The following is a 144,179-nucleotide window of genomic DNA, read 5'->3' on the forward strand; positions in this document are numbered from 1 at the left end:
TTAAAATTAATAAAAATTAATAACCCAGTTTGAATAATTGTAGTGTCTTGAACAGCTTTTAAGATCACTAGCTTATCCAAGGTTATTTTCCTCTTCTTTATGCTGAAATAAGAGAAGCAACATCTGTTTTTCTCTACCCATTTAAAATGATCATTTTTGCTCGAAGAAACTTCAGTAACTTTGAGGGAGATTTTACCATAAGAAAATTAAAACTTACAGCAAAAATATAGGAAGCTCGATCTACTTAGTATACCTAATAATGGAATACGATTCCTGCTCTCCAGTGTTCAAAATGTATCACTCTAACCTGCCGCTGTCAGCGTTTTCTTGAATATCAGCTGCATAAGTTTGCAAGCTAACATATAACCCTACAATAATGGCTACGAACTAAAATGCAGTAAAGTCAAGATCTGTGCAACTGTTGTGGAAGGGGCATGGTCTCCAATTCTGAAAGAAATAAAAACAATTATATATATACTGCAGGTGTTGAATGTGCTGAGGATAACAGTGTTCACAGTTTCAATAGCATCTGTAAGAAAGTAAAAATTTTTGTCTATTCTTAGCAGTTTCAAATGGTGCCTGAAACAGAAGTGCTCCCCACACATGAATATTTTAGATGCTTCAAAGGATTTATTTTTCAAAAGCAAGAAAAGAGATGGGGAGGTTGGGGGGAAGGTGAGACCACAACCAGCCTCTTTCCAATGTCACTGCCAGTTTGAGACAAGACGTGCCTTGCAAAACAATATTAAAAACAGCGAGCCCCTCCATGTTATTTGCAAGTCTCTGTCACTAAAACAAAGCCTCTTTTTGCCACTCAAGAACAAAGAACACCTTTTTATCTTTTCTTTCCCTTTTTTTTTCTTTTTTCTGGGGGGAAGGGGCAAGCGTAGTGGGTATAAGTGGCAAGGTTGGCAAGGTTTTGGTAGCAGGGGGCTGCATGTGTGGCTTCTGTGAGAAGAGTCCACAGTCCATGTTAGATAAGGGCCAGCTCCAGATGGCTCCAAGGGGCCCCACCACTGCCCAGGGCTGGGCCAATAAGCAATGGTGTTTGTGCCTCTGGGATAGCAGATTTAAGAAAGGGAAACAAACAAACAAACAAACTGCTGCACAACAGTAGCTGGAACAGAGGAGTGAGAGCCAGCCCTGCAGACCCTAAGGTCAGTATAGCAGGAGGGCAGGGGGTGCTCCAGGCAGGCAGCAGCACTTCCCCTGCGGCCTGTGGAGAGGCCCCTGGTGGAGCAGGCTGTCCCCCTGCAGCCCACGGGTCCCACACGGAGCAGATCTCCACGCTGCAGCCCGTGGAGGAGCCCCCGGTGGAGCAGGTGGAGGTGGCCTGGAGGAGGCTGCGGCCCATGGAGAGCCCCCGCAGGAGCAGGCCCCGGGCCGGAGCTGCAGCCCGTGGAGAGGAGCCCACGCAGGAGCAGGGGCCTGGGGGAGCTGCCGCCCGTGGGGGACCCGTGCTGGAGCAGTTTGCTCCTGGGGGATGGACCCCGTGGTACGGAGCCGTGTGGGAGCAGGTCTTGAAGAGCTGCTGCCTGTGGGCAGCCCCCGCAGGCTCAGTTCGAGAAGGACGGCATCCCGTGGGAGGGACCCCGCGTGGAGCAGGGGCACAGAGGGACCGTGAGGGAGCGGCGGAGATGAAGTATCAGGGACTGACCACAGCCCCCATTCTCTGTTCCCCTGCACCACTCAGGGGGATGGGGTGGAAGAGGGTGGATGGGAGGAGGTATTTTTAGTTTGTTTCCTTTGTTTCTTGCTTCTCTAGCTTGTTATAATAGGTAATAAATTTCTCCAATCTCCCTATGCTGGGTCTGTTTTGCCTGTTATAGTAATCACTGAGTGATCTACCTGTCCTTATCTCAACCTTTGAGCCCTTTCCATCAAATTTTCTCCCCCTTTCCCTATGAGAAGGGTGAGTGAGAGAGTGGTTGTGGTGGTGCTCGGCTGTGCAACTGGGTAAAACCACCACAGCAAGTCTGAGTCTATAGAACATACATCATTTTCTGCCTATTCTCTCAACTTAAAATTAACATTTCCATTGCTTCCACAAACCTAACCCAGAAATAAATTCCAGCAGGGGAATGGGAAAGCAGCAATGCCAATGATATCTGGTCACTGTCAAGGAATTAAATCTGTGCACTCCCATGAGCCAGCTGTCCTTTGTCCAGATGCACAATTACAAAACGTGACGGTCTCTTTCATTAATACCACTCTAAGATCACTGGTACTGAATAGGTTAGACCTAAGTTAAAAGAAAAGAATGTGTATTTGAACAGACAATGGGCTTGAGCCCTTAGGATCCCAAGCCTTTTAGCTCCAATCCTGTCAAGTCCCAAAGTTAACACGGTCACATAAACAAAAAACTATCATAACCAAAAGAAGAACTTAGTAGAACAGTGCCAGTACCTAGCATCTTGCAGAACTAACCCCTGTGATAGAAAAGTTGCACCGAATACCAAATGATGAAGTAAACTAATCACTCTAAGCCTGCTAAGTTTATTACACCTCATAATCCATTGCACAGCAGACACTAAGTCGTGGTCATGGAACAGCTGTCCTGGCACAGGGGCTCGGGGAGATCCTGTGCTCTGAACCAGCACCATGGTCACGGCTAAAAGCAATATTCCAGGCTGCTCAGCTCAGTGTTTTGATTGCTCGTGTCAAGAACCATACCCAACAGACTGCTTTTTAAGCAGATTGAGAAATGATTAAATACTGTCTGTTTTAAACAAGCAAGGCACTCTCTTATTCATTTCTAAATAGTTTTGGTATCTTGTCTTATTGATGTGCTAAAAGACTGTGAGTGAAGCTAAAATCTGAAAATCCAGATAAAGCAGTTTTTACTAGATGGCTCACACAAAGAGCAATATCATTAACTTCTTGTTATTAATTAAAAAGTTTGGATTAATCTTTCACAACAAAATGAACAAAGCCAGCACACACCAGAAACGCACCTGCAACTTTATTTCTTCATCACTGAGAGTTTGGTATTTATTTAATTAAATCCCCCATTTAGACACAACAGTAGTAACAAAATATCTGTACACTACTTCTGTTACAAATATAGATACTATTTAAAGCGACCTTACACACTCTAATGTATGCATCTCTTATTCTAACCAAGGAATAAGTACACAAGAACAATTCAGTAACAACAGCCAGTAATGGTACCATCTGTGTACTTTCATTTTTTGCCAATCACACTAACTTCTAGAACAATTAATGAGACGAAGTTTTTTGTTTGTTTGTTTGTGTTTGTTTTTGTTTGGTTTTAGTTAACTCGCTTAGATCTAGATACCATTTTTGTTAATACTATTTCACAGACATTCCTAATACTGTTTTTGTTTCTCACTAATACAAATGCTAGTCTTTCACATCTTCCTCTAATAATCGCCTGACCACTGCCTGCATTTTCTGTTCAGAGAGTTCTCTTAAATGACAACTGATGTGCCGACCTTCTTGCTGCGAATTTTTTTTTTTTGCTAATCAACATGGTCTTGCTACTACAGGAAGTATATAGCATGCTAATCAGCTAGGTGTATTTCACCTTCAACATATTTAGTGGCATTTTTATGCAGGAAGGTAAATCATGGGCAAGGTGTGCTTTATCTGCCAGATTCTGAAGAGCCAGTTTGAAGAAGCAGAGCCAAAGGCAGACTACAATCAGCCAGTGGTATCAGTAGGTATGATTTCGGGATAAAGTTTTAAAGACTTCTTAGTAAACTGAGGATGTTGACAAATTTATTGACAACTCTGCTATCCAAATAACAGCTTCATGGCTGCATCTTTTTTACCAGACAATATCTTGCATTTGCTCCTCTTAAATTAACAACCCCCAAATAATGTTTGTGACCCTCAGCTGTCCTCTTCTGCTTGACACTGATGCAAAGACTTTCACTGCTGTCTCACTGATCCCCTCTTCTCCACTGGAACTGATCTTCAGCCGTCTACCCACCATCAACCGCTGGTTATAGCCCTCCTCAGTCCAGGAAGGACCTTATCTTTGCTGATATTTATTTTATAATGACAAGCAACACTGTAACACTAACATCTTCTGCATTGTATTAACCTATATACACAAGGCTGTATATTCAGCTAAGTAAATATATCCTGAGCGGTTTGTTCACAGCTCTGATTCAAGCAGCAATCAGAAACTTCGGCGCTAAGACAGTATTTAGCCTTGCCCATTGCAAGAGGACAACCTTTGCTTACACACATTTCACACTAGGGAGGTTGCTTTCACTCCCACATAGTCTAGAAAAAAACTACTGTTATGAAAGAAAAGTTTAATCCTTCTAATACTGCAGTTGCTGGGCACTCTCACTCACCAGGATAAGTCTCCACTAGCAAATAAATTTTTCAGCCTGAGAACAAATCCCCACCATCAAAAACACAATTCAAACACAAGCTAAAACCAAAACTAAACACAACAAAAAATCCCCTCCCAACTCCTTCTACTTGGTCATTGTAGAGTAATAGAAAAAAAAAAAAAGTCCATTAATTATGTGCCTCCACATTACATGCTTTTCCTCCTGTTCCCCAAATTCTGTATTTTGTTAATACTTTATTTCTCCAATAATCTTATTTCTGTTTTCTGACTACTTCTGCCCATGCCATCGCCTTGTTGATTCAGTGACTTTATTGTTCTCACATATTTAAAATATTCAAAGCCTCTTAGGAAAACATTTAAATTTTGTTGTGAGGTTATTAATGAAAACATTTTTTTTTAGTGTCTTACAAGTATTCATTACAATATTACTAGGAAAAATATTCATGTCTTTGCCATAGGTGACATAACTCCATCCCAGTGGTTTGACAGTAGGAGAAATACTTCTATTACATACAAAAATATGGTTAAATGTTATTTTTCTTCAGTGACGTAACACAGTCCTGTGAAGCGGGAAGAGCGAGAAGGCTATACAAACATTTCCATTCTCTTTGCTAAGCAGAATGTAAATAATATAGTCTTGTCGATCCTACCCCTTTCAGCAGCTAGTTCATGACAAAACAGTCAAAGTGACTGTTCCTTTCGTCCTTTTCAGAATAGCAACCGCCTCCTCATGGGTCACCCCTTCTAAACTCTGCCCATTCACAGCAATGATTTGATCTCCCCTCTTCAGGCGTCCATCTTCTGCAGCTGCACCCTGAAACAATAAAACATGTAATTGCAGACTCATGCATTTCTTTTTCTCCCTGCCGCACATTCCCAATGGTCTGAATAAGATGGGTACAGTACACAAAACCCCTTAAAACTTTTTTGATTGAGAGTGATTTGACTACAGTCAATCATAGAACAGCCTGCTAGTACTGCAGTATGTCCTGCGTTCTCTAACTTTCACAACACTTAGATCTAGAGGATGGATCTAGAGGATTTTTATATTACTTTAATCCTGTTGGTCTAGCTAGTATAACTTCTAGTCTCTGGTACCATAACAGCAAGATTTTCAAGACCTGAAATAGCTTCCACAAACTGGAAATCCAGTAACCAAAACCCACCTGTTAACTTTGACTTACAACAAACATTTGGGATTCTTCATTACATTTATTTTTTAACTCAGGGCTGTTCCCTAGGGCAGGCTATACTCATAAAATCCAGTCAGTACCTGAACTTCTCCAAAGGTCCAGATGAGTTCAGTTATTTTATGCTGGTCTACCTTTCAGGCTGTAATAAATTGGTCCCTTCTATTACTTGAAGAAAATGAATTCTAAACATAAGGTAGGGGGGTTGTTTTTCAAAGTATGTAAACATTTCCAGTTTTGAGAGTTGAAAAAGACTGCCATATGCAGAGTCTCATGCACTTGAAAAATTCTGAATCTTCCTGAAACTCTATCCTTCAAATAATGCGAGCACATTTTGATCAGAACTTGCACTGGTCAAGAAAAGCTGTGAAAAACTGTTAATCATTTGGCATCGAACTCAGGCCATGCTATAAGAAAGTGGCTGCTGTGAACTAATAAATGGATTGACTGAACACATCTACACTTACCTTTGCAAATACTGTCTTCACATAAATGGGTAAGTCTCCATGAGGACTGCCATATCCCCCCACAATACTAAAGCCTAGGCCATCTGGTCCTCTATCCAGAGTAATGGTCTTGTACTGAGGAGGCCTAATGAAAGGGAAAAAGCGTTGCTATGTTGTCTGAACTTACGATTTAACATGTATAATGTTCAACCAAAAACATTTTTTCTTTCTAGTTAAGCAATGCACTTCCATTTCCTCTATAACTACAAATGTACCTCATGGTACAATCTTCCTAGCAAACACCTTTAAAAATCCTGGAACCCTTTAGGCCTCCTAAAAAAAAGTCCAAAATTAGCAGCCAATCGTTATCTTGCAAGATTTAATTGCTTCTCTCCTACTCTGAGTTATGATTGTTTATTTGCATGTATGTGTTTATACAGACAACTCGTAGGTATATCTCCCCACATTAACTTTGACTACATGAATTTTGAAGTTCTATCTTTTAATGTAGGTTTGTGTGCCTAAAGAACCCCATTCTCTCTTTCCCTGTTCCTGGAAAAACACCTCAGATTGATGACATAATCTGAGGCAATACTTGTTTACATAGCTGTGTCTTGTAGTATACCAGAAGTGGTAACATTTGTATACCATGAAAGTCGTTTTTTTCTGATAGCCTAGTGCTAAAAAAGTACATTATAGAAACGAAAGTACCACTGCGGAAAGAACCTTGCTATGTAAGTCTGAGAACAGCGATTTGGGGTGTATCAACTAATCTTAGGTACCTAGGCTCAGTGAAATGAAGAAAGCCGTATTTAAAAAGAAATCAAATCACATTTTAATTCTACAGCAGGGAAAACAAAACAAAACAAAACAATTTGTAAGCATTTTAGGTTGAGTTCCACCTCAAGTAGCTGGCTACATAGACTGTATTATTATGTATTTACTGACCCTAAATCATCCTGAAAAATGCTGGTTGAAGTTAGTCCTGCAAATGTAAAACTGGACGTAGGTGGCTCCTGCTGCTGACCAGTTATAACACTCACATCTCCTCCAGCTACAACCTAAGAAGAGAGTTCAGTAAAATGAGTTAAAAAAAGGCCAGTAAAATAAGAATGCTGATACTAAAATAATACATCATAGCAACTAATGTTCAGAAAATATTCCAAATGTCACTGGAGGTTTTTTGTTTTTGTTTTTGTTTTTTACCTGCAACTCAATAGTGCCCGAAGCATTTTTTAAGAGGCTAACAGCTTGGGAGTGAGTCATGCCCTCGGTAGATGTTCCACAGATGCTAACAATCCTGTCCCCCACCTGCAGAAGAAAATGTAGAAAAGATAACTATCAATACAAGTTTATTTACATAGATTTATTTGGCATTTTCTTTCAATAATAGCAGATCTGAGTACTTAGAGTTAGCTACAATTTATCAGTGACATAGGGCAGGAAGAAAGAAATTAGGAAGAGTGCATGGTACACTTCTCTCAAAGGCACAACATCATTGAACTACATAGTGAAGTGATGGAAGAGTAGAAAATATGAGATCAGAATTAGCAGATCAGTGTTTAAGTTTAGTGTATTCAGTGTAAAAAAAATAATTGTTCTTTACAGAATTAATCTTAATATTCTAGAAGGATATGGAAAATCATCTGAATACAGACAGGTTGAAGTAGTACATTATCTTAAGACATATTTATATATATTTATATATATATTTTATATTTAAATTAATCCTGAAATATATATATTTAAATTCATCCTGAAATAACACTGTCTATTTTCCAAGGAACATTAGTCAAATTCAACAACCTCTGATATAAATTGAATACAGTACACATGTAAGTGCTGTGTGTTACGACTACTTACTTTGACTTGGAATCTGAAAAAGAATTCTCTATCCTAAGACAGGTAAGCACAGAGAACATGAGATATGAAACAGACTGCATACATACAGGAACAACCACGAGACTCACCAGTGTAGCTCACTTAGAGAATCCATCATTCTGAACTAGGCTTCCTACTTTGAATTTTCACAAGTTTATCAGCTGTATGATCCAAGATTTCTTTAGGACTTCCTTCCCAAGTTAATATATCCTTCAGCAATTACCTTTTACCGTGTCACCAATCTGAGTTACTTTATTGTCAATCCAAATAGCAAAAATTCTTTTCACAGCCAGAAGCAATCATGACTGCATCATTAAACTGCTACCTTATTACCTGTCTAGAGTAATTATTGTGCAGTACCCATACAATCTTTATAACCTTCTTAACAATTAACTTACTCTCAGTTTCTGAGTCTGAGCTGCAACTCCATTTGGATGCATCATGGCGATAAATATAGGAACATCTCCAAGGGGACTTCCTACACCTCCAGCAATGCTCACTCCTAGTGAATCTGCAGGGCCCTATTATTGTAATGAAAAAAAAAAAAGATTTTTTTTTTGGAAAGAAAAATACATAGAGAATTGCAGGCTTACCTTAAAAAATTAATAAAAATCCTATCTTATGAAAATCAGAATATGCCTGTCTCAAGCCATTTTTTAAAGTTAATATATTTTGGAAAAGCACAGAGCGCACAATACATAGTTCTTCCCATCAGCGGAGGGTGACAATTTACTGACTCAGTTATATGTTTTTTCTTAACCAAACTGAATACTTACAGAAGTCAACATCAAACCCTTAATGTCAGCATTTGTCTGGCAAGGAAAACTGTAGATATGGGATTGATTGTCCTTTTTTATCAGCCTCCTATTAGGAACCTGCTGTAGATGAGAATTAATCTTTATGCTCCCCCTAGTGTCCCACTATTGAACAACAAAACTAGTAATTCACTGCTGTACAATGCTCAACTACCTAACCACCAAAATTGCTATCATAGATAGGTATTCACAGATTCAATGTTAAAAAGAGAATAGTTAAATACAATCTGCGTAATCAAGGAAACTGGATCCCAGGCAAAGTCAAATAAATGCATGTGTTTTAGACAATCAGAAGCAGTCTGTAACTTAGATCTTATGCTCCCATCAATGAGAAAGGTAATTGAAACCCAGTTGAAAAACTGGCAGCTGTCATGTAAAGGCCTATCTATTAAAAATACATGTCAAACAAATGTGAAATACAAAACAACAGACTTGCAAGTTTAGTACAGTTCCCTTGGCTTCACTACAACTGCCTGGATTTAACTCTGTTTGGTAACACTGTTACTAATTCTCTCTCCATTTGCTTTAAAAACAGGTCACAAAATGTGATGGTGGAAGTCACACTTACTTTACTTATAAATATGGGCAGTGGAGATCAGTAAAACCAGTAGACAAATGACTTAACTACTGCCACATCAGTTCTTCCCTCTAATGATTAACTGGGTGGCCAGACTTTCTCCTTTACATACACATAACATCTACAGAACCTTTCCTGATACATACCACTTTATGCTGTAACTTACCTTTTTTATCTCAACTGTTCTTAATCCCTGTATTTCAGAAGCTGCTGTCAGATAAATTTAAAAAGGAAAGTTAAACTAGTATATAAAAGAAACTTTTCCATTAAAGTCATCCAAGCCACTCTGATGATTCTAGCTTTCTGCTGCTTCATTACAGACATACATTTCAACACAGATTTTGAAAGCAGCTGCCATTAAATTAATAGCATTGAAATACATCTAGAATGGGTGAAAAAGTCATTCATTCTTTCAATTTAAACAACTATTGGAGTAAATTGCTAAGCAATGCTTATAGAATAGAAACTATTATTTGATAGCGATATTTGGGTCACAAGTAACTGGTGTAAATCTGAGCACTGGAGAGCTATTACACAGCTATTCTAATTTAATGTAGTATCCAGAATTGACCACGTACTTTCCAAGAATGAGTCAGACAGCTTGACTGAAGACATAATAAGATTCAACAAAAATAGTTCTCGCTCAACTTAGATTCTCAGCATCTAAACTGCTGATGTAACACCTGCTAGTTTATTTTATAAAAAGTGATTCAAAGAGATATATGACGTACTGTATAATAACCACCACACCCGCAACATTTTAATGACTAAGGAATCACTTTCAGGCCTATAGTATACAATGACTATGTGTTAGAGAAAGCAGATCTCAGCTACCAATATACAGATATAAATTACTGAAAGGGCCATAAAAACTTACAGGTATTTTTCTTCAGACCGCTTTCAAAGACCTCAGGTGCACTTGAACCAGAAGCTGGAAAGCTGAAGGATGAGAGACTGCCACTTCCTTCACTGACCTAAATACAGTGTTACACTGGGATTAGAAAGCAGTTTCAGAGTCCCAATTTGATAAAATTGTAACCCATTGTATTCAGTGTATTTTACAAAATATTTTTATTATTTATTATTATTATTATTAAAAAATATTTTTTTATTCAGTGTATTTTTCTTGCTACTTTTTCTGTGCCCAGTTAAAGCTGATACACTGAACCTCTGTATGTTTCCTGGACACTCTGGAGGGCTCCTTGTTTGAAACATGTCATTAGACCAACAGAGATCGCGTGATTACAGACCCATGCAACAGGTTGCTTCTGAGGGCCAGACTGTCCCCTTATTTCTACATATGTCATCACTTCAAAGACCTTCTGGTGAATAAGACAGCCACCATTATCAAGGTAGGGACACAATACAAAAGACAAATCTTTACATATCCCCACATGTATCCTCACAGTCATCCAGACACTCCATAAGCTAAAACTAAGATTGGACTCTACACTCAGTTTCACCTACACAATTTTCCAGCTTCCCCTAAACAATTTACAGAATTTCCACTACAGCCTCAGGACAATGTAAAGGAACAACATGGCTCACAGTGGTTTTAGTTCATTGACTCTTACCGACTCTTCTAAACATTCAACATTGTGAACTTCTTACTTAATAGCTTAGATTAATACCACACAGAGCTTGTGTATTTTTGTCTGGACTGGCATTATCTTTTGAAGAGATACTGACACTTAGTCCTTAACCCTTCTTAGCCTATTCACTTCAAATTTCAGAAAGAAAAAGTCCCAGTTTAATTAGGATTCACCTTAAACTATTTACATCTATGTTCAATCACTGACAATAGTGATGGTGATGTATACCAGGTTTATAACTACAAAAAGTTCTAAGGTAAGTCGTGAGCTCTCTCATTTCAATAACTCCTACCTGAAATCCCAATACATACATCGGCACAGAATCACAATGAGAGCTGCGACCACATAAAGGATGCATTCAAATGCAGAAACTGATGTGAGTTATAACATTAAACAACATTAAAACAACAATAAAACAAGTAAACTTAGGAAAAGCCTGACAGAAAGGGTGAAGGTTTCCTGCTTCTTGTGACCAAGATTATGGTAAGAATATGAAAGGTATAGAGAAATTCAGTAAGATTACTGAAACAATACCCCATTGCACTCAGCACCCTCCAGGTAACAGGTGTAAACCCTACATCAACTTGTTCTGGTAATGAAGACAATCAGCTCTTCCTATTTCCCATGCAAGAGCTCTAAGAATCAGACTAGACAACATAGTAGAGCCTGTAATCCACTCTATTATTTCTACTATATACTCTACTATAATATCTACTCTACTATTTCTGGAATGAACTCTTGGCTGGATCACGTCTTTAACTGATACAACTAGCTAAAATGAACATGTAAAATGGCTACCAAAAAGCTGCAAAGTACATGGAAAATAATTTTCATCATAAAATTAACTATTTTTTTTTGCTTTCACTATTTAACCACATTTTTTTTCTTCCAGACTAAACAGTTTTACAGTTACAAACCTGGCTGCTCTGGGATGTTCTCCTCTCAGAGTGGAACGGACCAGCTTTTATTCTTCCAACCTCTAGTCTTACCGTACCTAACGAACACTAAAGAAAGAGTCATTTTTAATACACCTCTTGTATCTACAACATTAAAGCCAACAACAACACTTAAGTCACTTATTAGATGGTAGAAGAAGAAAAAAGCATGGACAGAGGGGAAAATACAGGACTAACAACCCTGTGGTGAGAACTGAAAAGACAGAGTTTGCGGCAGGACCAGAACCATACCAACTATGACTGAATGATACTATTGAATGATATTCAATACAGACCTGAGAACTTTTCGGATTAAACAGTATTCTAATACAGATGTGAGGACTACTTATGAAGCCTAATTCCATTACCTTTTATTTAAGGAGTAGTAGTCTTGGCTTCTAAATAGTAATGCTAACGTGTACTTTCAAGATGACATTTTTCAAAGAAGAATAAAAGTGGAGTATTTTCACGATAAGCACTAAAACAGTACAAAACCTCCAAGTATTAATTAGTATTTCTGTTGATATAGCTGATAGTGTGGTATTTAAAGTGGTAGTTAGCAATCTCTCTCCCACTCTTGAAATTACCTGTTAATATGGATCCATACTGATGTAACTAAAGAGATTTTGGGTGGGAGGTTTTCCAAAAATCTATCTGTAGTTTAAGAGACCTTTCTGTATCTGACTCCCAAGAGGAACTTGGGTGATATGGATTGATTGCACATTGGAAAATCCATTCCAATGCTTCCATTAAGCATTGAGTTCTTAAATATACTATTAGGCATTTCATGTATAAATACCTATCTCAGATGAAAATTCACCATGCAATCAAACATCTAGAAACCAAGATGTTAGGCTTATTTTGATAACGGATAGGTAAGGTGTTATCACAAAAACACTTCAGAAAATAGGACTTCCAAAATAATATAAGTAGTGTCAAAAGAACATCTATCTATCTGCAACATATTTAAATACAGAAATTTCAAAGTATTGTTGCTATTTTGCTTTTCCCTTTCTTCCACTGGGAAGTTGTTATGATCTCTGGTACCTATGCAACCAAAGAATTTACTGTTACAGATGTCTGCCTTTATTTATCATACCTTAGCTGTATTACCCTAAGAGAGGTTCAAAAATCTATCAGAAAATTCACAGTAAGAAACAGACCAATATATCAAACTCAACAACATAATATACCCATTCAAATAGGGTTTCTAAACCTCCGTAGCTAGCATATACTATTGATAATCTCTTAGAGCTGATGCTAGGAGAGATTTATTACTAAATTACTTTTTATTTTTTTAAGTAATACTGACTTCTTCACGTCCTGGAAAAGACGTGATCAGGGCTCAGACATAAACAGTCTTTCCTGCTGCTTTCCTCCTGTAAAATTACCACATCCTCACATAAAATGCAAGCCCACAAATGAGATTTTGAAGTTATTATGTGTGAAAGTGGGAGGTAATACTTTCCATCTGAACTTGTGAGTAAATCACTTCACATTCTGTCTTCTTACTTTTTTTTTTCCTGGAGTCTCCTATTTGATAAATCTAAAGTCAAATGAGTGGAAAAAAAACTATCAACTTTTCACATATTTGGGGGATACATAACAAGAAATACTGCAAGAACGGGAGGAATTTTCACACATTCTTGTGGTTTTATGGCAGTTTAAATACATTGGGATTTTACAAAGATTGTAAATAACTTTCTAACAAAATACATTTTAGGCAATTCAGGACAACTCGCTGTAGATCATTCACTTGTGAATGAAAATAGAACTGATACCTGAACTAAAAATGATGACTGCCTGTGTGTGAGTGATCATGCTTTTATCCATTTTTACTGTGTGAAAGAAACAGAACCATTAATAATATCTGAGATATTTTAGACACCACATTTCTCAGGGCCAGGACAATTATTTACAAGTACCACCGAGTGGGATGAAGTATCAAAAACTTAAACATGAAAATAATAAGTGAGACTATTAATTAAGTATACTCAATTGTATACTCCAAAATGCTTGCCAACTAACAAAAATGATAGAAACTTTCCAAATGAAGCGGCATTTTAATTAAGAAGAGATGTAAAAGTGCAGCATATGAGGAAGAAATACTTTGTCCAAAGTGCAGCATGTGAAGAAGAAACCCATTGTCCTTATATCCTTATATAAAATAAAGTATCAGGTAAGAATTGGAAAGTACTATTACCCCAAAGGAATACATTAACAAGTTCACTATCAGAACACAGATGCAGCTGTGACATTCTCAATTATTGTCACACACTGAAAATATATATATACATAAAAAAAAGAGCATACCCTAGGAAAAAAAAAAAAAAGGCTTGAAGAACTATTTAAGACCTGCAAAAATATACCTTTTAAAATAATGCAAAGCATGATTATGTCTACATACCCAAGAGTCAGCTATCAATAAAGGCTGTTAAATTTTTTCCAGTGGAGCGTTTTCATTGAAAAATGCTGACTCAACAGAATCCTGACATGCAACCGAATGTCTCAAAACTCTGTATGGAAAACAGACAAACTGGCTGACCAGCTGGACTTCCTGCCAGACCACAGGAACTGTTGTATGTATGACTTCATTCTGATTTGGAAATGGAGGAGATCAGAAACACAGTATTTACTGAGAACAGGAATTCTGGTTCTGAGAACGGCAGCCAGGAGGTTACTTCACTTATCTTTGTGAGAAAGTGATTTCTTACCCTAGATGCCTTGCTCACTGAGAAAGGCATTATAAAATTTAATGGATGCAATGTGACACAAGACATACACAGAAAAAAAAAAAAAAAGATAAACATTAACAACTGTGAAAGCAACCACTTTCTGGCACAACTACACTGATGAGTTCTGTATAATTTAAAGCCAATTCTAAGTATCTTTCTAAAAATATGAGATAGTTAAACAAGTAGGCATTTGTTGGATAAAATACAGTATTAAGTTCTAGATTGCTCTAGGTAATGGTCTTTTATTGCCCTATAAAGATATGGCAGTCTGTGCTACCACTATTCCCACTTTTATCAGGCGAAGTATGAAAATCTGAACTCTCTAGCCTTCAGGAATTTAAATTCAGATCCAAAGCTTGTTCTCCCTGACATCTCAGCAACAGTCTGAACACAGGCTGAATAAAACTTAAGCTTTTAAAAGTCTGGATCTCAATTCTTCACTTTTAACCATCTCATGTTTTCCTGATACCTTTAGCAAAGCTGCAACAGCCTCCTGGTTAGCATTTCGAACATCTTCTCCATTCACAGTCAGTATCTGATCTCCTTGCATCAATCTCCCATCTGTATCTGCTATTCCTCCTTTGACGATGTCTGACACAAACACCCCTGTATCATTTCTGTAAATACACACATGAATTCTGAATTACAATATTGTTTAAGGGTCACTTTTATGGCTTGCAGTTGGGAACCCAATGAATACTGTCTCATTTTTCTGATGAGTCATGTTGAGCTAGTTCCTCTAGGAATGGCACAAGAATGACACATACTGCCTTTACAGGATTTGAGCACAGCACCCCAACAGAAACACACGAGTGACCAAGTCCCAGACATTGACTGTCCGTGTATGTTCATACCTTTTCCCAACGATACTCAGGCCAAGGCCTTTGCCAGGCTTCTTTTGGAGCTCTATAATGAGTACATCATACATATCTTCCTCCTTGTACTGGGCCTCGTCTCTGTACACCGTCAGGCGAACTTTTTGGGGAGTCTGTCGGAGGACATTTATTGCTTCATCATGTGTGGCATTCCTGAGGTCAATCCCATTCACCTACAATGTAAGCATACATAGATGAAATATACAGGACTTTCCAACAGACAAATGAAAGATGTCTAGCTAGCAAATGAAAATAAACAGTGACCAAAGAAGTAAGTCCACCTCTAATATCTGATCTCCAGCCCACAGTCTCCCATCTTTTGATGCTGCTCCTTCTTCATATACTTCATGGATAATGATTGCTCCCTGTGGATAAGCAACAAAAATAAATTGCATAGTGAAAGAAAATGCCCCTAACTTTGAAGCAAGAGCTACAGAAAATTCCTGCTAAAATTCATTGTTTTAAAAAAGTTAGAATAATGACAAATTACCAAAATATTTAAGAAGTTCACTTATACTTTCAATCTTAAAAGTGTTTTTTTTTCTTTTTTTCTCTTTTTTTTCCTGATCCTTAGTAACTTTCTATAGAAGTGCCACAGAACAAATGAAGACAAAATCTCTTCTAACAGATATTTTCATTTCTATATTATTATTTCATGTGAGTAACAGGTATTTTTCCAACCAACCAGCAAAGTGTCTGCTCCTCCAACAATGCTCAGGCCAAGACCAGTCCGTCCTTTGGAGATATCAATGGTTGTTTCACATCCAGGAATAATGGGACAAGTAGCGGGGTCAGAAGCTAGTGTGGCTGGAGTTGAAGATCTGCTTGTATCTAAAACAAAATTAAACATCCTAGTTACAGGATTAACTAAACATCCTAGGTAAGACAGCTTAGTATCAGAAGAGTGATGTTAAAATATCATTTTGAGAATCCATACTCTATAGTAAGAGCTCAAGAGTCAATCTACAGGAAACATACTTATTTCAAAATGCCCACATAATACCACCCTCCCTTGCCCTCAGTCAAGTACTGTCCTGTGGTTTTAATAGCAGTTGTCCTGTTTCTAGGTCAACAAGCACCTGGATCACAGTTTTAAGTTTACTGAGATAGTATCACATACAACATGCTATATTTGTACTACCTACAAACTCTTAGAGTTTGGATAGCCAAAGAAGCTATTGTACACAACAAATGCTATTTCAGAGATAACTAAATATCTATACCAGTAACTCTGCAACACAGATCACAGATAAATAAAGTGCATACAATGTATTACATACATGGATGCAAAGATGTCAGTCCTACCCTTTTGTAATGGGCTAAGTCAAGGTCCAGCTAACTAAATATTCTGTCTCAGACTCAGATTTGTACCATGAGAAAGAATGTGAAATACAGTGGTATTTTCCAAGTCTACCAGTACTTGGTCAACCAAAGGTTGTACGCACACACCATTCTATCTAGGAGCCCTCAACAAGAGCTTCTATACACCAGTCACACTTTTAACTGACCACTGACACAGCTTTTGGAAGCCGTATATCTCAAGGTGTAAATATCATAGAATCATAGAATGTCTTGGGTTGGAAGCGACCCTAACAATCATCTCATTCCAACCTCCCTGCCACAAGCAGGGAACCTTCCACTAGACCAGCTTGCTCAAAGCCCCATCCAGCCTGGTCTTGAACACTTCCAGGGATGGGACATCCACGTCTTCTTTGGGCAACCTTTTCCAGTGCCTCACCACCCTCATAGCAAAGAATTTCTTCCGTATAGCTAATCTACCCTCTTTTAATTTAAAGATGTTACCATATATAAATAATATATATAAAGTTAAAGCCACAATTAGTGTAAGTTCCTACAGTGTATATGGTGTTAAAAAGTTCCTTACAACTTACATCCTTAGGTATTAATTTATGTGTGATCACACACAAATTTTTTGAGTAAAAGTTTGCAAATAATACTAAACTGCTAAGAGCTGTAGATTTCCCTGAGAGTGCCTTGCAGAGACATTAGAGACAAATTAGAGGGCTGGACAATCACCAACAATATTAAGTTCAACAAGAGCAAGTGACAGATTCTACACCTGGGAAGGGACAATTGTCGCTGTATGCACAGACTGGGGGATGGGAGGCTGGAGAGCAGCCCTGCAGAAAGGGACCTGGGGGTTCCATTGTACGGTAGGTTGGATATGCACCAGCAGTGTGCCCTTGCAGCCAGGAGGGCCAACCTTACCCTGGGGTGCATCAAGTACAGCATTACTAGCTGGTCGAGGGAAGGGACTGTCCTGCTCTGCTATGCTCTGGCACAGCCTCCCCTCAAATACTGTGCGCAGTTTGGGGCACTACAGTACAAAAAGGACATAAAACTATTAGAGTGTCCAAAGGAAGGCTATAAGGATGGTGAAGGGTCTAGAGGGGAAGATGTATGAGGAGCAGATGAAGTTGCCTGGTTTGCTCAGCCTAGAAAAAAATGAGGGGAGGCTTAATGGTGGCCTACAGTTTCCTCACCAGGGGAAGGCAGAGGCAGGTCCTGATTTGTTCTTGCTGATGACCAGTGGTAGGACCTGAGGGAATGGTGTGAAGCTGACAGGGGAGGTTCAGGCTGGGTGTTAGGGAAAGGTTCCTCACAGAGAGGGTGGCTGGGCTCTGGTCAGGACATCAAGCCTACTGGAGTTCAAGAAGCATTTGGACAACGCTCTCAGACATATGATCTGATTTTTGGATGGTCCTGTGCAGACCCAGGAGTTGTAGTTGATGCTCCTTTTGGGTCCTTTACAACTCAGGATAGTCTATGATTCTATGAACTTAGTAGTGATATAATTGTGTATCAATACTACTACTACTAATAGTCAATAGAAACATGACTCAGCAATACTTGCGTGATGTACATATGAATAAATTGTGAGGTCTCCATTAGTCAATTAAGATATTACCTTCTTAGTGGTGTGTTGCTTAACCAATAACTATTATCAATCACTTGCATCTCAAGTCTCCATTTGAAAGGGGGAGATTGAAATTCAGGTAGTTCTAAACAGTGAGACAGCCTCAACCATTCTTCTGCTCTAACAAAGATGAGGTGAGTTTTCTCTCTGCTTTAAAGAAAATGGCTCCCACTTCTAGACATCCATGATACAAGCACTTGTTAGACAGCCCTTGGGATGCAAGAGCAAATCCCTCCACTCTTCCAACTCTAACACAGGCCAGTGGGAAAGCAGGAGGTAGGTCTTCAGTTTGGAGCCTTATTGCTTTATTTAGATGGATCTGTAATCTGGAAGTACTAGAAACTGAAGTTCAGAAAACAGTTGAGTGCATACAAAAAGAGAGAATTTGTTTACAAGCTACGTCTTCATTTCTATCTCATAACTCTAGTGAAGCTAGACAAACAAGGAGAACCTTACTTTTGACCGCTTCTGGTTCAGGTGAGCTGGAAGAGGGGACAGTTGCTGGTGGTTGGATATTCCTCCTCTCTGCTGGAGCAGTGCTGACTGACGCTGTAGTCAGGCTACCTGCCTCTGCTGAGTTGACTGTAAGCCTCACCATGGTTTTGGACGTCTTCAGGAGACTGATAAACTGAAAGATGAAGAGAAAAGCTGATGCAGAATATAGCTGGAGTGTCACTTATAAAACAAAATACAGAAAAATAACTGTTCTCCAAACTGGAGCTAGAAGTCACAATCCTGAAGGTTTTCTTGGCAATGAACAAGGACAAATATTGATGCTTTGATAATAAACACCGTCAGAGTTAACTGTGGGACAGATCTGGCTGAAGTTATTCAATTAGCTTCCCTGAAACTCCGTCAAATTGTTATTTAGAAAGGGAAATAGCTTTCTCCAAAGGGTTGAAATATCAGGCTTGGAATATAACACAGTGATTGTTACAGACCCTCCCCATGTATAAGTACAGTACATGACCTAATTTACCACCGATGCAATTTAACATGTATAATACAGACATAACAATTTTACTGTTTCTAATACTTTTGAAGTGTTAGATATGAAAACACATTATTCAGCAATAGTTCATGCCTTTTATCCCACATCTAAGTGCCTCTGATTCATCTGATCTGAACCACAGGAATAAAAAAAAGTCACGTCAGTAATGCAGAGAAAGACTATTTGTGTAGTGCATTAATACAAAATAGCAACTGAGCTCTAAATGCAGGCTTGATCTTATTCTGCAGTAGTTTCCTTATCCAGACAAAGCCTGTAGATCTTTGGTTCTTTAGACAGCTTTGAAAATAAAATCAGAGTCACAAAAACCTTATTGGTTCTGGACACATTCATCTCCTATATTTAGTGGTGTGATTTCTACGCTATTCTTGACACCTAGAAAAGAAGCACCTTTTCTACTGGATAGCCCACAACAATTTCATCATCCACTGCCAGGATCTGATCCCCAACTTTGATTCTTCCATCCTGGAAACAAAATAGAAAAAAAAGTATGAGTGCTACGAATGCTACTCCAAAAACTGTTTTCATTCCCTATATGGATTTAAAATGTTCTCACACCTTTGCTGCTGCACCATGATCTGTTAAGCTCTTAATAACTACTCCATTAATTGTGTCTTCTTCACTAATGGCAATTCCCAAACCTCCTTGATCCTGGGATAAATAGAAATATGCAAATGGTTAGGTACTGCATTTATCAAAATGTTAGAATACATTCAGTAATAACTAGTGAAGCTTGCAGACGTAACAAAAGTTTTTACAATGCATCAATGTTTTCCTTTTAAACTAATCTATTTCTGAAATAGCCGATTTTTTCCGACCTACAAATAGTGCATTGGCTACCAAGATAGTTAGCAAGATAAATCTGAAGCAAATCTAAATTCAAACTTACTCTTTTTGAAACTTTGTAGGTCAATTGTGATTCAGTTGTTAAATTCATAAACAGAATTAAGAATTACAGTGAATCACAGAATGGCTAAGGTTGGAAAGAACCTCTAGAGGTCATCTAGTCTAAACCTCTGTGCTTAAGTAGGGACACCTAGAGCAGGTTGCCACAGCCATGTCCAAGCAGCTTTTGAAGATCTTCGCGAAAGGAGACTCCACAACCTCGCTGGGAAACCTGTGCCAGTGCTCCATCACCAGTACAGTAGAGAATTGTATCCTGACATTTAGACTGAATCTCTTGTGTTCCAGTTTGTGCCCACTGCCTCTACTCTTGGCACTGGGCATCACTGAAAATACCATAGGTCTGTCCTCTTTGCACCCTCGCTTCAGGTATTTATACAAATCTGTAAGACCCTCCCTTCAAGCCTTCTCTGCTGCAGGCTGAACAGTCCCACTTCTTTCAGCCTCTCCTTACAGGAGATGTGCTCCAGTCCTTTGACCATTGTAGTGGCCCTCTGTTGGACTCTTTCCAGTACGTCCAGGTCTCTCTTGCACTGGGGGACCCAGAACTGGACACAGTACTCCAGATGCAGCCTCACCAGTGCTGAATAGAGGTGAAGAATCACCCATCTTGACATGCTAGTGATATTTTGCCTAATGCAGCCAAGAATACCATTAGCTTTCTTAGTAGGAACTCAGAACGTTTGGAAACTATAGACTAAGGTAAATAAAACTTCATGATATAGCTTAAATTCTCTATTTGAAACCACAGGAGAAATACATACAGCAGTGTAAAATACAGAGGATGGAAAAATGCATGCTCATCCTTTGAAATTAGCAAATGTTTGGGACAGAGTGAAATTTCCCCAGTGTTTATAGCTAGAATTAAATCATCTGGATACCATCATCTGTAAGATACTGTGCTGGTTGACAAGGAAAGGCTAGGTGCCTTCCAAGGAGACAAACTTATGAATCGTTGTGAAGTTTACTCTCATGAGTACTCTCCACTGAATGCAACTCCTTTTCCCCATGCCAATAAGCAGAAGCTTATTTTTTCCACCCTCATTTGGCAGCTTCACAGTTATGCAACACTTTGCCATTTTCTCTCAGCTGCACAGTTTCAGCAAAATATATATATTATTTTTAGGGGAATTGCTACTTATAATCTGATGCTAATTAATTTACGTGGAACAACACAGGTAACGATTTACCTTAGGCAGCAAACAAACAAACTCTCTGTTCAACTACAGCAGCTAGTTACCAAAAATTTTGCCATTAGGTCAAGAGATGACTTATTCCAGAGATACAGATCACGTGGAGAATTTATGTGAAGTATAAAAGCCTCATGATTGCCAAAGACAATCATTACATCAACAAAGTTTTTGGTTCACTCACAAAAAAAAAAAAAGAACAAAAGACCCCTAGAAATCTCTATTGTTACTTCTAGTAAGCAAGGTACAAAGTTTGTTTCCCATTAAGTGGGACTCCATTACAGAAAAATCAAGCTGGTGAACATAAATGTGGCTGGTGTAAATTTAATTTTCAGCACATACCTTAGGGAGTTCCACATACTGAATGTTTTTATACGAACTGAAGTCAGAACTAACACTGGAGTTTCCAGCACTGGGATCAATCTGATAATGAAAACACAACTGTGAGCAGCTATTTTCAACGTTTTTCATCAAAATGAAGTAGCATGCATACATTTAAAGTGGGACTGGTCATTTTATGGATCCATTTAAACTGCTATAACCTTATTCATGGCAATATTAGATTTATTTCTCAGATCAGGTGAACATAAAGTAAAACAGAACTAAGAACAGTAAATGTAGCAGCTGCACTAAAATCTCTTTGTTTTTCCATTGGATTTCTTCTTTTGTAATAATTGCTAAGTCGACAGAGTACCCCTGTATCCAGAACAGTGTCAGTATCTCAGTCAAATGAAGAAACAAATATTTACTTTACCTCTTGGTTTTGAAGAGTCCCTGAAGTACAAGCCTCTACTGACTTTGTAGGGCAAACGGCCATCTGATTTACTGCATCTTTATTTCTAAAATAGATTCAGTTATAGCATATGGTAAAGCAATGCCATGTTTTTTAGACCGCGTTTAAGTCTAGATCTTTCTTCTGCTTTATTTGTGGCAGTGCCAACACAAACATGAAAACAGAAAACTCAAAACATATTTAAAAACTGCTAAGAACTGGGTACAAAAGCATACCTATCTCACCAAAATTAAAAAAACAAACAATCCCTGTGCAAGAACTTGAGCATATTAAACATATTTTTTTAATAAAACTTTTAAAGACAACTTACCTGATAAAGATTATTTTTACTTTAGATGGTGCACATTTGATTATTGATGAAGCATTCTGGTGAGTCCTTCCATAGAGCATTTGCCCATTTATCTATGTAAAGGAAAGTAGAAATTATTTCTGCAAATATTCCAATTCCCTTAATCTTTTGATTAGGCTTAAAAAAATCCACTATCCCACATCACTGGCTAAAACAGCAACTGTAGCAAAATTAAGGAACATGGTGTGTCCAGCTTTCACTCTCTTTAGTGAAAAAAATCCTTATAGTTTCGTTTCAGTCTTAACACGTTCACATAGCTAAAAATGTCATTCTCTGGGTTATATTGCAGTTATATGAGTATTGACTTAGCACATCATCTATTTCCTTTTTGTGACTCATGGAGCAACAAAGCAGGGCCATGGAAAATTCTAACCAAAACAAATAAATACATACATTCAACAACAAGATTACTACTCTTTATTGAACCACAGCTGTGAGCAATGCACTTTATGCAAAGGAGTCTGAATGTTGGTGCATTTACAATCTGAAAATTTGACCTTAGAATCATTGTCTTCATTTAGCAGAGCAGACTCACTGAAAGCCCCTGAAACTCACATGATTCAGATACGGCTGGAGATATCAGTGTGAACTTGCAGAATAAGCAAAGCCATAATTGGCTTACATTTTATTAATTGTGTTTGTTCCTGCAAATGGAAAGCCACAGTGGATAAGTCCATTTTAAAAATGGGGAAATTATTTGAAAAGGACTGCTTGGACCCACACAAAGGGTACATACACACATACACCAAGGTAGTACAAACAGAAGCAGAGATGCAGAAAACAGGAAGCAACAGAAGCAAGACACTGAACTGAGTGTTGAGTCTAACAGCAAACCCTCAGCTCCCACACAAGCTGTATCTACTAGGTACTGTCACAAGACTACTGAGCCCTACCATTTACACTTGAAATGACAATCCAGACACAGTAGTGCATCCAGTGTTTACCCTGCACTTATGAAGAAACATAGTCAGTCCGTCAGCTGGGGGATGGGACATGATCCACCACAGCTGATGGGCAGCAACTCTGGAACCTGAGGAGCAAGCTTAGATGCCCCTCTCAGAAGATGCTAAGAGGATCTCTTAGCATTAGGTTGCAGGTTCACAGTAAGTTTATATGAGAACTGGCTCAGGCAGATGTGTTTCAATGTGTTCTAAAGATATTCAGCATCTACAATAATAAAGTTTTTGAACTTTAAAGCTTTAACTGAATCAAGAGAACCACCTAGCATATAACATTGGACTTTGCAAATAGCAGGCATGAGGCTAGGTACCTCAAAAAAAAGTAACGCAAAGCCCCTGACAGGCTGTAGGAGCTCAGTATCACCCTCATGCTTTATTCAGTCCCACCATTCCTTTTCAACTACAGTGCATTATTAGACCTCAACATACAGTTCTGAGGTTACAAAAATGCAGTTCTGTGATGGTAATGTTAACTACTGTAACTACTGCTGCTAGACTGGTTAATGCTGTAACAGAATACATCTGCAAGAACATCAGTTGAACTGTAGCAGTATAAAAATAAACATTATTCTTCTAAACATATTAAGAATGTTAGTTGCATAGTAAGTGGTTGCGTTTCTTCAAAAAGCCACTAGAGAACAGATCAAATTTGTCATGAAAAGACAGTCCATGATACAAATGGATCTGCTCCTATTTCCCTTACTTAATTTCCATTTTATATGTAACACAAGGTAACAGCATTCTTACATTATCACACTTCCACTAGACAAAGAAGTAATTAGAAAGTCTGGAGCACTCCACAGATGGATGGAGTACAGGACTTCAGTGTTTTCCATGGTCCACAATGCATTGCCCTTCCATACATCTCCATGACACAGAAACTGCTGGATCCCACCATTTTTATCCACTTTAAACACACAAGCACATGCACTTTTACTCCGTACTACTGTAACCAGGAAGAAGAAAAAAATCCCAGCTGCAACTATTTCCCATACACCAGCATAAAAATTTGGTAGCCAGTGTTGTCAATGTGGGTAACTTGGGAATTTCAAGGTCTACTGAAAAACACCTATTTTGCAGCAAGAATCTTATTTTTGTATATATTTTAAGTCAGTATGCCTTGTTGTCAGTATAAATTGCAAGAACTCACCTCTAGCAACTCATCTGCAATCTGTAACCTGCCATCTTTGCCAGCTGCTCCATTTGGGTCAATTCCCACTATAAAGACACTCATCCTGGATCGGTCTTTGTTACCAGCAAGACTAAGTCCCAGACCTGTCCTTCCTTTTTCCAGCTCAATCATGTGTAGCTCCCCTGGTAGATTTCCATAGCGCTGCATGATCTTTTCTAAATGTAAAGGTGTGGGCAGCAGAGGTTGGATTTACATTAGAAAGTCTCACAAACCACCCGGACAGTCATGAGCAGTGTCCAACAGTCTCTGATAGCACAATTCCAAACTAGATGAGAAATTTTTAACTGTACACCACACTTTCATTTCAGCTAAGTCTTAGGTGATTTCTAGTTCTATATTTTCTTTCCAACTTTGGAAAACAATAAATCTTTTCTTAAAAAAAAAAAAAAAAGATTTTTCATGTATAAAAGCAATAATTTTAACTTTCTTTACTCCAATAACACTTCAAGGAACGGGAATTGAGATTATATATCACTGCCATCAGTTCCCTAGATTACACTGAAATTCTGCAAATAGTCCTGAATGAGAAATAGTCTAGACAATGGAAGAACACAGAGATCAAAATGCAATTTAGAAGAACAAATTACTTGTGTATTTTACTTTGTGCCTCTAACCAACCACAAATGAAAGCTGACAACAAAGCTTAACACCCAAACCACAAAACACACAAGAACAAAGTAGTTCAAACTGGACACCCTGTATCTTCTGCTACAATGTTATTTCAACAATGAATATTTGACAAAATTATAATCAAGGATAAACTTACTCCAGCTGTAACCGAACTCATCCTCTTTCTCCACATCTTCTTGGACTTTGCTGGAAGATGACTGTGTAACATCACAGCTCATTCCTGAAAATGCTGGAGGAGGGGGCAGAGGCAAGTTACAAAATGAAGTCTTTTCTGGCTCTGAATCTGACTGACTGAATGCCTGTGGAGAATAAGAAAAATGCAGTGGCTAAGCAAATGCAGACTCTGCGTACGACAACGTAGTATACAAAAATGTCAAAATGTCAATGACTACAGCTTTGAAGTTTAAATACCAAGCAGCTGGAATTCTAAATGAGTAACACGGCACAAAAAAGCTGCAAGAGATCAAAGACGGAAACAAACGCTATGCGAGGTAAGAGATAACTTCACTCCAAAACGTATTCAGAAGGAAACAGAACTGACAAGAAAAGCCCAATTCAGTAAAGTTTTATGTGCCACTTCACGTCAGAAAAAAGTCTCTTGTGAAGACTCAACTTATTTTTTACAATATGCCATATTTGTAGAAGACTTCTACTGTATTTTATTTTTAAAAGCTGCCACATGTATTTTTTCTTGTGATATGCTTGGGAAGCCAAATAGGAGAAAAGGGAGCTGAAACAGAGAACTCAGTGTTTTCAAAAATGCCTCCAGAAACAATAAAAGTAATCAATGTATTAATGGAAAGGACGATTTAAAAACAAACAGATAAGTGGAGAAATCCACAGTAACTGGACTTTCTCAGTTGTATTTACTGTTTTCCTATAAATTGCATGAGGGAGATCAAGTAAAGGAAGATAGAAATTAAACCACAAAGAAGAAAAATACTTTTGGCCTTGACGTATGTGATTGATTCACGTTCACAGAAAATCAAAAGCATACACTACTGCAATATAATGTTTAAATGCCATAATCTAATCTAGCAATCCTCCATTCCTACCAAAGGAATACGCGAACATGGACTGTGATCAAGGATTTGGCTAGGCATTTTAATTTGTACCATTTCACTTGCTCAGGCAAACACATAGGCAAGGAATTCATGCCTGAATATCATAATTCTGAAGATTATCTATGCCCAAAAGATTTTGTTACTTGGCAAATTGTCTGGTGATATGCAAGTATTTTTTTCAAGAACTAAGGCATTCCAAATGTTGCACTAGCTTCATAGCCCAGTTCTTATCATTTCAGTTTTCACCTGAAATATGAAATCACCTCTGGTACCAAAAATTTGAATACAACATCTCAGATGAGCCAAAAACACTGAGATGCTTTCCTTATCAGAGGCAACAGCACACAGAATAGCAGTATACACCTTGGAAGACTTCAATCCCCTTTCAGCTGAAGATGTTGAAAAAAAACTACAAAGTTAACAACTTTGTCACACTGAGATTTAAGGAAATTCCAGTCTCACATGGGAAGTTAGTTATCTTCATTCTCTTTATACTCCAAAGACCTAATGAAAATGAAAATGCCATATTTCAGTTCCCTCATTTTGCTTCTGCTTGTAAAAAAAAAAAAAAAATTTCTCCTTTCATTCATAACGTTTGCTTGGAGCTTAATGAAGAAGTCTTTAAATGTCAAAAGCCTGGAAAGTATTAAAATGGCACCCAAGCCAATGATCTACATTAAAATTTCTGATAAATGCCATGTGTTTTTTTTGTATCATTGTATCAGCTACGCTGGTCAGTGCTTGAAATCTAAGGCAATGCATATGTTGTGTCACTGAACAATTTACAATTTAGTTCACACAAATTATACTCTAAAACAAAAACCTCAATTGAAGCAGCAAGATTACAGCAAAGAAATTTTATCCATGAGAATGAGAGTAGGGTGGAAACACCAGTTAATAACAGAGAAATTATTTTTTCATAATCAAAAATTCATGTATCCAACATGGAGAAAACTTGGAGGCAGACCTCTACATTGACCATGGATAAAAGGGAAAGTAGTTCTACAAGCACTATAGTTTTTCAGAATGCTTTCTAGAGGTTTAACTAGAAAGCTACATACAGAAAAAATGAGGAAACAGTGTGTGAGCAGACCAGATTGCTAGAGCTTACAGTAGTCTCTGTGTTTGAAATAAAAATCAGCATATCAATTTACTGATGTTCTCGCTAAATGACAGTGCTTCCAAGAACTTTGTAGAAATAAAGAAAATATGAAAAAAACAAACCGAACCAACCAACGAAAAACAAACAAACAAACAAAAAACAACACTGCTGTTAAGGTCTTCTGGAAGATCTATACTGTGTGGACATATGGCTGTATCCTGACAGATGAGTACTTAGGAACTGCAGCTGCAGCCACTGTGATCTGACTGACAAAAAAAGTACTTGTTTCTGTATCTGTGTGAATGCATACATACATTTGAGTATGTTTGATTTTTAGGAAAATGCTGAAATGAAAGTAAAAGCGAGGCTCCCTTGTGAAGAGGGTGAGGAGAGTGTTCCTATGCAATTCAGACACTGGGGACCAGGTTCTGCCTTCAGAACTCAGCCTGCCACATGTGCACCTCTAGTAACAGGAGCTGGCCCCTCAGTTTATGCACACATAAGACTTTTGCTCCCTGAATCAGGCCATACACACAAAAAAACTAAAATGCTTTAACTCATGAAATACTTGCAATGTGCCATGGCACAGTATTTCATATTACGTCATTTAAAATGCAAAGCATCATACAGTGCATGAACCCATTTTGCTATCAGGGTCACTGATCACAGCCAAGCAAATATTAAAAGTGGCAGGAAACTTGGAGCAAGTATCACAGTATCACTTTCTGCATAGGAGGCACAGGTAAAGAAGAAGCAGTACTTCAGGAGGTATCACAGGCCATGTACAAACACACAGCACACATACAGTATGACCCGCTCACTAGAATCAAAACAAACCTTGAATGGTGTGGGAGCAAAAGGGTTAGTTGGGGAACAACGGAAGGTAACCCTAATTGGATTCGATATCTCCTACAGCAACAAAAAACAGCAATCCATATGTTACAGTACCTTTGGCAATACGCAGCATTATTAATGACAACTCGATTTCATTTTATTAACTGCAGTAGATGTATTAAGTCCATTTAAAAATGGACAGAATTACGTGAGGTGTTAAGGACCCTAATGCAGCAAGGTTTCTTACTGTATATGAACCTTATTTCACTCCTAAGAAAGCTGACAGACATGACAAAGACCATTATCTCAATGTAGAAACTGCAAAAACATATTTTTTTCTCTAAAAATATGTGCAATTTTTTCACAAATACTTTTGAAAATATAGAAAATGCAAGCTATTGTTTACGTTATGTTACTACTCCCTTTCCTTGTAACTGTAACAAAGAGAGATTCCAAAAACATACATGCAATTATATACCACATATCGTAAAAGTTCGGTGTACATTTGAGATATCTGACAGACTACAACATGGAAAAGCAAGAGAGGTTACAATCACTCCCAAGATGTATAGTCAGCTAGAACTTCTATTAAATCAGAAATGCACGCACAAAAGAATTAAGCCTTTATTTATTATTGTTAGAGGTTAATTCTGTCCCCAATATAAGTAACATGCAGTAAGCACTAATCACAAAAAAATAGAATCTAACTTTTTTTTTCAGATTTCCAAAGATGTAAGTACTCTGTTCATGGTGCATTAAAAGAATTTTCAAGAAGCACATTTTCAGCATCATAAAGCAAAAGCAGTCGATGTTTGTTGGTTTTTCATGGAGGAGGAAAAAAGCGGTATCAAAACTGTAAAGTCCAAACCACGTAAAAAGAAAACAAAGTAAATAGCAGCAAAACACCTCAAACTGATGAGAGATTTATACCCAGGTGGATAATTTAATAGATACCACATGGACTGATTTTGTAATTGATAATCCACTTCTTCAGTAGCTCTCATTAATTCAGCTTCAGAGTTTAGGATTAACGGAGCTGACATTTCTTAACTTCTTTAAAACTTTTTTCTGTGTGCACGCATGTGTGTCTTTGCCTTTTTAACTCACTACACCGAATTCCAATCCTCATTAGCACAGTATTTTACCCAAATTTCTTACAGAAGAACTTAAAAACAGAGACGCTAATAGCAAAGAAGCACACACAAAATGTTTGGCAAGTTAAAACCAGACAATGAGTCATCATCCAACCTTGTTAGTGTTGAACTGAGAAGAATCAGCAAACGGGTTAGTGCTGCTGAAGACAGCTGGCCTACAGAAAAGATTGTTCTGCGGGAAAGGCAGGGAAGGGTTCTAAAAGGAAAACATAACAGAAACTGAGCAAAATCTTTGTAAATGAACCCTCTGTGACTCATGAAACAAAATGTGATTATTTAGTAGTTTGTGCTAGCCAAGGAAGATCCATTTCATGTATTTTGGTGCAGTCACGTAAAGGTAGTATTTGCTCTGTATTTCTAGTGTGTACACCCAAGTATATCAGCTACATTTAGCAGAGAGTAGAGGAAAAGCATGGATCCTCCTATCTGTTCTAGCCCATAAAACGCTTAAGTGCATAATTCAGCATTATGATCAACATAAAATTTACTTACTGTGATATATGTACAATTTTGCGCAAGTATCTCAGTGTATGGGACGCTCCTACCCATTAGCTAACTAAAATAGAATTGTGCATTTCTAGATCTGAATGGATGTAATTCTTAGTCATAATGCAGTACAAATCTAGGTTTAGTTTTATTTTGAAAACCACAGATGAGTTCTCATCATTTGATTTATGTCTTGTGGTAACATATTCAGTGTCCTTTGCAAAACAGAAGGTTGAGTAATTTTAGACATCTCTAAACAGAGTTAATAATATAGCTCACTTTGCATCTGTGTGCAAGAAGGTGTGATTTGCTGAATTTAATAAAATTAAATTCTCTGGTCTTCTCGTTAAACAATGAGAGGTAGTTCTCTCTATTATTTAATGCAAAGATTTTTCATATTTAGGTGAAATCAAAAGATGTAATTTGGTCATTCCTTATGTAGTTTTTGTATTGTACTCTATTTTTGGATCAGAAACTGTTTAATAAAGAGGGAACAACTCTGACATTACATAGTATGTTGAAAACACTGTTAAATGTATACTTAAAAATAATTTCTATATTACACATATACATGTAGCTATGCCCTAAATGTCTGATGTCTGTAAACTTCATACTGGAAAATAAGAAGCATACTAAATGGAATGGAATGTGAAAGGCTTGTGGCATCAAATAATACATTTACATCATGGTAATTTAGTCCAGATATATGTTGCAGTTTAAAAATTTTCTTAAACTGCTTTTTTCTTTCAAAACATTCCTGGAAATGGAAAATGCATTCCTACAGATTTATTCTCAAATAAGATTCTGCAAAGCAAAATGTAATGCATTTTGGTAAGTCAGCACATTTTGGTTCTACAGTGTCTTCAGCACTGAGAAGATAGAGTTCTGTATGAACAAGATTTCTTCACTGACAAGCCACTCATCAACAACAGGCAGTTTCCCTACAGTACAGGATTTTCTGTTTATACATGTAATTCACATTTGATGTCATCTTTTGTAAACAGAAGGTTGGGAAATATAATTTATCATTGTAATGATCCTATTACACTAACAGTACATTAGCCACTGCATAAAGTTATAAACTGTATTTTGATTAACTTTATGCAGCTAAAATAAACATCACAAACATTTTGTATACCAGTAGTGAAGTCCTAGTAAAAGAGAAAACACAGGATCAGCCACAGTAATTCAAAATCTCACCTTTTACCCTCTGTATTGATTGCGTAACACCTAAAATATAACTGCTAGTTCAAATTATAATCCATGCAACTGCATCACATTAATTTGGTCTGCTTACCAGGACAGAATATGGGGCACTTATTTTTGTCTGAACAGGTATGTTTTAAACAATGTGCATGAAGCATGTCTTCTGCAGTCTACAGCAAGCAAAACAAATGCTAAAATAAAGGGTACTTTTCCTTTCACTTCTTTTTGCAAAATAACACAAAAAGTAACAGGATAATTTAACCTTTTTTATTATTATTATATAACTTGCATTCAGCAATATATTAATGTGTCCAGGATGCGGAGGTATTGGGAAGCAACCTAGCATCTTGTAAAGCATAATGCTGTAACATTAGATTGTCTGGTGCCATAACATGGTGACAGTAGTTCCTACTTAGAAGTACACAGAGCAGAGCAAGTATGAAACACAGATTTGATAGATAACTGCTTGCTAGCAAAATTATTGAACTAGCTTCTCACAACTTCTCTGCATTATTTGGGCTAGTCTGGAGTACATTTAGGAACTCTAACTACTACAGCAGCCCAAATGAAGTAAGAAAAAAAAAAGGGAAAGAAACAGACTCATTAGCAACATCACTTGAAAATGACTGCCATGCAGAACCATATTAAATACAGCTACTGTGTGCAGGCAGCTAGCTATCTGGGTGACTGCACATGAATGATGGCAGGAAATTCCCTTAAAGATCTCACTATGAAGTACAGATGCAAGTTTCAAAGATGAAGACAATAAATATAATGCCATTTACAAAGATCACAATGCAAAGCATGTGTACAGCAAGAGCATATGCAATGTTTCTGCTCACAAATAAACAGAAGTTTGTTAATAAACATTCAAAAAATAATGCACAAACTTAATAATAGGAAAGAAAGATAACGAAGAGCTGCAATTAAAAAAGGAGCATTCTCTAAATATGAAAAGTTTTGATAAAGTAATGGTGTAACGACCATCCCAAACAGTGTTCTTCTGAACATTCAGCAGTGGCAATTTTGTTCACATCACAGCAAATGCAAAAGCCTTACTTTAGTAACTTGAGCATCAATAACCAACATTCAACAGAGCTTTTTCATGCAACTTTACCTTTGATGACTGATGATAAAATGGGTTAGTAGTTTTCTGCCCACAGGGAGCAGAAGCTGATGAAGGGCTATAAAGAGACTCTGGCTGGGGAACAAGAGTTATGAGACAACTAGTAAATAAACATGCAGCTTACACAGACTACAATGAGGAAGTTTAGTTTCTAGTGAATGCAAGCAACTATATTAAAGCTCATTAGCTTTTGTCTGCAATGTCCATGCAGCTTAATGACAGAAAATTTCCGCGTACTTCTAGGTCCTTTCATTAATGTCCAATGAACATTTTAACAGGTGTTGTATTTCTGCATGCGCTCCTCAGACATGCTGTCAATCTCTAAGAGTTCATTTTAATTAGACTCCTACTCTGCCCCCCAGCAAATTATCATTCTTGAGTCTTTTCAAAATAGTTTGAGAACGGCGTGCTGGAGGGTAATTCCAAATCCAAATCGATTTCATTCTAAATAGAAATAATACTTAAATCAAATCTTTGTTCCTGAAATAGCTGAGATGGAACTTTCAGGCTTAAATATCCCATTCCCAAACACCACCACGCTGAACATTCCATTCATCTATTACTACACAGCATGTCTCTTTTCATATTCTTTATGCTTACCCTTGGTCTGCTTATAATGCTCTGTACCATAAAGACTACAGGATTGCCTGCCTTCCGTATGGCTTCCACAGCTTGTTCGTGGCTGGCATCTCTGAGATCAATTCCATCCACCTGTAATTGGAAGGCCTCATCTTAACATTAAAAGAAGCTACAAGAATCATGAATCAGCTTTGGGTTTTGGACAGGAAACCTCATCTAAAACCTAAGCCCAAACCTCTGTTTTTGGTGGAAAAGTTTCCAATGACTTGGCTTTGTTTATGTCCCTCACACACAGGTTTGAGACTTCAAAGAACACTAAAAGGACATGAAATAAATGTCCATGATTTTAAATACAGAGTTTTCAATATTCCGGGTTCAGGTGCCATATTTTTTCCCCACAGGTAATGTAATACAAGAGACATGATAATATGAACAAGTTGCAGCATTTGCCAAATACTGCGGCCTGTAAAACCTATCTCAGAATAACCTACCTCCCCAAGATCTTAAATTTACAAACTGAAACTAGTTAAGTACTGGAAGGTCTTTCATTATGGCTTACTATGTCATTATGTCAGTACATTTTTTTTTCTTTCTTTCTTTTCAGTCTTTTTTTTTTTTTTTTTAATTACTAAAAACACCGATAACGTAAACCCAGCTTCAGCTATTAGATGCATTCCCCAGAAGATAAATTTTCAGGTCAGAATTCATGAGCTTTCTCTCTTCTAAAAGAAAACATTTACAAAGGATGGCTAAGGACAAATTTTTGCTTGGTTGCTCTTTATCATGCTTTCATACATATCAGTGTGTCTTGTCATCCAGGTAAAAAAACATGTTATGGTGAAATTAGCATCAGTAAAGCATTCTCACAGTGACCACAATAAAAGCTAGAAGCTAACACAGAAAGGTTATTTGTTAGTGGCAATTCTTGCACACAGAGTTATATAATGAGGATTACCCCTACCTCCTTAACTGTCTAACACAATCTTAAACTTAACTATCAAATGTAAAATACGGAGAGAAAGAAAAAGCAGTTGTGAGAGGTTTCTAAACCTGTAGGGGACTGAACAATAACACTACTTCTCTGCAACCTTCCATGTCTGAAATACTGTATGCACTGATAGAGAGAAAAAGCCTAAATATGCCACAACTTGAGAAACTGAAACCATCCAGTTAGTTAGTCATGTTAACAAGACTTTAGTTACATAATTTTGCTCACCCACTTCATCTTCTGCAAGCACCATTCTCAGAGACAATCACTGCATTCTTACAAAACCAAGCAATCAGCAATAATGAATAATTATTAACTTCGTAGCCATCAAGCAAAATTTCACCTCCCCATTTGTTATCCATTGGAAAAATCTATCTTGTCCAAGTGAGTGCTGCCTATATTAACGTATTATTTCAAGGTCCTACATTTTGATCTTGCAGCAGTCACTTGTCACCAGTTTTACTATCACTAGGTAAAGAATGCGCAGTCTGACCCAGGGGAAGTATTAACATCTCCATCATTCTGCTCATTATGTTCTTACTGATGGACAATCAGATAAAAACATTCAGCAGGATGAAAAGAAGTACAGTTCCTGTGACATGGCATGACAACAGAAACAGGGTCATGTCTAATTTATTGATAACCATCACAGGAAAGACACCCCTTTTTAGTACGTCCATCCACCCTTAAACATCTTTGAACTAGAATGCAGAAATTGCTGCATAAGCATAGGATTGGATAAGCAGAAGATGATGAATCTAGATGATTTCTTCCCTGCAGCACCACTATCTTCAGGTATGAACACAATGCTCTCAAATTCCTTGAAACACCTCTGTATCAAATCCACCTTTCTATATGTCATCAGGAAAAAATTAGTGTTTTCATTAATTCCTAAAGTGCACAAGAATGATGTGGCCTGAGTTCAAATTAAAAGGGAAATAAGCATAGCATTTATTTGCATGATATCCTGTTCTCTGGCCATTTCTGTTGCTATCCAGTATGCAAAGGTAAAACTTTTTAGCTTCACCAAACTTAAGCTTTTCCCTACACATGCTGGTTTTATGAGAGGCAGCTAGAACTACTGTTTTTGTAGATCCCTTCTCACACAGCCATCTATGCTTCAGGTTGTAAAATCAACTTAAAACTGCACACAGGCATCAGTAGATGGTACTGCTGTGTTTGTAACACAGTAGTACACTCTATGGCTCACACGGTGACAGCTGTAGGAATTGCAGAGCTGTCTGCCCAAGACCAAGCATCCATCTCAGCAACTCCTGAGATGCTGGGGTTACTAGAACCGAAAGGCACTCGGCTGGTACCTCCACAATCCGATCTCCTGTTTTCAGCGTTCCATTTTTGCCAGCTGGGCTATCCTCCAGGATGTGTTTGATAAAGATCCCTCTCATCACTTCCCCATTACTCAGGCGGCTTCCCATCCCTCGTCCTCCAACAATGCTGATCCCCAGTGACTTGCTAGGCTCTCTCCAAAGTTCAACCCTGTTGTGACAAAACAAGGACCAAAATAAATGAATATCTATTGCAATTGTGACAGTGCCAACCATTGAAGACCCCTGGATTTACAAGATGGTTTAAGAACATTAAGTAATAATTCCTCCTTGCCTAGATTTTTGTCTTTCAGTGAGTGAATCTATTAGGTTGCTCAGAAAGTCTGTAATTGTGCCTACTGTTGTTCACTTTATTTTGGCTTCTAATTAAAACTTTGTATCCTTCTCTTCATCTTTTCTTATTGGCTCCCAGAAGGTAAGCCTGTCTGGGTTTACCAAAAATAAATAAATAAATAAAATAAATAAATTACCAAAGCAATCAAGAAAGTGTTAGATTGCAGGGATTTAGCCCAACGGCAGTAAAAATCAACAGTGAATTACTCTTGCAATGCACAATATACGTAACAGGTTTCAAATTTTTTGAATTTCAGATTAAATTTAGATTTTATAGTGTACAAGATCTGCACTTACTTTCTGGGCTGGTTCCAGTTACTGAAAGTTGCGTTTTGAAGTTCACTTTCTTCTCCCTCCCCCTCTTCACGTTCTGGAAGCTCTGGGATTTCCCTGCTGATGAACATGAGCATGCAATTCATTTTAAAAAATCCCATATAATCACTGTATTCCTCTGCAAAATTTCGCATACAGGATTATGCTGTCAGCATTGTATTTGTACACAGAATTCATATCAGTACACAGATCTGACTTATGAGAAAACTGTTAGAACACATACTGCATTCAGGGATTCCCCATCCATTTGTCTCTGATTTTAAGTCGCCAACAACCGACAGCTACAGAACAAAAAACTGTATTTCAGAACTACAACCAAATGTAATTGCTTATTGTTTCCAAAATTGAAGAAATAACAACATCAGAATTCAAGAACAGTTATTGTTGTTGGACTTCAAGTTAAAGAAGACAAAAATCATTAGGCACTGAATATTTTGACCTGTAAGTAACGAATTTTTGAAGGCAAGCAAAAAGATGGCAGAATTCATTCTTTGCAGTATACATTCGGGTTAGACTATCAATAGCAAATCCTCATCGTTGAAGCACAGAATATTTGTGGCAATACATAAATCAAATTGCATGGTATTTAAGAGAAATTTTGGATGAGACAGCATGCAATCTCCTTAGTGGAGAGAACAAACACCTATAAAATAGCCTAGTAAAAATGTCAGAAAAATTGCTAACTGAAGCAAAAACTGTACCTTAAACAGCCTTTTTTTTTTTTTTTTTTTTTTAATGGAGGCTAGCCTGAGGAAAACTAACCATTTATCAGCTCTTCTAAAAAAAAATTACCATCCTGAACTACGTGAAGTGTATGCAAAGAGTTAAATCTAGGAGTCCTATGGGATAAAAACTCTTTTGACTCACCTGACTGTATGTGAAGGAAAAAGTTCAAGGGGCATAGTTTCCTCTGTCTGTTGTTCCAAACTGGCTCTGTACTCTTCTAAATTTTCTGCTGGCACATATGTAATACTGCAATAAAATGGAACATGATTAAAGTAGCATGAGGACTGGCGGACATACCCTTCATGGGTGTGATGAATGGATATGAGGATGTCACTCAAGACTACTTCATAACAGACACTGCCTTCGGAATAAGGAGTTATATACAACCTTTGTGACTTCGCAACAAATAAGCATTTATGGTCAAATTAGACAGCTGAACAGCACTTGATTTTTTGAGAGTTGGCCTCAATATTTTAAGTAAATGGTGCTTTAAGAGCAACTAGAATGTAATAGAGACAATCCTGCTTCAGTCAAAACAGATTCCCCGTGCAAAGACAAACACTGGAAGATCAGTGAAATGTGAAGCACCAGTACCATCCTAAAAGCTGGCCGAATATGCTTCTGGAAGTTGGTTTGCAGGTTTTGTGCTTTCTATACAGGTTTTGTATCTGTTTTAGGTTTCCATGCTTTTGGTTAAAAATACTGCATGGCTTTGGACTCACAAATGTGTTATAGCACACCAGTTAAGCTGCAGGGAGCAATCCTCTGCTCAACTCCTTCCTCCCCATCACCATGCACTTCCAGCCAGCTTGGGACAGTCAGACAGTTGTGTTTCACCAGCCAAATGACATGTTCCTGAAGCCCTGGTATAACTCAATCATGTTTGAATGCCAGAAACAGAAATGGCACAACAGACTGGGGAGAGAGGAACAAAGAGAAGGAAAAACATTAAGGCATGAAAAGTATTTCTTAAAAAACTTCCTTTACTTTCAGAAAGGACACTATGAACTAAAAAGGACTACACAAATAAAAGACACGGCCCTACTTTAACCAGGCTTTGTTGAGTCAAAAACCTTTGACTGTCCCACGTGCAGCTTAGCCATCAAAATGTGGCAACAATTAAGACTGTCGGAAAAAGAACACAAAAAAAGTGTGTCCTACCATCCATCACATGGATGCTGAGCAGCAGAAACTCTCCAGTTCTTTTGACAGAAATTTCCAAATCATCTATACTATCACCTGCTTCTTTTTCTCTTCCTTGAGATCTGTTTTTCTGCCTTCATATTTTTTTCAAATACTCAAGTGTTACGTGCTTGACACAGTGTTCTCATTCTGAAATGCTGAGGAGTATACACTAGGGAACAAACACTCAGTAGAAGGCCAATGACTTAATATCTGTGTTTGCTGAGGTCATTCCAGCACTAAAAAATTCACAAGACATGCATCAGTTATTCTGTGAAGCCTAGCAGTGAAATGGAGAACGGCAAGAGGGAAAAAAAGAGTAATGATGCTTTTAGAAGCTCTTTAGTTTTTTCAGATAATCCCAACTACTTCTCAGCCATCTCCAACTCTAAATGTGATAAGTTACAGCAAAGTGCTAGTATTATGGTCACAAAATTCTCACAGGGGCAAATGCTACTGCAGAAGTACCACCTAGTAACCCCATAAAACTGCCACTATAAAAGCCACAACACCTGCAAGCTGTGTTTCAGTGAAAGGAAATGCAGTTACAGCCATCAATTCCACCTCAATCAAATTCATTAACTTTTACCCCATAAAATTAAGCAGAAAATAATGCATTTTCCCTTGAAAGGCAGCTGCACTGAAGAAATCAGAATTGTCAGCAATGTTTCTGTTGGCTAGATGATCTCAACAATCTCCTTTATGCTAAAATGTAGCAAGAAGCTGTTGTTCACAGTACAGATAGGAGAATGGCAAGTCCCTTAATAGGAAATATATGTGCCCAGACTGAGCCCAGATGCAGAGAGGGATCGCTGACAGCAGAGTGCCCAACATTTTTCATCTCTTGTCCAGTCCTTTTGAACAGCGAGCACTGGAAACTACGAAGGGTTCTAAGGTCCAAGGGTAATGGTAGTCCTTACCTCATCCTGCCTTGCGACATCAGCATTACCGATCAGCTAAGGGGAAGGCAAACCAGATGTGCTACAGGTTCTGGGATACCATGTAGATTTTAATTATATGAATGAATAACCTACATTGTGCTAGGACATTCAAAAGATGCAGCTCAAAGGATGCCTTCTATGCTACTTACAAACATCTTCTGAAAACTGTCTTACGAAGGTAAGCTTCCATTTCTGCGCTCAGCATACAAACCAAGAAGAGGTTCACTCTACCATTTTAAGATTGTGCATCTAAAACTGAGTGACTGTTACCCAACTGATGCTGACGAATTTAGATAGTATCACTGGCAGCTCCTTTAACTCTTTGGAAAAACTACATTATTTCTATTCTAGTGCTTAACTATGGTTCTAACTGCTTAATTTTAAGAACTCAAACGAATATTAAATATATATTTTTTTCTCTTTGTTCTTATCTACAACTAAACATCAATAATGCTTCAGCTATTTCATAAATATAAGCAAGAACATCTACTTGCATTTTGAAAAAAAAAAAAGTGAGGGAAAGAAAACCAAATTGCATGGATCAAATGTATGAAAAGGTATATTCTGTGTAGGAGTTCATCTTTTTTCTTGCTTGTTAATTTCCAAAGTTCTGTTAACTGCAAAGCTTTCTTTAACTGCTCCTATAAGCTAAGCTATGTTATTGATGTGACTGTCCATGCTATTGTTTTTAGCAATCCCAAGCAAAAATACAGGTTGGGGAGAGAATTGATTGAGAGCAGCCCTAAAGAGAAGGACCTGGATGTGTTGGTTGATGAGAAACTTAACATGAGCCAGCAATGTGCGCTTGTAGTCCAGAAAGCCAACCGTATCTTGGGCTGCATCAAAAACAGTGTGGCGAGCTGGGTGAGGGAGGTGATTATCCCCTTCTGCTCTGCTCTCGTGAGACTCGATGATCACAAGGCTGGAGCACGTCTCTTTTGAGGACAAGCTGAGGGAGTTGGAATTTTTCAGCCTGGAGAAGAGAAGGCTCTAGAGAGACCTTATAGCGGCCTTCTTGTACCTAAAGGGGACCTACAGGAAAGCTGGGGAAGGACTCTTTGTCAGGGGGTGTAATAACATGACAAGGAAGAATGTCTTTAAACTAAAAAGGGGTATATTTAGACTAGATATTATGAAGAACTTCTTCACTCAGAGGGTGGTGAGGCACTGGAGCAGGTTGCTCAGAGAAGTTGTGGATGCTCCATCCCTGGAGGTGTTTAAGGCCAGATTGGATGGGGCTTTGAGCAACCAGGTGTAACAGAAGGGGTCCCTGCCCATGGCAGAGGTGTTGGAATTATATCATCTTTAAGGTCTCTTCCAATCCAAACCATTCTAGGATTCTGTGATTATTATTGAAATGAAAAGGAATATACATAACCCAGCTCTGCTTAAAATTAAGAGTTTTAGGGAGCACGTTTGTTAGAATTTCATCTTTGCTAAGTATCTCTCTTTCCTGGTCCTTTCTTCTGTGAGACATGGCAAGTTCAGATTGCACTAACTGCCTTAGATTTCACATCTGCCAAGAATCTGTTCTCTGTTTAGTGGTTCATGGGCAGAAAGCCCACAGTGAATTAAATCCATCGTTTGCTGGATTGCTATTGCAGCTCGGTTCTTGGAGGTTACAGCAAGGTCTGAAGATATCCATTACCATCCTGAATGCCTCATCATGTGCCAGGAACCAGACTGAGGTGACAAGAGTGCCAGAACATGAAAGGTCCTGGGAGCCTCTGGTCAACTATGTTGACCCTTGTGCTCTAACATAGAAATAAAAATTCATAAAGGCATCTGAATGGCTCATCCCCAGAAGGGACTAAAATCTGCCTTAATAAGTCACTGGGAAGACAGTAAGAGAAACAATTGCTAAGAAATATGGATGAAGACACAGAAGACGGGAAACAGGTGAATTGTCTACTATACGCAGGGCCTAATCATTCCCTCTTTTTCATAGCTGTACAGCTTGAAGGAGAAAGTACTCTGGTTTCCTTTTTTGAGAGCTACCACCCCCTCACCAAGATATGCACTAGCAATGAAAGCAGCGACAATGGGAACACCATGGTGTACATATGAAAACATCTGTAAACACAAGAATGCATGCAGTACAGAGGAACAGTTATCACATGCTTGACTGAACAGCCACACAAAACCTCAAAACACCAACAAACCAAGTAACAATGTATGGAGAATGTTCAGCAGAAATAACTGTCATTAATAATTAAGTTCTCATTTGAACCTTTTTATACATGAAGAAAGTAAAATATAAGTGCCGCAGAAAATCTGACATTGATTAATCCAGATATCAGTACATTGTACTCAGGACAACTCCAGCAGTGAAACCCCGTACAAGCACACACTCCCCCCACACACATGCTCTGAACACATCTGGGGTGGCTGTCATTAGCAGTGATTTTTTTGAATGAAAACATATGTATTCTGGTTTTAGGAAATATGCTATAATCTTCAAGTTTTAAACCATATATATACACATAAATATATAAAAAACAAGTATACACACACACTTCTTTATATATACATCCATACATGCACATGCACACACAAAGACAGAAAGAGTATGTACCTATATCTGGATATATCCCTGACATTATTACAGATGTAATAAAAGCATGGCATGGAATGATTTTACAGACAAGTTGCAACACAGAGCCATAATGAGTTTCTGAATCGCCAATACTCACACATAAAAGAGGGCCTGATCATCAGCAGGTGCTGGAGAAGATCTAGAATGTGAAGCATATGATGCAGCATCTTTTTACAAAGGTGTTAACAAATGTCACTGTCTCATGCTGAATGTGAGAGGCATACTTATGTAGTTAAAAGTGTGAGCTGCCTTTTTTTCTTTTTTTTTTTTTTTTTTTTACTTTCTCCTTTCTCTTTTTTTCCATCTCCACGTCACCTATACCTCCCCCAGAAAGCATCTAATCTTTATTACTGTCTATAGTAGTGATTATTAACAAGCATGCAAAATTGAATTGCAATCTTCTACTCCTTGATCAGGAAATCATCCCCACACATTAAGGTTAAGGCAGGTGAATTCTGATTCAGACTGGCAATTATCTGACAGATATTAGAAGCAGCTGCCTCTGAGCAGAAAACCTTGTCTATTATTACAGGAATACAAGAGCTCCTGGAATGGTGGAGTATATGAAAAAGTATGCATTCTGGTAAGGCCACACATCTAGTTTTCCACAAGCAAAGGGAAAAAGAAAAAGAATACATCAAATAAAACTCAGATTGCTGGCTCCTGATCTATCAAAAATTGAATTTCCTTGAATAAAATAAAAAAGCCTTTATACGGCAAGTAAGAATGGCTTCCTCTGCTTTCAGTAAATAATGTTTGCCACTGAAAGACAGGTTTGAAATTAAAATATTCCTGCTTAATCACTTTTTGGGGCCGACCTGGTACCCCAAAAAAGTTCAGCTTAATAGTTAAGGTGTGGGCTTTACAGCCCTGTATGGATAAAGGAATAATACAACCACATTTGAGTGGTTGTACACCCTTGTTTCCGTAGGATGACACCAAAGAGATTCAATGCTTGCTTATTGGAAAGGCTGTCCCTTAGATCATGAATCACATCACATTAACTGTGAAACAGTGTTTATATAGCTCTGTACCCTTCTTAGAAAACAGGAATAACTATCATGAGATAGTGCTCTGTACCTCCAAATTCCTGATTTGGGACACATTTACCCACACATTTGTATCACAGTATTTTTTTTTAAATCTTGTACTTCTCCTGAAAGTGAAAATTACTGAAACGTTTAATTATGCTGATAAAGTAGATTTGTATCAAAACTATGTAGGCCAAAAAATATTGTCCTTATTCTTGCAAGATTCCTTTAGAAGCTAAGAAAGGATTTGGCATTTTATTTGTCTGACAGACAAAAGATGGCTTCACTTTAAACTCTTATCATGGGAATGCACCAAAGAACGTAAACATAAAATGAAAGCTAAAACTCTTAAGTCAGAATGTGAATACCTCAGCTTCTTACAGAAGGAGGTGATGCACTTTTCTTTGGGACATCTGAATGTTCACATCTCATATGAGATTTTGTATTTCCAATGTATCTGGAAAAAGACTAAGACTATAAAGCAAAACTTATATTCACATAGCACAAATGAAGAGCTATAAAAGGATAAGCACAAAAAATGAACACATCTGTGTTGGATCACTTAACTATGGCACTAATAAAAGACTTTGCAGAAAAAATTGTGCTGTGGCATATGTGTATCTCAGCAGATGTACAAACATATTCATGTGTATATACCAACTGATTTCAGTCATGGAAGTTGGAATTACAATGCAGTTTGAAATCTTACAAGAATAATCAATATCAAGTTTTATCAACATTGACTTGCTCATATTCACAACAACTTGTCTAAAAATGTAATCAGTTGTATGAGCAGAACCCACCATTCAAACAAGCTTGTATTAAGTCCTAATCCTACAAACATGACAGCTATGCAGCAGACATTAAACCTACGACCCACAGTGAAGATACCTTGCCCACCTGTTCTCAGAATGCCTGGTCTCTTCAAAGGTAGCATATGACTGAGGAAGAAGCGAATGCCCTGCAGTCCATTTTTAACAGATAGAAACTACACTGTTACACTGGGACTGAACTGATCATTTTCAAGGATACGTTCTTAAAAAAAAAAAAAAAAAAGAGGCTTCTATTAACAGCATCTCTGGTAATTCCATTAGCAGACCTCACCCCGTCCATACTAACACGGGTTTCAGAAAAACAGCTATTAGGTCTTTTTTTTTTTTTTTTTTTAAGCTGTAAACACAGCACTGACAGGTCTGGAGAACTGGTCACAAGCTCAGGAAAACCTCATTTCTAGATGGTGGATATATGGGCAAAGTTAACTCTATAACCATGACAGTTAGAAAGAATTGTACTTTAATGGAAAGTTAAATTTCTGTAAACTGAACTTGAGAAGAAGAAACTTTCTCATTGAGCAAGTGGATTTTTCAAGACTCATATTAAATACTTCAGTTTAAAGTAGTACTCCAAAGTATAGCTATCTATGTATGTGAGCAAAAGCTCCTTCATACGTATTAATGAAAACCTGGAAGTGACTTCACGGAACAGCCTATTTCTGCTGTTTATTACAGATGTACTTACATTTTTTTAAATATTACTTTTCTGCATTAACATCAGGTATCATACTTTCTGTCTGGCAGTCAAAGACAAAATCCATAAGAAAGGTCTCCATCAAATGAAATCACTTGTGCAATTGCCAGACAGTCAACCTTTCAGAAGCACGGATATCTTGAGGAAATCGTTACTTTGTTTAGCAGAGTCATACTGTAAATGCAGAACTCTAACAAATCCTATGCCTTCAAAATAGCCAGGTAGGGCAGTAATGATGATGGGAACTAATCACAGCAATAACTTTTCTAAGAACACCCAGAGCCTCCCACACAAGTGATTTTATCTTTCAGACTTACAAAGCTGTAATTCAATAGTGAATTATTCATCTGAAAGGGTAATTTAAAGATAAATCCACACTGTGAAAACAAACAAAATTCTGATTTAAAAAATCTGCATAAATCTCACCAGATTTTGATTATTAGCCTTTTCCTACCACAGATAATGTTCAAGGTGTACCTACTTGATATCTGGTCCAATAAGTGAATGCCTTCTTAACATAGCTCGGGCCTGTGCATTGGTTAAGTCAGTGGTTGACTCTTCATTAATGGACAGGATGCAGTCTCCTACACCAATCCGTCCATCGCGACTTATTGAGCCTCCATGGATGACACTACGGACTATCATTCCTGAGCCATCTTTATTGGAACTTACTGTCATCCCTACAGTGAAAAAGGCATGAAACAGGTAAGAGTTAATATAATCTATGAGCCCCAGTTCTGAATGACAAGAGAAAGAAATATAACAAGAGGCTGGGAAGGCAGAAGACAGCCACTCGACCTGCCAACGTCAGCAATCCTGAATATTGCCCTTATTCTCCTCGAGTTTATTTCTTCTAACAGGAGACAGGAGTTACAAATCACAATCACAGTATCTTGACTTTATCTTATGTCATTTCATGTATCAAGCTCAATATAAGAAAACAAAGAGCAGTGGAAATTTTAAGCAGAAAATAAGCCAACAATCAAATAGATCTCAACCAAAAAGGTAACAGAATGGCTTCAAAAAAAACTGAATTTGTAATTCTGAGTAGTTCACTGAGTTCATCTGCCACGTCAGTTTTGTTTATCATGGTTCTTTTTAGGAAAAGAATTAAAATGATTAAAGGATTAACTAGAAGCACAGGGATATCAAATAATCTTCTGTAGAAAATTAAGGCAGCCCATTGATTAGGCCCAGAAGAGAATCCTGACTTCTGCAAGAGCATGTGCACTACTGACAGATACAGTCCATTATTTGATTTACATGACAATCCTACCAGTAGTAAAGCAGGATGCTAATCCTTGAGGCTTATATGCGCAATTTAACTCCAGGTTCTTTTCACGAATGGGAAACAAGACAGAAATGGTCTTCCCCGTACTCGCCCATGGTGTATCCACAGGGACTTAGCTGGGCTGCTGGGTTTCATGTCCTAGTGATTGTTCTTATATGCATGGGTTCTCAGTGTAATTTTCAGGGCAGCTAGTGCTCATGCTAACAACACTGTTGACACTTCTAAGAAAAAACATTCTTCACAAAGGCAAAGGAAAGGTACCTGCAGGCCCAACATAGTTTTCCCCTCAACATCTTTGTTGTGCCAAACTTGTTTTCATTCCTTTTTGTGCACTGGCCAACGAGAATGTTTTCCCTAACAAGTTAAAGCAACTGAAGTAAGAGTGCCTTATACAGGAAGATTTACTAGAGAAAGAAGCAGTGAACACCCCGCTTGTGTTCTCCTGGTTTTGCATGTAAACTTCAAGATAGCAAGCAACGGGAGTGAAGTTCTGTCTTCATCATCTCTTACGTTTTTGTCCAGACTGAGCAGAAGGAAGATGATCTTCAACGTGAAAGCTACCCAGAGCAAAGCCTCCAAGGATACTGATTACAAGAAAATTCTAGCCATTTATATATAAACATGACTACGGAAGACAAAGACACAACACATTACTCTGTGAACTTAAGACTGGGGGAGACAAGCTGAACAACAGAAACTGGCTGAACAGAGTTTAAAAAGCAGCTGTAACCCACAGGCTATCCAGATTCAGCCCACCATGCAAACATCTGCCTATGTATCTATATCAGAGAAAAAAAATACTTACAGAACAACACTAATAGAGACACTCAACTTGTGCTTTTTCGAACTCCTTACAGAAATCCTTACAAAAATCTCTTACAAATCTCTTAGGGGTCTTGGTTCCTCACATTCACTTGCAGTTGAAATCAACACAGTTGTCTAAGCTGTAAGAAGACAGCCCTGAGTAGCTACGAACTGTCCAGTAAGTGGATGAAAAGCTTGACATGGGCTAGCAGTGCACACTTGCTGCCCACAAGGGCAACTGCATCCTGGGATTTACCAAAAGAAGTGTGGCCAGCAGGGCGAGGAGGGTGATTGTCCCCTCTGCTCTGCTCTCATGAGATCCCACCTGGAGTATTGCACCCAGGTCTGGGGCCCCCAGCAAAAGAAGGATGTAGACCTGTTAGAGCAAGTCCAGAGGAGGTCACAAAGATGATCAGAGGGCTGGAGTACCTCTCCTGTGAGGACAGGCTGAGGGAGTTGGGGTTGTTCAGACTGGAGAAGAGAAGGCTCTGGAGAGACATAATTGTGGTCTTTCAGTACTTAAAAGGGGTTTATAAAATAAGATGGAGAGAAACTTTTTGCTTGGGCAGATGATAGGACAAGGGGAAATGGTTTTAAACCAGAAAGGGGAGATTCAGATTAGAGGTTTGGAGGAAATTCTTGACTCAGAGGGTGGTGAGAAACTGGGACATGTTGCCAAGAGAAGTTATGGATGCCCCATCACTGGAAGTGTTCAAGTCCAAGCTGGACGGGGCCCTGGGCAACCTGATCTAGTGGGTGGCATCCCTGCCCATGTCAGGGGGGTTGGAACTAGGTGATCTTTAAGATCCCTTCCAACCCAAGTCTTTCTATGATTCTATGAATAAGCTTCTTAGACATAGGAATATAAGCACGGGATTTCACCTGGAGCACTACATTCAGCCCTGAGGCCCCCAGCACAAGAAGGATACGGAAGTATTAGAACAAGTTCAGAGGAGAGCCAAAAGGATGATCAGAGAGCTCAAGGAGCACCTCTCCTTTGAGGACAGGCTAAGAGAGTCAGGGTTATTCAGCATGGAGAAGAGAAAGCTCCAGGGACATCTTACAGCAGCCATCCAGTCAGGGAGAGGACTGAAAGAACAAGGAGGAATGGTTTAAAAACAAAAAAGGGTATTTTAGATATTATGAAGAAATTCTTTAATCAGAGTTTGGTGAAGCACTGGAACAGGTTACCCAGAGAAGCTGTGGATGCCCCATCCCTGGAAGTGTTCAAGGACAGGTTGGATGAGGTTTTGAGCAAGCTTGTCTAGTGGGAGGTGTCCATGCCCATGACAGGGTGTTGGAATTAGATGATCTTTAAGGTCCCCTCCAATCAAAACCATTCTATGATTCTATGACTTGAAGAGGACAAGGAGTTCTCCAGCCTGTTGTGCCTGTTAATGCCACAATGCACCTCTAGTCAGAATGCTCAGGATGTTGCAGATTGAAGATCTTTAAAAATCTGAAACTCTCTAGAAAATGATGACATCTTTGAGTCACAAATAGTATCTATTAAATGTATTAATTATCTGATTTTCAAAAATACTGAAATTTACGATACATGTAAAAATCAGTATCAAGGAAGTGAATGGCTTGTTTAGATCCTTTTGACCATCTTCAGAAAACAAGACGATTTCACTTTTACATGTATTTGAATCTGCAACTCTTTTACCACAGGTGTTTTGTTTTTTTGTTTGTTTGTTTTAATCTCAAAATACAGCACTTGTTGGCCCTATCTTGTTTTTCCACTGCATTATGCACAGACAGTAAAAAACAACGTATGAAAACTGTACTGTTAACACTTAGGATTGACTGACTTCCTTTATAGAAAAAAAAATCCTTAGTGAGAGTGGGCACCTTATTTGCTCTTAAAGGTGACAGCAAGTGGATTAATCTTTACTGGTAGAACAGGAAACACAGGAGAAAAACAGAAAGCATGTTCCTGAACAAGTTACAAAAAATATCAGGTACTTTACCTAGACTTGAATTGCCTTTTGCAATAGTGATGGTCTTCTCATATGTATTTTTGACTGAATTTGGGGTTGTGGAACTTCCCTCCACAGATACTGAGCAGCTCTTTTCCATTGAGAGCACTTGATCCTAACACAATGGAAAACAACATCAGTTCAGAATGTCAATATAAAAATATGACTAGACACAGACCTTAACTCATCTTACCTTTTACCAAAGCTATTATTAATACAGATTCCTTATACAGTCACTAGAAAAGTCAGTCTTTCAAAGATCAAACTCATATATGTGCATTCACTATGTAACATAGAATCTATTGCAAAATATATTGTTTATAATTAATTTAGGGACACCAGTTACACTCTTAAAATAAGTGGGATGAATTCAAGAGCTCACTGACTCACTCACCAGAGATGCCTCTCGATTTGCCAATGCTAAAGTAACAAGGCTAATATAAAATTGCAACTCTTTTAAGAATTTCTTAAGTAATCACTGAATTGAAGGAATAGAAATAGGTCATAGCAACGGTCATATAAAGAAAAACTGTATTTGCACACACTGGCATCACAGGCTAGTATGGAAGTTGAACTGTGCGATCTTGCATGAGCACCGGGATGTAACCTCTTCCATATGTCCAGATATCTGCAGAAGTTAACAGAACAGCCTTGCTCTAGACCCCTGGTCTGCCCAACAAGAACACCATGCTCCAGCAGTGTCTTGTACTGTGAGTATGAGCAGACTTTTAAACAACCACTGTATCTCCAGTCTCTGGGAGATTACTATCTTGAAGCCATAAATTATCTCCTGTTTTGGCTACTTCCACTAAATTTTAAAGTTTTGATGTCAGCTACCACATTTGACTCTTGACATTACAACCAAAGAACCATATGGGGGTGCTAGCCAGCGTCAATTTCAGCAGAAGATTCTATAACTTAATAATGCCTTTCCATGGTTTGTTTGTTTTTTATTATTTAAAAAAAAAATATTTACTTTTCCAATGCCATCAAGCTGCATGGTAGTAGCAAGGCTTGTACTTTGTGCAAATTCTGCTGTTGTCTGAGATCCAGCCCAAGTTTCTGTGTTTTCACTTTCATTTTGGTTGATAACCGAAACATCCAGAGGCAGAAGATCCTTTTTAGCAAAAGCAGCTGCAGTTTCCAGGTTTTTGCCTGCTACAGATTTTTGCTCTCTCACTCTTTCACTCAGATCCATGTTGTACAGATTCTTGTTGGATATATGGTAATCAGCTGCTGCATTTAAAAATTCCTCTCCAACAGCCTGTTAAAAACAGGAGACAATAAACAACCATTATTATTTTGTAGTATAATTAAAATTTGTATTTCATGCTAAAACCTTAAGTAGAAATTAATGTCATGGAACTGTTGTGGTTTTGGCTGGAATAGAATTAATTTTCTTTGTAGTGGTTCACATAATGCTCTGTTTTGGATTTTTTATGAAAATGGTGGTGATAACCCTCTGATCTTTTAGCTGCTGCAGAGCAGTGCTCACACAGAGCCAAGGCCTTTCCAGCTCCTCATGCTGCCCTGACACCGAGGAGTCTGCGGATGCACCAGGAGCTAGGAGGGGACATAGCTGACCAAAGACATATTCCATACCATATTATATCATGCTCAGCGATAAAAGCTGGGGTAAGGAGGGAGGAAGAGGGGAGGGAGGGGATATTTGCAGTGATGGTGTTTGTCTTCCCAAGAAACTGTTACTGAGTCCACACCTGGAGTATTGAGCCCAGCTCTATGCTCCCCAGTAAAAGAGGGACATGGAACTACTGAATCGAGTCCAGAGCAGGGCTACTAAGATGACAGGGGACTGGAGCACCTGTCATATGAGGACAGCCTGAGAGAACTGGGCCTGTTTAGCTTGGAAAAGAGAAAGCTGAGGGGAGATCTCATCAATGCATATAAATATTTGAAGAGACAGTGTCAAGAGGATGGAACCAGACTCTTTTCAATTGTGCCCAAGCAAAAGGACGAGGGGCAGCGGGCACAAACTGAAGCACAGGGAGTTCCAGCTGAATATGAGGGGGCACTTCTTTACTGTGAGGGTGACAGAGCACAGGAACGGGTTTTCCAGAGAGGTTGTGGAGTCTCCTTCTCTGGAGATATTCAAAACCCGCCTGGATGCCATACAGCGCAACATGCTCTAGGTGAACCTGCTCGGCAGGGGAGTTGGACTAGATGATCTTCAGAGGTCACTTCCAGCCTCAGCCATTCTGTGAAATTCTGTGATGAGCCCTTCTTTCCTGGAAGTGGCTGAACACCTGCCTGCCAATGGGAAGTGGAGAATGAATTCCTTGTTTGAGTTCTCACACTTTTACCTTTCCAGTTCTCTCCCCCATTTCACCTGGGGAGAGTGAGCAAGGGACTGTGTGGTGCTGAGCAGCCTCCTAGGGCTAAACCATAACAAGAATTCAAGAATTTAAAAGTATTTGTTGTTACATCAGTGTCTTCAGTAGATCATTACAGGCATTTTTCTACAGAATTTACTTGATTCTTCAGACTTCTTCTATTTTATATGATATAGAAATCAATGAATATGAAATTACTGCTGAAGGCCAAATTCTAGTATTGTATCATTCAGTAAATCTTAACTAACTTCAGCAAAGTAGTGTCCACTAAGACATCGGCAAATCAGACACAACCACCACCAGCAACTTACTAAAATTAAAGCATACAATTGTCATCCTAAGGTGGAAGAAATTTGCAAGACCAAGGTCTTTATTTTCAAATCACTTTGCACACTACAAGTAATTTCAAGCAGCTTATAAAACAACCATGCAATCTGATTATCCATTTAACTGAGGAGAAACATATTTCTATACCCCTTCCATACAAAGAAGAAATAGTAAAAACTCAGTCAAATCTCAGCAAATAAATGAACATGGAAGTTTCATAGTGTGACAGCTCTGCAATACAATGATGCAGTTACAGAAGTTTAGCAATCAGTACTTATTGCTGGTGTCATTATTCAAAGCATCATTAAAAGGACAAATTTCTTTACATGAAATTTATTTAGATTTCCAAGATCCCAAGGTCTCCCATTTCAAGTATTTTTAAGAAATTTCAACAATCACTAGCTTCTGGAAAAATATCCAAATATTCTCTAGCTCAGCTTTCAAAGTAATTTTAGAAACATGAAGGCCATTAGATATTAAGAAGATATATCAAAGACTAAGAGGTTGGATGTATAGGTTCTTTATCAATATTAGGGAATTTTCTCTTAAATGCAGTAAATGTAGTCACAAGAATTTCTACCTCTATCTGTTTTAGTTTTTATCTGCTGGTCCTATTAAGTTGTCTTCTACTTTTTCATAAAGTGGGGAAAAAAAAACATGATTCTCCAATTTATTTTCTAGTATATATTAAATCAAAATTCACATGATTTCAAGATATTTTGCAACATTTTGTACCAACAGTCAAAATTGTGTTTTTTTTTTTCCTCGTCATTCATGAGGTGCATAGATGCTTGTTTTGTACCTAGACATTATCAAAAAAGGTTCACCTGTAAACAATTGGTTTAAGTAACATCTAAGAAGATAATTGAGCAAGGCCTAAATACAGCTAATCTGCATGATGTAATCGATGAAATAATTTCCTATCTTTTGGAGAACAGAACACCAAGACTATAATCTATTTAAATAGGTTTCAAAGAGAGCTGTGACACCTACTTTTAACTATGTTTTGTATTCATTTCCAAATCAGTGGGAATGTATTCATTACAAAGACCCATACAGTGTTCAACATTTACTCCGTATGCCATGCATGTGTATTAAAGTAGCAGTATATGCACATTTTTGATTTGTTTCATTTAAGGAAAGCCAATGCTTTGATTTTTGAAGACAAAATTTCAGGAATTTTTAACAACATCTATGTGGTACCTCTTTAGAGCATTTTGATTAGTTTGACTTAGAATATTTTTTATCACCTATTTTTAAATTGACAGCAAAGGCATTCAGAATCAGCATTTCAACTGCCCTTGTAGTCAGAAATAGCTGAAATACCTCTGCATTCCTTGTTACACCTTTTTTCATTTTTTACTGCATTTCAATTGCTTCTAAAGTTTTCTTTTACCAACCGGTTTCCTTGCTATATTTACTTTGTGAAGCCATTCATAATTGCACAGTGTAAAATATTACTTGTAGAGAACACTCCCTTCGTACTTGTGCATGGAGAAGAACAGTGAAATGTCATGACCATAATGTTTAAAAATGAACAAACAAACAAACAAAAAAACAACAGAAAATAAAGCCATCTTTAAGTCAAAACCAAAAATAACTTAAGGATTCCTAGAGCAGCAACATGAGATATAATGTAAATCTAACCTCTGTCTCATAAAATGCTTCTCAGCATGCAAAATACATAATCTGTTTAAGTAACAATTACGGAGTTAAACAATGCAATCTGTCCCACTGGCACAGCAGAGATGTGCTCTTTTGTGGATTGGGAGAAGCCATTAGAAGATGAATTTAGCTTTCAAACACAATGCCTTGTATGGGCCAAATATATAAGGGATAAACAAAGATACTGTGGCTCAGGCATGAATAAAAAAGCAGAAGCTCCTTTATTGAAGACCACAGATTGCAAACCTGGAAAGAAATGCCTACAATGTTTGGTTCAAAGACGGTGAGTGCTAAGAGAAATGACTCTGAAGACTCTGGATTAGTGAAATAGATCTATAGATTGACAAGATAAAGGATCATAAAAAAGACATGGAGAGAAACAAAGCCAACTTTGATACAATCATAACGGTCTGTGACCAGCAAGAATTAAGATACTGGTCTTTGTAATATGCTTGAGAAATTTAAAAAAGAAATTAGTAGCAATCAGAGGTTTGATATGCTTCATATTTAATTACAGTGTAATTATGAACAATTCATGCAAGAACAAAGTAAACTGATTAACAAGTACTCTAACTACAAAGAAGTAAAAAAGCAAAGCTTAGGATGAAAACGTACTAAATCTAAAATTCTGTAGAATGATGCAGTTATTTTGTGTTACCACTTTTTAATATGCTCTGAAGTAATACCGGTTAAGTTTTTTTTGTAGTTGACTGTTCACCACAGCTTTAACATTACAAGTATCTCACTGTATTATACCTGGCTATACAAAACACAGCCCAAGTTTTCAATCTTCCACCTGTCTCTCTCTTCCACACAGACAACTGCAAGACACCAGCATTATCTTAAATAAAACGGTATTTAATCTGGTAACAAATGGTTGTGCAGATGGAACAAGGACAACATCTAGTAATACTGCTGCATACAGAACACTGAGCCTTTTCACATTCATAAGCAAGTTTTATCATCAATAAAATCATCCTTATTTTACCTTGGGAGTTGACGAGGGAAGGGAGAGGGTGTAGTTCAGCTCATCACTACAGGTGCTGCCATGCAGAGCTAACATTGAAGCCTGGAAGGTGTCACTCTCCGGAGAATACTGAGATTCAAAGGTGGATTCATCCGCTAGATCTGCCTCTCCAGAGTCCACCTAACAACAGAAGCAATTTAATCAGCCAGGCTGTCTGTAACCTTCACACAACGTAAGCCCCAAACACATGTACCTCAGTCGCTACTAACTGACTGACACTTCGCTTTTTTTTCCCGTGTTTTACAGTGAGGTTAAATTTGTACAGCACAGTAGGAAAAACTTCTTCTTCCAGTTACATATTATGTTACTCCATCTTCAGAGATGGCAAGGAACATCTGAATTAAAGTTAGAGTCTGAACTGGAACAAATTGTAGGGCTGAAATAGGCTAGTGCCTCCTAATAGAAATATGAGGTGTTAGCAACTACTATTTTCTTTTACAATAATTCTTTTACAAGAATTAAGGCTGTAAAAATAATGAGCTTCACTTAGTGACATGAAAGAAAAGAAACTGCAACGTTTTCCAAAACATTTATAAAAAGTCAGACGTCACAAATGCTTCTTATAATTTTAAAAATATTTTATATTTCACAAGAAGATTAATACTGAAATTTCTCTTATCTTACATACGAAATAAGATTTTAAAAAGAGTTCCAAACTTGAGCAGTCTTTTTCTTTTTAGGGGTGTTCTTTTTCTTCAGTGAAATATAATACACAAATCTTGAAAATAATTTTCAAATACTAGAATAAAATTAGGTCCTAAAGAACTTAATTCACGGTGCTTCATATTCTATACTTTGACTATAATTTTATCTCCCCTGGCAGAGCTCAAGGAAACATCGTATGCTAACAAAAATGCTCAGTGGAGTTCAGAACCATGACCATACTGTAAACTTATATGAATCAGCTAAGTGTAACCATCCATCTGCAGAGATAGAATCTAAGTGTTATTTTGCAGCTTTTGATGTTAATCACAAAATTAATTCATTCATTGTCAGATGGACAACAACAATAGCAAAAATCTGCAGTGACTTCAAAAGACTGATTCTTTTCTGAGGTACAAATGATCTGTTTTTTATTGTCTCAACCCTAAAGACTTAACATACAGTTTAAACTACTCCTTTGGTGTAACTCACTCTCAGCCCATCTTTTGGAAAATACACATCAGTGATACTGAAGCTAAGCCCTAAATAATGATTGTGTAAAAAGGGGAAAAACTAGAAGAATCTGAGCATTGATTTATCTATTAAAATCAATTCCTTGTGAATGCACTCTGTAAACACATCTTTGACTTGATGATTGCATATTCAGTTTCATATTTTGCATATTTGACAGTCAGTTGACATAGCTGACAACTTTAACCATATAATTATCTGTTATATTCATTATTCTTCAGCTCGGTTTTAATTTTTTTTATATGAATCACACATAGAAGTCAAAATGTTAAGTCCTTAAGATTTAGTCTGATCTTTTCTACACATCTTTAATTAAAGGATATTTTCGATACATAACCTTGTTTCTTCATACTTCTTTCTCCTCTATAAATAGAGTAAGGCAAATCCTATTATGTTGAAATAACTAGCAGTTTAACTACTTCATCAAGATAACAAACTGAAGAAAAAAAAAAGTCTTGTTAAAAAGCACATTATTAAAAACAGCTTGTCATTTGCAAATGTGAAAAAATATCAAACACACTGCAATCAGTAATTCAGAGATTTTTCCTTGGAAGGTTCCATTTCAGGTTTTTGTTTTGTTTAATTTGTTCCTTCAATGAATTAAGTTATGGTGTTTAGTACAAACTGTTTTACCTACTCATATCCCCAGAAAATGGGGGCCAAACAACTTCAACGTAAGTCCCAGATCAGTATGAATAATCGTGAGAAGATGTTTGGATTTTTTTTTTCTGTTTATTTGTTTTAGAGTCCTATTTCCTTTGGCATTTTTCTTCAAATTCTTAATGGTAACTTTTGAGCTATGTAAGGCAGTGAACTTTCGGGTAAGTTACATTCTTGGTACAAGTGAACATACTTTGGCTTGCAAATCTCATAATCACTGATTGATGTTGAAGTTTAAAGAATACTATCAGGAAAAAAGTGCTGGTAGCTTTTGAAGATGGACAGCATTCTTTGTAAGGCTGGCTTACATGCAAAAAGAGTCCCCAAAACTTTTTTCAAGGCAGCTAGGAAAGTAGAGTCATATAATATGAAACACAGGCAAAAAGATTTATTTACCAAATGAGCACGTGAACATTTCTCTACACAAGCTAAGATTTTCAAAGGGATGCACTGTGGATGCAAGGAGACATGGGTGCCCATGATCCTTTGAAAATCTCAGCAAAAATTTTTTTTTTTTTCCCCCATGCAAACAGCCAAAATCTCTAGATGCCAGTTTCTACCATGTGGGAATTCATCTCAGCTATAGTGGATGAGTAACGTGGTGATAGTAAACACTAAAAGATAAGCATGAACAGTGACAAAGCAACCTTTTTCATTATGAAACGCAGACTTAAGAAATCTTTGTTAAGTTGGGCCACTAACCAGAGCTAGATCAGCATGGAAGAGGGCTGCATCAGCTGGCCCCTCCTCCTCAAGTGACTGGGCACTGTAGAAAAAGCAATCTTCCTTAGCAGAGACATAGCCCTCTTCTGGTGAAAGCTGCAGAAAGAACGAAGCTCTGAGTTGGATTGAGTGGCCAGGACACAGGGTGTTCAAAGTGTATTATGTGAGGGAGGTTTAGAGTGGTAAATCAATTCCAAATGCAGCAGAGTTCATTTCAATCACAGTTATACTGTTGAATAGATAAAGAGATGTGGTTTTTTTTTTTTCCAAAATTATCTGAATTGATTCAGCTTCACATGTCACTTTAGATGCTCAAGTAATAAGAAATACTTATCCAGCTATACCACAGAACCTACAGGTTAGTCTAAATTCATTCTCAATTTCTGCTCTTACTAAGCATTTATTAGAACTGCCAGAGCTGCTATGAGGAGACAGAGCCTAACAGTGCAGGCCTACACAACCTCCCAGGCTGCAGAATATTCTTGTTCAAAGGAACACTGAATCCACTGCCTGTATTTTAAGGTGGTGTCTGCCAGGTCTAACAGCCTCAAGAGGACAAAACACAATCCTCACTGCAAATCAGCACCTTTTTCCAACATAATTTGATGTTAGGTTCACTCAGCCAGTATTGCAAAGAAGCCAGTGATTACTCAAAATGCTTACTTAACTGGTAAAATCATACGTGCCATATTAAAGTAGAAATACAGAATGTTTACAAAATTCCAGGAACAGAGACAGAACAACCATGAACGTTCTCTTTCAGAATGCCTTTTTAAGTAAGACAATGTTGATTTGCAAGACATTTTAGTGTGTGACACACAGTCTCCCCTATAAAAATAAATCTCACAAAGAAAGTTTAAAAAGTACCTCTTTACTATGAGAAGGAAAGTTTCTATGAACTTAAACATTAGCCATTCCCTCCTACCCACTTCACATGCACTGAAAATGAAAATTTGGTATCTGCATCCACAAGGATTACAAGATTGTCATTGTGTAAAAAGCAAAAATGAACTGAAAAAAATCACTTGGCCTTACAAATACAGCGAGACTGATCTTTCTACATATAATCTCGATGGCATTCTACTGATTTGAATTTATAGACAACAGGGACACTAGTCCATGCTCCCACTTTGCTAGGGATAATTCAGGAAGATACTCTCAGTGGTAGCTGTGAGGTAGATTTTTTTTAAATTCACTGACCTGAGATGTCACTAAGGAAGTATACAGAGTTTAGAAATCACAGGAATCTTTCATTAGTTGTATCCTTACATAATCTTGAAATTGATGTTTATTGTACTGGCCAATCCCCTATATTCTCCTTTATTTGTAAATCATGACACTTCCAGATGCAAGAGAAAGAAATGTGGAACAGACGTTGTGCAAATAAGCGCTCTTACCAGCCCTCAGAATGCAGAGTACATTATTAAAATATAACCATACGGATGCAGAACTGCACAGCATCCATACTGACACAATATCTCCATAACCCTAGGTCTTCTATATCTGGAGTTCTTTGTTACCACTGAAAAAGACAACATACAATCCAAATCTTAAGGTTAATAATCTCCCTCTTAAAATTTATTAGGTATTTTTGCCCCAGAATGGCTAAAGGAACGCAGTTATTCAACCTCATTCTTCTAATTGCTAGAGACTCCTTTCTAAAATCAAGCCCAGAATTATTTATGGCTGTACCACAATAACGAGCAGGTGCTGAGATACCTTGAGTCTATTTACCATTCTTTAAATTAAGTACGTAGTCTGTATATTAAGACTGCATACGTGCTATACCTATAGCAGACCAGATCTTATGAAGTAGTGCAGTAGGCAAATTCCAAAACATAAAACTGTCTTTATGTCACCACCTTGCACATTCAGAAAATCTTGTAACATGTACAAAATTATGTCTAGCACCTTGCAGCCCTGAAAGTCTGTGCTGGTTGTAAGATGCTTCGCTGTTTCTCTGCTAGGAGACCGGCGTGCTAGGTCCTGAAATCACCACACCTGTCACACACTACGCAGGCCATTCCTGCATGCAAGGAATCTCATACATATAGTCTTCTGGATTTCGTATGTCACCTGACTGTATTCCAAAGCACAGAAAGTGTACACAGAAGTCAGGATCATTATGTATCAGCTTAAATGACATGAAAATTATCCACAGCACTCCCAGATCCTTACAGGCAGTGGTTTGGCAACTCCTATTTTAACTGTTCCTGTTGGGGCTCCTTTCAGTGCTTGCACTGCTTCCTCCAGGCTGCCATTTTCCAGGTTGATATCATTGACAAACATAAGCCGATCTCCAGGAAGAAGTCTGCCATCTTGCTCAGCCACACCACCGGGAACTAATGAGCGAATTACAATTACAGTGTTTGCTGGGTCGACAGGATCCTAATTGAGTAAAAGGAAGAGAGACATTTCATTTTATTTACTCTATCTTGGTAGGCTTATTTTATGCATCTACTTTTAATGACTCACAACACAGCCCTGCTCCAGATGAACCCTCAGCAGGAACGCATAACCCTGTCCATACACCTGTACATTTATTTTTCCTTCTGTTTTCCATTCCTAAATGTGAAAATCTTTTCTAGGTGATGTTCCATCACAAATCTCCAGCATAAAACACTGTTAAATTGCTGAGTGCAGTATGTACTGTAATAAGTAACCACACCAAAAAATGTAAATACTTCCTACTGCTATGACACTGTGCAGACCTCATCCTCTCTTACACTTAGCTCTTTGTGAATAGACATGGACAGTTCAGACAGGGGAAAGAAACAATCTCTAGTGGAACAAACAGCTTATTTCAAGAATTACCATGTACTTCATGGCACCAGATCTTGCTCAGCTGGGAAAGCACATTTAAAGAGTAAAGTTCTTGTGTGTGCCTAATCAAATGCTTTACAAGACAGGAACATACCAACAGAGCAACAAGGCACAACAAAGTCATTTTCCTTTCAAAAAGAAAACCATTTTCAAATCTGCATCCTGTAATGCACTGATATTTTTATAAATAAGCTAACATCAAGCTCTATGAACAGGAAAGTATAATTCTTTTGTAACAATCATAACAGATACACCAACTTGCATAACTCTTATAGAAATTACATTCACAAGGAAGATCATTAGATGTTAATGCTTCCAACACATGGCAATTCGCTTGTGTGCATGCACAGAAAAATATGAGACATACATAATAATGTATCAGCTTTACTGACAGCAAAGGAAAGAGAAAAGCAAACATCTACAAACTGGAAAGCAACTGTAACAATTTGCCATGCCAAAATGTACATCTGAAAGGATGCATATCATAAAGGCAGCAACCAAAATCGCAGGAATTAGAGACCGCTGAAAGGTAATGTGAGAGAGAGGGGTTGAGAGAGGGAGTGGAGGAGAGAAGACCCTTAACACATCAGGGCAATTAATGCAATAAAGAGAATGCCATGAGGAAACAAAACTTTACAAGTTGAAATATAGCTAGCATTGCTGGACATTGTGCTTGGACCTGAATACTTTCCTCACTATTTTAACAAGTATTTTTACTGCTATTTGAGATGATACTGCATGACATATTTTTTGAAAAAAATCACCTTTCTAGTGTATGTGATTCTTATGTCCCCCAGAGTCTTCCCTGGGGTAAGGAATAATGTACTCTTACCACAGGCCTGCCATTGTATAAAACATCAGAAATACAAAATTAACCTTCACTTTAGTCACTGTCCATGGAAAATTAATTAAAAATTGGATGGAAAAAGCAAAACACAAGCATAAATCTTACTGTAAACTTCGTTTATTGTTCACAGTCTTAGATGAAAATAGAACTTTTAGAAACAAACTGAAATGTTTTAACCCCATCTCAAAGGTGAGAACACAGGACACAACCATTATAATATCCCCCCCACAAAAAGGATAAGTAAGTTTCTGAACGCTTCCTGTAGGCCTGTAGGATATAACCAAACTCACAGTTGTAAAACATACACAACAATTTAAGGTATTTCCAACAACTCTTAATAAACAAAATGTTTTAAATAACCACATACACAACCACATTTTGTGTCTACACTTCAGAAAAAGGCAAAGCAAAAATATGCTTTAGTTTGTGCTGATACGGACTCCAAATACTCAGGCTCAGCTATAGTGTCTCATTTAAGAGCATTAAGAGTAACACATTAAATCATAACTGCTGTTTCATAAAATGAGTACTTGACTATACCTATATCCTTCAGATTAAGGCCCGTTTGGACACCTACCTGGGCAACCTGCTCTAGGGAAACTGCTTTGGGAGGGGGGTTGGACACGATGATCTCTCCAGGTCCCTTCCAACCCCTACAATTCTGTGATTCTGTGATTACTAAACTACTCTGCTCTTCACAGTTATCAGCGTGCAAACGCAAAAAATACCTCTGGGGCATAGATTATTTCTAAGCAACGCACCATGGGAATAACTTCCACCTGCAAGAGACCTCCAGATGCAAAGTACAATGTGTACACCCCTTAGGGAAATGATCCAGCAAAGACCTGCTAGACCACCAAACACTCAGGCAAAAACTTGTGCTGACCGGAGGGAAAGTTACTTGACTTTGATCAGAGATTAAAAAATATCCACTGTGACAACTGGAAACACAGGAGGAACATTTGTTGTATCCTGACCGAGTGGAGGCAGGAGACAGGCACTCAGCTGCTCTGACACAGGGACACAACATGAATGACACCTTGAGATGTCCGGGAATTTTCAAGTCAAACACAAAATGAATGAGAATGTCTAGGCACGTCCTAGGTAGCAGCTAAGCAAGGGATTTCAGAATTACAGTTCTGGATTTTGATAAATCCTGCTTTAAGAATGTAAGTCCTTTATTGGATCTTTCTCTTAGCAAGGGCACCCTCACTGCAGGTGCAAAATACATGGCAAGATGCCTGAACATTCTAAGATGCGTACATCATTCATTATACCTGAGGCACTAGAGGTTCAGCTTTCCCAAGAGACTAGTGTTTTACTGATTACTTATTTTTCTGGACAAGTAAAATCACTACCATGAGAACCTGTAAAATCACAGAATCATAGAATGGTTTTGGTTGAAAGGGACCTTTAAAGATCATTTAGTTCCAACCCCCCTGCCACGGGCAGGGACTTCTTTCGCTAGAACAAATTTCCCAAAGCCCCATCCAACCCAACATTGTACACTTACAATAATGAGGTATCCATAGCTTCTTTGGGCAACCTGTCTCACCACCATCATGGAAAAATCTCTTCCTTATATCCAGTCTAAATCTACCCTCTTTCAGTTCTTTTTAGAACCTGGGATGCAACTGACCAGGTCCTGTGGTCTTGCGTATGTTCAGGTTCCTCAGGTAGTCTCAAACCTGATCTCTTACAATACCTAGGTCTCCCTGCCCCTCTCCGCCCCCCTCCCCCAAGTCCTTGCCTTGAGGTTCGGGGACTTGAGAGATGTGGAAGGAGTGATTTACCAGAGAAAATGAGGAAAAAAAAAATGTTAAGCACCTCAGTCTTCTTCATGTTAGTTGTCACTAATTCTCCCATCTGTACCAGGGGGCAAATTCTCTATAATTACCTTTTTCTGGCTAATGTAGCTGTAGAAGCCTTTCTTATCATACTTCACACTCCTTGCCAAATTCAACTCCAACTCTGCATTAGTTTTCCCGATCCTATTCCTACATATCCAGGCAGTGTCCCAGTATTCTTCCCAGGATACAGGCCTCTGGCTCCACTGCCTATGCATTTATTTCTTTCACTTTCATTTGACCAGGACGGTCTTTACTCAGCCATACTGGTCTCCTGCCCTCCTTGCCTGATTTCTTACACATAAGAATCAAGACCTCTTGTCCTTAGAGAACTGCCAGCCCTGTTCTCCACCTCAATCCTTGAGGGCAGTTTCCTCACCATGGAGTCCCATCCACTAATTCCTCAAACAACTCGAAGTTCACTCTCCTAAAATTCAGGGTCTTGATTTTACTCTTCACCTGGCCCACATCCCTCAGGATCATGAATTCCACCAGGGCATGGTCACCGCACCCCAGGCTACCTTGATCTCTCTAATTAGTTTATTTGCATTGGTAAGCAACAGGTCTCTTAATGCTACTCCTCTGATTAGCCTATCTACCTCCTGCATTAAGAATTTATCCAAAAGTCTCCTGAACTGCTTACAGCTTGCTGTGTTGCTTTTCTAGTAGATGTCAGGGTGACCAAAGTACTCCAGCAGGATTATAGCCTGCAAGCACAACACTTCCTGTAGTAGAAGCAAGCATGCTTCTTCAACAGGTTACCCTTGTTAAGGTGGCTTGCAGCAAACTCCAAACACGAGGCTTCTTTTGTTGGCTTTCCCTCTAATTTTTACCCATAACCTCTCAAATTGCTCATCACTGTTTTTCAAAGTCAGCTCTGTGCAGTCAATCCTTTTTTTTTTTTTTACCAAACCAAACAAACAAACAAACAAAAAGCCACAGAGGGCACCCCTCCCCCTCCTTGCGAGTCCCTTCTGAGCAGTTTATAGCCATCAACCACAGCATTCCTATGACATGATTCATCCCACCAAGTTCAAGTCACAGTGATTATAAGTGATCAAAGCTTTCTAACTGCATGGTGGCTTCCAGCTCCTCCTGTTTTTCACCCACACTGTGTGCACTGGTATAGAGGCGCTTCAGTTGGGCTATTGGCTGTGCAATCTTTTAAGATGAATACACCTTAATTCCTTTGAGGCATTTCAAACGTTTTCCTGTTGGTTTCTAATACATGAGCAACTCCTGGTTCTTCTTTATTACTCGAAACCGAATCCCTTTCCCTCTTTGTCTAGTTTAAAGCTGCCCTCAAAGTCTGGACAGCTTGTTGGGAAAGACCCTTTTGCCAGACTTGGCCACACGAATCCCATCATTATTCTTAACACAGTAAGAGAAATAAGTAATGTAGCTAGCGGGATGCCTGCCAGTAGCGACATCCATTCAGCTTTACTACATTGCCTGGTTTCCACTAACATTTACCACTAAAATACTTACTTAGATCATATTGCAAGATCTAAACAATACAAAGTATTGAGTTTCCTACTCAAGGAAAGGAGTACAGAAGTTACCTGGTAGTCCAGTATGCTAAATCCAAGACCCATACTCCCCTTCTCCAGGTCAATGTGCTGTACTTCTGTTTCCCACATTGCCAAAGAAGAGCTCTGCACCTCTTCCACACTCTGAGATTCATCAGCCATTTCCAGAGTTGTTCCCTCTGTGTCTGAGGAGCCAATGAAACCAAGTTCGACATGAGCCTGGGAAAAAACAGTGTATTTTCACCAACTCCATAGAATGTAAATGTTTGTGAATTTGTAGAGACTAAATTCTGTTCACAAAAAGAAAGATAAAAACTAAGTGGTGTTTCTCTAAACATGAAAAAAGTGCAAACAGTTAACAAAATTATGTTAAGTCTAGCACAGAATTCACATATTCTTGTAACAAAATATCTATGATGCAAGTATATGAAAACACTCCTTGGAGACAGTATTTACAAAGCAGAATTTCCATCAAACTAAAAAGTTCAGAAAGCCTCATTAGTGTATGTATCAAAATATAAAGGAAATATCTGTTATTAAATGGTATGTCTAAAAATGCCTTGATCTAAATATAGTAGCACTGACAGGAGTCAGAATGTTTGAAAAAGGAGGACACAGACAAATATAGACGTATGTACATACACACAAGTGTACGTGTTTTTTTCTCTTCCCTTAGTTTCATAGCAAAGCTTAGCAACAGTAAACTCAATTCTGTGTCTTGCCCAGAAGTCAGAACTGAGCTTATTTTCATACAAATGCTATTTTTTTCTTACACTGTAGGCCATTTCTACATGTTTATCACATCAGACAGCCCAGAGCTTCGAACCTGGGAGTGACAGAAGTTTGTCTGTCAGGGAGTGCATGCTCAGGCTTGCTCAACTCAAACCCAGAAACCTAGCTTCAAACGTAGATGAAATATAAAGATTCTAAAGACAATGCAGTTCAATTTGCTATACCCCCACAGCCCACATGCAGAACAAAAATCAGGTATTTGGGTACCGTGTCTCCAATTTTTCCCTACCAGTATGTTTATCTTCTGGTTGGCCTAAAGTACAGTTGATGAATACAGTTTGTCTTTTCCTACTTATTTGGTTCCAAGTCCTAAAATATTAAAAGAGACTTCTCATCTTGTACAAGATCTTTACATGTTTTTCCTCAAGGAAACAGTCATTGTCTTAGTAATTTTTATTAAAAAATACATATATACATACATATACCTTTTCTGTGAGCTGAACCTCAGACAGACTTAGACCATCCAGTACTTCTGGGTGACTGATAGGGGGAGCCACTGGACGACAGCATACCATTGTCACCTTAATTGGCAGTTCTTTCAAGATATTCACCACATCCTTGTGGTTTTCTCCAAGCAAAGAGATCTCATTCACCTCAAGAATGAAAGAATGCACAGTGTTTATAAGAAGAATAATGAACAAAAATGAAAAAAGAAACAAAAAAAACACTAATTGTCTGATTTTTATGAAAACATTAATAGATTTTCAGCCCTCCGCTTCTACTCGATTTGGTGCTCAGAATCAGCACAAGGATATGTTTTGAGCTGAATGGAGAGTCTCATAAATTACACGATGCCATCTTACTAAACACCTTAGAAACCCGGTGTAAAATTCAGAATATACAAATATGAAAACAAACAACACTAGCAGATTTGCATAGGAACTGGCATATTAAGCATGAAAACAGATAAAACATGTAGATTTCTTGCATTCATGTGAACGAAACTCACATCCTAATTCTAAGAAAACAATTTAGAAAAGTAACCAGGTGTTTATTCCCTTCACTGTATAGGGGTATTTCTAGATGCTTTTGCGGGGTATTCTTTTATCGTGACTTTCAATTGTATCTGAAATATCAGCTATGAGCTGAGAAATGCATCTGTGCAGATGCAGTCACATAAATATGTGTAAGCACACATGAACAGCATGCACAAACACTTCCAGTAATGAGTGGTATGCTGTTAAGATATCCTACATTCCCAAAGTTGTAACCTCTGAGACGCAAGTCACTTCTCAAGAATTCTACTGAAAGCAGACTAAAATAGAGCTGAACTTTTTCTTACTTCCAGAAGCTCATCTCCACTAAACAGCTTGCCACTTCGTCCAACTGGCCCTTCTGGTAGGATAGATCTGATAAAATGATGCCCCACTGTAGCTTCAAGGCTTATCCCCAGCCCGCTGCTTTCGCTGAATTTGCTAACTACAGCCACCTAAAACAGATTTAAAAACAAAGTTACTTTTGACATATTGAAAGCCATATCTGCTACCTCCAGATTCAATTTACATACAGTGAGGCGACAATTCCTGTAGGGAGAAACTAGAAATACTGACGTGTAATGCAGACTTAAAACTGCAAACAAACGTGTCAAGTTACTAATTTAAGTTTTTCAATAACACAGTAAAATAACAGCAGCAGCTTAAAAGAAAGAATCCAACTTCCCAACAGGATGACAAGCACTGAGAGGATAAAATAAATAGCAGATAAAAACTAAAATCTACAGGCCACATTCAGTGTAACCTACACAATCACTAGTTATTAAGACTATCCTGGAAAGGAAACTATCACTGTGGATTCACATAGTGTCCTCCAGGAACCATGACAGACAACAAAAAAACCATATGTGAAATAACATGACTATGTTGCCCCGTGTGTGGATAAAGAAAGATATCAAAAGGAACTTCAGGGGATTGGGGCAGTTACTGGACAGAGTGAATGTGCAGGTGGTGTTTTCCTCTATCCCTTCAGTGGTGGGGAGGGATACTGAGCACACCTGGAAGGCCCAGCTGATCAATATGTGGCTGAGAGGCTAGTACAGTCGCAGGAATTTTGTATTTTGTTTTGTTTTTTTTAATCATGGGGAGGTTTACTTGGCACTTGGCCGGACAGCTGCCGATGTGTCCTACCTGTCTCACAGGGAGAAACTGACTCTAGCCTGGGAGCTGGCAGCGCTCATCAAGAGGGCTTTAAACTAGGTACAAAGGGGGGCTCAGGGGGAAATAAGACTCGATAGAGATGAGCCTGGGGGAGCAGTCTGGGTTGGGGGTGAGGGCAATTGTGCAACTGAAATCCATCTCCATCAGTGGTGGTCGGGAGCCTTCTTGGGCAGAGTGACCATTCCATGATAGAGTTCTCTATTCTTGATGAAGTCAGGAGAGGGGGGTCAGTACCTTGGACTTCCAGAGGGCAGACTTTGAATTGTTCAGAACACTGGTAGGGAGGGTCCCTTGGGAATCAGTCCTGAAGGGCAGAGGGGTCCAGGAAGGCTGGACGCTCCTCAAGAAGGAAGTCTTACAGGCACAGGAGCAGGCTGTTCCCATGTGCCATAAGATGTGCCAGTGGGGAAGAAGACCGGCATGGCTGAACAGGGAACTTTTGCTGAGTGTCCACGAGAAAAAGAGAGTTTTTGTCCAGTGGAAAAAGGGACAGGCAAGTCCAGGAGAGTACAAGGAAGCTGCCAGCATATGCAGAGAAAAAATGAGGATGGCCAAAGCCCAGTATGAGCTCAACCTGGCCACTACGGTCAGCAATACAGAAAATGTTTTTATAAATATATTAATGACAAGAGGAGGGCCAAAGAGGATCTCCATTCTTTACTGGACGCAGGGGGGAACATGACTACTGAGGATAAGGAAAAGGCTGAGGTTCTTAACGCCTTCTTTGCATCTGTCTTTACTAGCCAGACCACTTATCCTTGGAATACTCAGCCTCCTGACCTGTAAGTCTGGGATGGGGAGCAGAAGAACCCCCCACAGTTCAGGTGGAAACAGAGACCTGCTGCTCCACCTGGACTGTCACAAGTCCATGGAGCCAGATGGGATCCACCTGAGGGTGCTGAGGGAGCTAGTAGATGTGATTGCTGGGCCACTTTCCATCATCCATCAGCAGTCACGGTCATTCAGGGAAGTCACCAGAGACTTGCTAACGTGATGCCCATCTATTAGAAGGGTCAGAAGGAGGACCTGGGGAACTACAGGCCTATCAGCCTGACCTCGGTGCCAGGAAAGGTGATGAAACAGGTCATCTTGTATGCAATCACGCAGTGTATGAGGGACCACTGAAGGCTCAGGCCCAGTCAGCGTGGGTTCATGAAAGGCAAGTCCTGCCTGACCAACCTCATCTCCTTCTATGACTAGGTGACCCACCTGGTGGATGAGGGAAAGGCTGTTGATGTACCTAGACTTCAGCAAGGCCTTTGACACGGTCTCCAACAGTATTCTCCTGGACAAGCTGGCAGCCCATGGCTTGGACAGAGACGCTCTTTGCTGGGTTAAAAACTGGCTGGAGGGCTGGGCCCAGAGAGGGGTGGTGAATGGAGTGAAATACAGCTGGTGACCAATCACCAGTGGTGTTCCCCAGGGGTCAGTGTTGGGGCCCATCCTCTTTAACATTTTTATTGATGACTTGGATGAGGGAACTGAGTGCACCCTCCGTGAGTTAGCAGATGACACCAAGTTTGGGGGGAAATATCAATTTGCTGGAAGGTAGGAAGGCTCTGCAGAGGGACCTGGACAGGATGGGTTGTTGGTGGTTTTACCCTGCTAGGCAGCTGAACTCTACCACAACCCCTCTCTCACTCCCCCTCTTCAGAAGAGGAGGGGAAGAAGAAAAGGAAAGAAACAATTCACAGGCTGAGATACGGATAATTTAATTAAAAGAAAATATAATTAATAAGGAAAAAATATTATTAAATTATTTAACTAAAGGGAAAAAGGAAGAGACGAAAAAAACAACAAGCAAAGGCTATGTGGAAGTGCAGAGGAAAGAAATTACTCTCTACTTCCCACAACAAGCGATGCTTGACCACGTCCTTGAAGCAGGGCCTCAACGCACATAGCTGTTGTTTGGGAGGACAGATTTTTCACAACGAGAGCCCGCCCCTGCCTTCTTTTTCCTTTTTCCACATTTATTGTGGAGTGTGACATCATATGGTATGCAATGTCCCTTTGCTTGGTTTAGGTCAGCTGCCCTGGTGATGTTCCTTCCTCACCTCTTGCCCACACCCATCCTGCTGGCTCTGGGGAGGGTTGGGGGAATCCTGATGGGGTGCTAGTATTGCTCAGCAGTAGACACAATACTGGTGCGATCCCAGTGCTGTTCTAGCTCCAAGTGCAGAGCACAGCACTGTATGGGCTGCTTCAGGGAAGGTTAACTCCATCCCAGCCAGACCCAGTACAGGGTCAATAGGCAGAGGCCAATGTGATGAGGTTCAACATGGCTAAGTGCCAGGTCCTGCACTTTGGCCACACCAACCCCATGCAGTGCTACAGGCCTGGGGCAGAGTGGCTGGAAAGCTGTGCAGAGGAAAAGGATCTGGGGGTGTTGGTCGATGCTTGCCTGCACATGAGCCAGCAGTGTGGAAGGTGGCCAAGAAGGCCAACGGCATCCTGGCTTGTGTCAGGAATAGCGTAACTAGTAGGACCAGGGAGGTGATCGTCCCCCTGTACTCATCTCTGAGTGAGGCCGCACCTCGAGTACTGTGTTCAGTTTTGGGCCCCTCACTACTAGGAGGACATCGAGGTGCTGGAGCGTGTCCAGAGAAGGGCTATGGAGCTGGTGAAGGGCCCGGAATACAAGTCCTATGAGGAGCGGCTGAGGGAACTGGGGTTGTTTAGTCTGGAGAAGAGGAGGCTCAGGGGAAACCTTTTTGTTCTCTACATCTGAAAGGAAAGTGTTGGGAACTGGACGTCAGCCTCTTCTCACAGGTAACTAGTGATAGGACTAGAGGGAATGGCCTCAATTTGTGCCAGGGGAGGTTTAGGATGGAAATTAGGAGACATTTCTTCCCAGAAAGTGCAGTCAGGCATTGGAACGGGTTGCCCAGGGAGGTACTGGAGTCACCGTCCCTGGGGGTGTTCAAGGAGAGGTTGGACCTGGTGCTTAGGGACATGGTTTAGTGGGTGACAGTGGTAGCAGGGTGATGGTTGGACCAGCTGATCTTACAGGGCTTTTACAACCTTAATGATTCTATGATTCTACAATTCAGATTCTGGGGCAAGAACAACTAGAAAAACCTTTTAAGTACATAAATAGAAACACACCCAATAAAATATGATCCATGCCAAACATGGAAGAGGCTCTGCATGCTCAAATTTGCATTTTTGTAAAAACAGGACAAATGTCTGGATCAGGGTAGAGTGAGGTAAAAACTGAAACTTTAATCACTTATAGATATTTACATATTCAAGTGGGAAGTGTATGTGACAATAATATCTAATTGTACATACTTTTGCACAGGCTAAAACTTTGGCATATAATTTTGAAATAAAGTCCTAAACTCAGATACTGCTTTACAGCTGTATCTACAGAAAATGTCCCATGTACTATTTCTATTGCTGTATCAAACAATTCATTCAGTATGCAGAATGGGTAAGAGATTTCAGGCACTAGCTTGAAATTCTGGCTAATCAAGGGAGCTTTGAAGTTTACCTTAAATATTACTTTTTCTCTAATACACACTTATCCCCATGAAGGCAGGAAATCTGTAAAATGATATCCAAAGACGCCGTAACCTAAGACAGTTGTGATTATTTTACCAGAATCACTACAGAAAAACATGATAAATTTTGCATATGGGTATAATGTAAAAGCCTCCCAACAGATTAAGGAGTATATATATTATCTTTATAAATAAATAAACAAATATAATATACACATATTTTTATCTGTATGCTAGCAACATAATACGTGGACCAATTAAAGGACACTTGATAATAATCACAGTTTACTTACCACTATTTCATAATTTGAACCCATAATCCTCTGCCACTTTGCCTTTGTAGCCGCTTCTTCTGTAGTAGTTAGCTGAAAATCTAGAAGTTATGTCTGAGATTACTATGACAAAAAATAAAATGTTCTGTCTAACCCTATCTCTGGTAAAGTTTAAGCACCACACAAGATTACACAATCACTCCATGATGCTAACACTCCTATATATGACTAAAAATTTGACATATTCTTTCTCACTGGGTTTAGGCTTACCAGTAGAAAAACCTGCAAAATTGTATTAGATCTCAGCCCCCGAAGCTAACTGTATTTTGAAAGAAATGAAGTTCAGTCAAGAAGTCTGTCTTAAAGGACTGGGAAGAAAGGACAGATTTAAACCATCCTCAGTGTTGAGTGACGTTAATGCAACCTTACATGAGAAAGGATTGAAGTGGGCATGAAATAAAGAAATTACATAGATGCCCCTCACATTTGTTAAATTAGACTGGTGGGCTGATCAGACTGATTCAGTGGGACGGCTGAAATATTTACAGATGCAATACTGAATCCTGCTGCTTTTGGACAGAACCTACATTTTACAAAGAGTATCCAAAATGGAGTAAGTTTCTAAACAAAATGTGGAGATTTTATATTTTCAAAACTCAGAGTATGACCATAAAAGATCTTTTAAACCTGTAGGCCCTAGAGGGCAGTGGAAGAACATAAGCTGTAGCTCCTTTTAAAAAAAAAAAAATCAAAAAAATTAGATTCAGATAGATGCACGCATATAATAAGAAATAACTAGCAGCTGAAGAGCTGCAATGAAATTCCTGTTGGAATGGAAGGAGGGGAGAAAAGTCATGATGCTGTGAAAAATACAGTGACAAGCTAGGCAGCAAACTTCAGCAGCTCTTAACTTGATTGAATGTTTATCTGCAATCTGAATAAAACAGAGAAATGATTTTCTCCTGCTCACTTTTCCCTCATTCAAACCGTTTATATTTTAAGGCAGGAAACAAACAAACGGAAGGAACAGTATTTAGATAAAACAGCACAGCAAATTTACTGGAACCCTATATATTTAAGGTCTGCAGTCCATGCTGTGCATACAGCAAGTATCAAAATAAACTCTTTGTATCTAAATGCTAATCATAGACAAAGACTAAAATCTTTATTCAAAGATTAAGTTCTGAACTCCCACTGATTTTCTGTAAGAATTTAAGGTGACTAACAGCCTCTGACAGTGTCATAAATCCAGACATCGCTCAGAAACATTAAAAATAAAGCCAGCTGCTTAGGTGCTGTGCAGCATTCAAATATGACAGTACTTCCTCAAAAGCAGAGACCCTGCAGTATCTGAAGGGAAGGTATTAAAAACAAAGTTTTCAGCTATAATGGAAAGCAGTATTTATGAAAAGATACACCAAAAAGATACCTATTAGATCACACGGATGCTTTTCAGCTTCTCTAGCTATGGAAGCAAGGAGATATTAGAAAACACATCACATGCTGTCTCAGTGTGGAAAATATACGTCCACATTGGACATTTGAAATGAGGCAAAATGCCCTAACATCTCAAGGGGAAAAGGAAATACCCATTACAAAATAATAACTTCCATAAAAGACATGGGAAAGTCAGAGCATGTCAGTGCTCCAGAATTGTCTGAATTTCTAACGCTAACAGAAAACACAGACTGAAATGAATGTAAGCTAGGGAATTTGTGAGAGAGAAACTTATCACAAAAGATAAAAGTCCTCAAACCTTAGCTAGATAGCTGCAAGGAATTGGAAAGATAGGGCATGTTGAGTTAGAAAGAGAAGGCATATAGGGGAATAAGGAGGCCAAAAGGTTTAATGAAAAAGTTCAAGTGGAAATACACAACTACAATAAAAAGAAACATGAGCATGTAGAAAGTAGAATGCTTTATGTGACATCTTTTGACAAATAAATGCAATTGTTTTCAGACATACACAGTAGTAGTGAAAGACAGTATTTGACTTACAGCACTCAGGAGTACACACACAGTACACACTTTCATGTATGATTACTTCCACTTTCTAGTTGTAGATCTTCAGTTGCATAGCACACAGATGACAGAAAGGCACACAAAACAATTGACCTTTGCGTAAGCACAGCAAAGTGCATTTTCACAGAATAAAATATTAAACACTGTGAACCTGTTTCTTGTTGTTTAATGTCCTCTCCAATGTTTACTGCACTGGGACTGCATGGCAATGATGGAGATCCCTGTTCTGTTTCATTGTTATCTGGAAAAAGAAGAAAAAAGAACTTTCAGCTATTTTATGCATTGCCATTTTCACCAACTTCACAGGCATGTCTCAGAGCACTGAGACAATGTCATACAGGGAACACGTTAGTACATCTTTCAAAATCTTATGCAAATTAAGGATTATGCCTTAATCTATGAGCTGTAATATATGTTATGGACTGGTATCAGCAGACGTAAGTAGCTGAATAGGTCTGTGTATCATCCAGCCTCCATGTAGATATTCTTTCAAGATCTGGCACATATACTTCAAGATGTGCACAGTTAAGATTAAGCTTCACTAATTGGATCTCATCAGCAGCAAAACTAATATTCGCCATGGCTTCTGAACTTTGTACACAAATGTAATAAATACCCCGTCAGATTATTAATAACCTCTACATATAACCCATTCCTCTCATACCGCCACCTCGTGACACAGACATGTAAGAGTAAAAGGAACTGAGACTTGCTTTTCCCAACATGGAGGATATCTCTTTGCCTGCTCTTCAATGCCACTATCGCCCTCCAGCACTAATAAAATACTCACTGCCTGCTTACCATTCAAAGACCTGCAGGATCAAAGTCTTGAAGGAATTCAGCCAAGAGTGCAGTGCAGAGCTTTCAAGGTTTACTTTGAAAATGTAGAAAATAATACTACTGTTTCTAAAAGATTAATCAAACCATAGTAGACCAAATTCTCCCCTCATGTACAGCAGCTCTGCCATCAGGAATAACTATCCAGGATGAAACTGACCAATTTTATTTCTAGTTTGTCATTAAAAAGAAAAATATTTCAAGTCAAATTTAAAGCAAAGCCAGATTTAATTACCTTTGGCTGTGCCACCATCCATTGTTTGTAACAGTAAGTCCCTTTCAACAGCAGCACTGAACTCCTCCTGGGGCTGAGTATGATTTTCCTGCTTAAGCCCTCTTCTGATCAAAGTGAGCCGAACTGTTTGTCCTGTATGTCGCAAAACATCAACTGCTTGCTGGTTAGTAAAACCCTGAAGATTCGTTCCATCCACCTGCAGGATTAAGTACCTTATTAGCCAGCAAGACAACAACCAGAAAAGTAAAAAAAATTAATGTCCAGGGCAAAGTAATGTCATGATAGTACAGCATCTGTAAGAGCAAAAAGCAAGTGGAAGGACAAGAACAAAGACGTGATGTTCGGCACACCAGGTATTTTCACTACAATACCCAAAAGCTAGCTACCAACCTGTACGACAGCAAAGTGCATGCCTGCCATGATGGGGCTATGCAGATAAACTCTGTGAGGTGGAAAAGGGCACAAGCAAGTGCTGTGTGAGGTGCTCTGTGCAGCCTGCCTGCCTGATCCAAACATCTCCACCTCCAAACAGAAAACACATGGCAAATGAAACACAGCCACGGCTGGGACAGCTTGTGAGAGGGGCATAAGGAGGGACACATTCATTCACTGTCATAGGGAGAACTACAGAGCATAGCAATTCTGGAGTCAGGTAATCTCAGACGCAGGGAAGTCTACTACTGAACACCATGAAGCCCAATTACCTTATCACTCTATCAGCTGTCCAGATGTTATTTACGGTCCAGTATTTTAATGTTTTAGGGAATATAAATATGGCCTCTTCTGCTTGAAGTTATCTCACTAGCTCATTAACTCAATCTCGCTTTCTGAAACTCAAGAAATGTTTTGGAGTTGCTCATTTTCATCCCATTGTCCCTAGTACATATAACTTTTCATTCTCCTTTCTGCAAGCTCCATATTACCCTACTCTTTCTACATCTCACGCCTTGGAATCTGTAATTTTTGAAAAACTTCGAAGCAATGTTACATCCCCTTGGCCCATTAAAGTTTAGGTCTATGTATATAGCACACATCCCATTATTTTAATTCTTCTTGCATGAAGAATGACTCCTCTTACATCCTTAGTCATTTTCTTGTCCTTCTTTGAACTACTTCCAACTCCGGTGCCCTTCTAAATAAAAAGTAATTAAAATGAGCTGGGACTATTTATTTTTTTCCGCCACAATTAAGTAAAACATATTTTTAAAACATTTATTATCTTTTTGCCTACAGTCATCTAAAATCTTTTTCTCCCTCTGCATCTGCAGTAGCAAAAGAAATCAAATTTCGCATCGATTTGTTTCAGCCATTTGAACTCGGCATTTAAATCATTATAAAAACCATACATACTTTCACAGACAAACATGAAGGCATATTCATACTAGGAGACAGATCACAATTTGTTAGTGCTGCCTTCACACAAATGCAAGTACATCTAAGACAGACACAAAAGCATGGTTCCTTCATTTATGACCCAAATTTTCACCAAAAAAGCAACATTTTATGTATGAAAATATTTTCTTCTTTCTCTGACCATCTAAAATTTTAATAACTTTAGAAATAATTTTGAAAACAGTTGCTTAACTTGTATTAAACTTTGAAACTCTGCCTTATCAGTTTCAAAGCTCCTAAACTTGTAAGATACACACATACTTGAAAGTTTCCTTAAAAAAATAGTTACATAAAGGTAGCAAAATCAGAAACATAATCTAATTGAATACTCAGTCAAAAGACAACTCACCATTTCAATGCCAATCTTAAATGTTTTAAGTATTACGTGAGCGCTCCTTCACAACTTGTATAAGTACAGAGTTTGGCAGACAAGTATTTTCATTTCTTTGTTTACTTACAACTATAATTTGATCTCCCACGTGGATTCTGCCATCATGTTCAACAGCACTGCCTTTTGTAATGCTTTTCACAAAGATACCAGAAGGTTCTGGGATGAAAAAGCGGAGCAAATAAACAAATTTATTAAGGGAACATTTTAAATAATGCAACAATCACCTACTAATGTCACCAGCCAAAGGAAGAAAAAGAAAGAAAACCCAATCTTGAGGTAAGACAAGGGAAGAATCACCATGAAAGTACATGCTTTAAGTAAAACATTCCTAAAGGGTAAGTCTGATTAATGTCAGCTTGCAATACACCTGATTTTACTCAAAATCTTTCTACTCCAAATTTACACGGTTTACTGCAAAAGAACAAAAAATATTCTAACAATCTAATCTAAATGTTAAAAACAACATTGACAAAAAAAAGTCTCTCTTACACTTGGTTAGATTTAGAATTACAGGGCAGAAAGTTCAGGTTGAGTGTACTAACCTAGTAAATTCTGTATTTTCTATGTACTTAGTAACTGCTTAAGAAACTGTATGCTTGGATAAACAAACGCAGAAAATTATAAACAGGCAGGACTACAATGTTTGTTTGAACCAGCTCTGAACCACAGCTTTAAGTCTATTTCATCCAATAGTAAAACAGGCACAAAAGCAAAAGAAAAATGAACAACCAAAAAGCCATGTATTTTAGACAACTACTGATTTTAAATCTGAAGGTAAAAGTCACATAAAAAACATCTACAGAAAAAAATCAATTTGAGAAAAATCACAGTGCAATTTGAAATAACTTCAGCTACGGAAAGGGAACATATCTGGACTTCCAACATCATTATTCACATTATTATACATAAAATAAAGAAAAATATTAGCATGAACTGCCATGAAATCAGGTCTGATGGTCACAGGCCTGTTATGTTTGTTTCAGAAATCTTAACAGAATTCCATTCCTCTCAACAAATGTTCTAGCTCTGACTAACAAGTAGAACCAGAGAATGGTTTGGGCTGGAAGGACCTTAAAGACAACCCAGTTCCACCCCCCTGCCATGGGCAGGGACACCTCCCACCAGACCAGGTTGCCCAAAGCCCCATCCAGCCCAGTCTTTAACACCTCCAGGGATGGGGCACCCACAGCTTCTCTGCGCAACCTGTGCCAGTGCCTCACCACCCTCTGAGTGAAGACTTCTTCCTAAAATCTAAAACACCCTTTTTTAGTTTTGAAACCTCTCCTCCTTGTCCTGTTATTACACCCCCTGACAAAGAGTCCCTCCCCAGCTTTCCTGTAAGCCCCCTTTAGGTAATGGAAGGCCTCTATAAGGTCTCACCAGAGCCTTCTCTTCGCCGGGCTGAATAACCCCAACTCCCTCAGCCGGTCTTCACACAAAAGGTGTTCTAGACCTCTGACCATCTCCCTGGCCATCCTCGTGGTCTTGCTGCAACAGGTCCATGTCCTTCTTGTGCTGGGGGCCCCAGAGCTGAATGCAAGGCTCCAGGTGAGGTCTCACAAGAATAGAGCAGATGGGGAGAATCCCCTCCCTCACCCTGCTGGCCATGCTGCTTTTGATGCAGCCCAGCATACGGTTGGCTTTGTGGGATGCAAGCGCACACTGCCAGCTCATGCTGTGTTTCTCAACAACACCACCCCCAGGTCTTTCTCCTCAGGGCTGCTCTCAATCCACTTTCCACCCAGCCTGTATTTGTGCTTGGCATTGCCTCAGCCCAGATGCAGGACGTTGCACTCGGAGTACTTCCAATGGGAAGATAAGGCATGACAAAATGGGTTCTAAGAGCTGTCAAGATACGTCAGTGTCTACACAGACATGAAGACTCATTTTTTACTTGGCCTCGATATGACAAATCTTAGCACAAAGGAATAATACATCCCTGTTTTGCTCTAATGACTGTATTCAACGTAGGAAGAATAAGACAAGTATATTTAAGTCATGAGATTGACAATTTTCCCTTTTTTCTTAATTTGTTGTTTTCCCAAGTTTTGTAAATAATTAAATGCCTCGTCTTCCTAGTTTCCAAGCATTTTCATATCCTGCAACAGCTGTATGGTAAGATGACAAGCTGTTACTTGCCAGTGTGAAGAAAGATTCGACTACAGTTCTCATTGTCCAGCAGTTTCATTGCTGCTTCTGTCACAGCAAAATTGTTTTTAATTTTGACTTAATGATTACGTAATGTGAGGTACTTAATTAGTGCTTAAGGCACAAAGATTTTCTACTGCAGTTACATGCAGCACAATAATTTAAGATCTAAAACTGCTGATACTCCAACACTGCATCAGTCAAAATACACTACCAGATCTACCATGTTCTACAACTTAATTTGCCTTTTAAAGATTTTACTGAAAGATGCTAAAGAGAGTACTTAAATAAGCTGTAACCATCCTATGCTACAGAATAGATTGTTAAAATTTAATTCACCTTCTAAAAGCCAATTAATTATGTCTATAAACTCCAATGTATCTATTGATACATTTTCCTAACAATACGTACACGGGTAAGAGTCAAAACAACAGCTCTTTGAGAAGTTTGATGATGCATCTGACAACTGGCCCTTCACAACAGTATTTCACTTGCCAAACCCCTCTATGGAGGCCTCGCAGAGTTCTGGATCATTTTTCTGCAACTTGTAGTTGAAATTACAAAGTAAAAAATACGCAATTGTATATGTACACTGATATGTTTTTTTTGTTTGTTGTTTTTTTTTTTTGGTTGTTTGGTTGTTTACAGTAGTGTATTTGGAAGTCAATGAATAAATTAATCTAAATCTGCAACAGCCCAAAAGATAAAAAAAACACAACACTGAGTATAACCAGAGTTCACTGAGAAGAATTCTTGATCTGTCAGCAGTACTATACACTTAGTTTTAAAAAGCATTACTAGTAATACTTGTTAAAAATCATCAGAATACTAATATATTATCTTGTAAGGGCCTTTTAAAAATGAAACTGTGATTTAAAAAGATCAGCCAGTTCTTATAAAAATGGCTCAATCTATTTTAGCAATGTTTTTCAAAAAGATATAAGCACAAGCACAAGAGTGAATTTTAAAAACTGATCAAAAAATACTAAGGTGAGATAATATAAACTGATTGCTTATAATCTGAATCTCCTCCAAAAAGAAACCGATTCCATTTTTTTTTTTTAAGATGGTCAAGGGTTTTTAACAGATGCTATACCAAAACTAAATTACATGCATTCAAATTTAAAGCAACTACACCATGCTACACAATAAATTGTTTAGTAGATCACAGGAGTCTATCATTACCTGATGTTTTGTCTCCAACGTAACCAGCAATAGTTATTCCTAATCCCTGGATGTTTTTAGTGAGTTCCACATTAAATTTCTCCCCATCTTCACAACTATCAACAGAAGCCTCTGCCTAATAAGAAAAGTATAGTTAGAAAGAAAGTGTGTTGTTTTTTAAAAAAGGTCCACCACACTCTTTCATGTCATTAACATTGATCTGTAAAGTTTGACATAAATTAAAAAAAAAAAAAAAGTACCGACTTCGCTTCTGCTCTTATTTGGTATTCAGCAGAGAAACTACACATAGATAACATTGCTCACTGTAAAGTAATGCAGACCATGCCTTCTCCACCCCAGTGCCCCTGGGATACTACTCTCCAGCCTATAAAGTCATGTGATGAGAGAAATGACTGGTGGAAGTTGAACAAATTGAACAGTAAACATCTTGTACAGCAAGTTATACAAATCCTGCTTAAATACTATTATACATACCTTACTGCCCTTCTGGTACTTCCTAAGGATCAATTTTAGACTTGTGTTCTTAAAAAAATTATAATAATCAAATTATATTCTGTATTCTATTTGTTTAAATTCTTGTTGAATAACTATAGCTATTTTTTCCTATGCATACCAAGCTTAAAACTTAACAAAAGCTGTTTCTACTGTGGAAATTATTTTTCTTGTCTTTGAAAGACTTAAAATTTCTTTTTTAGCAAGTAGCAATTATACTTCCAGCTAGCTAAACAATGACAACCTTCAATAACACCTACTACAGCACTCTGAATTTCCATAACGAAGAATTTTAGGGAAAAGAATTCATTTACTTATTGTTAATGAAAATATCTATTACAGGAGGATACATATTAAATTCCCATTTCAACAATATTGCTTTTGTATTAACAGGAAAAAATCAACATTAAAAACTTATTTTCCCAAGAAATTTTCATCTTTCAGCTGTCTGAAATGTGTACTTACTAGCCAATTCCATAGCTACTATGGATATATATATGATTTCACGTAGAACTATAGAATCATTTAGATTGGAACATAAAAAGCTTCAATTTCATTATATTTATATGGGCATCAGTACTTACATGTGTATTTGAAATGGGCATTTATAAATATAGTATGAATCTATGATGAACCTGCTATACTCTGATTTTTTTTTCTGCTTCTTCCGCATGACAAACAACAGCTAATATCTGTAAAGTGCCAATATTGAAACCAGGCAGATATCATCTAAACCCACATTGACTATTTGAGTATGTACGTGCTCAAAAACAACAAAAAAAAAGGGGGGGGAGGGGTAAAGGATACTTCAAGAGAACTATGATGCTAAAAATCTGTTCCAATTTCTGTAATACCATCACTTGTTACACGAAATATATCTACATTGAACAGGATGAGAAATGCCAATTTTGGAGAAGCATTCTGCTCTCACTGAGTGTCAAGAGCCTCACGTAGTCTTCAGCCACCATGTATTTTCGAGGAAGAAGCAGACAAACAAAGCTGCATCAGTCATCATCTTCACTCAGTTCATGTTTAACACACAAATCCAAATTACGGAGGTTGCAGTACCATTAACTGAACGTTCACCCCATGAACAAGACTTTGTGCAGGCAAAGGCAGTTTAAAAACAGTGTGCCTTCTGCCAGAAGTGACATACCAGGGACAAGGTATTAAAAATAACAGAAATGAAAATGAAGGTGGCAAAAAAAAGTCACTTTTTGCTTCTTTGAGGGCTTTGGAATTTTTTCTTGTTACTAGAAATTCCACAATCCTGCAACTGGCCCTTAACATCTCATCACATAACCTCAGAAAGGCAAACAATTAAGAAATACGCACAGACAAATTATCATGTTCAGATTCCCTTCTGAAACTGCTACATCACAGATAAGTAATACTCAGGCCACACGCTGATCCTTTTACCTGAAATATAGCCAGGGTCTCATGCCTCAGTACTGTAGAGACACAAAACCAACACGTTCTCCTCTCAGATACTCAGAAAAGACTCAGTGTGCATGTTACGATTAACTTTCTTAGTTAGCCTTATAAACACAACAGATGGGATGAACGTTATCTGTTTCTTTCCCACAGATACCATTACAAGGGACAAAGGCAAAACACTGGTAATCGTGCCAGGAATTGTTAAAGAAGGCTTTTTTTTAGTGATATATCTGAAATGCAATTTGTAGAATATGTCTAGAAAAACAACAGGAAAAAGAAAATGAAAAATTCTTTGCATTGCATAAATTTTATCTACTTGTAGGCTCCAACGCAACCACCTTTTTCTTGTTTCATTCACTTACTTAAACGTATTCATATTTAAATATACCTGCTTATAACTACATACAACACAATACTACTGTTCCTTACTTCCTTGAAAACAGGCTTTGCAGCAAATGTGGGAATGACCTATATCATTGAGGTTTTGAGCTGACAAGGCTAATGCTGAGAGCTGTAGCTGAGAGTTGTAAAGGAGTCATGGCTAGTCTGAGCAGCAACAGTACAGAGTATAATCATCAGCAAGGGAATAAGGATAGCAGCTGGTTTTCTTTGGAAAATGACTAGTAAATGAGCAATGTCAGGTGATGCAGGAAAGAGGCAGCCTCTGTGTGGTGGCTGGCACAGAGAAGAACTGTCTGATGGATGGCTGCAATGATACAGAAATAAGTGCTCCTGGGGAGTAAAAGGATAAGAGGACAGAGAAATGCTAAAGAACCACCATGTTCTGTCTCAAGAAAACGTTATGTGGACTCTGCTATTCCTGAAGTATCACTGCATAATTATAAACAAGTCAAAGGGTTAATCAACCCAGACGTATGACCTGAATAACTTCTAATCCCAAGCCCGGATCCCAGAAGACTTCAAGCATGCAGTTCATTGCACTGTGGACTGACAGCCTCCCAGAGCATAAGATAAAAACACCACTACTGGATATGAAAATGTTGACTTCTGAGAACATAAGCATGAAAGACATTCAAACAGATGTAAAAAGAAAATGAAGTCTGAAGTAAAAGCTTGGCACAAGTTAAGTATATTTATTATTGCTTACCTGTTTCTCTGGTGTCGAGATGGGTACTGGAGTACCTGGTGGGACTGCTGGTGGAGGTGGCTCCTCAATAGGACCTCTTGCAATTACCAGTTTCACTCGATTTCCACACTGCCTTAGAACTTGCGCCACCTGCTCACTGCTCATTCCAGCCAAGTCAGTATCACCAATTTTCAAGATGTGGTCTCCACTACACAGTCTCCCATGCTGGAAGAAGAGTAACAATGAAAAAAAAATAAAAATCAATAACATCCTGCAACTTCTCCCACAAATCATACAAATAGAAAATGACTGCATGGCTTTAGTTACTTTTAATATATATGAAGTAGGTGACTTTTTTTGAATGCCACATCAATACCCTGACAGCATGAAGAAGACAAGTATGTTGCCTAAGAGCATATTACTTTTACTAGAAATTTCCCCAGAAATATCCAGGACATCCTTTTTTCAAGAAAACAGTCACTGGGGCGTGAAAAAAATACACATAGTTATGGTTACTACCTACTAATATGTAACAGCCGCATGTAGTTTAGAGAATTTCAGGCTTCATTTCCAAACACAGCTTAAAAACGTACACTCAGCTTTATGCTTGTTTAAAAAATGGCCCTCAGGATTAACCATAACTTCAAAACAAAATACATTTCTCTCTTAGCATGATTCGGGTAGTTATATCGCCTTACACTCATAGCTATTTAGGGTTACTCTCCTATTTAATTAACCAATAGAAAAGCTTTATAGGAATTTAGCCCACGGGAAAAGCATTAAAGTCTGGAAAATTAATCTATCTGCTCATGGACAAGTTTGAAACAGGCTGTGAAGACCAATTTCACTTCTTCTGAGCCCTTCAGGCATGAACAAAGGCAGTCACACAGCCCGTGTCAAGAAGCAGACACATGATCCCAGATGCCTGTTCCAACCTCAAGTAAGCCCAACAGAGAGAAGCTGATGCATCATTCTTTATAACTGTATGGGCAGAGGAGGTAAACAGACTGGTCCCTCCTTAGATTACAACCAGTAAATTCATGAAGGAATTAGGAGTCTAAAAGCATCAGCACCACACAGATACAACATAACAGTTTGGAAAAAGTGATTTGGAGCCTAACCCAGCTGGTAGGATAAAATGCACAGATCCCTACACTAAACACTACATTACTGACGATAAGTTTCATCACTTGCTCTCTCATTTTTATATTTAGAGGAAAAAAGCTAGCATTACTTAGCATGAATATAAAAGTACAGCTTAACTTCACACTATATAGAATGGTAAACAGAAGGTTAAGTTGAATTTACCTGATCAGCTACCCCTCCTGGGAGGATGGTTTTAACAATCACTCCAGTTGATTTTCCTCCAACTATCCCAAATCCCAAACCTGAGCCATCATTCACCAACTCTATGGTCTCCACGTGCTGCCAGTGAACCTCAAAGGAATAAACATTACGTTTGCATGTGATTAAAATAAGGACATATGTATTAAAATTTGCAGAGTATTTTCTCTTATTTCTTGGGTGAGTTTTTGAATGAAGGAAGGTGGAATAAAAGTAGGTATGTGGGACCTTTTCAACTATTATTATATATGATTACGTAATATTTAGTAATAAAGTGCTCATCTCTAACAGCTGTACCTCCTCTTGAAAAAATCAGATGTGTGTAGAGAATGGAACAGAATAGAACAAAACAGAACAGTTGGAAGAGACGTTCAAAGATCACCTAGTCCAACTGCCAGACCACTTCAGGGCCAACCAGAATTTAAAACACATTAATGAGGGTATTTTCCAAATGCCTCTTGAACAATGACAGGCTTGGGGCATCAACCATCTTCTGATGAAGCCTATTCCAGTGTTTGATCACCCTCATAGTAAAGAATTTCTTCGTAATGTCCAGTCTGAAACTCCCCTGGAGCAGCTCTGTGCCATTCCCACATACTCGGACACCAGTTAAGTGTGTCTAGCCTTTCAAGAACCTGACTGCTGAAAGAATTTATGCAATGACCTATGATTGTCCACCTCCATGCCTCATTGCAGTCAATAAGAAAAATAACACTTCTAGGAAATTTTGCAGAACTGTAAAATAAAATCTTCAGATGTGTACATGTTCACACTGGCAATTGTAACAAAGCACAGCAGAAAGCATAAACCCCATTCAGAGGTTGAGACTGAAAGCAGCACTAGACATTGTGAGCTACACATTAGCAGAAGTGCCTCCTGTGTAGTGAACAACAATTTCTGGGTTGTCTGATGTCAACAGCATTGGAATGAAATAACTTTGACTATAGGCTTCATTTTTGTGGCAGACATATAAATGCTCTGAAAGAAAGACAAATAGTATTTCACATGGTACAGTACTGAACAGATGACTAGAGTTTTCATGATATTGTTTAGTATAAGAACAAATCACATCATAAACTCATCTAAAATTTAAAACCGCAGTTGGTACTCCACCAGGCAGGACCTCAAAAATAAGTCGCTAGTTTGGAATAAATCAAGGCGCTGCAAATTTAAAGCCCTGTAGTATTTGTTTGGGTATCCACAGTCTTAACATAAACCTAAGACAATAAAGCAATGCCCTAAGGAAAAAGAATGCCTCAAGATAAGCTGCTTTCCAGCAGCAACTGAAAGCTAAAGGAACAAAACAACTAGAAAAGATATGCATAATTAAAAACAGAAGGATCAGGGACAGGTTTAAAAGTAACATTTTTTCAAGAGGCAGATGCTGTTCAGAAAATACAGAGGTAGTCACATGAAGAAAATAAGTATGTAACAGGAATATTGCAAGAATATAGGCCTTTCCTGTATGCTGACAGGAAAGGTTAAACTCATCAGCAACATCTCCGTACACCTAATAAAACAGTAATTCTGAAATTATGTCACCAAATGTTTTATGATAATGGATAAAATGAACACTAAAATGGCTTCTTTTTTCCAGGCTGATCATTCCATATACCTCCAATTTTAGACCACCCTAATGTAAAGAAAAGACATAGATAACTGAACAATGAAACATACAGGAACCAAAGACAGGTTGTATAACCCCAGGGCAAGCAAAAATGTGTCAGCCATTACATGAGGAAGACAGCAGGAAGAGAAAAGTGTGCTTAGTATCACCACGCTTCTGAGCTAACATCTCTTCAACTAGTTGCACAAAAGCTTTCAAAAGAAAGAAAATGTAGCACAACTGCTTTCTATGGGTCCTACAGTGTGTACCCACACATGGCATTTTGATGGCTCTCTGTTGCTTTATGTGAGAGTAACTGCTAAAAAGACGACGGAGGAATAAATAGAGAAGCAGCCATTCAGCTGGTAGTGCAAATCAGACTGTAATTCCTCAAAAATGTCTGTATACCCAAGCAGAAGAGACAAAAAGATCCTGTTTACTACTAACTCAAAATTGAGCTTTACAATGTAAGACAAATAGGTTCTATATGCACTGGTGGACATAGTTTGGCAGATGGGAAGAAGGAATATGGCCAACATCAAGATCCACCCGGCAAGGCTACATATTTTCTACTCTTTGTATGGGATAAAGTGAAACAAATATACATGGAAGAAAAATCTCTAGAACTGTGAAGGAAATATACATACAAGTTACAAAAAGTGTCTCAATACAGAAAAGCACATACATGCCCAAAACTGAATAAACATATGTTTGGGGTATACTCACCGGGTTGGAATGGGCTGAAACTGTGCTAGCAGCAGAAGGAGACCGGGAAACTACAGGACTTACGAGCTGAGGGAAACTGCCTCTGGCCACAACTAGCTGGACGTTATCTTTTGCTTTCTGTAGGATGCTGATAGCCTGTTGATGTGTAATTGTCTGATCAAGGGCTTGTCCATTAATAGCAAGGATTTGATCTGCTTCCTTCAGCTTTCCATCTCTGTCACATATGTAAAAAGAGGGAAGGGGGATGACAAAACAAACAAAAAAATCAAAAGAGTGTTGCCAGAGAAATTACAGTATTTTGACAATTTTCCAGTACTTTTAATATCCTGTTCTGTATTTCACCCACTTTTTAATCTTTCCCTGCAGTTTTGCTAAAAGGAGCTGATGCGGCACCCTGATGATTGCTTCCTTTGAAGCTAATCCTACTGCCTCTCTCCCCTGGCTGCTACCCCCTAGCTAGCTTTCTTCTCCCTGTACCCCCATCTGAGACTAAGCACATTAGGTCTCAGTCATTCCCAACCATAGCCTGGGAACTTATGTTTATTCTCAACTTTGAGTCTCTTACTTAACAGACCAAGTGCTTTATTTTGTTCAGTGCGCCCATTCTGAATATTTATCAAACTGAAGAATGGAACACATTTCCATCGAGATGTTATGGAAACTAATTTTGCTTTGCACAACCACCCCCTCCCCAAAAGGGGGGAGGGTGGGGGAAGCTGAGAGAGAAACAGAAAGAAAATGATACAAAAGATCCCTTTTAAATGAGAAAAAAAAAATAAGGCTTGAATAAATTATAGAATAATACTTCACTTTCTGACAAAGGAAACACTGCTGTAGAATTACATACTGAGCCTTTCCCCAGACCTACTTCAAAGGAACTGTATGAAGCCTACAGACAAGTTATCCTCTACCTCTTCCACCCCTTCTGTTACTTTCACAACAAACCAGCAAGAACTCTGGAGTCATGCCTTTAGTATCCCGAAGTGGCAATGCTTTACAAAACAAACATCAGCCAACAAAAATAAGGCTCCCTATTACACGAACTTCTACACCTGTAGCACAGAAGCCAAGGTACTCAGCATCGTTCAGGAAAAACACTATTTTGCCTTAACCCATAATATTTTACTTGTGAACTTGAACCGTTTTTCAGAGTGCTTTGGAAGATTTATTATTGCTGGGGCCTTTCTGATATATGAGTCCTGTAACAGTTGTTGAATAGTTCTCTTCTTGCCAGCAAGTCAGGCAGCACTTGATTCACTGAAGATAGGTCTCAACTCCTTGGAATATGAGGAGCAAAAGCAAAAGCCACTTGGAAGGGAGTAGGGGGCTAAGGGGAAATGAGGAGAAGGAAAAAGGGGGATTTAGGCAGATTAAAAAATCCTGTAATGACATACAGCACCAAAATGATCCAGCCATCCCCCACGACATGCAGACTGCACCATGAAGCACCTCCATCCAGGATCCCAATCAGCAAATCAGAACTGAGTGATATACCCCACTGCAGAACAATGCCTGGGTCTGCCATGAACCAGTATTGCTGCCAATTCACCAATGAGTTTGCTCACTAGGGCTGTTGTTACAGCAGAAATCCTTTTCTTTCAACACAGCTTGTGGAATCAGGACTAAAGTCTAAAGCATACTTTCACAGGCTGAGTTTCTGATAACACGGAGTACTTCTTTTTAAGACTCCAAAGACTTCAGGTCAAGCCTTGCTTGACTTAAAAGATGGATTTCTTACACTTGTATAACAGGGCCCTACTCCACAACCAATCCTTCTAATTGCAATGGATTTCTTAGGACCAAGTTATTTTTCAGTGTAATCAAGGATGCCAACACCTGTATTTTAGTTTTTAAAGCCATGACAGAACTGTAGCCTCTCTTTTTTCCCTGTTGAAAGAGATAATACAAGCAAACCACAAAGAAATTACTTCTGAGTAAATTTCAAGCACAAATCATACAGTGCTCTATTCCAAAATTATAAAAGCTGTTGTGGTGAATTATTTTAAACCTGGTAGGATGCATGGCTTATAATACAAGCAAAAAACACTCTTGTACCACAAATACAATAGCAATAACACCACTAAATCACAGTGTCACGTTAACGTTTGGTACAGAAAAATATTCCAGTAGTATTCTTACCGATGTGCCACACTTCCCTCCTGGATTTCTTGCACAAATATTCCCAGTTCTCCCCTGTTTTCACTCTTGAGTCCCACAACACTGAAGCCCAGACCACCACTTAGAGGTTTAACTAGCTCAATTGTCTCAACAAGACGACCCTGTTTGGCAGAAGAAAAGTGGATGAATATTAAAAATGCCAAAAAGCAGCATTAATCAATGTGTTAAACAACTTGGTAAATGAGTTTTCAATTTTATTTCTAGAGCTGGACAAGGCTACACAAGCTGATAACTGAAATACAGTTCTTCAGTGCTCATTTCTAGCTATCATATAGAAAGGTAGCAATTACAAAAGATTTGAGAGATAAAGGTTTCTTTAGAAAGGGTTCTTTGGATTAGAAGAGGAAAACCAGAAAAAAATCAGCTAAATGAGTGCAGGATCAGTAGTGACAAGACTAAGATACAGAGGTCTACAAAATTTCAGAGGGTATAGGCCAACTTTGATGCCAAACAAGAAATAAGAGGATGAATTTCAAGAAGAGAGGAAAAAGTAGAACTGTGCAAAAGTGTTTCCAGAAGAACAGCAGAGGACTTCCCAGAGCAAGCTCTATTAAGGGTTAATTAGAAAAATGCTAAAATACATGCCTGTCCATTCTCAGCTCCAGCCACTGAAGAGACTCAAACACTGATTTTGTCTACCACAGAAAAGTAGTAAGATTACAAAACAATGCACAGTAAGCCCAAAAAGGAAGTTTTCGTCTTATTTCCAATGAAGCAGCACAACTAGGCTTCATAAACGATGTAGACAAAAACATGCTTTGACAAAGCATCTCCTGCATGCACATATCAGTCCTGCAACAAGCCCAGAAAGATAATGGCATGCAGATCTGTGAGTGTCACACTGCCCAACGAAAGACAGTATCAGCAGCAACAACACCAAGGCTACTTTTCCAATCCTGCTTTCTCATTACCAGTTGTTCCTCACATGAAGAGATTATCTTAGGTTTTTACATCAAGTATGCTATTGTTTGCCACATTTCAGGGTCAGCAGAAGACATGGTTACCTGGGACATACTTCTGATCAGCTGCTCAAAGTCATCACTAGAGGATTTCCCATTAATCTGAGGAGTGATGGATCTCATCGATGCTTCTAGCACATTAGTTGGGCTGCCATTCTGCTGAGCCAACAAATATGACTCATTATGTGGTAAGGAACCCACGTTCACACCATGGTGGAGAAGCTGGGGGAACTCACCAGTGGAATGTATGGAAGGAGTGATATTTACCTGGAAAAGATTGATAACACAGATTTATTGGCATACCAGAGGTACTCCTGCTTACCACAAAGCACGATGAATAGCTGCTAGCTTGTTAAAAATATTTAAAATCCCAATCTGCAATTTTAGAACAACAATTTAAAAAGAGAAATTATCCTTAGTATTTATAGTTGACAAGTTGTGAATTATCAGCTAAAACATGAAAGAAATTTATGAAAATATTCTAAAATTATTTTGCACACTCTCCCTAAAATTCTTTTGTTCACATCAGCACAGCAGCTTGAATAACTCTAACCATGGTAGTGGTAAACAAGTCTGAACAAGCTTTTTCTACGCTGCCAGGTTTTTAAAAAAAAAAAATTGTTCAAGTATTTTACAAGGAAAAAAAAAGTATGTGCATTCTGATGAAAAAAAGAAAGAAACCTCACCTACTATGCAAGAAACAATGGTCCGAATAAAATTTCTGCCAGTCAGGTTTTCTGCACCACTATACACTAAGGCTGCCACTGTGACACCCTACATGAGCTACAATTATATACAAAATTACTGAACAACTCTAAAATCACCAGGCTGATCTGAAAGCCGCAGTTGTACCTTTACACAGACAGCTGTGACAATACCTTTCTCTTAGAGAAGAAAAGAAAATAAGAGAAGTCCCCATCTTGCCCATACAGAGTAAATTACCTACTTTCAAGCAGGTCTCGGCTGACCAATCTAATGCGTGGCTGGGGGTGGGAGAATGGAGACATCACTTCACACAAATAACTGTACAGTGTTCAGGAGAAGCAGCCCTCAGCTGCCTCTTATCCCACTCGCCTGAAGGCTGTCCATCAGCAAGAACTGTTTTACTCCAGACCCATCTGTGTCACACTTGCCTGGCACGCTGACCTTTATTCAGGACCACAATACCCTGTCCTCAAATACTGTTAGTAGTTTCACGGTGCAAAAAATTGCAGCAGTCTCTACCACAACAGAGATTAATTCCCCTTCTTCAAAGCCTTATTCTTACATATCAAACATCAACAATATTTTCTTAATCCAGGAATGTACTCTAAAATGGCTACTGTGCCAGCCAGTCTCAACTGTTTAAACAGACTACCACCTTTAACTTTATCATATCATTCTCCTAATAGCCCAGACACACCAAAAAAAAAGTCAGTATCGTTCTCCATCACACAATTCCTTCTCATCCAGGTGCTTTAGGAAAATATAATAGAACAAATGTCATTCGTTGAATACCCTATCTGCATGGAAAGTTCAACAAGTTACAGAAGAATTAATACAAGGCAGCACTAGAAAGAAAAGCCCTCAATAACACTTAGCCCGCTCTGCCATAACAAAATGGGAAAGAAGAAAAACAGGATGTTTTGAACTCAGTGATTTCTGACACAGTGATCATGTTCTGTTGTCCAAGTTTGTCAGGAACCACTTGGGTTATGTTTCAGACAAACTATAATGCCTAAAATGTGCATTTTCTTTAACCAGATACAGTCATTTCAGCAAACCTGTAAGGAGCAGGCAGATAAGCTTTGTTTCAGAGCTCACTGCATGTAACGGTTCAGAGACAACCCCATTCTACCCTTCCTTTCATGAACACAAGATTTCCCCTTATATTGTATGTGTGAATTTAAAACTATTAAAATCTATGCCATACTGTTTTCTTATCTACATGAGCCCACACAATAGATTAATACACTTCCACCTTCCCAATGTCATCCATTTCAATATACACAAGCATATTGCTGAACTTTGTCAATTAACATGCTTCATTTTTTGCTCTCCTCCACCTTCAAATCTACTAACATATCCTCCTGTCATATTTGCTCCCATAAAATTCTCATGGGTCAATTTTTTATTAAAAAATACACCATCGTAATTAGCAGGTCTCTCATTACTTCTATTTAAAAACATTTTTGCATTTCCACAGCAAGATAAAGCAGCCTTAAGAGTAAATGGGACACAAACACAATCTGTTTCTTGTAAACTCAAAGGCCATTGCAAATGGATCTGATATCAGAAACATTAATCAGTCATGGATACGTGTTCATTTTCTAAATCACTGTGCTCATGGCACAAAATAGCATTTAACTGCCTTTCCTGCTGAAGGTTATAATGCTCAGAGCTTTCTTGGTGAAAGGAGCCACAAAAGAACTTACCACCTGCCCCGGCAATGCCAGCAATGTTAGCCTAAACAAGGAACAGCACAGTATGACCAAAACCAACTGATTCTGCCCCATACAGTGGTGAGAGTTCATAAAACCTCTTTGATGCAACCTTTGGAGTGGTAACCTCAAACTAGGTAGGCAAGGCTCAGCAGCTGTGAGTGGTAATGACTCCAGCCAATGTGATTAAACTTCGAGAAAAAAATATACTAAATGCCTTAAATTTCATTTAGCACCTTTCTCAATACAACACTACTCCATCTTGGGACCCTTTTAATATGGCATGAACTTAAGTTTCATCAGTCAAGATGGCAGGAAGGGGAAGGGACACTGGCATTATCATTAGTCCTTAGAAACCCAAGCGTGTGTGAAAACTGCCTTTGAATGATGTGCATAGTCATAAGCCAAAAGAACAAAAAGAAATAAAATTATAATTATGCTAGGAGAAAAATTTGAGACTATAAATAAAGCTAGAACCCCTCTGCTTTAGAAAGGGAAGAATCATGCAGGCATCAGGCAAACACACAAAAAGGGTAAGAAATAGAATATTAAGGCATAGAAGCTTGCTGAAGCTGAGGAATTGCTGCTGTGCCCACCTCACTGTCTGAAACTCTAGCTTTCTTCGTTAAATTCACTCTGAATTTTTCCATATTACCACATGATATGTGGATTACTAACATCAAGACAATCCCAGCCTGTGAAACCTCTCACCATATAGAACAGCAATGTCCTCCCTGTATCAGGAACACTCCTTCACACACATAAAGGGAGCAATACACAACTCTAGGAAAATCATGCCGTGCACAAAAAAAATAGATCAAGCAAAGCACAGCAGTCCTAAGGCATGGCACTTTTACAATGGTATGAGTAATGTAAATAGTGTTTATATCATTGTATTGTCTTGCTCAAACACAGAATAAAGCACTTACTTTTTTGTATGCAAAAACAGCAAAGAGAAAAATGGAGCTATATCTCAAAAATAAAAGGCTATTGAGTACAACACTCTCCCCTTACTATGAATTGTATTATATGTTTTGTCCAAATCTAGAGTTCTTCTCATCCATTGAGCATCCAGTACAGCACAGTCATCAGTACATAGACGAGCTCTGCGCACATCCCGCAGAAAGATCTGTGAATGTTCTCCTAAATCTGCTTAGCAAGGTATTGCTTTAAGGTCATTTCACTGTTGGCAATGCTCAAACAACAGACCACGATGGACACATTAACTTCCACCTGACCATATTACTAGTATCACCATTTCCTTCTCTAGATAAGTTTGAAGTTCTTAATGTGCGTTGTTCATTAAAACATGGTATTTTCCTTCGGAATTTATTTTTTCCTCTCTGGTAGAAAACTCTCACATCTACTTGCTAGAATAAAAGTAGCAACAGGCCACAGATTCATATTTCAGCATCACATTGTATGTTTTCACAGACCAAATCCTGTTCAAACTGAAAATACAGCACCCACCTTGTCAGTCTGGCACTTTGTCCTTTCTGTACATTTCTCTGAGCTAGCTGGTACACTGCTGCAAAGGTGTGGGAACTGACCAAACCCCTGTATTCCTTCTGCCTTCCAAACTAGTGCTGAGATGGAAATTGTTCAGGATTTTCTAAGATATTTTTCCATAACTACTTATTAACTCCATTACTCTAAAGACACCGGATAGTCTTTATTTGCATGACGGTTAACATATCACTGAAAAGAAGAGCTGCACACTATATAAAGCATGGAAAGTTAAAAAGCACCTCCAATTAATATCAGTTTAAATAAAGCTTTGAAAAAGTTCATCTCAAAACCTTCAGTAAAACTATGACTAAAGAATAGCTACAATGCAGTATCAAACACTACCTCTTCTCTAACAATTGATAGCAACAATTCATTTTCATCAGGCTTTTTTTCTTTTTAAAGAAACAGTCACAGGTTCAATAGACGATGTGCTTAACATGGGAAACCTACCTCACATAAGGTGGCTTCTGCTTCTGGCTTGTGATGAGAAGTCTAAGAAAATCTACCGAACTGTTAACAGAATGAAGTTCTGCATACATGTGTGTGTAAAAAAACTGGTATTTAAGAATTCGTCTTCCTTTCTCTCCTGAAACACGCCCACACACGCTTTAAAGTCATTTCCATTTGAAAATGACATTTGTAACGACCCTAAAGGTAGAATATTAGAATCCCCAGACAAACTAAGAACAGAAACATCATGATTCCTTGGTTTTCTTTCTTCCTTCAAATACAGGCTTACAGCATGTAAAAATTCAGGAGAACTGGTGTATGTCATTGTTAATCACAGAAGTATATGTAATTTCTAGTGGTGCAGTAAGTCACAAGTAGAAGTCTTAAGAAGATGATGCTCTTGTGGTTTCAAGAAATACTTTCCATAGCATATGGGTTGTAGTACTTTGCAATAATAAAATCACTATAATTGTATTGAGAAGTTCCTTTACAGCAATGCAATTATTTAAGTACTGTATGAAAGGATTTTGCTTTGTTTTATAATTTGGCTTATGGTAATTGTCCTTGATTGGCCTCTTCCTTACTTTACATAACATCAACAATATATGGACATAATTTGGCGTTAGAGGGAAAGAAAATTCACAGATACCATTGAGCATGACAAAACCTACACTACAATTGCACAGATAGATGCTAAACGCAGTCAAACAGCACTTACATTTCGTTGTTCAAAATGTCTTTAATAAAAAAAATCAGTCATGTCTGTAAGCTTATCAGCATTTAAAGCAATGTAATACTCACAGCTAGGTCTCAGCTGTCAAAAGAACAAATTCCTGGTGTTTCTACTTTTTAAAGTCCCCACCCTCACAGACCACATGCAACATGAGGCAATATCTCATCCAGTATGTGAGTGTCCTGTGTAGCTAAAGGGTCAGTAGGAGCAAGAGTGGTAACAAAAGTGGTGAAGCACAAGTCAGCTGCACAGAAGCCCTGCGTGGGAGGTCGCAGGCGAGGATCCGCTGCCAGGCTCCCCACAGGAGCCGCCCCGCCTGCCCCAAATTCCTCTCCAAAGGAGAAGGCAGCACACAGAAAAACATTGCTAGGGCAGCATTGAAATCTCCTCCAAGTCTCCTCTGGAACAACCTACAGCTATTCATGAGGCACCACGCTCCCCAGTAATGATTTAAAGCGATACTGGTAAACGCTCCTTCACCTCCATGAGAAAGGGCTCTGTCCTCGGGAGGTATGGAGCAGATACCAAATTAGCTTTTCATATGAGAGTATGAACTACTTTGTTTCAAATAACAGAACAAATGGCGCAGTTGTAGGAAGGAGCTCAGAATAATAACTAAAGGTCCTTGTCTGCTGTGCAAATCACAATGCTAAGCGACCATTCACAGGCACTATGAAAGATGCAGGTTCTCCATCTTGCTCCTTCCCTAAATTTGTCTTGCGGCCCTGGGCACCCAGCTATCACATGCAAATTAGTAGGTGCCTGCACTGCAGGCAGAATTTTTCCTTTACTGCATTGTGTATAAAAAACTATGACTGAGCTCACAAGGAAAAAAAAGTCTGAGGAATGTAGCCCAGCCAAGGAAAGGATTTTTTTGTTCTGGTAAAACCCTGAGCTGAGTGAAGGAGGGAGGTGGAAGAGAGGCAGTGAGTAGGTAAGTGAGAGGCAGAAAGGAATAGAAGAGAGTTAGAGGTGCCAGAGAACGGCTGCCAGTGCTGTCTGGGTGTTCTCTTTAATACATCTTATATGCAAAAGAAAATATTCTTGAGAGACCTGGAAAGTTCAAAACATCACAGTCTCTGTTTTTCTTTTCTGTCACTCCTTTATCTGCAAAGAACAAGATTGCTCTTCACAATCAGAAAGCAAGCATTCACCAAGGAATAAGGATACTAAGAGGGAGAAAACAAGTGTTTGCTGCAGCACTCCTCAACTCAAGGGACTGGTGAAGTAAGAATAACTATTCTCAACAAAACATTCCTTCAGTGTTCCTAGACTTTTCCACTCCAGTTCTTAACTCTGCAATGACAGATCTGCAGTGTAAACAAAAACTGTTTGCTTATCTAAGAAAAAAAAAACACAATCTTTAGAGCACCTATCAATAGGAACAAAAGCATCGGATTTGCTGACTTCGGGACTGTGCCTCATCAATATCCATCTGAAGCAACATACTGTTCATTCCACACCACTCCACTGAACACAAATGCAAACTCAAAAGGTTCTTGTTAAGCATACAACAACAATAGAAGGGGATCAGTTTCCAATTAACATGCAGAAGCTTTGAGGAAATGGAACAGAAAATCTGAAACACCTGCTTGCATGGAGACATGCTTTTTCAGATCTCTGGGTGCTTAAGAGATCACTTTTCTGTCCAAAAATAAAAAAAAAATAAAAAAACAGGAAGCCTAGTATTTTAGACCACAAAATGGTGACAACACTCACAGGAATGCAAAAAGTACTTGTATGCTAAAACTGTGTATTTACATCCTAAATCTTGATAGAATATGACTGATGTTTACAAGATTTGCCAGGACATTTTCCAGACTCACTACACAAACAGAAGATGGTCTCACAATCATCCCTGCACCTTCCAGATACAGTGCCTCAAGACAGAAATATATCCTACCCTCAAAAATGTTTATGAGACCACTACAGGCCTACAAGTAGGTCTCACTTAGTGATCTACTGGGATTCTTGCAACAAATCAGTTTAACTTAGAAAGTAAATTGCCATCATTGCTCCTCTGCTCCCACCCTCTCCTCCAAACCAATACTTCATTGACAGATGGCCTTCTCCCGAGAATTTTGCAATAGTCTTGCAGTTCTTCAAAAACTCATCAACTAATTAAAAACACATTAACAATTTAACAGACTGTCACACTTTACCTTGAGAAGAAAGAGACCACGTTTCAACTTCAGGATAGCTTATCGTGCAGGATCAAGAGAATTTAACCATCTTAAGCTGCAGTGGGTAGACTGCTACAACTAGCCACTGCACTGCTCAGCACCACTTGACAAGTCTCAAAGATAGCTCTGACCGCAAGTGCTTGGGAAACAACATGTCTCCATCCTCTGTCCGGCAGTGCTCAGCCAGAAAGCCTGGTCAATACTCACATGCCTTGCAGTTTTCACCAACCAGTAATTTAAGAGTTCCAAGACCACAGTGCCTTTCCAGCCATTAAGACAAAACAAAAAGCAAACAAAATAAAAACCTACAGAGTGGCCTTGAACAAATTTGAGGCTTTGAAAATGCCAAAAAAACTAATTTTCTAACTTGACTGCCTATTACACTTATTCTTCCCCTTGTTTCAATATTCTTTATAAACATTTAAATAAAGCAAAGAAGAAACAAACTATCTCACATTATACTGCAGGGAAGAAACAATTCCATAGAGAAAATATAGGATACTTTCTAAGAGGTGACCCAAATCTAAGAATGGAAACTTACATTTGCATGTGAAGGTTTTTCATATGAGTGCATATTAAAAAAATTCACATACAAGTAGTTCCCCTGTCAGCTAGATTGGGTTCTACGTACGTATCATGCAACATGCACAGACCACTGAAGCTACTACACAGATAGACCTGAGAGGTTGGGGCTGCTGGTGAAACTATTACTTGATTTTTAAAAAAAATGCTCATCTGAAATAACCTATGGACTATCAGTTGCATCTCATTTAGATGACTATTTAGAAACAGAGCAACCTTCAACTTCAAACCTAATGACTAGAAGTGAAAATTTAATCTGCCTTTTCAGCAAATTCCCTCTAATGTTTCAGGCATACCTTGTTTTTGGATTGTATGTTCCCACAGTCATCACCACAAAAGTATCTGTGTATTTTTGCATGTCAGTTTCCAAATAACAGGGTGAACAAACCCTCAGAGCAGCTTTTCTCCTAGATTTTTTTAAATCACTCCAATACTAGCAAATCAGCACGTACCAAAAATGCAAAATTTCAAAAAACACTGTCACACATGTCACCGTAGGCACCACTCTAATGTATTTCTTGATGGTATAAAATAGCATCAAGATGATCTACGGGAAACAGCAAAGGGCCAGGCTGTGCTCTCTTCTACCATGCAGTTGTATTAGCCTCAGGAAGACAAGGACTCCTCACCAGCTACAGCCTGGCCAGAGACCAGATGCAGCTCCATACTGATGATATGGTCAAAACGCAGGGGCTGTTCCTCCCACTTCAGCATTTCTGCATACCAGTCACACAGTCGCCCATCTTGCAGGATTCAACAGGAAAAACTATTTGCAGAACCAGATATGTAGTTTAGTTACTGAACTACATTTTATATTTAAGTTTTTATTTCCTTGTCATCAGAGTAAAATGAAAATAATAAATAATTAAGTCAATAAAAATAAGATGGCCCTTTTCTCATCCTCACCAAAGGAAGGCAGAAAAGTAATACTTTTACTTAAACTCCTGAGCAAGGAGAAAGGAGGCAGAAATTCTCACTTCTCCTTAATCTCTTATTCCTATATCAAGAAAAATATATCTTAATCTCTTTATGAAGCCAACATTTCCACAGCTTCCCTCATATATTCTCATTTTAGCAGGTTAAGATATAAGGAATCAATAAAAGGCTCATAGGAAAGAAAAAAATAAAAGCGAGACCACAAACAAAACACACTGCTTCATTTTGAAGGACAGACAGAAAGCTGTACATTAACTTACTACCCAGTACCACCATTTCCCTACAGTGCACATCGTATCTTACAAGTATGTACTTAAAAAGTGTGTGCATACAATACGGGCCATGATAAAACCCAGGAAAGTCACTGGGTATATCCTCCTCCATTCTCTGAAGCTTTAATTTAGGCTATTTGATTTCACTACACAACATGCAAAGAGATACACATATTTTTGCACCTTCAATTTTTCTCTTGTGTCTGTGTGGCTGCTTTTCCTACCTGATCTCTCAGTTGTTGAACAGAAGTCTGAAGGTTGAGAATTTGGTTAAAAAGAGGACTCTGCAGCACTGATTTTAATAAGCTCAGTTTTTCCTCATTTGCAACGTCACCTCGATCGCGAAGCTTTGCCTGTAAGCGCTCTACGGCCTGGAGAGCCCGATGCGTATCTGTAGAGATATTCACTCCAAGTCAGCAGCAGTTTAGAAACAGAGACATAGGAAGTAGGCAGCAGATTTTAATAAATCCCTCTCTTCTGTTCAAACTACAGAGGACTTCAGTGGTTCAGTTCTGAACAAAAATCCCAGCCCAAACACGTCTTAATGAATTAGGAAGTCAGAGGCAGAGCACAAAACAGAGAGCAAAGAAAATTACATTTCTTTCCACTAAAAACTGTGTTGCAAAAGTGAAAGAGCCTTCATTAAAATTCATTTACAAGAACTGTGACAACTGTACATAAGTGTACATAACTGTACAGGCAACTGTAAATAAGAAGTGACACAAATCTCTAAAAGGAAACATTTGCCTTTTCCATACGAACTTTTAAAATTCTACTAAAGACTAAAACAAGACAAGCGGAAAAAGATGAATACACTAAACAAATGATGTGTTTTCCTATGGGAAAAAAAAAAAATATATATATATATAGGCAGGTATTTTTTACAAAACCTACCTCAGCTGTATAGAATATATAGAGTATATACCAATGTCCTACATCTATTAAGCACACTTAACTTAGCTAAAAAAAATACATTGATACAAATAAAAAGAAAAAGATTACCAATTGTTTCCAACATTTTTTCAGCTTCTCAGCTTCTACTCCAATATGGTTAAGTGGTAGCAAACACAGTATTTTCCTGCAAAACATCAGACAAGGAAAACAGTCACATTTATAGACTATTAAGTACTGAGTTCTGAAGGAGAAGAAAGAAGTTTGACTTCTGAAAGCAATATACAACCTCCCAAAATAACAACCCACAAAAACTACATCTCCTTGGATAATCAGAATAACCTCATAGGTGACCATATTCTAAGTCACTTTAGAGCTTAAAACCTTCCTGAAAATTGCTTTTAGGAATATACTTTGTAATATTTTTACATTTCCATATCAAAGGCTCTGTCTGTATACTGCTACACAACATCTCCTGAATTGCTCTAATCAGAAGCTATGAATCATAGCTGACACCGGCACTTTACAGCATTTCATTGCTTTCCTTTCCAGTGATTCACAAAAGCATTAGCCTTGGGTTCAGTTTTCAAGCCCTATGTTGACAATTTCAGGTGCATGAGCTGTAGCTTACCTTTTAAAGTCACCTTTTAAAAAGAAAAGTCATATAAGCCACAACGTGTTAATGCTATCCAGACCTGTCACACTACAACCTCCACTATTAACATACACTGGTATTAAGAGTCATATAGGAATGACGGACGATTTTTGCAAACATAAGTTTCCAGGCAGGAAACTCTATCCTGGGAAGAATAAATTTCTGAAACTGGTTTGTTTTTGGGGGGTTGGTGGGTTTTTGTTATGGTTTTTGTTAGGGTTTTTGCTTTGTTTTGTTTTTTAATAGCATGTCTGATGTTGTTCAGAAGTTTGTAATGTTGGATTAGTGGTAGAGTCCTTCCATCCATGCACAAGAGTGATGGAGATGGCTAACTAAAGGGAAGTGAGGAGTTCAAACATCATTGCAGATATATGAAATGAGTTGTGCCTTTCTTCATGTTATCCTCCAAAACAGTAGCTTTGTTTTCTTGAGAATAGGAAAGCAGTTTAAGACAACACCCCAATTTCAGTCTGGTGAGCAAATCACCACACGGAGAACAGTGATCAGTAAACACTCAGGAAAAGTGACTCTTTCTTCATACATAAAAAGGAAAATCAGGAAAGGATGATACTGACAGATCTCTGGGGGTGAGAGCCTAACTAAAATTCAAAAGAGTAGAAGTAGAACTTGTAGAAGCTGAGCAGGATAAGCGTGAATCAATCCTCACAATAAAAGTGAGAAAAAAGTTTTCAACACAGATTCAGTTAGAAGGACCACAAACCAAGACGAATATTTTGACAATCACGTATCTTTTGCAGTTCGTATAGAAAACTCAATTCAAGTGGGCTTAGAATCATTTCAAGTTCCCTTGCCAAGACTTCCCTAGTTTCAATATGACTGAAGATTCATATCAGTTTATTTAATTGTGTCTGAATTTACCAATACATTGCCAGAGAAACACCGATCATCATTTTTAGGACAATATACTACTTAGAGAGAGGCATGAAATTCAAATTCTTTCAATCCAAATTTATTGAAGTAACCTTATTCCATGTTCCAAATTACACAATCAGGCACATCAATAATAAAAACAAGCTTTTGTGAATTTGTTTTCTCACACAGCAAGGTAATCCCAGCACATGACTAACAGATCTGAAAAAAAAACCAAAGAATATCTTATGTTTTCACCTTGTAACCCTTCAAAATCAAGACAAACAAAATGTCTATTTCACATGGGAAAGGGTTGGATGAGGTTATTTAAAAATCAAGAAAGAAGCTGGATTCCCCAAACCTTAATCACTGATAGCTTTTACTTTGAGATTAAAAAAAAAAAAAAAAAAACAAACTATCACATCCTCTATTCAGAGCCCGTATTTACAAACAGAGCCATTTATGCCCTCTTCACGTCCTTTTCTCACTGGCAATGCCAACTAAAGCAGCTTTTCCCTGTTTCACCATTCCAGCTCTTTCTGTACAACTGCTCATGCAGCTGTGTTGTGGATGCAAACAGAGAACTGCATCAAAAAAAAAAATTACTTCTCTGTCACATCTGTCCCATGATCCTTTTATCATGCTATTGCATGCACATACACACTGCCATCATACCTTTAACTTTCACCTTTTGATGAACTAATCATGAAAAATACAAGCTTACTGTTCTGCTTTAGGTCCCTGAGAGTCTCAGGAAGAGAAGCAGCTGTAAAGAGCAAACATTTTTTGAGGCTGCAGGATCTTGCTGTACATTATGTTTCAACTTGCCTAAAATATCATTCTTGGTGTGCTGTGAAAAGCATGTTTTACAAGCGACAGAATGGACAAGGTCACCACTGTGTTTGTGCAATCCTAGAATAATGATCTCTGATGATTTGTAATGGAAGCTTTCTCAAAATAGACACTTCGTAACAGAAGTCACTAAACAGACTCTAGAGATAGAGATGATCCTATTTAATCTGCAATGAAAAAAAGTGCTTAGCTCTGCTAAGGCACTCATGATATACTTTTTATTTACCTCACGTACTAGAAGTAGGAATACTGCTCCAGAGCTACCTCAGTGTCAGCCAATCATTCTTTTTAACTCACACTTCATTCTATTTCTCTTTAATTCTCTTTATTGTGTGTTTACGTTGGCAGAGATTGCCTCCTCAGCTGACCCACTTAATGCCTTTGTTGACTGCAGCACCAAGAGGGATCAAGGCTGAAACTGCCGTCAGGATGTTTTCCTTCAGGACTCTTCCTCTGACGCAGAAGCGAGGCATTGAGGCGCACCAGTATTTCTGTGTCTCACAGTCCAAGATGACCCTTCTTTGCTCTGTGCACACTTGTAAATGGCGAAAAGCCACGTGACCGTGCTCCTGCTGTGTCCCATCCACACTAGCAAGCGGGATCTGTCAGCACCAGCTTAGTGGCACATCAACGAAGCCCAAGTACAAGGGAAGCAAGCTCCGCACAGACACCCATAATCACCAACCACCACCCATTGCAGCAGCAACTCCTGGCCTTTACAGCAGCTTGTTTCTAGGTATTTCAGTAAAAATACACTGGAACAAATCTTGTCCAGGGAGAAGTGTGGAGGGAGGCACGCACACTTTTATTTGTTGAAAGAAGTATATCTATCATTTGCTACAGTGAGAGTTTTTTATAATACAATGACAAATTCTAGAGACACAAATGAGATATTTATTTCTGATCATCTTCACAGAATCACAGAATCGTCTAGGTTGGAAGAGACCTCCAAGATCACCTAGTCCAACCTCTGACCTAACACTAACAAGTCCTCCACTAAACCATATCACTAAGTTCAACATCTAAACGTCTTTTAAAGACCTCCAGGGATGGTGACTCAACCACTTCCCTTTCTTACTTTCCATTCTCCTGGCTGTCTGCAGAGGAGTCTGAAGCCAAAACCTACCCTCCTATAAATGACACAAATATTATTCGTGACTCAAAGAGCTTAGTAGCTTAGTTCAAAGTAGCTTTAACTATTTATGTGTTTCAGAGCAAAAGTTCATTAATCTCTTCACAGGAATAAGAACAATGAATGAACTGCACTTTTTTATTGGCTACTTGAAGAAGTACTGCTAAATAAATAGCAAGCTAATCTCACTTCAGTGTTTTTAAAGGCACAGGTATCTGACAGATCTGGCTTTAAAAAAAAAAAAGCACCTTCTCTCTTTCCTCATGTTTTTTAAGAAAGTAAAAAGCACACACAATTTTAGCCGGGTACATGATGAGAAATATGTAACCTTCTACTAAGCATGCACAGAAGATAAAAAATGATCCCTTTCATATACTCATTAATACACTTGCCCTTCTAAAATTTGACTCTCCCCACACTAACACACAAAAATGTGTGTTATGCATCTCTCCACTCTTGCAGCTGCCCTTCTTTAAGGTATGTTTTCTGTTGCCAGACAGACAGGTGACATGCTGCAATCCTGATTTCTTAGAGCACACTCCTAAAACACTAAAATCCATAGGTATAAGAATTAAAAAAAAAAAGACATTAAATTCATATTTACCACCTCCTTTTCACTGCCACCATGCAAACTATTTAGCAAAACAGACAGAAGAAGATTCACAAAAAAAGATTAGCCACTTTTATTTATTACTCTTTCACATCTGATTGTGAAATTTCAGCCTGGAAACTTACTCTTTTTCATTGATGGGTACTCCATCTACAATTTCATAAACCATTTCAGAAAATACCTTGAAAACTAACACTCATAGCACTAGATTACCAAACATGCAATGACAAAGATAGAAAACACAGTAATAGGCTTTGCCTTATAGCTCTTGCATTACTTTAAGTGCTCTCAGGATACAAAGGAAACGCCTATCTTGAGGGCGATCTCTAGGCACAAACTTTGCCTAGGAGCTGCATGAGATTAAAAACCAAATCTGATTCAATTAAACAACATGGTAATCACCACCTATATTCTGTAGCTGCTAAAAAGAGCATTTCAAAACTCCTAATCTGAATTTCAACACCTGGGCCTGAATTTGGCTGAGGTATGGATATCCTTTTGTATTTGATTGTTATCCTCTGTCTTTCGTTTTCCCTGCTCTCTGTCTGTCACTCAGGCAGGCATGCTGTGTTAGCCCTGCTTGGCACAAGAATGAAAACCAAACCACACAGGAAATGGAAGATACTAATTACCACTAAACCTTCCGTATTGCCAGCAGTTTTAAAGGAGCTCTTCTCTTTCACCCAGCTACCTCTGTCACACTGGCTACTACCCCTGTGGAGAAAATTAAGGTGATACCTGGACTCCTGGAAGACAGGACTTGTCAATATAAAGGCAGCTGAAACCATCCAAGGTAAACTGAAAGGTCTCACACTTTCTATTCATTCTTCCACTGTCATGAAGGGAGTTCACTTTCAAGGACTACAAAAAACATCAGACAGGACTGCCCACTGCAGCTTGACAGGTATAGCTTTCATTACTCATAATGAAAAGTGATGTACATACCTGAGCATGGACAGAATGGGTGTGGAAATAAATGCAGGAGAGCAGTGACAAACAGGGAAAGAGGGGAAAAAGAAACAAAAAGAGGAAATGAATAAAGATGTGAAAAAAAGGCTAGCCCAGTGCTTCAGTGACAGGTCACCGACATGCAGGTAACAACAACCACCTGTTTCACAAGTCAAGGAACTGCACGCTCAGACTGTATGCTTCTGTATGACAGAAGAGGGAACTGATTCAATAAAAGAAAAAGCAATTTGTAAGGACTTAATACAGGTGAAATTAACGTGCTCTGTTGCAAAAGGAACAAAGCAAATTTCCACGGACTAAGAGGAATGTAACAAGAGAAACATGAAATTTACATTTAAAAGCTTTATTAATGCAAAAATTGTTCTGAGACATTCAAAGCAGAAAAAAAAAAAAGCTAGTTCACAAACAGATAGCCTATATTAAGACTATAAGCAGTTTGGTTTGAAAAGTGACACTGCTAGCTTCAAAAACACATAGAAGGGTGATAGTAGTAGCTCTATATGTCAGAGGAAAGTCCTTTGATAGAGCTAAAGAACATAACGTATTTTGAACCAAATATGAAAATTAAATTTTGAACACTCAACTGATTTTAACCTTCCGTACACATCACACTAATGTTTTAAGGAAACTTACAGTGCTTTCAGATAAATGCACAATCTTTTCCTTTCTGTTGAATTAAGAATGTTCTGTAACACAGTAAGAAACTCTACACGAATGTAATATTCATGTTAGTTGATGCACAAGTTACTATTACAACCTGGAACTGGGCCTAAACTACACTTTCTGCTTTTACCTTCTGCTTAAACATATGCGATGCAGGATATTCAGAAATATTCAGTAAAGAGTACTGAAAAAAGCAACATAGCAGGGGAACTTTTTTCTGGTAAGTAAAGTAACAAATAGATAATCTGTTTACAAATATATATATATTTATTTCAGTGAACCGTTTAAATTGGCATTAATTGAAAACACTTGCTTCAAACACCAGAAGTATAGGAATAGCTTCTGAAACTGAAAAGCAACTTTGTAGCATACACAGAATATATGTGACATTACATATCCTGAGTCAGAGTATAAAATCCAGGCATGATTACTATTGCCTATTTACTTCTCTAGTATACGGATTTGATTAACATATTCATTAAATTCAGTTAGGCTTAATTAAATGCAGCTCCTACAACAGCTGCATTTCTTAATATATACTGGACTTTCACAGAGGTGAAAAAAGTACTCATAAATGAATAAACAAGAAGCATCATTAATAAATTGCCACTAATCTTCAATGAAGAGTTGTCATCTTCCTTTAAAGCTGAAGACACTATAAAACTTCTATTATATTTTGTGAAAATTAGGGAGAGTAATGCAGGAAGTCATTACATCATGTAACCAGTCTACTGTACAAGGTGGTTCAGATGTAAGGACTTGGTCTGAAAACCCTATTAAAACAAATACTCCAATCTGTCTAGGCCAATTATTTCATAAGCAGCAGCAACAGTACTCCAAAGCAATTTCTGTGTGAGAAGAGGGCTCTAAACACTTAATGGCACAGTTATGTATTGACTTGCTGTGTATGTCAATGGCAAAACAAAACTGTCTTTACCAATGATGATACACCCTACTGTCAGCATAGTATTGTTCTGGCTTAAACTGCTTCAGCAGGATACTTCAATAGAAAGCACATTTAAAAACTTACTTCATACCATCTACAGAATTTTAAATTTTCATACAGGAAACATGGACCAGACAATTTCAAAGGTCTCTATTTTGGTTTTCAAGGCACTGATTAAAATGTTATCAATTAAAACCATTTACAGTGATCTGAGTACCTGCAAAGTTGTATGACATTAATCTCCATAAAATTCACAGACACAGTGCCAGCTGGAAAATAAAGATCACCTATTAGTATGTAAGTAGTGCAGCTCTTTTTTCCATAGTGCCGGTAACAATCTAGCTTCCCTAACACACTTTTACGTGACAAGAGGGGAGAACATATCCTGTTCCGGAAGAAAAAAATTCTTGGTAGCACAAAGGAAATTAGAAACACTAGCCATAATCAGTAAATGTTGCGTGCATGCTCTGTTAATGCAATAGGGAAATAAAAAATATACGTATCCTAAAAATGGATAACAACTTTGAAAAATAAGATGATGTTCTCTGCCACTAAAACATTGCTTGTTAATGTCTATGCTGATATGCCCGTAGATATTTTAATTCTGCATTCTTTTTCTTCTGTTACATTATTTTCCATTTCCATATGAGCATCATATAACATTTCCCAAAAATATTTTACTACTTTCCCTTTTACTAGTTTGGACTATTCCCTCCCAACAAGTTGTTATCTTGGAAAATGCACTGCTGATATGGAAACCACAAGGCATTACACAACAGACTTCCACAACAGCTGAAGCCAGGCCCTTTAATTTGATCAAGACACAGCTCTGCTTGGGCAAAGGACTCCCGCTATCCTTTCCAGTACTATAGCCAGTAATGATATTTTCTGTTCAACAGGTTACGCTAACAAAGTCTCCTGTGTGTGAAAATGAGCAAAAATATACAGGGATGAGGCACTGTTTTTAAAGCTGAAAGAACAGTGAAAGGGAAAAGGAGAAAATAACACTGCTCAGCCAAGTTATAAATCAAATCCATTAAATGTGGTACAAGGAGTTCAGAGGATCAGCTTTGAGAGCGTTTGTCTTGTCTATTATTCTTCCCAATAACCCAGGAATGCACAGGATGCAGGGGAGGGGAACCACACAAGAAACAAACCGTCCCACAAAGCAAACCCTTCTCTTCACACGACCAGACCTACCAAGAGGCAAAAAACTGACTCTCAGCCTTGCACCTCTCACCCCACCCTACGGAAAGGGCCGTGTTTCGCGCAGACCCGGCGGGGCCTCAGAAAGCTCCAGCGGGCTCCAGCACTGCGAACCAACGCAGCAGCAGATAAAGGCCCCCTCCGTCCAAGCCCCGGGGGCTCTGGCTCGGGGAAAGCCGGCCGCTCGACCCCGTTTTCGCTTCCAGAGAGCAGCCAGGGCCCCCCCCGAGACCCGGCTTTGACCCCCAGCGCCCCAAGGCAGGGGAAAATACAAAATAATAAAGAAAAAAAGAGATGTGGGAGAAGAAAGGAGGCGGCAGGCGGACCTTCCCGCAGCCGCCGGGGGCGACGCGGCTGTTGTTTACATGAGGACTGGCCGCCAGGCCGGCACGGCACGGCCGGGGACCGCGGAGAGCAACAGGCTCAGCCCGGCACAGCCCCGCGGCCTCTCTCCTCCTCCCGACCGCCCCCCCCCCCCCCCAAACCCGGCGAGCCGAAACCCCTGCGGTCACGCTTCGGGAAATAAATACGTTTCACGGGGTCCCTCACAGCCCCGGAGCCACCACAGGTCCCCACAAAGGCAGGCGGCCCGGCCCGGCCCGGCCCGGCGCCCCGCTTACCCTCCCGGCGCCGCTCTCCGCCTTCGCCCTGCCCGCCCCCGAGTAACGGCGCCGGCCGCGCTGCGCCGCGGGGCAGCTGCTGAGGCACGCCCCGGCGGCCTGAAACCTAATCCTGACCGCCGCCCCCGCGGCTCGGCACGGCTCGGGGGGAGCCGGGGGGCCGGGGGGTCCCCTGCCCGGGGCCCTGCCAGCGGTTTCCCGGCGGTACGCGAGGCTCCAAAGCGGGCCGGGTGGCTCAGCGCACGCCCTTCGCCAGGATGGGACCGAGCGGCTGGGTTCGTCGTCCCCTCTTGTCCCTTTTTATTTTCGGTGTCTGTAAAAGCGGGGTTGTGGAGTGCGCCGTGCCTCCTGCTGCAGGTCAGCCGGGCCCAGCCTCATGCGGGCGCAGAAGAGCACGGAGCTACCTACCGCTACTTGCACCCCAAAAGCCACCGGCATCCCCGCTGGGTCAGCAAGATGAGCCTGGGGTTGAATGGAGGGAAATGGGAAACGCTTGGAAATAACGCATGAAAATAGCCAAAATGGTGAATGAGGTCATAAGGCTAACGAAAATGTGATTTTCCTTCTTTTTCAGCAACTAAAAGAAGGTGCTGTGTACCTTTCACATAAGTATAAACACCGTGAGAGCAAAGCACGTAATGCAGGAACGGTTGGTATGACAGTAAAAATTATTTCTGCAAAACAAAGTGCAATTATTTCACTTGATTTCTTAAGTTTGCATGCTTGGACATCACATCATCAAGACTGTGGGCTCCACTGCTCCTTGCCAAGAGATAATGCCATGTTGCAAATGCAGATGGCGGCTCTGCTCCAATGAGACTCTTTGTGGTGAAAAGAGCCCTGGGTCTGCAGCTGCTTGGCGCCTGGCTCTCCCGCCTGCCTTCTCGCTTTGACTTGGTTCTTCCCGCAAACGGATTTGAGTGTGTTACCATATTCAAGCAATAGTTTTTGTTGTTGTTTTGTACCAAAAACAATTAAAGAATATCATTGTTTTGGAGATAAAGTAGAATACCACCCTATTTATCTGAGAGAGGATTGATGAATGCGATACCGGTATTGGCACTTTCAAAAGCAGAACATTTCTCATGTAAATTTAAAGGAACACCACTCTTTGTACATGTAATGTTTTTATTATTGTTGTTATTATTTGACAAATTAACTTCTGAAAAAAGTTGACCCTCAAGACAATGTCATTTATTACAGCTGGCAGATTGAAGGACTCCAAATGATTAGCTACCTGTTTCTCTGATATATATTCAAATCTGCGTGTAATTATATGTTTAACAATCATTCTTCCACTTCTTGACTATGAAAAAATTAATCATTTTCAATATTTAATTCACAGGTTATACTGCTCAATCCATTGTGTGCTGGTGAGCATATTGCCCATCAAATCAAATATTGGGGCTCTGTTTGCTATTGCTATAACAGTGAATGCTCTATAAACTGCCCCACCCGCTTTCCATGTCACATTCGCCTTTATTGACTCTAGAGTGAAATCTTATGTATAAGGCACAATTTGCATGTATCATTGTTTAACAAATAATCCACAGTCGAACAGGTAAATGCAAAACCAGACAGCTATTATTTATTCTGTTGCTCCGGCTTTAACCATGGCATCCCAATGAAATAAAATACAGTGAAGTCCGTAAGTTTATCTGGAGCTAAAAAGATCAGAATTAGGTGCAGTGGTATTTTACTCCTGATGCATACAACATCAGCTATGTAATCTTTCCTCACAGCACAACCTGTGTTGTATGGGATATACCTTCCAGATAGTTTTTTAACATGCAATCTGCTGTTCTCAAGTAGAATTTCAATTACATTCAGATCTTGTCAAATCCCTTGAAGTATCTGATAAGTAGGTTATACCTACTGATGTTCAAAACATCATGCTACCTTAGGCCTTGCCTGTTCTAAAAGTATTTTCATGGGCTTAATTATACTAACATAACCGTACCTGCAAAGCTAGCCTTCTCTGTAAACATACAACACATCTGTACTGTAAATAACCATCACAGTAAAATAATGAGCTCTCATTTACAATAGTTGACACTTCTGAAGAATCATGCAGATACAGATCTAGCAAATAGCAAAGAAAACCATTTTGGGTTAGAGTACACTACAAGTCTGGAGGATATACCTACTAATAGGTTTAGAAAAATAACTAGACAGACAGAAACAATTATTTTTATTTACTTGTTTCTTCTTTTTTACCAGAAGTGTTACAAAGTATGGCAAAAAGTAATTTTACTGATCTCACAATAAGGAAACCATTTTACCTCTCCAGTCCTTCCCCAGGAAAAAAAAAAAAAGTCTAAAACTATTAAAGATTCTCCAAGGTAGGCTAGGTGATGTACACCTAACACACAAAATTAAATTTATGTTGTACCTGCATTAGCATAAGTAGAGCAGCCATTATTGTGCAATTTTGGGGGATGCTGTCCTCAATATGTGAGGGAAGAGAACCTACTTTGTATTTCAAGCCTAAATGGGTTCACAAATTTTTTAAAGCAAATACACAAACAAAGATATATCTACATACATATATCCATGTGATTTTAAAGTAAAACTGCAAACAGCTTTTTAAAACAAACTTTCTTCAAAATACCATTACAACAAAATCTATAACATTATATTTTGTCAGAAAGATCTCTTAAGGAGAAGATGAATGGGACCTAAAAAAACATTCTCTTATATTGTTCTCTTATATTAATCTCCAGTAATATTTCATTTCTCAGGCCAATTTAAGACATACTTATGGTGGAAGTATGAATATTGGGTGAGATAACTTCTTGACTTATTTCTGTAGTCACTAGTCACATCTTGCTGGTAAAATAGCAGAGGTTAATATTAGCAAGGCACTGCTTAGATTAGAAGACATGAAGGATAAGTGAACTCAGAAAAATGTCTTTACAAAAAACAAGGCTATGTGTCCATTAAGTCACAAGTCACTGTATTTCCTAACACAATAAAATAAAATTAAAAATACATTCACAAAAGCAATTGTCTGCTTTTATCACACTGGATTGTGTATCAAAACATTTTGTTTGTTTTGTTTTGTTTTTTGTTTGTTCGTTTTTGTTTTTATTAAATGGTATTTTTGTAAGAACATTGCTATTGGATGTCCAGCTACAGGATGGATAGAATATGTATTTTAGATACATAGAGGAAATGTGAGAGGAAGGACTCTGAAATGTTTATATATGTTATGTTTAGGCTTGAAAAATCCCATCTCTGAACTTAATATATAAAAAAGTAGTACAATAAACCTTTTTATAAGCACTAATTTAAATAACAATTGAATATATTTCTGCTTTTATAACCTTACTATTCAGTACATACAGTACTTATATAATTCTATTAATGTTTATGCACATGTACTTATGCATACATATATACAATAATACACTTCAGAGCATTTATTCAAAATTTAGGTTAAACACCACTAATAACCTTCCTTGTCAGAAAATGCTAATTATTCCTATATATAAAATCTTTTCCCAGATGTGTACCCCAAAAGTAATTCATTGCATTAAGCAGAATTAAACTGTAGAAAAAACAATCTGAGATCAAAGGCAACTGTGATCCTAATTGCTATAACTGCTAGACTAAAGTTTTACTATGTAAAGTTTTATGTTAAGTATGTGGTTATGCATTCTAACTTTGTCTGTCCAAATAAAGCTGGATCAGCATCTTTCCTCTTATTTTTCATGGAACTGATTAGAATACAATACTTCTTTACTACATTTTCAAGAAATTATACTAGAAGAAGCACACAATCAAATTAAGCATAACATCTTCCTCCTCTATTACCTCTACATAAAAGTAACACTTCAAAAGTCAGACAGCAACAAGTAAGTATGCAGTAGGAGGTAACACCATGCATGTTGTTATGCAAAGTTAAAATTAGGAACTTTCTCTTAAGATTAGCACTTGAAATTTATTCAATTTTTGGATTATTGTGCTGGTAGGTACAGAATATTAGTTTCACTTACTGGAGCATACGTGCTGGCACAAATGGTGCGTAGATTTACATTTTAAAGGTTTTTAGGGAAATTGTCTCCCCTGGGGCCATACTTCATAACTGTTATTATTGCTATTGGAGGTTACACATGTGCGTAGAAGAGAAAGTATGCCCCTTAAGGTAGACCAGAGCAAAAAAAATCATAAAAGGTATGTTAATTATTTATGACTACAAAACAAAATACTTGAAATTAGGGCAAACTAAAAGGGCGTTTATTTACGCACAAACAGGATTGTTTAAAACCACAGGCCTTGCCCATAGCAGAGGAGTGAAGCCAAGTAAGTGACAAAGCATATTAACATTATCATAGATTTCTCAGACACAAAATACCTATGAGGAGAGTCTGGTTTGTTCAGATTAAGGCTTTTTTTTTTTTTTTTTTTTTTTTTTAATATTGTGTCTTGCTGAAGGTAACCACATATTTGGCAGACCTCACTCTCAGAAAAGCTAATTTAATTTTTTTTTTTTTCTGAAATGCTTCAAGGGATACAGTCCAGAGCACCATGTAACCAGGGGTACGCACCAATGCAACAGTTGTTCCGGTATTTGAAAAAAAAAAAAAAAAGAAAAGATGAAATGTCTTTAATAAATTCTGTGTTAGAAAAATAGATAATTCTCACATGAGAGTACTATGAGCCTTAAAATCAGAATGGGAAGAACTGACCTGACCAGTTTAGGAGTATGCAGTTAATCATGTTGCTGTTATGTATTGAATGTGATAGCACCTCTTCCCTAAGTGTTGAGACATTAAACAATGATATAAATTTATTTGAGAAAATGCGACATGATCAACCAGTTAGTTTTACAGACAGCTAAACTACAGCATGCTAGATAGGAGGGAGCCATGTTTACAGGAAGAAAAGGAAATATTTCTCTGGCAGGTTGATTTATTTTCAGAATAAATCCTCTTGAATACAAATTGATGGAACTAAACTAAAGCAGACCACTATGCATAGATCAATTTGTCATATGGCTCTGCAGTTCATCACACAAAAGTACCATCCTGTTTGTGGTACTGCCCAAATAGCTTGTATTTTCCTCCATATACACTACTGAGTTAATCAGCATGTTTGAGATTCTGTCCTGGTCTTTTTCTGATTTGCTTCTGATCCAAACTGTGAAATTAGAGAGGTGTTTCTGTTCAGATTTACTTCAGTGGTTTTCAAAGTTAAAGGCACAGGGAAAGTTAAAGGTTGGCATTTACAGTCTTGAGCCTTGGGTTCCCAGGAACAGTGAAAATATTACCTATTTGGGATAAACAGCTCCCTACCTATTGGACTATCAAAACGGTATCTTCCAGTTCCAGACATGAACCAGCATCAGAGCTGTTGTCTGTTCAAGAGGGCAGTGAATGACCACAGAATTTACAGACAGTTTTGCCAAGTAGTTTTGTGTATGGAGGAACTCGGCAAACAATTCTGTGCATGACCTTCCAGAAGGTGCTTTTCTGATGAGGATGCTTCCACATGATTCTTTCAATTTTAGGTTACATGTAGAGACTAAGCCAAAAGGTATATCTGTGTCCTTCTTTCACTTTGTTTATGATGTAGCTGCACATTGGATTTAGACTAAAAATAGTATTACTAGATTTATTAAAAGCAGCTAATACCATTAATACATAGGTGGGTAGAATGTCTGATTAGTACAGGCTAGGAATTACCAGCTCATTGCTGGTGTTGGTGTGCAGATTTTGAGAGTCTAAAATACAAACAATGCCAAGTTCACATCCCCTTGCCTAGGAACTTGAAAACTACGTATTGCTCATTCACACCAGCACAGTCATTTAAGGATGACAGCTGACACATCCAAAGGAAATAGTTATAATCGGCACTTAACCATGTCATGCCACACCAGTGATATTCTGTCTAGCAAAATCAGCACCTGTAAAGACAGGCAGAGCAGGGAACCTTTCCCATATTGAGAACATCTCCTGTTCTGTGAGTGGGATGAAAGGATGAAACTTCTGGTGCTCTGTGCTGCAGACTCTTGGCCCAGATGTGAATGAGCATGCCTATTACTGGCCAAGTTTTTAAGATCTTAGGCAGGTTCACTGATGCAAAAATCCTTACTATTTTCTTTGATTGGTACCAGACTTGCCTTCCCCTGTACATGTTCAGCCAATGCAGAGGCATTCATGGTTTCTGCACAGCACCAAGAACATAATAAGAAAAAAATGAAAAAGAATACCACTTGGAAAGAGGTTTGAACTAACTGAAAAACCTGAAAAGGGTGGCATTTCTGTAATAAGCCCACTTTTACAAGTACCTGACAACTGTAAGGTCAATTTTGCACCATTCTTAAATAGGAATTTAGTATTAAGCGAAAATCACTTTAGCAAATGAAGCGGATATGAATTTAGTCCAACGGGACTCTCACTAGCATTAAAAGAGCTATGTTACCCTGCAAAGCTGATGCAGTAAATCCCTTTTTTCTGTTAAAGTACACCTCTTCGGTTAGGTCATCTGTTTCTCATATATAAGGGTTGCTTCTCACAGTGGTATGGCTATGAGGAGCTGTTAAAGAACTTGATATGCAACATGTGAAAATTTGCCATTAGCTGTTCTGTAAATGCCAGACTTACATCATAATTAAAAATAAGAATGAATATTCTATATAAAAACACACAACTATAGTAAGCTGATCTCCTCAATTTCAGCAGTAAAATGCTCTCCTATACTTTCAATTTTGTTTGCTGAAAATTGTTTATTTTCTAACTAGATTGTGTTGCCACTGTCATTAGCTGTCTCTCTCTTTTTTTTTTCTTTTTTTTTTTCCCCAGCCTTTAAGAATTAATACGGTATGCAGAGCACAGGGCAAGATCTCAAAGCACTCATAAACTTCCCTCCTCCAATTTTCTGTCTTGAGCCAACATCAAGTTAGCAACCAGACAGAGTCTCAGAATGTGTTATGCAAAGACAGGCTCAGATGAGATGCAATTTTTTTTCACTGTATGGTTGCCTTTTTATTTTTGTTGCCAAGGGGACAAACTGAGAGGAAATGGATTTAACAACTGCAAAGTGATGAATTTTAAAGCTGCTGTTACTAATATTTGAACTCTCAATCTAATTTGTATGCAGGAGGAATGAAGAATAACAATGTCATTTCAGAAAGAAATAATAATAATAATTAAAAAAATCAGCCTTTCCCTCCCATGTTCCTCTCATGTCCATATCATTTGATAACTTGAGCTTTGAATCTAAATGCCCAGGCAACACCAGAAACAAGGGGAGGTAAAGGGTGCAAAAACAATGAACCTTTTGTATCTTTCATCCCTATATTACCTTAACTTACATAGACATTCTTGAAGGTCCAAAATGCACATCTGCTTTGTAAAAAGCTATTCAAACAGCAGAAGGGAGCTACTGCAGACAATGAGAGATATTTCTACACTTCCCTCTCCCCCTTTAATGTTTTTTTCAATAGGAAAAACTTGAGGGAAGCTGGTAGAAGAACAGCTCTTGTAGTTTTTAGGACACCTGTGCATAAACCAGCTGGGATTCCGTAGACCACTAGCATGGAGCCCCTCGCCACCACCACAAAATATAGAGCCCTTCATCCAGTTTAAGAGGCTTAGAGAAGCCTTTTGTCCTCCCTCCTCCAGGTTACTGTATTTGTGTCTTCCTTTCTGGGACCTAATGCATGACAACTGGCGTGGACCGCAAGAACATTGCTGGTGCCTTCAGACAGCTCTGCCTACAAGGTCACCCTCACTGCAGAAGTCTTTTGTTGATGCTTTTTCTAATAACGCCACTCTCCATTCTTATGTTATGAATTAAATGTTAGACTTAGATGTTGAAATATCCTCAGAAAAAAAAAATAGAAAGAATCAGTTTCTAAAGAATTTATTGGAGTTGGAGAGATCAAAAAGTCTTTCTCTGGATATATGTAAGCACCTAAAAAGGGGTACTGGTAATTTTACACCCCACACTCAGTCTGTCCAAAGTCTTCTACCTGAGACCTCGCTCCTTGAGATCTATTAACATTGTTTGTGACATTTCATCTACCTGGTTGACTGTTTCCTGATACACTTGTGGTCTACCTTCTGGTAAGGCCTGCTGGAATTCCAAACATACTTCTATCTCGTTTTGAGGTCTGAATCCAGGCTTTTCCATTAGAAGATACCTTCCTAACTAGGTACTATAATGACCAAAGTATACTATGCTTCTCCTTCACTGTTTTAAAGCAAGAATCAGGCAATTAGACAAATCAAGACAAATTAGACAATCAAGATCAAAACCCTTTTGGAAGGGATTTAAGCTCACGTTTCTTGCAAAAGTAACCTGGACTATCCTAACTACTGTTACTCTGATTCAGGCACAGTTCCTACATTTGACACTGAGTGTTCCAATTTGCAGACTGTATACACAGCATCACGTACATTACATTTAAAAGCAGAAGTCTTTAACCTAGCTTACTACACAAATGTCACATCAGTGTCCTTGATCAAGAAAGCTCTCAGTCCAAACAGAGGGAGGAATGAAAATTGAATTAAGGTCTCCTATACAATAGACACAGAGCCCGTCCACTTAATTATTCTGTGTGTAAGGGGACATCTCAACTACACATGGATCAGAGCAAGCTTTTATTTCAGGTATCAGCTACTCAAAGAACTTCATTATTTGTAAATCATATATGACAAGAAGTGCCTCAGTGCCACAGGAGAGAAAGATTTGAATACCTGTGTCTATATTCTTCATAGCTAAGGCAACTCTTGTCCTAGCGTCCTTTAGTAAGACACCATATGCTTTCTGCCCATGTCTCAGTGCTTTCAGCAAAGCCCTAAAAGCTATGAAAGGGACTAGGCATGCTGGACTAATCACATTTTCTTTGGATCCAGGTCCAGACTCCTTACCAGCTGTTTTTTTTTTTAATTATTATTTATTTATTTATCTATTTATTTATTTATTTATTTATTTATTTATTTATTTATTTATTTATTAATCTCAGGAAAGGGTCCAGATAGGTTTCTCATTAATATAACCTCCCAAACTTTGGGAGCATCTTGACTTTAATCCTTCTGTAAGTAAGGGAAAAGTTCAAAGTACTTCAAACGGGCAAATTTATCCTCAGAACAGTGTAATAGGACTTACTTCACAATTTTGTTGACGGACAGCAAGCTTGTGCCCATACCCAGCTATAAATAGTTGTGGAAAATAAATAGATAAAAATACACTTACCAGTATTGCCTTCAGACTCCCAGCTGCCTCAAGCTTCCACTAGGCCATAAGCATCAGCAGTCAGAGAAGGGAGCATGTACCAAATACAGCAGCAGTAACAGTCATGCATTTCTTACAAGGGTATTTTCCTTTCAAGTGCGGCAGAATGTGAGAACATAAACTTTTTGTAAACCATAGGTACTGAAGATACTCATTAAGACCAAGGGGAATTGCAAACTCCAGAAATTAAGGAACTTGAACATCTGTTAAAACTCAGGAAGTATTTCTCCAGTGAGTGAAATAATAAATCCAATGGACTTTCATTGTAGAAGTTTGGAGAGAATCAACAAAAGAGATTTACACTTCAAATTAATTTGGCATATGGCTCAAAAAAGGGTTTCATAATTTCTCTTCAAAATTGTAAATAAATCAGGTGAACACCCAAAAGAAACCAAGAGAAGTTTAAGGACTACTTTTATCAAGTGTCGGATGAGGAGAGACATTAAGTATAACAGAGCATATCTCAACTGCAACTTGTGGAACTTATTATAAGTTCATACAGCAAGAAAGGCAGCCAGTCCCCAGCAGTTTCTCTGCAGAATTGGTCTCCAAAGTGACCTGTGGGACCAGTCCTGACTTCTTGTCAGTGGTGCTGTTGCTACCTCGAATATACCTATGTGTCATTATGCCCTGCTGTGCAGAGATAGGCAGCCTACCTTCAGGCATTCAGAGATGTTTGGGGCACCTGAAACACTAGATCCACATTAGTGCAATACTCTGACACTGCTTATTTGCTGTGGGCAGCAGAGCGTATTAGCCCAGGTGGACACTGTCTTAATATGACCATACTGCTTCCTTCTGACAACCATGTGGCTCTATCATGACACACAGAAGTACCAAACATACATTACAGGGAATAAAAATATATAGTGCGTGCAGGCAATTAACATACTACAACTATCTTACAATACAGTAAAAGGTAAGCAAGGAATTTTAAAAGATTGAAATTAAAGGTATACAAATTAGCCCACTGGTGCGACTTCAGTCGCCAGTAGACACCATAATACCTGGTACAATCTTTGCTTATAGGAAGTCCACCTGATTGATGGAAACTCTAGAGCAGAAAATGGTACAAGGAAGGAAAATGGAAAACAGTAGTCCACTGCCTTGTCCAGTACAAGCACTAGGAGACCTCAGATTAAACCAGAAGGTACTAATTAGAAGTATGTAAATCATTGTGCAATTTGCAGAACTCCCTGCCACAGTAAAGAAGTTTTCAGGGAATGATTAGAAAAAAAAAATGGATAAAAACCTATTCAAAAGTTAAATATGAAGACATGAAAAGCCATAAGACAGAAAATATTGACTACTTTTAAAATCATAATTTTCTCAAACTCTTCATTAGTATCAGTCAGATAGTGCCTGAGTGCCTTCCTGGAAGAAGTGTAGTAGCTAACTAGAAAGTAGAATCTATTAAAATAGATTCCAGTGATCTTGGCAAAAGAAGACCCTAGGTAAAATCTGATGCCCCATACTCCAGAGTAAGTTAGACTGGCTTGACTGAAGTTTCTTTCATGATCACAATATCAGTGAATTGACAAGCTTATTCTGGAACACGTTTTGTTTAAGAACAGTATTTCAAAGGTAGATGCCAAGTCTACCACCATGAAGAATGTGGTAGGTTTGACAAGATGGTATAGGTGGCAAAATTTCACAATATTTAAGGTTTAAGCTGGAAAAATTAGTCATATAGGTGTAAAAGTGTGATATCTAGTTATAAGCAAAGTTTCTGAAAATATCTGTAACAAGTTAGTAGTGTGCTCACTTTTGTCTCCTTCTGCAAAGAGCAAGCTCTATTGCAGAATTCTCACAGTTTGAAAATGAAAGGTTTAATTAAGCTGTTTAGGGTTGAAAAGTTAAATTAAGCTGTTTAGGGGTATTAAGTTCTCATTTCAAATATTTAGTTTTTCTAGTTACAGCAGCATTTCCATAATAACTTAAATAAAGTCATTATTTGCAGCCCTGGATGTCAGTTTAGTTTTCCATTACCACAACCTTAGGGTTTATTGAATGATATACAAGACTTATTTTGTACTGAAAAATGCAGAAAGAATGTATTTCCTGTAAATTAACACTGCAAAAGAGCTATGTTTTAAAACTAGAATTTGTGAAGTACTTGGTTGGACGGCTCCAACTAAAAGCTACTTTTCATATTGTTACTATCTATAGTAAATATAAATCAGTCTATAAAAAAACATTCTTTAAAATATTTTAAAAATAATAACCATTTATTATAAATGAGTTTATATTCTTAATGCATTGATCTAATGCCACACTGAGAACATGCCATGTCAAGATGATTAGACTGGGTCAAGTTCTTGTGATTTTTCTGTAGTTTTAAAAAGCTTATATCACAACAGTAAAGGGAAAGCATTTAACTTAGTCATTCAGCAGTTTCTCGTAGCAAACAATGGTGAGTCATGTATCCTTATAATAACGGAAGCATAAAAGGGTAAATGTAATGTTATTATGATATTTAATTTACAAAGAATCTGAAATCTGCTCACATACAATATATGTTCCTGTCCAAAGCTACTGGTAATCAAGATATCTATCAGTATTATCAAATCCTAAATTACGTTTTTAATCACTTGTCAAGAATGATGCTCCTTCACCTCAAACTTCAAAATTTCTTACTGTTTTGATAAAGTCCTAAACCTGAGATAAAAAACACAATCAAGTTTAAGAAACATATAACACTGTACTACTTCCAATCTGACTGCAGGTGAAACATAAATCAACCATTTCCAAGGGTTACCCTGTTAAGTCTAACACACTAAAATGTGTTATGTTAATGTTTTGTACATTCTATTAATGAGGTCAATTCAATGATGATCATAGCTAAAAATCAAGCAACAGCTGCTAAATACCTTACACCTTTCATTTTCAAGTGGACTTTTCAACAGACCACATCAAAAATCCTTTGAAAGAAAGAGCATACAAATTTCTTGCTAAATCTTAGAGGACCTAGTTTCTTTGTCTTTTTTTTCTCCATTCCTGGCACAATGACCATTGTGTCTCTCTTCTCTGGTCAAGATGAGAAATGTTATTCTGCAGTCAGGGGACTCTTAATCAAATTTAGACAGAACATTTCTAGCATTGGATTTCATTTTTTTTTCTGGAGTGTAACTTGAAATCCAGAAATGAAGCATTATTTAAAGCTGGTACCTTGGCATACTTTTCCTTCCTCAGATTAGAAACTTAATCTATTAGAAAATTACAGACTTATGTTTAAAAAAGACTGTCATAAACTCCTTCGTGTGTTAAATGTCTGACAATACATTTCATTGGAAATTTTATTACATTTAAAAGTTCTGGCTTTTTTATCTTTTTTTTTTTTTTTTTTCTGTTTTAAACACATGGTTTGTGAAGAGCAGTAATTCATGCGTACTGTTCCCTGCCCATCAGCATGTTCATTTCTAATGGGATTCCATTTAATTTCATGATGTGTTTGGCCAGCTATAAATTAAAAACTCCTCCAAGAAGTGTCAAAATAGCTTTAGACAGAGGTGATTGCAGGACAGAGATGGTTGTTTTTCTGTCCTTCTGTAGATGCTGTGTTGCAGGATGTCTGTGCTGTCAGAGAGATAATGCAGCATTTCTCATGTAATAGTGGGGCTATTTTAAACCCTGATTCAGAAAATTTCTGCCTACCATTAATTTTGTGGTCTAACCTTTTTGTCATTGCAATTATTTGTGTTTAGTAGCGCGTTATCCTGCATCATCACCGGTCTCTTTCAATGTATGACTAAGGGGTACTGAAATACCAACCCGAATTTGTTGGTATACCAAAAATGTCAACCAAAATAACCAAACTGTAACCTGTTGATAGGTTGAAATGAAAATGCAGTTCCTGAAAATATATCCTATTATGAGCAGGATGTCAGTACAATAGCACAGTTGGTTTTGTAAAGAGAAAAAAGAGGCGAGGCGAGGCGGGGAGGGGAGGGTAGGGGAGGGTAGGGGAGGGTAGGGGAGGGGAGGGTAGGGGAGGGTAGGGGAGGGTAGGGGAGGGGAGGGTAGGGGAGGGTAGGGGAGGGTAGGGGAGGGTAGGGGAGGGTAGGGTAGGGGAGGGGAGGGGAGGGTAGGGGAGGGGAGGGGAGGGGAGGGGAGGGGAGGGGAGGGGAGGGGAGGGGAGGGGAGGGGAGGGGAGGGGAGGGGAGGGGAGGGGAGGGGAGGGGAGGGGAGGGGAGGGGAGGGGAGGGGAGGGGAGGGGAGGGGAGGGGAGGGGAGGGGAGGGGAGGGGAGGGGAGGGGAGGGGAGGGGAGGGGAGGGGAGGGGAGGGGAGGGGAGGGGAGGGGAGGGGAGGGGAGGGGAGGGGAGGGGAGGGGAGGGGAGGGGAGGGGAGGGGAGGGGAGGGGAGGGGAGGGGAGGGGAGGGGAGGGAGAGGAGAGGAGAGGAGAGGAGAGGAGAGGAGAGGAGAGGAGAGGAGAGGAGAGGAGAGGAGAGGAGAGGAGAGGAGAGGAGAGGAGAGGAGAGGAGAGGAGAGGAGAGGAGAGGAGAGGAGAGGAGAGGAGAGGAGAGGAGAGGAGAGGAGAGGAGAGGAGAGGAGAGGAGAGGAGAGGAGAGGAGAGGAGAGGAGAGGAGAGGAGAGGAGAGGAGAGGAGAGGAGAGGAGAGGAGAGGAGAGGAGAGGAGAGGAGAGGAGAGGAGAGGAGAGGAGAGGAGAGGAGAGGAGAGGAGAGGAGAGGAGAGGAGAGGAGAGGAGAGGAGAGGAGAGGAGAGGAGAGGAGAGGAGAGGAGAGGAGAGGAGAGGAGAGGAGAGGAGAGGAGAGGAGAGGAGAGGAGAGGAGAGGAGAGGAGAGGAGAGGAGAGGAGAGGAGAGGAGAGGAGAGGAGAGGAGAGGAGAGGAGAGGAGAGGAGAGGAGAGGAGAGGAGAGGAGAGGAGAGGAGAGGAGAGGAGAGGAGAGGAGAGGAGAGGAGAGGAGAGGAGAGGAGAGGAGAGGAGAGGAGAGGAGAGGAGAGGAGAGGAGAGGAGAGGAGAGGAGAGGAGAGGAGAGGAGAGGAGAGGAGAGGAGAGGAGAGGAGAGGAGAGGAGGAGTTGCAGGGAGTGAAAGTTTCTATAACACAGCTAACAAGCTTGTCATTTTTTACCTCAAATACAACACAAAATAATTTAAAATATTTTTATACCAGTAGATGTCAGTACAATCATTGAACTCAAGTATAAGATAGTAGAGTGTATTCTTCATGTTCAGTGCTACAGCCAAATGAATCTATACTGATGAAAATTAGTATATCATGAAATAGTTAGTCCTGCACTTTTGAAAAAAGGTGAATCTGTACTTTTTTAATTAGATTGATTTATAGCATCAAGAGTTTGAAGAGATTTTCAGTGTTAAACAATTTCTAAGGTATTTTTCAGTCATCTTCTTTACTCGAACAACAACTATAATTTTCTATTTTCTTTCTCAAATCATTTGTATGCATAATAATGAATTCATAGCATTTAAAGAAACGGTTTTGGGCCAAAATTTGGCATTAGAAATTCAGCCAGAGGCATGACTACACATCATCACTGATAACTGTAGTTTTCTTTGACCATTGCAACACAAGTCCAGACTTGAGAGGACAATAACTTGTGTTCCATTAAACCTGTATTACAAAATTTTCCTTGACTTTCAAGGGAATGGGAAAGTTGAAATAAAGCTTGAAGTTGTCAATAAGTAGAGACCCTGGAATTGGTCACCCTCAACCTAAAGAGGAGGTAGGAATGGCACAATAATAGCCTTAACAAGTGCTGAACTAGACTGTTTTTACACTAGGTCCCTTCCTTGAGGGAATGGCAGACCTTCATTACCAGCTTTGGTCTGGGAAGATTTTTTTTCCCAGAGTATTCTCACAACATTTCACCTCCTCTCATTCCCTTTTTAACCTCATGCTTCTTGAGCTGAAATCTTGACTAATCCCTATCCTCCAGGAATCCCAAAGAGCTGCAGAATTAACACCACAAGTAGCACCAAAATAAATTGGTATAAATTGGTACAACATTCCCTACTCATTCCACCAATTCTGCTATACTTCTACCTGATAGCCTAATAGCTTCAACAGCATACCACACACAAGTATCTTTTCTTAGGTATACAATGCATGCATGTTTGAGAATACATGACCCTGGTTTTTAAAACAGGCTGGATCCTGGATATGAACATTACAAAATGGTAATACTCTGAACACTGAATCCTTATCATCACAGATTGATTTCATTTACCTCAGACCAAAAAAGGCCAGTAGCACCTGCTGCAATTTAGAAACTAAAATAAAGTGGACCTAAAATAAAGTGGACCTTCACAGTGAGCTGTTTCAGCTGCCACAAGCAAACCATTGTTTTCCAAGACCTTCAAGTGACACCTAGGCAAATAGATCACTGATCAGAAACAGACAGATATTAATTTACACAGTATCAAATTGTAGCTTATATTCATGCCTGTTACATTTGTGTATTTCACATGCTTATCCTCACCACACTCCACAGAAATAAAGAAATAAGCCTAAAGAATTGGACATCGTGGCTAAGCTGGCTTCCAGGTGCATGGATGTCACTGGCTATCCTTCTTTTCCGTGCTGACATTTCCTTTCCATGGAAGACAGGGAGGAAAGGGCTGGGGGGAGTGGGAGAGAGCATGGTGGGTGCCTGGGCATCCTGGACAGAGTCAGGCCTTAATGCCTGGACTGAACTGAGCCTAAGGAGGACAAGAAAGCCAACGAGGCAGCACAGGATCTCAATTCCATGTGGTGCCATCCTTTGTCCCTTCCAGTGATTATTAATCAATCAGCATTGTAACAGATTTCTTGTACTAGTTTGGCTAGTTTGGATTTATGTGCTCGTAACTTCCTGATGTGGGACTTCTATATCATTAAGATGAGTGTTTGCTTCAGGACATTTTGGGACAGCTGTTGAAAAGAGTACTTGCACTTAAAGTGTGGCAGTGATTGGTTTCTTGCTCTGTTCCTCCAAGTCCTGCAAATACACTTTCCTTGATTTTTCAGCTATCCTTGTATAGGCGACAAATGGATCCACAGGATGTGAGATTGAAAATAAAAATTCCTGGCTTCTGTTTCTGGATTTGAACTGCTCTGACAGCTGTCTGCCCTCCTGATACATTGCCATCTGAGGATAGCAAAGTGTTTTACAAACTGGAGCTAAAAACAACAAATGCTACAGGAGGCTTAGTTAAGCCCTTTTTTCTCATAGGGAGGAATTCATGCTAATGATGAGGTCCATGCTAAGCAGAAAGAATTTGCTTTAGTTTGACCCTCCCCCCCCCCTTTCATATTCCTGCTATACTTCTATACATACGTCTCTCTTTTTTCACACACATACACACACACACACACACACAAAATACATATATAGGCAGATAGGTTACCAGGACCAGATATATTGAACTGATAGATTTATGATCACATTAAAAAGTAAAATAGATTATATTCTTCTGTATTGCACATTTTCATATGCCAAGACTGTGATTCTTTATTGTTTCCTGCAATAAATGCTGGTAGTCCTAACACCCAAAGCAGAGCAGGTTAGATTCTTCAGGATGATTTAGGTGTTAGTGATGTCGTTAACTATTGACAGAGAAACGCAAAACTCACCCCAAGAAATAAAGTCCTTGACATGTAGGGTGAAATCAGTTGAGATGGGCTACTGAAACCAAAGAAGCAAAAGCAGAAAGAAGAAAAAAATGTCTATTAAATGATACTTTTTAAAGAAATCTTTATCTAGATAAAGCCATTATGGGCAAATTTCTCTACTTCCATAGGGCTTAAAAGCTCATACGAAAGTTCTCAAGGTGGAATGTGGTTTGGAGCACACTGAAATTAAAGAATTTCACCAAGGCATGAGGTCCTGTCTCCTCCCACTGACTTCTGCTATCTGTCTTGGCTATGCACAAGTATCATTTTACTACAATAAGGTGATTTGATGAATGATTTGAGAAATTAACATTGTGCTGTAAAGAGGCCACTGTAATCAGCAACAGGTCTGTTCTTGACTAATATTCTTCTTGGCTCATAGCAAGTTTAACATTTCTTCATCAAACTTAACAGAATGTATTATTTACAATCTCAACAGTTCTCAAGAAAGTCAATAATCAGTCCCACATTGCTGATCATTACCAGACAGCTGGCATTAAGATGTATAAAGTACATAATACCCAGTACAGGAGGATGATTACAGAGCTTGGAATGAATATGCCTCAGTGACATTAAGTTCTCTTACCAGCTATGTGAGCAAAAAGAAGAGAGATGAAACCAGGCCTTTGGGAAAACACACTTAACATGCAGACTGGGAAATGTGGTTAGGATCAAAGATGGAGAAGAATAGATATTTGGTATTAAGGGAAGGACAAGCCTCTTAAAATCAACATAAACCAGAAAGCAAATGGAACGTGGCATGTAGTGCTGCAAAAGGCTTTGGCCCGTTTCTTGGGTACTTTGATCAATCACACAGCAATAGGTACTATATGAGAAGGGATTCTCTCTGTGAAAGAGAGACAAACTTTCTACTCGTTCCTTTCTGAAGAATCAAATGTCTAAGCAGTCATTTTTATTTTGACAAAATACAAGGGAAAACTTTGTCCCTTCAGTAACCAAACTCCTGCTAAAAGGAGAGAGAAAGATTTTTGACCACCATACAGAAGATACATTTCACACAACATATCATAGCAAGTACAGACTTTGTGGGAGAGAGGGTTGTATTTAGTTAAGTGCTATTGTATTTTACTTGGACTTCAAAAAGTGATAGAAGGACTTGGACTCTAAAAAGTGATAGAAGACTGCCCATCTTGAATTGCTAGGCTGCATAATCATTCAGACTTTGTTAATATTTGCTGGCTGAGTGTTCCCTTTGTCATGTCTTTGCCATACAAGTAAGATCTTCATGCTGTTCCATGTGCAAGAGCTTTCAAGCCTTTAATAATTCTTAAGTGACTTGACCTAACCACTAGGTCACAAAATTCACCACAGCAAGGAAATTATAAAGTCCAAAAGAAACACAGAATGTTCCTGGGTAGGGTCTAACTGACACACAGCTCCTCTGTTCACCTCAGAAGTACCTACTTTCCTTCACACATCCCTGCAGACCCTAAACAGCTGTCCTGACCCTGGACACTAGAGGGGCATCTATCCAGGCATGGGTGAGCTGACCTCCAACCACAGCCCTGTTCAGCTTGTGGAGGGTATCCTGACAATCAGCTGGGAAAAATGATAGCTCACCAGATGGTGGCATCACTTAACAACAAAAGAAACTTGGCTAAACCCTGCTTCATCCTACCTACTTTCCAGAAATTCAGCAAGCACCAGTTGTACCCCAACATACTAATTCTGCTCTGGCATGAGACATCGAGATGCTGTTGGACTCCAATTACTATAACTATACAATGAACAGTGGATGCAACTTGATGAGATACATATCACCACTAGCTTACTGGAAGGCTAAGCTGGAGTGAGCAGCTGTGTGTTTCTTTAACCTCTATACTCTGTGCTGGTGTTGCAGAAAGTAAAGGGAAGGATTAACTGCGTAACAAAGGCAGAACCTCTTCACTCTTTCTTTCTTTCCTTTTTTTTTTTTTTTCCCCCTCCCTGTGGAATACTGCTAGTCCTTTTCACTGAAGGGCATCTTCAGTGGTGTGAGTTAAGAGAAATACCCACAAATGGGACATAAAAAGCAGCCTGCCCTAATAAAGCTCTTCAAAGCAACAGAAATAAACAAGTCTGCTGGTGGCACCAGTGATTTTTCAGTGGTTTGCCTCAGTGGTACGGTGGCTTATCACAGAGGCAACAGCTTTATGGTGCCAGGAGGCTGGTATTGAAGGTCAAATCCACAAAGCATTTAAACAAATAACTCCTAGCCAGCAACTCTCGGAGAACTATGCACTTGGCCTTCAGACAGGGCAACAGAAAAAAACATCATCTGAGAAAAGAACAAGGGCAGCAAATATAATGAGGAGTCTGCCCTGTTGCAGCCTTCTCCACTCCTTTTTCTAGGCAGTACCAGCTGCCTAGCAAATCAAGATTGGCTTCTACAAGGGTGGGAGAGATTACCTTAGTCAAAGTCCAATTTGCTGTTGTATTACTGGATGGTATCTGCAGCATTGTGCTGCCATGGGTCCAACAGCCTGGCATCAACAAAAGGCTCACAACATTTCTAAATATCTGGAATCACAGATAGGTTAATGTGCACCAGGAAATTGTGACTCTACATTGATTGAAGCAGAACGCTAAGTTTGTCTGTTGATGCTTACCAGACCCATAAGATTTTTATTTATTTTTAAATTAAAAAAAAATTAAAAATCCATAACATCTGACTTGAAACACAGATTACATGTGCATGTTTATATCCATGGTAGAACCAGCTCAATATTTTAATTCTCAAGTGAAGAGAACAATGTCTAACATTCAAAGGAGACCTAATTTTTAGTAGAATAAACAGGTCATAAGTGTACTTTCAAAATACAGCAAGAAGAGTCTTCATAGAATTTTGAGGAAGAGGAGTTTGTTGTTGTTGTTGTTGCTAATAAACTGTGGTTGACTGGAAACTGCAGATGCAACTAAATATTGAAAATATCGAAGGCATTTGGAAACCTAGGCAGATGCAAATTTTGGCTTTGTGTCTTTGATGATCTAACTGAAATGTGAAAATCAGAATATCACAGAGTCGGAGATGAGGTAGTAATAGAAATCTGGGTGTGAATTCTGTGATTCAGATGTGTGCCTTCATACATTCCCAACCACTTTTAAGGACACCCCCATCTTTATGTAAATGATGAATTCTGAAAATGTGCACCATATGATTTGCAGAATGACAGTGCCCTAGTTTTGCATAAATTAAACAGCAGATCCTGATAACTAGGCTTTCCCATTTACATTATGCCTGAGTTCCAAATCCATGGGATATAAATGAGAGCAGCATATGGTCCAGAAATGGGAAAGCTGTGGGACTTTCATGTACACGCCATGGGAGCAAATGGCTGTCCCACAGATGGTGGAGTGTTTAGATGCATCTCCTGTATGATGGATGCCAATGCGCAGGAGGATGAAGCCATGAGCGGCCTCTAGAGGTCTCTCCTGGCTGGTATGCCAAGGACAGATGCTAGATCAACACAAAGGGTTTGCAAGGATAACTCCTCTTTTTATATCTTGGCTTTCCATTTTCAGTGCTTGTATGTGGAAATTTATGGCATAGATGAATAATCTTTCCATTAAAGCTGTACTATAGTTATAACTTGTTTGGGAGAGCACTAATAATAAAAAATAATTTTATTTCAAATTAGTTGCTTCACTTCAGAGGGTTTTTTTTCCATGAGCAATGCAGGGAACAAACACTTTTTTTTTTTCCCACTCTTGGCCTGGGGCTGCGAAGAAAAATTTACAAGACAGTGTGGAAGATATAGAAGGATATGAGAAACTACTTCCATGTCCCATAGTATTGCGTAGGCATGAGTATACAACAGTATTAACACTGAATGGGGTAGGCATTTAGACACAGCCAACAGGGATAATATCATTAGAAGGAAAGTCAGAAAATTCTTTACATGAAGATTAAATTAATCCAGTAGTATATTTTGAAATAACAACCTCTATTATTTGGACAACAGTTTTAATACATTGAAAAAAATATATGTTTTATTTCAAAACCTGCTGAATCCTTTGTCAGCTATAAATAAATGAGTAAGGCCATAGGGCCCCTAGCATACTGGTTTACATGTCATCATCTGTAAACAAAACTTACATATAAATGTGGGGAAAGACTGTCACAAGAAACATATATGAAAACATTTGTGTCAAATGGAAGTGTTGCAAGGTACTCTGATCCTACTCAATTCCTCTCTCTAGCTCTCCTCCCATGGCTGACCACGATGACTGCCCCACATCTACTCCCCTACCCTGTTCTCATACAGCAGTGCTCCTTAACTCTTCAGATGCATTCATGATTATTTTATAGTGTTGCTTGCAGACTTTCTACTGCAGGCTGGGAACTTGACATCCTTCTGATACTGTCTAGTTTGGCTGTGACAGGCAGGTTTCCGCATGTGTTTTGGGGAAGGCAAGTGGTGGGTGCTAGCACAGTAGATGAGAAGATCGATCCTTTTCTGCTATCAGAATGGGGTTTTCTGGGTCAGAGCCAGGGTAACCAAAAGGAGAGCTGCCAGACATAGTGCAAAATTAGGGCAGCAGCAGCGTGCATGGGTAACTGTATAGGAGGCTGATACTGCTGGGGATACCCTTTGCTGTTGCTGCTTCGGACCCTAGCTCCTCTAGCACAGCACTGCAGAAGTATGTTTGTTCACACTTTCACCTTTTTGCCCTTTTCTGCCTCCATCTCAAAAACAGAGTTTTCTTTTATGGCATGGTTAAAGTGAGTCAGCACACACCCGCACACAATACCATCACTGCCGTTCAAAAAATTATACTAACCCATTGTACAGGTAAGAGGCAAGAGAGCACAGGGATTTATCAGGACTTTTTTTTACCTTTGTACTGGTATATCTAAAATCCCACTTTGTCCTCAAGGTATCATAAGAAAATAATAGGTACAAGGAAAAAAATTGTAAGCTTTTCTGCGTTTAATAACATATACCAGAGACAGTTCTCGGATCTCTCTAGCAGGTTCACTGAACTGATGGAATGCAAAAAAAAAAAAAAGGAGCTTTTTATCTGTGGTCATTTTGTAAATCAATAGCAGACTGTATGTATATTGTATGCTATAATAACCTTATTCCTTCATTTTATAGTTTTTTTTTCCCTTTGTCTTTCCTTTAGCTATTTGTCTGAATTTTTATTTGATTTGAGTTTACAATTAACTTTATTAAGAGCATTCTCCTTCATCTTTTCTGTTCCAAATATTTGTTTTTCTGATTCTACTTCATTTTTTTCCCCTCCCAAATAGTGGTGAATCATTTTTCTTCTCAGTCTTTCATCAGTCTTTTCTAAGAAGTGTTTTGAGACTTAGCAGAGTTTTTTTTTTTTTTTCTGTGAAAGTCTTGTCACCATTTCAGTTCTATTTTTTGAAAGCAAATGAGTTCAGTGTCTTCTGTCTTCTACTTTTTTTTGTGTTCAAAATCTTACTTTTTTTTTATCATTAAACACCTTGCTAGACACTGTTTATTGAGAATGATACCTATACACAGACTGAAATAGAAGATTAAAATCAATTCCTGTACACAGAACTCTCACTAAGAAGCCTATTGGTATGCAGCAGATACCATCAACAACCATAAGTACCATGTACACATATGTGTGACATTTTATTACGTTCCATAGTGTTGCATACCTGGAAATTTGACAGCTAATTGTGCCTGATTTTATAAAGTCAACTGCCCTCCCCACCCCCAAAATATTTAAAGCAATGAAGGGAAAGCAAATTCAGGTGTCCACTTCCCTCCTATAATGAAAGGTGCTCTGCAGAATTACATTAAGAGTATTCCCTTTCTTCACTGGCCATCATTTAATAAGAAATCTTCCTTGGTTTTCTTCTGCAGAGATGATTAACATCATGTTGCATGAGAGAGTCTCTGTGACTTAGTTGCACGATGGGCAGCTCTGGTCACTCAGCCTGGGAGTGCACTCAGTTATGCAGATTTCCATGGAAGCCCAATCAAGCTGTTAATGACAACACGTCAAATTCCTGCTCTTAGCATGGCTTGTAGGAGACATACCTCAAAAGGTCTTTGAAAAGAAGGTACAAGATAAAACAGCATAGGGGACGATATATATTTACTGGTATATCTGCATGACGTTCACTGAAGTAACAAAAAAGCTAAATTTGGCTCATAACATTCTGTTAGAGATCAAGGACACATAAAAGATTTAAATGTATAATGTTAAAAACATAAAAATAATCACATGCATAGCTGGATACTTTTTTGTAATTATCTAATTTGTGTTTATACTATTATATTTTATTTATACACTTACTCAGCAGGATGTTCCAATTACATGTTTATAGCACATGCAGAGCCTGGCAGCTGGATTGGATAGAGGCATTATCAGTTAGTTAACTAAAAAATATCATTAGACCAACTTTCAGCATAATAAATAAACAAATAAGCAAAAAAGGGCAGGTAAATTACTAGGAACTCACAGCCAATTTCCAAATAAAAACTGAATCATTTCCTCAGTTACAATGGTATAAGCCAAAATGAAGATCCTATATTTTCACCAAATTAATTGCGAAGGAATTTCATTTTAGAACTCTTCTTGTTCTTTTGTTTACTATAAGATGATCACAATATTTAAGTAAAGCCATGAGAGGCAACTTGTTCTTTTTTTGTTTGTTTTATTGTTGTTGTTTTCAATATAGAAAGTGTCTTCTAATAGTTCAAATTAAAAGAAAAAAAAATCCTGCTTGTCATGGAAGTGTAGCAAATGAGCTCTTGGTTTTCATTGCATTTAAAGTTCCAAGCTTTAAAATTGACCTGTTTATTGGCACCCAGCTGAGTAATGGCAGAGTTTTATTTGGAAATACTTTTGGAGAGTATTCAACTCAGTTTTGGCAGCATTAATTTCACTGTAGTTTGGGGAGATTTTCACCTTTCTTGGAGTGTGTAGCTTGCTGGCATTAACCCAGGTATAATCTACCAGAATCATGTAATCAAGTTTTTAAACATGTTCACTGAACATTTGGGAAGAGTGACTAAGAAGTCATGCAGTATCTTTTTTTTTACATGTACTGTTTTGCCTTTTGGTCTCAAATGAAGAACTTCAGATCTTTAAGCACTCTTCATGGAATGAAGCATCTTTAAGTACTCTTCATGGAATGCAGTAAAAGGCTATCAACTTTTGGAGACGATCTTAAAATTCACTCACTCCCCCTATCTCTCACTGAAATTAACCTGTTAAGGAACAACTGCCAAAAAGGAAAATAAATGCCATCTATTGCATAACATATATTTTTACTCACCTACTCCACCTCTGAAATTCAATTTTCGTTTAAGTACTAGAAACATGAATAGATTATATTTTTTTCATTTGATTTAATTGTCTCAGTCACCAAATCATAGTCTACTCCTTCAATGGGCTCTCTTTGGTGGATCCATGTCTCTCTTGTCCTGGGGAGCCCAGAACTGGTCACAGCACTCCAGGTGTGGCTTCACCAGTGCCAAACAGAGAGAAAGGATCACCTCCCTCGACTTGCTGGCAACGCTTTGCCTAAAGGCCAGGACACCATTTTTCTTCTTTGCCAGTAGGGTGTGCTGCTGTCTAATGACCAACTTGATGTCCACCAAGACCCACAGAGTCTTTTCTGAATAGCTGCTTTCACACCAGTTGGCCTCCAGCCTGTGCTGGTGCGTGGAGTTGCTCCTCACTAGGTACAAGATTTTGTATTTCCCTTTGCTGAACTTCAAGGTTTGTGTCAGCCCATTTCTCCAGCCTGTCAAGGTGCCTCTGAAAAACAACACAGCCAGACAACGAAACAGCCATTCCTCATGGTTTTGTATCATCTGCAAACTTGCTGAGGGTGCAACATGTCACAACACCTAGGTCACTAAAGAAGACAGAAACAGGATCGGACCCAGTATTGACCCCTGGGGTATATCAGTAATGACTGGCCTCCAGCTGGACTTTTTGCTTCTCATTGGAGAAGCTTCAACTCTCGGAGCCCAGCCATTCAAACAGTTTTCAGTTCACCTCACTTTCCACTTACCTAGCCCATACCTCATCAGCTTGTCTATGACAATGCTATGGAAGACAATGACAAAAGCCTTGCTGAAGTCGAGATAGACAAAATCCACTGCTTTCCCCCTCATCCAGCAAGCCAAGCATCCCACTAGATAAGACTATGAGGGTGGTCAGGGATGATGTCCTCTTCATAAACCTGTGCTGACTACTTCCAAACACATTCTTGTCCTCAGCATTTGGAAATATGTCATGACTGTTTCTTCTGCAACCTTCCCAGTGGTTGAGGCAAGGCTGACCAGCTCGGAGCTCCCTAGAGCCTCCTTCTTGCCTGTCTTTAAGAAAGGAGTAACTTCTGCTGTCTTCAAGTCCTCAGGAAACTTCCCTGATTGCCATGACTTTGCAAAGATAACCAAGAATGATGTCATGGTGACTTGTGGCAGCTCTCTCAGCAACTCTGGGTGCACCCTGTGAGGTCCCATACTTCTGTATGTCTAGTATGCTTAAATATTCACTAGTCTGGTCCCCCTCCACTAGGTTTTAAGTTTTCTTTATTCCAGATGCATGTCTGTTGGTTTTAAATGACTGTTCCCTAAACTTTAAATTCATTTTGTGAGGGGTATTCATATGACTGATGAAATTTAATAAACACCTTGAGGCAAAACCCCAACATCACACCTTGAAAAATTCCCACTAAAACCTAGCGATATTACTTTTGTCATTTGCAGGCAGAAAAATTAAGAGTTACATAAATACAAAAGATTTTTGCATGAAGAGCGTGATGAGAAAGGTTGGATGAATGTTACTGTAATGGTCTGAGACAACTAAAAAATTCTTCATATGGAGCTAAACTGTTCAAATTGAAACAATTGAAATTATTGATATCAGAATACAGTGTTGAATAAAAGTTGCATCCGTGACCTTTATGAAATGGTCTTTTCTCAGTTCTCCCAGATAAGGAAAAAACTGTTGTAAAAGGTACCTCTGTTGAATTTCCAAGCTGAGTCCAAACTACAAATGTACAGAGGAAAGAGTTCTGTTTGAGAGTTGTCCCTCCAGGAATAGGTCAATGCAGACTAGTGGATTTGTGCAGATCTCGTTCCCATCCATACTAGAAGAGTTTACAGGGGAAAAAGAAGACTTCAGTTTGTAGTGGCATCAAAACGTCATTTGTACAAATACTAAGATTTTTAAACAGAAACATGGGATTATTTTGAAGATTAAATATATTTTAAGCATAAGAAATTACTTAGGACAAGGTAAAAAGTGAGCATCCCCACTCTTGAATTATAAAAACATTCCAAACAAGAAAACAACAAATCAGCAGTTAATGGTGCAGACCTCATAACTATAAATTTGCCAATAAAATAAAGTTTCTCTACATATAGTAATGACAAAAGCATTATCTTATGTGCAAATAAACCATCACCTATGTGGTAGGCGTGAGATAAGACTTGACAAAGCAGTGGAAATATAGTGCACAGGCAAAGATGAGGGACTAGATGTAACTTAATTGTTTCAGCTCTTTTCTTCCTTTACATTCAGGCACACCACCAACTGCTGTATCGTACATAGCTCAGAGTAAAATGAAGAGTGAGGAAAAGTTTGATCCACACCAGCTGGCAGAGTTATATTTTTGCCAACTTTAGTAGGACATACAGGAGCTGTGTTAGAATTTAGTTCAATATATATATATATATATTGAACTATATGTAGGCTTCAAAAATATATGCATGCTGAGATATCAGTTATCTGACTTATCTGCTTCTGCTGGGTGTTACCTGTCCGGAAACAAATGTTCACCACCCAGAAATGTACTTTGATATAATTCAGGAAGGATTGTGCTTTTGGGAGAAGGAAAGGCGGAAATGAGCTGGGAAACAGTGATAAATGTTGAAATAAACCACCAAATCTACATACATATAAATACTCAGTGTGAGCTCAGGAAACAGGATATGTGCATGGTATTTATTACCCATGCAGTGAAGTGAGCTCAGCTGCCTACATGTCCTGGAGAGGCCAGGATAATCCTGTAATTAATATTTGCACCACAATGGCAAAAAAATTCTGTTGGTCATCTCATATGTGGGGATGGAAGTGCAGAGTGTGAGGGCAGCAAACAGCATATAAAGCCAACTGTTAGCAGTTATTGAGGAACTGAGTCCACATGGTATTCACAATACAGTATTGCTGGGCACAGGCACACCCTCCAGCAGCCCAGCAAGTTTTTAGGTGTCCTGCATCAGGACATCCTTTTTCTTAAGTACAAACACAGAAGCTGTACTTCTGTTGGAAGCCAAAAGATGCTGTTGCAGAAACGTAACATGAGAAATAATTCTGCCAGTGCCTTGAGGCAACAATACAAGAAAATTAATGACCTGGATGATGTGACAGGTTGCACCCTCAGCAAGTTTGGTGTCCTGGGTTGCTTTAGGCAAAGCATTGCCAGCAGATTGAGAGAGGAGATCCTTTCTCTCTATTCAGCACTGATGAGGCCACATCTGGAGTGTTGTGTCCGTTTCTGGGGTTCCCGGGACAAGAGGGACATGGAGCTAACAGATAGAGTCTAATGAAGAATCTAATGAATCTAATAAGATGATGAAGGGACTGGAGCCTCTCCTATGAGGAAAGGCTGACTGAGTTGGTACTGTTTGGACTACAAGAGAAGGCTCAGGGTTGGGGGTGGGAATCTTATCAATGTGATAAATACCTGAAGGGAGGGCGCACACACACACACACACAAATGGAACCAGCCTCTTTTCAGTGGTTCCCAGTGACAGGACAAGAGGCAATGTGCACACACTGTTCAGAGGTTCCCTCTGAACATCAGGAAACACTTTACTGTCCAGGTGACTGATTATTAGCACAGGTTATCCAAAGAGGTTGTGGAGTCTCCCTCCTTGTAGATCATCAAAAGCCATCTAGACATCATCCTGGGGAATTGGCTCCAGGTTGTCCTGCTTGAGCAGGGTGGTTGAGCCACCAAGTGGATGACTACCATAGGCCCCTTCAAACTTCAACCATTCTATAAATCTGAAAAAAAAAAAAAAATTACTCTTTAAAATTTCATTTTTATCCCACCACCCCTCACTGTGAAAAGTAAAGGATTCCTGAGATCACATCATAGCAGTCAAATGGTTGGAGATCACTGGCGGTCACTCTTTGTAGGGAAGGCAAAATTAACAAATTTGTTAGCAAAGATGTTTCCCTGCTCAATGGATATTCTATGCCCCCAAGTTTCTAAGAAGCTATTTTCTTCAAGATACTTTAAAATTTAATATGAATAGAGAAATTTGTTTAGTGAAGGAGTTAAAGAGTTATTTTGGTAATACATCCACAGAACTACTAACAGTTCATATCGTTTACTCCTTCATTCACAGATACACAGTAATGTTTCAACAGAGCAGCAGAACAACTCATTGTTTATTAAGGACCATTTAAGAATGGACAGATTATTTTCTTCTACTGATTTTTTTTGCTGGCTAGAAGAGAAGGTGGTTTGATGGCAGGGCTATGCATAAGGGAAAGTGTGTGGGGGTCCAATGACTCGTAACAACTGAGCCCTACTGGTAGCATTTTAAAAAGAAAAATGCAGTTTACGCAAAAATGGTCATGTTCAGGCCTGTTTCCATGAGGCTGCTCTGAGTATACAGTATCGAAGCTCAGATTTTAATGAAATGAAGAAATTATAATGATTGCATCGCAGATCAGCGCTGTAACATGGTCTCCTTGATTTGACTAACCCAAGCTCTGTAAAAGAGAAGAAAGGATCAGAATTCTGTTTTTGGTCAGGGATAGGCCTCCTCCTCTGTCTAATGATTTCTAGCTCAGTCCTAGATCTTACCAGAGAAACACAGCTCTGCACTTTTGTCACTGAACAGCAGAAGACTTGGTTTGAGGATATTACCTCCAAAACCCACAAAAACATAATAAATCTTTGGCATTAGGGACAGTCACTGTAGTGGCAGCTTTTCCAGCTAATATTCACTCCTCTAAAATCACTAAATAATGTTTCACTTTGTCCTGTCTGACAGTGGAAAGCATTGCAGGCAGGCTCTACAGAATTTCAGTGTTTGCCTCTACTTCCTTCAACTACTCCAACTGAAGACATCCATTTCACTGTTTGCCAGATCCCCTTGGTGCTGCATTTGTCCCAGACTGTTCGTGATCTGAATATCAAAGCCATGTCATTGTAAGCAAGAGTGAATAAATAGTGCATGAATTCTCAGCGATGTTTCACTGACACAACATAATGGGAGCATGAACATTTAAAAATACTGTGCTGTACTCGGCTCCGAGTGCCTAGCAAGAGATGAGGGATTAAAATATTCTCCCTGTCCCTTCTGAAATACCACTTTTGTTTTAACGTTAAAATAGTGTCCAGTTCATTTGTTTCTCTCCCAAAAGGGAACTGTTTGCAAACAGCTCTTTCCTTTTCACCCTGCTTGCAGCCCTGCCTATATAAACCAAAGCCTTCATTCTCCCAGCCAAGGTGAACGGGTTGCAACTCCCCTTGGATTTCATCCACATATCTCCTTAATTGGCTGGAGAGATTGCCACCAAGTGGTGTGAAGAGCTCTGCTCCACAGGGTCGGATTGTGCCACTTCTGCAGGGCTGCCCACGCCTGCCAACCAGCAGAGCAAGCAGCCAGAGTTGGTCGTCATCGGGTACAACCCTCCTGCCTAGTTACAATACAACCCTTCAAAGAGCACATCGGGAGAATACGTGGTGTACACTTGAATGTAACGTTATTCTTTGTGGTTAGCACTTTTGCACGGGGTGCTCAGAATGAGTCAGCACATGGAAAACAATGTCTTTCACTTCCTCAGCCAGCTGCAGAGTGGACTAAATAGCAAGTATTTAATGCTACCTAGTCCGGGGTGTCATCAAGAGATTATAGCCAGGGAAAGGGCACAGGTAGTGATGAAGTAACAGAAGTCAGCATTTTGTCTTCCATCTCTGTCACCCACAACAGAACACCTTACAATTCTACTGTCTGCAGAATGACAATCACAGAAGAGAAGGTTTGTCCAAAGAGATATATCAGCCTGGGGGAAAGAAACCCAGGGGAAAATACCCAGCAGCATCAGTCTTTTAAGTGACATGTACTCACCAGCAGAAAATGTGAAGAGCTGTGCTGGTTGGCAGCAGTCAGTTCTTGCTTTCAGGACCATTATGAGCAATGCACAATAGCAACTTTTTTCAAGCCTGTGCAGCTGCTCAGCTCCATCAAGCACCTACTGAGTTGAAGGGTAGGTACTTCATTTGAACACTACAGCCTCAATTTTAAAAAGGCAATTGAATTTCCTGAAATGTGCAAAAGTGTTAGCAAGTCATGCAAATAAGCATACAGGAGCTGATCACAGTAATCTGAACATTTAATTTGGTTACACTTTTTCTTAATAGAAAAAAAAAATAATAATCCTGTGCTTCATTTGTCTCTAACTAGCTGGTCATTTTCAGTCTGTTTGCAAATCCAAAAGACAACATGGACTTGAAAGGCAAGTGTTTTGGGACTAATTTAGGACATGTTTTATAACAATGAATAGAGAAAAGCAAATACTTTATAGATGAATGTTTGACTGGCAAATTTCATATTTTAGCCCACTCATTCCCCTAAGATTTAGATTCCCCTAAACATATGCCTTTCATGCATTTTGTGTGTGTGTGTATAATTCTTGTTTTGCACTTCATCCAACAGTGTGTAGCTGAACCTCTGTAATGTTAGCAACATGAAGTTCAGATTGCATTGTTAAGCTTTTATCAGGTAAACATGTGTTGCACTGAGGAAGGTTAAAGCCAGCTCCACCCATCCTCCAACTTCCCGGCTTAAACATATTACTTTAGGGCTGAAAAGTAGGACTTGTTACCTAGCTCACAGTCTTTAGCCTGTGTCTGAATGGTTTCTAGCATAGGGCCATGCGTGTTGCATCCTCATGACTGACTTTATCGTGCCACACCAGTCATGCTATAGGAGTGCTGGTGTATAGCTGGGTTTTGAATGGGTAATGAAAAGGGTTGCCTCACCTGGCAGTCAATGCTCATGCCAGAGGCCACCAAAAAGCACAAGTGGCAAAGCAACCCTCAGACTGACCGAAACTTTGCTGAAGGAACAGCAGTAACCCTCAGACTGACCGAAACTTTGCTGAAGAACAGCAGTGTATTTTAAAATTCATGTTTAAACAAAGGAAATGCCATTCTTGCAGCCAAATCCTTCACATTTCACCCCATGATCATTGCTGAATGGGAAAACTGCACGTCTTTTTCACTACTACAGAAAAGATTTCACATTTACAAGCTCCATCTTTTCTTTTTTCTCCTTTTTTTTTTTTCAGTTTCTCAGAGATACTTGCTTAAAAATTGTAGCTTCCTCTAGAAATCTGAGACAGAACATCCCCAATGAGCAAGCACTGAAAGCAGGGAAAAACATTAAAAACAAAATTAATGTAAAAAGCTCATGGATACTGCAGAGGAATGTTGGCCGTATTCATCACAGTGATGCAGCACTTGTTCCTAAAGTGGGACATAAAGCTCTTATGTCTCAGAGGATAAACAATGGAGTTTGTTTGACCTCCTGGTGCATGTAAGATCTCTCTAGGACAACGAGAATTCTCAGAATATTGTTAAAGAATTTTGTGCTATTTCAGCTCTCTCCCCAAAAGTATTACATGAAAAGGAAGATATGATTGGGTCCCATGCAAGCTCATTGCACAGGAGAAAATTTTATCCAATGACAATACAAGCTATGAATACTTGGATAAAAATTCTGCTGCATAGTTTGTTCTCTGGACTGGATGTAATTCTATATAAATGTAACAGTCTGGCTAAAAGAAAATTAAGGAAATTAGTTTTGGTGGGGTTTGGGATTTTTTTTTTTTTTCCTAAATCAGAGAACATTGTGTCTTAACAAATTAAGTATCCAGACATGAAATTCAGAGCTGGGAAAATAGATATATTGAAAGATGAACCCTTCTTAAACAAATAGGATGTCAGCAATTGAAAGAATTTTCAGTTTTCCAGCTGAGACGTGTTTTTTTTGTGTGTGCATTTACTATGCTATCATGTAGATAAAAGTGGGAATAAATGTGGGATCTAGTCACAGAATCTCATTTTTACCAAGCCCAGTCGTATAACTTACAGCTCCAACCTTGAAAAAACTTACTCTCACCCCATCTGCATGGTTTCAGTGGAATTAATCACAGTGTGTATAATTCATACCAGTGTTTGAAGACTTCTGTCTACATTATATACTTCCTCACTGGGAACTAGCTGTTAGGGAAGAAAAATGAATGTAGAAACCTAGACAATAAAAAGCGGGGACAAGATTTATAAATGAAGCTCTGTTACTGCATGGGAGGAATAATGCTGTTAATTGGCCTAATTGCTAGTTTCAGATTTAATTAAAAATCACAGGAAATTATGTAATATGGCAATAGATTTCCATTGAAAGGCACTGGTAATACTATAAACCAGTAAAACTCTGTCAAGCTCCAATTTCTACAATTCTGTCAGCTCCATCTTGTCTGCCTTTCAACTTTGGTAGTACACCCATGCAGTCAGCACCTGATAGAGTCTTCACTCAAATGCTGGAGACCAACACCTCATGCTGTGCTTTCTTCTTAACCTCCCTAGACAAGCAGTTCAAGCTGAACAGTTATGAAGCACAAAGTACTACAGTTTCCTTACGGTTTTGGGGAAAACTTCATTGTACTTGTCTCAAAGGTGAAATTCTTGCCCTGTTAAATAACAGTGAGAGTTTTGCCATTGTCTCAATTAAGGTAGTTTGTCAGACCATCCCTTTCACTATAACATTTTCAGGCAATGTCACATTTTTTTTCCAACTACATCTCCAAACTCTAGCAAAGATATTTATATATATATATATATGCAGTTACCTCGGTAATGTCATTACTGATGTTGTATGTGCAGATACCCGGGAATGAAGACTGACTAACCCAGCTAATTCCACATTTGGATACACCTTCTCAATCTCAATAGTACTAATTTTATGTAGATGTATTTAGCATCAGCTGGTGTGTTCAATATTCAGCCATCCATTAAGATGTTATGATCTGAAAGTTAGGCTGGAATAAAAAAATGCTGTTTTTTCAACCAATTACGCTCTGTTTGATACCTCAATATTTTCTCCATCCCTTTACCACAAACATTCAAAATGACCGAAGGAAAAGCTACTTTTAAATATAAGATGAACATCTATAAATATTTCTTGCCTTTTTCTGATTTTACCTATTTTGAACAAATGTCTAAGGGAGAGGGATGGATAGACAAGAAATGTTTCACTTTTCTTTCCAAGTACTAGACTCAACCTCAGCAAATGAAATCAATTTTTTTTTTTCTGAGTGACTTCTCCTCTTGCTCACAAAAATGTCTGTTATTCACTACCCAAGACATTTATTGAACAAAGATTACCTTGGGCCACAAAGGCATGTGGAAATTTTCAGCTGTTGAGATTAAACTAAAGAAAAAGAGATAGAAAGTAAAGAATTAAAAAATATAATTTGTAATGAAACTCTATAGCCTAGATTCCCTCCGCTAATAATACGTAGGAAAAAAGTTAGCAAGTGCTTCTATTGTTGTGCCAGACTCTGTGGGTGGTTAATCCTTATTTGAATTCTGATTCAGTTTTAAATGAGTGTAAGAAGGGTGGAATATTGGACTAGAACCATTTATAGTGAAATAAAAACTCTGGAGCAGCCTTCCTGCACGAACATCTGCAAGTGTCTTTATCTGGCTGTAAAATAACATTTCTTCTTATACAACATTTTTTCTACTTACTCTTAGTGTTATTTTTTCTTCAAGGAACACATATGTATAGTGATTATTCTAGAATGGCACAGAAGCCTAAATACACTACTTCTTAAGGGAAACATGTCTGTGTCATAAGTAAGCAGTGTCAAGACAAAAGTGTTTGGAGTCATTAAGCACCTTTTACATTTCTGTCTTGCTTGCATATCACCTTGTGTGTGGGATGGAAAAGAAAGCCAGTCTGTCACAAAGAGAAAGAAAAAAAGAAAAAAAAAGAAAAGAAAAGAAATTACTTAGAGTGCAAAGCCTTAGAATTTTAACTGTATGAAGGAACATAAGTCAGTGTGGTACTTATTGAGTTTTGATGCACATAAAAAATTTGCTACAGACATACCACACTTTGATCATCTTCGAAACACAGTAAGCATAGCAGTGCAATTCACAGCATCCCAGGGAGTTAGTACTCCTTCCTAAACAGTACCCATGGAGAGCAAATGATTGTGCTTGGCATATTCTAACTTGATGAAGCAAACTAAAGAAAAAATAGACCTTATTCTTCAGTCACATAGTTTTCAGTCAATGTGGTGGGAATGCAAGGAACAAGAATAATGTATATATATTTAAAAATAAATAAATAAAATGAAGGGAAAGGAGTATTTTCAATTTGGCAGGACTCCTTTAAAGGTGAAGTTTGGGAACACCAGTCTCTTATTTATTTATTTATTTATTTATTTATTTATTGAGAGGGGGTGTTTGTTATTGTCAATCAGACTGTAGAAACAGAAATCTATAATCAGCAGATTTTTATGTTTCTGCATGTAAAGTAAATATATGTTTAGACAAAACCATAGTGTTTGATGCTATCAGAGTCAGTATATATTTGATAATGTGCTTGCAGGCTGGTTTAGAGTACCACTAGGCATCCTATTGAAACTTGCTACAACTTACATGAATGGAAATTCCAGGTGTCCAACACCTGCAGTCACCTGGGCCTGCAGCATGTTCCCAATGTGCAGCAGTTAGTTGACAACATCATCAGGGTCGGTTGCTCGTTAGGATTATGAGACAGCTCAGGCTTACAGGGAAGATGTCATTTGCTTAGGGCGACTTTACAGCAGCAGCACATTGCACAGCGCATGCATTTATTAGGCTACTTTTTCAGGCAGTGTAAAAATAAAGCTGAGTCACGGCAGACTCTTAAAATGGGCATCATGCAGGAGCAAAATGACCTGAATGAAAGGAAGTTGCAACTTTCTTGTTTCACCAGGACACAAATGTGTAGGTTTGCTTATTTTCCACTTTCTGGCATGACATCTATAGCGAAACATCCATGGACCTCAGAGCCTGTGCCACAGCTGCATTGCACAAGGTCCCAAATACAAGCACAGACCACCAAGACTGCCCGTGCCCTCCAGATGCCCACACAGCATGTGGTCATGCATACACCCTCTGTACAGCAACGGCTGTGTGCAAGGCAGAAACATCTTGTCAGGGACATGTGGAACAACCGCGGCTGGCCACAAACCCTACTGGTGTCAGAACGTGGTGCCGCATACAGGCCATCAGGCAGACTGACCTACAGGGGCACATCCCTGCGCCTGGGCTGCAAGCAGGTTCCCCCATCTGCCCCTCTCCCAGCCTTTCTCTGGCTCCAGGATCTGCAAGCAAGGGTCTTTCTTCCCATAATTGAAGGCACTGACCTCTGCTCTTCCTTGCTGCCTGAGGACCATCCATATCTGCCTTTGTCTCAGCTCTTATCTTGGCAGGCCCAGCTCCCTCACCCTCACCCTGCAGCCCACCAACTGGAGTTTCCTGTTTTCCACCCCTGCTCACAGCAATCTCTGCCTTATCTCCCCGCTGGTTTCATTCTCAGCTCCATCTGTTCATTTGACATTTATGAACCTCATCAAGCATTTGTTTTCAAACCCATCCAAATTTAAATACCTTCCATTGTATTTGTGCTCACTTAGTTCTCACATTTGTCACCAGGATGATAACTGTACTGAATAACCTAAATTTGGTTCTGAGTTAGGCTTCCGTCCTTTTCCAAACGCCTGCCGTGCTTTCAAAGTCTCACAATGAGGTCCCCATGGCTAAAACAGTCCCCTTTTGTACTCCGTGCCTGTCAGACATTCTCCAGATGCATGAAACTTCTGATGTAAATAGAGCTCCTCATCCTGCCCTCGTCCTCTCCCAGCAATAAAATGTATTTCTTTGTCTTGAAACATCATCTGATTCTGTCATACTCCCTTAGTTTCATACATGTAGTGGCTGACTTTCACTCCTGTGAGAAACATTTTTTCACTATTCCAGGATGATTCTGCCATCTCTAAATTCAATGGAAAGCCTTTCCTTCACCTTGTTTTCCTTCTCAGCAGGGAAGACAGGTTTGAAAAGGGAAGGCTTTCTTAAAAAAAAAAAAAAAAAAAAAAAGCTCCATCCTCATTAATGCTTCTATCTTGTGGTTGCTTTATTCTCATCTGAAATGCCTCATTCCTCCATAATTTTAGCTGTAGTGAAGTGTCACATAGATAAAGGCAGGAAGGAAATGTTACAAGCTTAATTTATCCTTATTTTTATCTCAACTAAATCTGACTTAAATCCCTCAGTTATTAAACCGGCTTTATTCCAAGTATGCCACCTGCACGAGATACTTTGAGCAATATGCTGCAACCAGAATTCCAGCTCAGAACCTAAGAGCTAAAAAAAAAAATAAAAAAATAGAGAGAGAGAGAGAGAGAGAGAGAAAATTAAAAACCAGCAATAACTACAACAAAACACACCACAAAACAAAACCATACAAAATCTCAAGAGCAAAATAAACATTTCAGAATTGGAAAGTGCAGATCAACATTAAGATCCTGATTTTCTGGATCACCATTTTGCCATTCTCCAGCCACCTTACTAATAAATCTGAAGAAAAGCCCTATATCCCCAGATGTTTTGTTTTGTTTTGTTTTAATCCATGGACTACCTACTTGTTTTTTGTTTGTTTGTTTGTCTGTTTTTTACCTTGAATTTTATCCTAGTACTGTAAGTTAGAGTCTTTGGCAGAATACAGGTATCCTAACTACCCCAGCTATTACACTTTAAATTCATTTCTAGCCTTCAGATGTTTGATTCCATTGTTTCCATTAATACCTACTTCATTCTTGTCCAAACAATTCTATACACAGACAGTTTTCCTTCCTAGGTGCCTAGTAATGGTTCAGATAGATTTAGTTGACAATTTTATCTTAAACCAAACCAGTTTATTTCCATTATCAGCTTCACTGCTCATCACTGAATTTTATTTAATGCATCTACATTTCATTGTTTTTCAGGACTGTTTAATCTACAGCTTGAAAATCATAACTCCACCCGCCAGCGATTTCCCAGCATGTCCTCTTTCTATCAAAAAAAAAAAAATGATAGTGTGGGAAATTTTGCATTTCAAGACTTTTTTTCTCTTTCTCTTGTATTTTGCCGGTTAGACTACACTATGATCAAAACACAGCCAAAGAATTTTCAAAACATCTCTAAAAATCAGTGATGATTATATTGCAAAGAATTGCCATAAAACAATTAATGACAGCAGATATCACTATGCTAGGATAAAAGCATGGCCCATTTCATAAAGGCAAAGGTACATATAAACCAGTAGAATATTAGCAAGAGTATTTTTTAAAAATGAGATATGACAAAGAGCCACAAGAGAACACACAGGCAATGTCATAGCTCTAGACTCAGTATTTCATGAACAACGTGTGATCAGTTAGCAGCACCTGTATTAATAGTTCAGCTATCTCAGAGTTGACTTCTGACTTTTCCAGGGCATAACACAGGACAGCAGGATAGATTGGTGCAATTAAAATGCAAACACCTGTGCAGACTTTTAAAGACCAGATGTGCTTCTATTAAACAAGCCCTGAGGTTTGCTTAAAACTAGCACCTGCTTCCCAGTTGCATACTAACTCTTGGGTTTCTATATTTAAGGATATTTCAGATTTCATAGAATCATTTGAATGTCTCCAGTTCTTTTTGCACAGGAAATGCCTATATTTAGGCATTTCTTTGCAAGCAAGACAAATTACCTTGTCTGAACGGTATGTTCCAAATTTCATTCCCACCCTTCAGCTTCCTCCTGAGGCTCTCTCCTGGAGGTTGTAAGATAGCCAAGAGCTAAGAGCCACTCAATGTGCTGTCCCACAGTACCTAATTCTTATGTTACCCTTAGCTACAATGGGCAATGATGAAAATGAGGATGGACCTGCTAATTATTCAGCATCAAATAATAGGGTCCCATTAAACAACAGCAACCCTTAAGCTATGGCAAAAATGACAAACTTAGTCAGTAGCTATATTCTAGCTTCT

General features: G+C 38.7%; 1 protein-coding gene and 1 long non-coding RNA gene across 37 annotated transcripts; one reads left to right on the plus strand and one right to left on the minus strand.

Moving 5' to 3' along the window:
- Nucleotides 1–2,945: 2,945 nt before the first annotated feature.
- MPDZ (multiple PDZ domain crumbs cell polarity complex component) lies at nt 2,946–106,337 on the minus strand. 36 transcript variants are annotated; one of them, XM_080573654.1, is made up of 51 exons: nt 106,200–106,330; nt 104,591–104,642; nt 97,788–97,863; nt 97,010–97,176; nt 87,746–87,967; nt 86,703–86,842; nt 84,564–84,777; nt 82,196–82,324; nt 80,909–81,112; nt 77,872–77,986; nt 74,606–74,694; nt 72,756–72,951; nt 71,835–71,924; nt 69,684–69,763; nt 65,017–65,163; nt 64,160–64,327; nt 62,976–63,161; nt 58,075–58,284; nt 55,876–55,992; nt 53,302–53,460; nt 48,947–49,234; nt 47,962–48,085; nt 44,375–44,573; nt 41,433–41,474; nt 36,758–36,862; nt 35,855–35,950; nt 35,198–35,375; nt 32,912–33,022; nt 32,303–32,386; nt 29,588–29,689; nt 28,343–28,414; nt 25,476–25,638; nt 24,668–24,864; nt 22,520–22,611; nt 22,171–22,255; nt 21,759–21,839; nt 19,882–19,974; nt 19,714–19,788; nt 18,771–18,942; nt 16,062–16,207; nt 15,658–15,741; nt 15,356–15,549; nt 14,971–15,118; nt 11,749–11,835; nt 10,117–10,213; nt 9,406–9,449; nt 8,246–8,368; nt 7,173–7,277; nt 6,915–7,027; nt 5,988–6,111; nt 2,946–5,144 (listed from the first exon to the last, which is right to left on the minus strand). In XM_080573654.1, the coding sequence occupies exons 3-51, from the start codon at nt 97,801–97,803 to the stop codon at nt 4,998–5,000; spliced, it is 6,420 nt and encodes a 2,139-aa protein (XP_080429780.1). In that variant the 5' UTR covers nt 97,804–97,863; nt 104,591–104,642; nt 106,200–106,330; the 3' UTR covers nt 2,946–4,997. The 36 variants fall into 36 exon arrangements, with proteins under 36 accessions (XP_080429780.1, XP_080429765.1, XP_080429769.1 ...); XM_080573639.1 differs by lacking the exon at nt 106,200–106,330 and adding an exon at nt 106,110–106,194 and having other exon boundaries at nt 87,746–87,856; XM_080573643.1 differs by lacking the exon at nt 106,200–106,330 and adding an exon at nt 106,110–106,139.
- On the plus strand, nt 106,334–109,894 carry LOC308185490. Its single transcript, XR_013943409.1, has 2 exons — nt 106,334–106,474; nt 106,774–109,894. It is a non-coding gene; the product is annotated as an uncharacterized lncRNA (long non-coding RNA).
- Nucleotides 109,895–144,179: the final 34,285 nt, after the last annotated feature.

Source organism: Anser brachyrhynchus (assembly GCF_964034855.1).
Source record: "Anser brachyrhynchus genome assembly, chromosome: Z".
Lineage (NCBI taxonomy): Eukaryota > Metazoa > Chordata > Aves > Anseriformes > Anatidae > Anser > Anser brachyrhynchus.

Bases quoted from the DNA above. Each gene is read 5' to 3' on its own strand.
- MPDZ (XM_080573632.1), bottom strand. The intron at 15,119-15,355 runs GTATGAACATAC...GTGTATTTACAG, and splicing joins CTGAGTATCGTTGGGAAAAG to AAATGATACAGGGGTGTTTG. The intron at 6,112-6,914 runs GTCAGTAAATAC...CCCTTTCATTAG, and splicing joins ATTTTTCAGGATGATTTAGG to GCCTCCTCAGTACAAGACCA.